The sequence below is a fragment of the Lagenorhynchus albirostris genome, chromosome 13 (genome assembly GCF_949774975.1).
Source record: "Lagenorhynchus albirostris chromosome 13, mLagAlb1.1, whole genome shotgun sequence".
NCBI lineage: Eukaryota > Metazoa > Chordata > Mammalia > Artiodactyla > Delphinidae > Lagenorhynchus > Lagenorhynchus albirostris.
In genome coordinates, this window is record NC_083107.1 from 25,889,078 (window position 1) to 26,022,457 (window position 133,380).

Sequence of the window (133,380 nt, forward strand, 5' to 3'; positions counted from 1 at the left end):
AGTGACCTAACGGGATACTGGCATCAACTGGAGAGAGTGCTGGACTGCGGGGTTGGTTGTCCTTCATAGATGCTGAATGCATTTTAGTCCGATGCTTCAAGCAGAAGGGATGGTTTCTCCTCCTCCCATTTGCCCTTCTGTCTTTTCCTTTCTTCAACTTATAGTTCCCTTTTCAGCCATCAACAGAATTGGCAATCTGAATGAAAAGAGGTAGCCCCAGGCATGGGACCTTATGGGAAAGCTCATCTCTCCAAAGATAGGCCCTTCCTAATGGATGTGCTGCTGAGGCCATCAGAATGGAGCAGGATGCAACAATCCTTAGCAAACAGTACATCAGAAGTGAACAATCTTAATGGGGGCGGGGGGTGGGAGTCTCCAAACTGAATGGAAAGATGGGACAAAAAGATCAAAGGGGAAAAACAAACAAAAGGAGAAACAGATGAGTAAAAGGCCACGTCTACTTTCCCCCGTTATAGCAGCTTTAACAGCTTCCAGTCTTTGAACATCACTTTATGCGGGAGGTGGAAGGGGAACAGGCTATTAGTCAGGGCTTCCTTTGTGTACCTACAACCTGCAGGGGGAGGGTGGGATTACAGGGAATCTTAAATACCACAATCTGGGCCCAATTCAAGGGGGTGCGTGGGGTGGGGGAAGAAGCCACACAGAATTTGAGTGCAAAAAATAAATATAAAATTTATTAAAACACCCACAATATTTTAAAGATACCAGGAGTAATACAGTTCACAAACCCAGTTGTTTGTGTAAATTATAATAAAATACAAATCAAAAAAGGATACATACTTGCAATTTCTAGGCACCCTAAATTAAATCTGCTGAAACACTGGGGGAGAAGGGAAGGCAAGGAGGGTAGCTCAGGAGGCAAACCAATAAAGTGGGAGGAAAAAATATTAACAAAAAAGTAAAAATTATACAAAATAAAATTATCAGCATAAATTTACTGTACTAAGAATATCTACAGTTTAATAATACACATCCTATTGCCTTGAGACATTGCAAAAATCTACCATTCATCCATCAACCCCAGATAAACTTCATTTCAAGTAGCCACAGTTACAAAGTCAAGACGGAATATTCAAGTATGGTTGTTAAGTTCACCTCCATTGGAAGCCAAGTAACCAAACAGGAATTCAAAGAGAGAAGAAATAAAACACACCAAAAAGCTACAGGGGTTCTAGATGAAGTCTAATGCATTAATATGCCACAATATGACCTGTCCTTGTTTCTTTTTTTTTTTTAAATTAGAATACGTGAAAAAGAAATTACATCGCTCCTGTTTTTCTCCTCCTTTTTCCCCTCAAAAGAAAAAAAAGTACTGGAACCAAGAAAATTTGGATGTTCAAATGAGCCAAATAGTATTTTTTAAATCCTCACGTGAATAATGATGAGTTATCCCTGAATGACAGGTAGTCAAAATGAGAAAAGAGCGCAAACAATACCACTACAAAAAGCATCCCTGATATCAGAATAGAAGCAAACAAGGAAGTAGGCCAATTCTCACTGATTCTTAGGCAAAAAGCAACTTTAGACTTTGCATTTCTGTGCTGCAGTCTCTGCTCAGGGAAGAAGCCTATTGCTTTGCTCTTGTCGGCAGCTCTGCAGAAGGAAGGGCTGGGAGTGCCAAGACAGGGGCCTCACACATGGAAAAACTCTTTGCACATGTGGGTGTGGGACTGTATAACCTATGTTGGGGGTATGCACCCCCAAAAATGTTCATTTTGGTCCAGGGTATGTTGAAGCTGGCCATGTACTACAGCAGATGCAACTGGCTAATAAAACTAGGTTTTGAGGGAGTCATTTCAAATGACAGCAACGATGACTGAAAAAGCTCAATGAGATGGGCATGGGAAATTCACATTTTATTCAAAAGCAAAAAAAGGAAATGAAATAAAGTCAACCACAGTCCTTCCTTTAGGCATTCTGCCATTTTAACTGAAGAATGAAACACAAAATGACCCCAGATTCTTCAAGGTCAGGTATGTCACCAAATGGACAACCTGTATGTATCAGACCCTCATGGAATCTACTTTACCAAAGTTGTCACGATGTCCCGTTTTTGAGGTATTTAAAAAAATTATTGTGACAGTGGATGACACAAAATGGAGCTTCCTGTTGAGTTTTTAAAATATCAACTTTTGTGGACCCAAGAAGAAATTTAGAATAGCACCAACTAAAAAGAGCCTCAGTGGCACTGAGTGAGCAAAGCTCCTTCCTTTAAGTTTGAACATGAGGGGTTCCCAATGAGAAGCAGAAGCATTGCTGGGGCAAAGGCTGTGGGGAGCAAAGGAATGAGACCCCCGCCCACCATGGTCCTGGCCAGTGCTAGGTGAGGAAGGAGGCCCATCTGGCCCACCTTGGTATGCAGAGCACCTTTGGAACCCTCAGAGACATCTACTTGGCACCCTGGACTGCAGGAGGAAAACATGTGTTGGCTATGAGAATGCCTGCCACGTTAGAAGAGGCAGGAGTACCCAACTCCCCTTCCTCCAAAAAAAAAAAAAGAAAAAAGAAAAAAGAAAAGCCCTTCACACCTCCTTTCTTATCAGGCCTAAGAGGACAGATGTGAAACGAGAGCGCCCCGCCACCTCCAAGCCAGGAAGGCCCATTCCCCTGTCACAGTAAGGGGGCTGGCTGCCTTCGAGACTTGCCTTTCTATTTGGCCAGCAAGGGAAGAATAAAACAAAACAGAAAAACTGCTCAGAGCAGGTTCTAGCACGTAAACAGAGGTCTAAGGAGACAGCACCAAAAGGGGGGAGGGGGGGAGAAGCCAAGAGAGACTGGAGCCCACCTTGTTTTTGGTTGGTTGTGGTTTCAGAACCTTGATAGCACCTCAGCAGGACAGGATCAGGGACAGTCACATTAAAACACCATAGCACCATTTTATTTATACTATTTCAATTCATAAAAATGCTTCCTAGTCCATAAAACACACTTCAGTAACAAAAGGAAAGAGAGATTGGTTGAGGCACGTCAGGGCTATCATTTTAATTTTCCACAGCACTGCCTTGGTGTGAGATCTGGCGGTGGTTAACTTCATGAAGCCTGGCCGGGTTCTCTCAGTGGAATCAGGTTACCATCTACTTACTCACTGTCACCCGTCCTCGCACACCCACTGCTGTCTGGTACAAAGCAATTAAGATCTGCTCTTTCTTTCCTTACTTTAGCACTTTAAAAGTCCCTTGTTCTGCAAACTACTGTTTCCAAAAGAGGCTGGTGAAAGGACCAAGAGGGGTGGGTATGATCTCTTTCCATGCATACCTGTCATCTCAGTGAGACAGCAAAGCAGTACCCACGAAGCCAGAGTGTGGGAAACCTAGGCCCTGCCAAAAAACACACCAAACAACAACAAAAACAAGAAACCTCAAAATCCATGAAACACCTTACTCAAGATTTCTGATGGTTAGATAACGGTTTCTTGAGCTAGCACCAGTTATTTTGCGAGAACCTGCCGCAAAGCGATTTTTATTTTAAAAACCTCTTAGCACAAAACTTTGCAAGTACTTTCCTTGCAAGCAAAAGGCAGGGAAAACAGAAGAAAAGAAGAACCAAATGTCTGCACTGCATGTCGATGGCGTCTGTGGACAGGGCACACTGGGGGATGACTCTTAAGACTCCATCATTTCCGCTGCTATACTATTATTAAAACTTGATCATGTTGTTAGGTTCTTTAGTTGCAATGGCTTTATTTTTCTTCTCATGATAAAAATGTCTGTTAATCATCTTTAGGACTTAAAAAATGATAGTGCCAGTAAAAAATAAAAATTTGATTTTTCTCTTTAAGAAACCTTCAGCAGCAAGGGGGGGGCGATAAAGAGCTGTGCATAGTTACTTTTTAAACATACGTCTAAAGCATGCTAATTTAATGACTGAGATTTGAGGTAGGTTATACATGTAGTGTGTAAAAATCAGCATGGGCTTGAGCATGGCAACAGCACCACCTAATTTCTGAAACACCGTTCTGAAGGGCATGGGGACGTCCAATGGAGACTGCCTCTTGACTCGCTTCTCAGCAGTCTATTTGCTGATCTAGAATTTATGAACCGAAGGCTGTTTGGGCTGGGGGGACAGACATCACATGCTTTTAGCTTGTATTGGTTTCTTCTTTCATCTAATGGCTTTGCTACCAAAGGGGGATGAGGGGAAGAGTCTATTTAACACACATCAAGGAGATTCATACATGCCAAGCATCAGAATCACCTGGGTTACACTCAGGACCTTCCAAACCAACAGCCAACCTGGGGCTTTCCCGGGTCACACAGACGGTCACATTCTCCAAATGTTTTGTAAAATATTGTATTTCTTGCTTAAGATAATTTAAAATGAAGTTTTCAAGGCACCCCCGCATCTACCTAAGCACGGAGTCAAATGAGACCTGCATAAAAGTACTGATGCGATAAGCAAAATAGCATTTAAAGGACCCAACTTTTCCTCAAAACTAGAAAATCAGCATGCTCATTAAAGACTCTGCTTCCTTTAGCTTGTCAAACTGAAGGTCAGAGGTTTTCCTATAAATCTGAGTTCTGAATAATTCGAAATCCTGATAAGCTCTTGGGTATTTATTTCAAAAGCAATAATATTTCATTTTTGTCCTGTAAAATAAATGCAACTTTACAGAATATGGTAAAAGTGAAGGATAGACAAAGCACGTTAAATATTCAGCTACTATTTACAATTTCTCCCACAATTACATGTTAAAACATACTTTTTTTCAAGTTGCTGTTTAAATCTAGGCAAAAGTGCTTAAAAAAATTTTTTTTTTCACTATTTACAGTTAAAACCAGACCACATAAATGCTCAGGACATCTCACAGCGACTCTCCGCCAGTGCTTCTGGAACAGTTACAGTAAACACCCAGCGGGTCAATTCTCAGCTCTTACACAAGGCACCTGGAAGCTCAGGAACTTGCCTTTAGCATCATCATCTGATTGTTAAACTCATTTTATGAAGACCCACATCTGAATAAAACTGCTCAATAAATATCTGATGTTTATCTCAGGGCTTGGCTGTCATTCACTGTGGGGCCACATTCCCCTCTGTGTCCTTACGAAGCCTCCCACTCACCACACACATCCACATGGGTAGCTGGATATAATTTCTGCTAATACCACAGGAAAAACAGACACTCCAAGAAGTCTGACTTGCTGTCAACGCATGTTGCTTCCACCGGTCAGGCCCAACCTCTCTCAACGATGTTGAAAAAATTAAGCACCACATTCTCATTTCAAAGAACTGAATGAATGCACCAGAATTTTAGAACGGGCATGTTCGAGTGGGTGGAGAGGGGAGGAAGGAAAGGAGAAAATGACCAAATAGAGAAATGGCACCAATTAGGGAGGACAATCATAGCGACCTGCTGAAAACGTTTGACTCTTGCATTTTAAAATCATTAAGTGTAGGCCCCACTCCCCAGATGATAGCATGGAGGGGGTGGGCTCAGGTATGAGGCATGCACCATTGTCCGATGTGAAATCCAGGGATAAGGAGATGCGTTACTGCTGTCACACTGCTGTGCGGAGCTCCTGCAGACACAGCCTGCCCGAGTCAAGGAAGTCCCAGCACAACACTACAGCACCGCTGGCTTTTCACAGCTTGGGTTCAACTTCCTGTTTTTAAAGATACAGTAGCCCTTTTCGGTATCAGCACAGACTTTGGGGCATTTTTTAAAACAAAAATCTGCCACTAAGACGAATTCCTTCGGCCAGTATTCGTTGGCTAGTCGGCTCGGCGGAAGAGGCTCCTGAGAGCCTCTGGATTCCAGCGCCATCCCGAGGTGCTGCCGAGGGGACCACGGTATCACGTGACTTGATAGCTAAGGGACAGAGAGGATTCAGTGTGGAGACTAGCAAGCTTGAAGCTGTCTACTTCCAACCTGGTTTCTGGGAAAATCTATGCCAGCATCTCAGGTGCCTGGCCTGGGGTGCACCTGCCCCCATCCCCGACTCCAAGCCGGGGACTGGAAAAGGGACCCCAGCTGTTTTCCTACAGATTCTCCCATCCTACCGGAGAGGACAGAAGCTGTCCTGAGGGCTCCCTCCCCTGAAGGGAAGGCATGTCTGTCAGGAGGGATGCAGTGGGTGGCTACAACCTGCACTTGGCTCATGAGGGGCCGATGGCTGAGAGAACCTTGTCAGCTCCCAAGAGGGCCAGGCTCACCAGGCCCAGCACAACTGGGCAGGAATGAGTGCTTCTGGCCTTTCCTGCCGATCCTTTACCATTACAATTGTCACTTTTAAAAAAATCCAATAAATACACATTTTAAATGGAATTTAAAACTACTCCTTTGTGAAAGGACACTATAAACTTTCTTTCCATTATTGTGATATACAAGGATAGAGTTTTAAAAACAAGAGAAAATAAAAGGTCCCCCCAAACAAGGGAGGAAAAAAACCAACGTGGAGATATAAATATTAAGATCACGAAAAAATCACCCGACAGCCGTAGTTTCTTCTTCAAAGTGCTGGGGAATTGGGGGGAAGGGAGGGGCGGGTCAGTTCTGAGGTTTGGACCATAAATACATATATATGCGTATCTATATATGTATATATAGATAAAAAGACTTCTGCACCCCCAACCCGCCCCCAGGTGTGAGGGCGAAAGCACCACAGAGGCAGCTCGGGCCTGGCCCGACGCTGAGGTACGCTGGCTCCCTGGCACCCTGGCGCCTAGATCCAGCGGCTGTAGGGGCCCGTGACCTTCGTGTAGGCGTACGAGGACACGGTGACTGCTGAGTCCGTGGGCACGGCCAGCGCCTGCCGGGTGGGGACAAGCCCCTTCTTTTCCTTATGTTGGGGCTCGGGGACCATGGCACCCCCCCACTTGCGCTTCTTCCCATACAGCTTGGCCTCCTGCTGGCCCAGGCCCAGCCGGGCGGCCTCCTCCTGTCTCGCCCGCGCCCTCTCGGCCAGCTGCTTCATCTTGGCCTCCCAGAGGGCCAGCCCGTGATTGGGCTGGTTGAGGTTCTTGTGCTGGTAGAAGACCAGCGAAATGCGGGTGGGGTGGCAGCGGTTGGGTTTCTTGAGGGGTGTGGTGGCGTGCAGCTCCCGCCGGGCACACTCGATGAGGATGGAGCCGTGAGCGGGGGCCACGGCCACGCCGCCGATATTCTCGTCCAGGAAGTTGTGTTCACTGTCGGACCACAGCTCCTCCTCTGCCTCCTCTGCCCCAGCAGCGCCGCCGCCTCCGCCGCCCTTCTCCTCCTTGACTGTGCCCTTGCTGGGGGGCTCCTCCGCCGTCCCCTCCTCCAGGCCGAAGGGATCCCACAGCTTCTCCTCGGTCTTCAGGGCCCCAAATAGCTTCTCAGTGGGGCCCAGGGGCATGCCAAAGGACTGCCAGGCTTTGTCCAGCTGGCTCACCCCCGGGGTTGGAATCCTTCCCTCCTCCCCTTTCAGGGGGCTCCACAGCTTGTCTTGGAATCTGGGACCACCTTTCAGGGCAGAGTTGAAATCCCCGGCTCCTACCGCCCATGGCTTCTCAGTTAGGCTGGGCCCAGCCAAGGCCGAGGCGCTGTTCGCAAACTTGCAGTGGCTCCACGGCTTGCCCCGCAGCCGTCCTCCGGGCTGCGGGGCTGGCTGCTGTCCCTCGCCAGGGAATAACCCCCACTGATGCTGTCCATCTGGGAAGTGGGAAGGGGCCAGGCAGCCAGCCCCCAAAGAACCAAGCTTATCGGGGACAACAGCAGGGCTCTCTGCAGGAGGGAACATACCCCAGCTGCCACCCACACTGTGAGTCCTCTTGGGGGACACGCTCGGGCCTCCTGAGTACTGTCCCCATAGGTGATTGGGTCCCCCATTCTGAGACGCCTCAGGCAAAGGCATTTTGCCCATCTTGCCGGGCTCTCTGGGTACAGATTCGGTGTGGACCAGTGGATCTACTGGCTCTTGCTTGATGGATCTGTTGTAGCAACTGGAGCTCTGTACAAAGGGAGAGGGGTCCCTGGACACTGGGTGGAGCTGGGGGGCCTTTGGAAGCAGGTACTCCTTGGGGCCTGGGTAAGCAGGCTGCTGGTGGTGTGGAGCAGGGTGGTGGGTGTCTGTGGGAACAGCCTGGCCAGGCAGCTCGGCAAACTCAGCACCACCGTAGGCTGGGCTCAGGCTGTTGTGCAGAGCGTGGAGGTCTGGCTTCTTCTCAAAACTGCTGTTGCTGCCACTGTGCCCCCAGGTGCTAGGACCCAGGAACTGAGAGGGGAAGACGGGGTTACTGGATGGAAAGCCATAGTAGCCAAATGATGGAAGTGCGTACTTGGAGTGGAAGCCGTTGACGGAGGCCAGGCCGGGCTGTGCATAGTAGGAGTGGTAGGAGTACACGCTGTTCACGCTGTACGGGTCGGAGGGCCGGCAACTACCCAGCACCGAGTAGCTCTCCACCACCGCGTTGCCGCTGTACTTGAAGGAGCTGAAGTGGTTCTGTGGCTCCACCTTGAGGGAGGGCTTCAGGCTTTGCCGGGACAATCCACCCTTCAGAGACAGGCCTGAGGAAGACAGGAGGCAAGACAGAGAAGAAGCACAGAGAAGCACAGAGACGGACGCTCCCTCTTGCCAAGGTTTCCTCTGCTGGGCGGGCGAGACGAGTGAGGCTGGACTTGCTCCCAGTGCAGCGCAGCGTGGCCCGGCCCCACGGAAGCCCCAGAAGAGCAGCCGGCAGCGCCCAGGGCTCCGGTGTTGTCATTCTTCCCGACTCTAGCGAACTCAACCCGGCCTCACTGAAGCCCCCTCGTGCCAGCCACTGCAGGGACGAGGGCCGCCCCACACCCGAAAACCCTGCTGCAGACCACACGCCTGCCGCCTCGGTACTTTCCGCAGCGAGGAGAGCCGGTGAGCTGGGGGGACGCCCAGCTGCCCTCTGGGAAGACAGGGAGACCGCCTTCATTTGGCTCCCAGGTGCCTCCCATCTGGCCTGGTTTCCCGGGGCTGCTGCAGCTATGGCGCTGACTGACAAAATTAAGACAATTGATGGTCCAGGTGGCTGAGAGACCCCAGTACTTTTCTGTATGGAATTCTACCTCAAGGCAGGAAGAGTGGTGGTAAGGGAGCCGTCCAGGGCCCCCCACCCAACAGTGCCCGTGCCACCCCCGCCGGGCACCCTCTCCCCACACACCTGGGTCAGTGGGGATGCCAGCCAGCTCCAGGGCCTCCTGCTTGATCTTCTCAGGAGTGCTCAGCTTCTCCTTCTGAACCTTCTTCTTCTCGGCTGCCGCCTTCCTGGCTTCCAGCTGCCGCTGGCGGCAGGACTTGGCGGGCTCCGGCAGGCGCCGGACCTCGCGGGGGAAGGCGGTGAGCACCTGGATGGCCCCGCTGCCCACCTTGGCGTTCTGGTTCTCCTCACTGCCAAACTCATCCGTGTTGGCCATCTTGTACAAGGGGAGTACGTGCAGCTGCTCATCCTCGGGAATCTTGCCCACGCAGCGATTGTCTTCCTTGGTCAGGGTGCAGACCTGCCCCAAACATAGAGACGGGGAGGGTGCTTGGGCTTGGGGTAGCCAGACACTGCGCGGGAGGGGCTGAGCGTCCCGCACACAAGGCCGCCCCTTCCCCACGCCGTCCCAGCCCCAGCTATCCACTATTACTTTCCGGAGCATCTAAAAAGCGCATTTGTCTAGCTTTACAGAGTAACGGTATCACCAGCGTTTAGAGTCTGCTCGACAGTTTTCAAAGCACATCCGTTCACTTTGTCTAACAAGGCTCTGGGGGGATAAGATGACCGGCTCAGGGTCACAAGGCCAGAAAGGGGCCAGGTCACGACTGGGAGATGTGCTCTGCCCTCCACTGCCATCATTGCCATTACATGTCAGCACACAGATCTCGGACCTTCCACCATTACCCTCCTTGCCTTCAACACTCAGTCTCCTTTTGCCCTTAAAATTGAAAATTATATATGCTGGTTGTAGAAAATTTAGGCCAGCACAAAGGACATAAAAATTATCTCCATAATCCCACCAACTAGAAATAACCCTTGCATATACTTGGTCATATACACACTCACTTTTTTTTTTTTAGACTTTAATGTTATTTATTTAATGTTATTAAGAACACACTCACTTTTTAATAATTAAATAGGATCATTTATATTATGCATACAGTTTTAGAATAACTTTTTTTTCTTAACACAGTATATTTTCTTACATGTTAAGTATGCTTCCCCAATATGATTTAAGAGCCACACAATATTATTCCACTGTATCAATGTGTTAATTTAACTAATCCCTCATGACCACTTAAACCTGTTTCCCTATCATAAATAATACTTTTATCCTTTTCACTGGATTTTCTAAGATACTTAATTCCTTAGAATAAAAGCCGTAAGGGAGAACTGCCACATATTGCCAAACTGTGCTCCAAAATGATGATCGTCAGTGTTTCACTTACCCTGGCAGAATGAGTTTCAATTTTCCTATACTTTTGCTGATACTTTTGCTATTAATTTCTTTAAAACTTTCGCCTGTTATCAAAATGTACCTCGTCGTTGGTATGTGTTTCTCTGATTATTAATAAGGTTTGATTGATTTTTTTTCTCATTTACGTTTTACTCTTATATTGACTATATTTTATTTTCTGTATTCCTGATGTTCTGGCATTTGGGGCCTTGATCCTGGAGGGACCGTCCCTCCCCTAAGACTAGCTAATTCCTATAGATAGCAAATGATCCCCTGCCAGTGCAACTCTGATACACAAACCAACCAACCCAGAGTTCCCACCCCCAACCATCTCCTTTATAAAACTCTCACACACCAGGCAAATATTCTCTCTGCCTTAAATCACCCCAGGGCTAGGTATTGACAACTAGGGACCACCTCTATAGCCCAGAGCCCGCAGAAATTATTCAAACTCTCCACCCTCAACTTATTCAGCTTACTTATCCTACCTTGCCCATTCCTTTCCACGAAATCCCCAGGAAAGCTCTGGGCTATTCTCTCCCCTCTCTGCCTCCTGACAAACCCTGCTGCTGCCCAGTGAGCTGCCAAATGAGGACTCCAGGGCTGTAAGTGTCCTCATCCTGGGGCCACTGCACAAAGCTGTGCTGAGGACGCCCTCCCTGTGGTCTCTAGAGGAGTCCAAAAGCACTGACTGCCATCCACAGGAGACTGGTCGATAAGTGGCGGCACAGCCACACACACAGCCTTAGAACGTGCTGCCTATATCCACTGACCAGCAAGCTGTCCACCACATATTCTTGGGTTCAGAAAAGCAAGATCATGGAACAGCACATACACATAGTGTGTAAGATGTATACAACTGTGCACACACACACATTCAGGTGTCTGAATGGACGGCCATCACGATGCTAACACAGGTTACCTATGAGATAACAGGCGTTTTTGCTTTATACTTGCTCGTAGTATTAAAATTATTTTTTACAATAAATAATTGTTTAATTAGAACAAAAAATATTATTCATTTTTGGAAAAAACTTATTTTTCACTCCAAACTCCGGAAGCTCTGGGATCCAAATAACCTCACTGTGCTCCTACCTCTTGGTGCCCCACCCTCCTTCCCTGCCCCCTCTCCTAATCCTGGAGGGCCCCTCCTCCTTTCTCTGTATTTTAGCTAGAAACCTTCACAATACAGTGTAGACAGTAGCCTGCCCCATCTTGCTTCTCAGTCTTGGACATGGAAAAGGAGGACAAGGTGGAGAAATGAAATCCTAGGGTTGGGCCATTCATCCCCTTGGGGACACAAGCTATACCGACTCTGGGAGCCCCCTTTCAGTTGAATATGCCCGTGCCCTTGCCTCTTCCAGAGCCCCCCTGGGAGCCCTGTCTCCTAGGACCTAGTTAAAAAGCAGAGAAGACAGCCACATTACCCCTTCCAGGGTGCCCCCACCCAAGCCCAAACCTCCTCTCTTTTCCATCTGCACTCACTCTTCTGGGGCCAGCATCCAGGCTCATGGCCCTAACTATAAACTCAGTGCTCTCCACTGGCTATGAACTCAGTGCTCTCCAGTCTCAAATTCATTTCTCCAGACCCTCCCTCTCCCCTGCCTACTCTACATCTCCACCTGGACATCCAGCAGGCATCTCAAAATAGAATTATTGTTTTTCACCCCAAAACTGGTCTCTCCTGGTATTCTACATCTCAGTAAACACCAACACTTGCCTAGTTGCTCAAGCAACTCACACATCCTAGGTCCACCCCAACAGCAATTACTCTCAGCTACGCCTTCAAAATCAACCCACAACCTGTCCAAGTACTCCCCACACCCCACCCTCACTCCTGCCCAAGCCCTGTCACCTCTGGCCTGGACAAGTGTCCCAGCCTCCTACCTGGCCTGCTTGCTCTGATTCTCCCCCACCCACCCCTACCCCAACATATTTTATTCTCCATCTGCAGGAGCAAGAGAGTGCTTCTGACTTTATAAATGAGATCTCAGGGCTTCCCATCACACTTAGAGCACAACCCACAGCCCTCCCAGCCTCCCATGCTCCCTGAGACCTCACCCCTGCCTGCCCCTCTAATCTCACTCCTCCGAGCCTTTGCCTGCGCTGGTCCTTCTGCCTGGAGCACCCCACCCTCACGCATTCAGTCCCTTACTTCCGCATCTCTGCTCAGGTGCCCCTCCTCATACAGGCCTCTCTCCATGTCATCTAAAATAGCATATGCTGTCATTTCATCCCTTACCCTACTTCATCTTCTCCTCACAGCCTTCCTTGCTACTGGACATTATATCACATTTTTAGGCAGCACTCTGTCCGGTTTATTCCCCGGCATCTAGAGCAGTACCTGAGGCACAATAAACATTTGCTCAATGCATGAATCAAAAGGTTGTTTGGACTTAAATCCTAGTGCTCAGAGAGACCTGGAGCACACTTTAGAGAACTGGGAGACACTGGGCGCCCAAGAGGCTGCATTCTGCAGCACCCAAGCCAGCCTTGCCCCTGCATTTCCCAGAGAAGTGGGCAGGAGCAGGTAGTCTGGCAGGGACCCTCCCTGCCTTGAGCCCACCTATCTGCAGAGAACAGGTGTGCGCCCTCCCAGGATCGTCTCTCAGGTGGGGCTGTGACAGGTCACAGGCTTCCTTACCACCGTGCACCCGTTGTAGAGGTTATGCTGGTCCTTGTGGGCGTGGGCACAGAAGTCCATGCAGGCCGTGACCCCTGAGAAGGGCCGCCCTTCCTTCAGCCCCAGGCGGCAGTCAATCGCTATTTCCTCATTGGTCACCTGTGTGGATGGCCAAGGACAGCTGCTCGAGTGACCTGAGGTGAGTGGCCCTGATTCGGCATGGGGGAGGCCAGGTCTTAGAGGGAAGGAGGGAGGAAGGAGGTTAAGGACCACAGCCATCTTGTACTTGGGCTGTAGGAGGGAGGTTTTCTGGCTGAAGTCCCTATAAGGGGTTACTTCCTTCTGGGTTATCTCAAGTCCCTCTCACCTCGTCTATGGGGTGCAGCAGTGACAGGTGAGAGAAACTCAAGCCTCCCCAGTAGAAACCAGAGCAGAGGAGGTGGAGTATTATTAAGGGGAGAGAGACAAAGACCAAGGATACAGGAGAGACAGCCTGGGATGTGGTCGGCTTGGTGTAAACAAGGGATCTTAACAAAGACCTTAACAAAGATCACTGCTCTAGCTCTGGCTGGGCTTTTCCCGTAAGGAACCCACTCCGCTGTTCCCTCACTTCAGGGAGCCTGGGCAGAGATGTGGGTGACATGTGGGCACAGAACAGCCCAAGACTCAGTACCTGGTTCTGATAGGCCTGGGGGGCCAGCCGCTTATACAGGGGAGCAACTTCGGTGGCCAGGTCCTGGAAACTCTTCCGGAGCACTTCTTCCTGTGGACAGAAGAACAGTCACACACCTCCAGGGCAGCCCTGCCTGGCAAACTCTGCACACGGGAAACTGACCTCCATTCTAGAACCACTGCCGGGGTGCCACTGGGAAGGCAGGAAGTAAGGTGCTATCAGGTATCTTTATGGTGTTCCCTCTGGGAGGGGTGCCAGGTCTGTTTTAATGCTGGAGACGCTGAAGCTCACCAGGAAAGACACTGCCTGAGGGTCTGGTCACCCTGACTACTAAGCACCTGTTCTGCCAGGCTCCAGCCCAGTGCTGCTCAGAACACCTAGAACAGGTTCCTGCTCTTGCTAAGCACTTGCTCAACACCCTAGGTCAGAGGTGCGGGATGGCAGGCATGTACAAGCACGAGCGGCAGGCGTGGGTCCTTCTTGCAGTGGTCCAGACAGGTAAATAAAGGCAGGGAGAGGTGGGTGAGGCCCGTGCTAGAAATCCCACAGCCAGCTAGGCCCAGCGCCCATCACCAGCCAGGTACACGGCCAGACCACAATGTTCTGTCCTTTAGACCCGCACCATCTCATGTGTTTAGCCACAAGCCATGTGTGGCTATTGAAATATAAATTCATTTTAATTAAAATTAAATAAATTTTTTTTTAAATTAAGAAGTTTCAATTAATTTTTTTAAATTTAAAAATTTAAAAAAATTCAGCCCCTCCACTGCACTGGCCACGTTTCAAATGCTCAGTGGCTACATGTGGCTCCCGTGGCTGTGTTTTCTACAGAGAACATTTCCATCAACACAGAACGTTCCACTGGATAGCGCTGCCCTCGACAGAGCAGCAGCCCTCAGACTGGCAGAGAGTTTAAGGTATCTGCAGCCTCTCTCTGGCTCTCTGAGGGTAACAAGTTGGGCTACGGGGGCTCCTAGCCAGCCTTGAGCACAGGCATGGAGAGTTTATGGAGAAGAAAGAAGAGGAAGAGGGAAGAAAAAAGGTACCAAACTCACAGAATTAGAAATGGAAGGGTGAGACCAATGGCTCAGCTGTCTGTCCAGCAGGGCGGCCAGAGTTGCCAGCCAGCCTCACTGCACCTCCCTGGCTGCCTTCCAGACGCTGCCACCAGCATAGTGGGCCGGAAGCCAGCACAACACGGGGGTGAGGCTTGTGAGCTCTGGGGAAACACAGGCCAGGGTTTAAATGCTGACTTCATCATCACTGTCACATGGCCCTGGGCAAACCATTTGCCTCACGTGTAAAGGGAGCAGTAACAGGGCCTAGATCCTCAGGCTGTCATGAGATTAACTGAGACACCTGTGAGGTGCTGGGCGGAGTACCCAGCACTTAGTGCACAGGAAATGGTAGCTGATGGAACAGGGAAAGTATTTGTGAGAAATTAAAGCCATTATTTTCATTCATGGTAATTCCTAGTTCCTGGTGGCACTGGGACTCCTCCATTCATTGAAGCAACTGCATTTGCTGCTTCTGGGGGAGGCCAGGCACTGCCATAAGTAAAAGTCTAGTGTCAAATCAGACTCTTAGACTAGGTCGTGTAATAGTCAGAAAGCTGGGCTTTGAGGGGAAAAAAGGGGTTCTAAATTTGGACGTGCTTCCTTTTATTTCTGAAAAGCAAAGCTTGGAAGTCTGAGCATAGAAATTTACATGTGGTGTAAAAAAAATGTGCCCCAGGAGAGTCCCTGTCTCCTGGAAAATGGGGAAGCCCTTCTGGTAAAAGGAGCTTGGAGAGGTTTGGAAGGTAGAGGCTGGGATCAAGGTATTGCCTGGATCCAGTACCCCTCTCACAGTAGCAGAGGCAGAAGGCAGGGAGGCTGGAGGAGACATGACAGAGAGACCACTCAGGCCTATGCCTGCTTTGCATCTGGACTCCAAGTGGAGACCCCCTTGGGATGGCCCTCATAACCAGGGCAACAGAGAAGTGGCAGAGTGGGAGGTGACCTGACCTGACGCTTCTGGTTCCCAGCCTAAGCTCGGCCTGCAGAGGAGACCCTGAGGCCCCTTGTGCTGCTGTCACTGGGTTGGGGAGGAGCTCTGGTGGGCGGGAGGAGGCCTCAGGCCTAGTGGCCATACCATGTGGATGCCAGACCAGTGCCCGAGGACCGTGCCAGGCCCCCAGCAAGGAGACACCAAGGACCTAGACAACTGGACAAGTGCACAGAGATGTGGGCCCAGCAGCCAGGCAGGATGAGGGACACCTCGGGACATCCAGCATCGGCCAGAAGGTGGCCTGAGGGCCAGTGGCCCCTCTTTGTGCCACACGTCACACCCAGAAAGATGTCTTGAGAAGAATGGAGGGGAGAAATAACCCTTTAAGCGGGTCAAGCTCTAATGAGGAATCTGAACATTTACCTTAAAGAGACTTTTCTAAACTGCAAGAGTCTGAGGTACCTGTAATTGGTAAGTCTAATTTTTCACTCATCGTATTCCTCCACACTACACCCCACATACCTTATTTCACTGCAAGATAAGGTCAGTTCAAAAAAAAGAAAGGAAGTTCCATTTTCTACACATCTGAGTCACAGTGTGCTAATCCTACATCCCACCGGGACTATTAAAGGCAGTAGGTGGAACAGGGTGAGTGGGAGGGTCTCATGCTCCCTGTGGGGCTGTGCTCACCTCTTTGGGGTTGTCCCCCGCGAGGCGGAACTTGCGAGGAGTCTTGCTCCGAGCATATTTGCAGCCATTGAAGTACATGCTCCAGGAACAACCGAAGGAGAATGAGGCACCACAGGTATTTGGGTCTTTGCCTTGGCAAGCGCAGGTACGGCTGCAACATATATCACATGTTAGGCATACGAGGCACATTTTTAGTTCTGGAATTTTCCCCCTTCCTCGGGGGGAGGCCCTGTTGAGGCCTGGCATCCACTGGCCTCCCAGTGACGGCCATGACATCCTTCCCTGACCTCAGCTCCTTTCCCAAATCTCTACCCTTGTGGGCAGGGAATCAGCTCCGAGCAGCCTGTTTGGCTCCCACCCGAGCCTGAAGTCTGAGAGTGTGCTGCGGGGAGAAGCACACGGGCTGTTTGAGATGGCTGGGGAGGATCTAATCAAAAACCCAATAACGTTTACACTTTGCCTTAACTTTAATATCCTGACCAGCTCCAACACAGACCACACAAACGGGAAGAATGTGAACCACAGAGTTTGAACATGCCTGCTTCTTGCAGGCCCAGGTGCTGACAGGCCTTTAAACCAATGAACACTGACTTTACCATCCAACACTTAATAAAATCCAGAAACAACCCAAATGCCCTCCAACTGGGGAATGAATAAACAAATCGTGACACACCCACACAGTGGAATACTGCTCAGTGGTGAAAAGGAACGAGCTACTGATACACACATCCATAGATGAAACTCAGAACACTGTGCTCAGGGCAAGAAGCAAGACTCAGGAGGCTACATGATGTATGGTTCCATTCATATGACATTCTCGTAAAGGCAACCCTACAGGGACAGGAAATAAGATTTTTTTTTTTTTCCCCTTCGGTACGCGGGCCTCTCACTGTTGTGGCCTCTCCCGTTGTGGAGCACAGGGTCCGGACGCACAGGCCCAGGGGTCATGGCTCATGGGCCCAGCCGCTCCGCGGCATGTGGGATCCTCCCGGACCGGGGCACGAACCCGTGTCCCCTGCATCGGCAGGCGGACTCCCAACCACTGCACCACCAGGGAAGCCCCAGGAAATAAGATTTGTGTTTGCCAGGGGTGGGGAGAAGCGCCTGGCTATAAAAGGGCACGGTGGAGTCTGGGGGGTGATGCAACTCTTCTATATCTTCATTGTGGCAGTGGCTACATGACCGTAAACATCTGTCAAATTCTTCAAACTGTACACCTCAAAGGATGAATTTTACTGTAAGTAAAAATATCTTAATTTAAAAGATGGGGAAGGGGACCCTATAAGGGTAGGTCTTGTGAGTACCACTGATGCCTTATATTAGCGGGGCACTCACACTTTTCCACACTTGTTACCACTATTAGAGCCTCAGAGTCAACCTGGGGCGGAAAGCAAAGCTAAGCTGAGTCAAGAGAGCCTCCCCAGCCAGGGCCAGACCCCAGGCCAGATCCGTAGGTAAGCATTCTTTCCACCACAGTCCTAACTTGGCAGGACACACAGGGCCCTGACCCCACTGCCCCACCCCTGCCCACTGGGACTGTCCACATACTCATCATTGAGGCCACATCTCCGGCTGGTGGGGTTCCCGTACTTCCGGAGGGTATCGGTGAGCTCCTGGTAGAGGGTGTCTCCGAGGCTTCGGGGGATGCCCTCCCAGGCCAGGATGAGGATGACGATCACGGCATTCTGGCAGTGGTGGCCTGCCCGGTGCCGCACCAGGCAGAGCAGCTTCTCTTCCAGCGTGTGCCTGCGGATCACCTGCAGGGAGGTGGGGCGGGGGTGCTGTGAATCACAGGAGCCGGGCACCCATGATCCTCTGCATGGATGCCACACCCCCTCACCTCTGCCCAACAGACCTGCGGGCGCAGATCTTTAGGGCAGTGTACCAGGGGCGTCACGCCTCGGCGACAGCAACCACACAGGCTAAAGGACCATTATAATTAGGGAAAGAAAAACATTAAATAGCAAAATAAAAAAACAATTACTACAAAACCTGAGTCATTGGTGATGTATATAGACTTAGGGATAAGAATATCGAGTTGGCCAAAAAGTTCCTTCAGGTTTTAAGTAAAAATAAAAGACATTTTTTATTTTCACCAAGAACTTTATTGAACCATATATTCACCCTTTTGTTCCACTACCTTCTGCCATTTTTCAGGCAACTTCATAATTCCATCTTCCTGAAACTTTTTCTTTTTGAGCAAAGAACTGTTCCAGGTGCCTTTTACAGTCTTCCAGGGAACTGAAATTGTTTCCATTAAGAGAATTTTGTAAAGACCTAAATAAATGGAAATCCGAAGGTGCCATGTCTGGTGAATATGGCAGATGAACCAGAACTTCACAGCCAATCTGTAACAGGTTTTGCCTGGTCATCAAAGAAACACGCGGTCTTTCATTACCCGGATGGAAGATTATGCGTTTTCTGTTAACTAATTCTGGTCGCTTTTCATCAAGCGCTGCTTTCAGTCGGTCTAATTGGGAGCAGTACTTGGAATTAATCGTTTGGTTTTCAAGAAGGAGCTCATAAGAGAGGACTCCCTTCCAATCCCACCACATACACAACATCACCTTCCTTGGATGAAGACTGGCCTTTGGTGTGGTTGGTGGTGATTCACTTCGCTTGCCCCACGATCTCTTCCATTCCACATTATTGTACAGTATCCACTTTTCATCGCCCGTCACAATTTGTTTTGAAAACAGAATGTTTTCATTAAGTTTGAGTAGAGAATCGCACGTGGAAATACGGTCAGGAAGGTTTTTTTCGCTTAACTTACGTGGGATCCAAACATCAAAGCGATTCACGTAACCAAGCTGGTGCAGATGATTTTCAGCGCTTGATTTGGACATTCTGAGTAAGTCGGCTCTCTCCCGCGTGGTATAACGTTGATTGTTCTCAATTAATATCTCGATTTGATTCGCTATCAACTTCCACAGGTCCACCCGACTGTGGAGCACTGTCTAGCAAGAAATCTGCACGGAACTTCACAAGCCACTTTTGACACATGTGATCAGTCACACCACCTTCTCCATACACCGCACAAATCATTTTTTGTGTTTTTACCTTTCTTGAAATAATAAATCATAATATGCCAAAAATGTTGTTTTTCCTTCCATCTTCAATATTAAAATGTCTACACAAAAATTCACCAATTTTGATGTTTTTTTTTTAATGCACTCTGATATGACAGCTGTCACAATCCAATCCAATTGTTTCGAATGAAGTTAAAGACAACTAAACGCTACTAGAGCCAACTGACGGAAAAAGCCGAACGAACCTTTTGGCCAACCCAAAACATAGATAAAATTATAAGCCAAAACATATTCAGAGATTTTTTATGTTGTCCTAAAACATCTGCAGAGAAAACGGTGCATATCTGTATGTTTTTAGTTAAAAAGCAAGGGTCTTGATGCTGTGGAAACCAGTTTTTGGTAGTTCCTCAAAAATTTAAACAAATATAACCAGGCACAACTAAGAATACACCCAAGGGAATTGAGAGTAGGGATTTGGACAGGTACTTGTACCCCCATGGCCAGAGCAGCATTACCTAGCAATAGCCAAAAGGCAGAAACAGCCCAAATGTCCGTCAACTGACAAATGGATGAACAAAATGTGGCACGTCCATTCAATGGAATATTACTCAACCTTAAACAGGAACGAAGGTCTGACTCATGCTACAACATGAGTGAACCCTGAGAACACTATGCTAAGTGAAGCAAGCCAGACACAAAAGGACAAATACTGTATGATTCCACTTACGTGAGGTACCTGTACGTGTTAAATTCATAGAGACAGAAAGTAGAATGGTGGTTACCAGGGGCTGGGATGGCGGAGAGAGAGGGTTTGGGGAGTTATTGTTTAATGGGTATAGAGTTTCAGTATGGGACGATGAAAAAGTTTTGGAAATAGACTGTGGTGATGGTTGCATAACAATGTGAATGTAATTGATGCCACTGAATTGTACACTTAAAAATGGTTAAAATGCCAAATTTTATGTTATGTATATTTTAACACAATTTAAAAAAATTAATAATACCAAAACCCATTGAACTATATACTTTAAATGAGTGAATTGTATGGTGTGTGAATTATATCTCAATAAGGCTGTTTAAAAACAAAAAAGCGGGCTTCCCTGGTGGCGCAGTGGTTGGGAGTCCGCCTGCCGATGCAGGGGACATGGGTTCATGCCCCGGTCTGGGAGGATCACACATGCTGCGGAGCGGCTGGGCCCGTGAGCCATGGCCACTAAGCCTGTGCGTCCGGAGCCTGTGCTCCGCAACGGGAGAGGCCACAACAGTGAGAGGCCCGCGTACCGCAAAAAAAAAATTAAAATAAAAACAAAACAAAACAAAAAAGCACAGGCCTTGGGCATTGCTCTCCTCTTCACTCATTCCCTAAACACCGTCCTGGCTCACACAAAGATGTGTCAAGGCAAAGGGTCCAGGAGTGGGGGATGAGGTGGCTGAATCTCCCCCCAAAATCCCAGGGAATTCTGTGACTCGATAAGATGTGGGGACCTGTGAAGAGGGGAGACTGGGAAGGGCTCTGAGTGGCAGGAGGAGGGACAAGGACTCGAGGCGGGGCTTCTACAAAGGACTATAAGCAGGGGGCTCACTTATATACATAACTACATGCTTTAGCAAGGGGCGCAGATAGTCGGGAGAGGGGTGAAATGGGGAGACCACTGACGTAACACAAGCAAAACAGATGAAGTCGGAACTAGAACAATGGGGGGAATGAAACAGGAAAAGGAATGGATTCTAGAGACCTTTAGAAGAAAGGGAACTTTGGGACCACCTGACTATAGGAGCTGAGGGACAGGGAAAAGTCTTAAATCACTTCCACGTTTCGTGGCGCAGAAAAGTGGGTGAGTGTGGGCCGTGTTTCCTGGCAGGTTAGCAGGGAGCATGCTGAGGCCAGAGGCACTCTGGAACACTGGAGTGGCTATTCTAAGCAGCCCCAACAGAATGGGTGTGGAGCTCAGGAGATGTCTGGGCTGGAGACAGACTTGGTCATGAGTACGTCAGTGCAGGGAGATGCTGAGAGAGCCACCGGGCAGGAAATACCAATAAGGAAAGCAGGCCAGATGTACAACTAAAGAGTTGGGGGTGGGGGTGGGGGTGGGAAGCCAGACCTCTCTCCAACAACCATTGCCTGGTGGGAACTCCAGCCGAGTGTACCTACCTCTTCCAGTTTTGCAAGAAGAAAACAGAAATCCAGATTTTCACATGAAATCTCTCCTTTTAAACACAGGAACACCAAATTCGATTTTTAAAATTGTAGTAAAATATATGTAACTTAGAATTTAGCATTTTAAGTGTACAGCTCAGTAGCATTAAGTATATTCACGCTGTTGTGCAAAGTATCACCAGAACTTTTTCCATCTCCAGAACTTTTTATTTTCCCAAACAGAAACTCTACACCCATTTAACCCTAACTCTCCATTCTCCCCTGCCCACAGCCCATGGTAACAACCATCCTGCTTTCTGACTCTATTAACCTGACTACTCTGGGTACCTCACAGAAGTGGAATCATACAGCATTTGTCCTTTAATAACTGGCTTTATTTCACTTAGCATAATGTCCTTAAGTTTCATCCATGATGCAGCACGTATCAGAATTTGCTTCAAAAATTTAAAGGACACCTTGTATGCTACACAAAACATATAACTGGGCCAAGAGTTCCTGTTTTGAGCCACAGCAATAATGGTGTCCCCCACCCTCACCCTTTGTGGAAGCATCGATTACATCATTATCTATAAAATTGTTTTTGTGGCTCAGTAAATATATGAACCTGCCATTAATCATATCCCTGTGTGACTGGCCTACTGCAGACTGAGCCGGGCATTTCATGGGCATCTGCACGCATCGTAGGTACTAGGGTTTCTGAGACACTACTGTCCACCTCTGCTCACTGCCTGGGCAGTGCATCGACTAATTGCACTCATGTGCAACACACGTTCAGAGCACACAGAGACACCCGACCTGTCAAAGTCGAGATTGAGGTCACGCCCTTTGGGTTTCCCAAGTGACAAACACATAAAGGTGCCTAGGCATGAGCAGACAGCCCTGTGGCACCCTCACAGGTCTCTGGGTACACTCAAAAAAGCTATAACAAAGCGGAGCTCCCTATCCACACTCTAGGAAGGAACACAGCAGGGTGAAATACACAAAGTGCGAAAGTCAAAGGCCAACGTAAGGTGTGAACAAACCAACACTCGAGCACGGCAACGCAGACTGTTCACACGCCATCACAGGACTGTAAACAGATCACCTAGACTCTGGGCAGGAATTCCCTGAGCGCTGAACCTAGAACAGCACCAGGCAGAAACTCAAGTCTATTCCCCCATAACTCTCACCCTCGGTACTTAGTTCCAACTACCGGGGTTCCCCAGCAAGTCTATTCTACCATGCCCCTGAAGGGTCTTCAAATATCCGCCTTCTGACCTGTTACCTTTACAGGCTGGCGAAGCAGTATGTCTACGATTCTTCTACCGAAAGCCCATTTTTCCCGTGTGCAGTGTTTGCTTCTGGCACGCCTCTGTTTATTCTGAGCCTTTGGAATGCTCCGTGGGTCACCCCCTTACTCCCATGCTTGGTGACTTCCATACTTTGTACAGGCCACCTTAAAATCAGAGACTACCAGCAGGCTCTCTGGGTAGTCCCCATTGCCTTCTTAGATCATTCTCTCAACACACATTTGCTGGACATCCATGAGGCACCTCAGCTTTGTCCCCCAAGATCCTAGCCGGTTAAGTCTAGAGCTTGTCGGGTACACTGCTTGTAATGAAGGTATTGGTTGGGGGTTCAGGCTGCAAACACAGACATGAACCCCAGTTGGAAAGAAGACCCAGGCTCTAGACATGGGACAGGGGAAGTGGGGAGAGCCACAGAAGGCACTGTCCACCACAGGCAGCTGGATGCTGCCAGTCCCCCGTGGCCAGGGACCACTTCCTGTGCTCTTGATGCCATGCCGCCACCAAGGATAATCTGTCCTTCTTAGCATTTGTGGGTCACTTCCCCAGGGGTGGGGGGCAGGGAAAGGGAACACCTGCCTCTCCTCTAACTTCCAAGGAGGTGGAACTCTAGATGAGCTCTACAACCAAAATACATAGGGAATTTGGTGGCTGTGTAGGCAAAAAATAAGAGAAGTCCACCACACTATGAGAGATGGTTATAAAAGAGGAAAAAAAAAACCCCACAACTCAGCACGGCCTTTTTCTTGCCACTGTAACAGTTCTATGATCTACCACTCTTCTCATAAAAAAATTTTCTTTCCTCTCTCCTTTTATCTTCACTCATCAGATACAGAATTTCCTCACCTCTCTGTCACTATGTATTCCCTTCTATCTAAGCTTTTCTTTCAAAGCTGGCATCCCCCACCAGACTTGGTGATACCCACAAGTTATTCCAACCTTTGGACAAAGCACTGTGCTACATGTGTCCCGCTCTGGGCATTTGTCCACAGACTCTGGAGGACCAAAGTTCTGAGGACCAAGTTCCTCCCCCATCATTCTGCTTTCCTCTCACAGCCCCAGAAACTGATCTCACGCTTTACCTGGGCAACTTCCTCCTCAGCCCTCAGCAGAGACATACAAGTGCTGGTCAAGAGCTAAAGCTTGACCATGGGTGTCCGGGGACTGGAAATGCATGTTCTCATCCTCAACACCATCCACATAGCCAGGTGTTTTCTTTCTTTAAGGTGCTGTTTCTGAAGCCGAGAAGTCCCTCTCTCTACCTGCGCCCCAAGGATCTTCAGTTTCTTGCCCAAGACTTCGGAATTCCTCAACAACTGCCTGAATTAGCAGGAGAGAGGGACAATGCCATTTCTCTGACAGGTTCTCTGGGGGGTAACACCCCACCCTGCTCAGCCGCAGACATAGTCAACCTCCCACTGTAATGACCGTCTTTCACAAGGGTGGGGACAACATGCTTCTACATACCTGTGAATACTCTTAAGTATTCCAAATTTTTCCAGATAATTCTTCACTGTCTGAAAACGGCTACAAACGGATATGTGGTAGTTCAGGTTCAGACACCTTTTATTTTCGTTAAACATAAAGGTGCAAAGGCATGTGGTACAGACCAGATAAAAACAGGCATGTGTGCAGACGGACAGAGGATGACAAAGGTCATCTTACCACCATCCCTCACCCAAAGTGAGCCGTGTGTATGTTCACCCAGCCTTTTTGCCTTTGTCAACATGATTCTCCTCACCAGGAATGCTGCTACCTTCTCCTGGCCCATTTAATATGGCCCCACGCATATCCACCTTCTCTGGGAAACTGCCTGAACACTCCTCCTGCCAGTCATGTCCCTTTTGCCCCTGAACTCTACAGCACCAAGTCTGCCTCTCAGTGTTAAAGCTCGATTATTCAAGTCTCCATGATCTTACTTCCTGTGTCTACATCATAAGCAGCTTGAACACAGGGATGGAGCCTTCTATGTTCCATGCGTATTCTCCCTACCAAGCACTGAGCAAACAGCTACCTGATAACCTTGCTGCTGCTCTGGGCACTGGTTCCACAGGGCTCTATGAGGACTGGAAGGGGAAGGTCAGAAAACTTTGGGTGAAACTGGGGTCTGAGTCATTGACGTCCCCTCTGCCAAGACACACAGGCTGCCTTATAGGAAACAGTGGCTCAGAAGTAAAACAGATGCAGTGCTGTCCCTGCCCCTGCCCAGAGGCTTAGTTCTTGTGGACAGGAGACAGGAACACCTGCAGCTCCAGGGCACACAAAGCGGGCAGAGGAGTCACAGGGACCATGGTGGGGCTCAGCCTTGAGCAAGATGACATCTCCAGCTTCCGCTTTTCCTCCCTCCCTCTGCAGCCCTGAACCACAGGGGCAGTACGAGCTGAGCGTAATGACCAGAGCAGTTCCAAGGCCAGCCTTGGACATCAGAGGCTGGCATTTAAACAAAGTGAGGACTAACAGCTGAGGCTGGGGGAAGATGACCCTAACCAGCACCAGATGCTGGCTCACAGCTCCCTGGACAGTGCACACGCCTGCCCTCCACTCCCCGGCCCAGCTTGGGCTGTGGAGCTTTGATACGTACCCACTTTGCGATGGGACAGCCACGTGAGCTCTTCCCTTCCTTCCCCGTGTAGATGACCTTCTCGATACGGATGGCTTTCCCCTTCTCTCCGTACCTGGAGAGGGAGACAGAAGGCACCATTAGCACAGCTGAAGCCCAAAGGAGAGCAAGTCTTGGTAAGAAGGCAAGCCTCAGTGTGTTTCAGCTAGGGTTTCTAGTTACTGTGGGGCAATAGAGAAGGAAGAGAAAGATTTAAATGTTTATTCCGTGTGAAAGCCTCTGCGGACACAGCTCCACTTACAGACTCCCAGGGCCTCTGGTCCACCCGGCTCCGCTCTGTCCCAGGGCAGAAGGTCTCTGATTATTACCTCTGAGCACTCAAACCCAAGGCTCAACACAGGCATTTGTATCCAGCCCTGTTAGCAGAGTTAGTTATTTATAAATTCAGTAAAATGCAACAGACAAAACAAATGGGGAAACCCTTATTATTCTCTTTCAACAATCCCCAACTGACATTTGAACAGATGAGGACAAGATAGCTGAGGCCAGGGCGAAGTGACCCTACCCAGTACAAACTGGCTCTGAGATTCCCTTGGACAGTAAACACGTCTGTTTCCTGCATACACCCCTGCCCTGGCCCATACATGTGTGCACACACTCAGGGATTCACCACATTCAGAGGTGATGAAACTGTGGCCCCCAGAGCTGAACTGACCTGCCCAAGACCACACAGCTACCTGGGGGCAGTGGTGGTTAAAGTGCAGCCTTGGAGGTCAGAGAGCTGGGGCTTGAGTGCCAGCGCAGCACTTCCTTGTTACAGGACCATGGCCAAATGACTGAACTTCTCTAAGCCTCAGTTTCCTCATCTGTAAAATGGATATAAAAATGGTTCCTGTCTCCTAGGCTTGGGAAAAGATCAAATGAGATAATCCACAGGGACTGCCTTAAAGTACTCTGAAGTTCCTGGCATGAGGGAAGAGCCCAGTAAATATTAATTATTCTTAATACTGTAAACATCCATCTTGCTGAATTGTCTTATTTTTAATAGCTTTTTAGTTTCAAGTACAATAATATAATCGTCTACAAGTACTGGTTATTTGCCACCTCCTCCTTTCCACTTTCCATGCCTCTATTTCCATCTCTTTTGTGTCTGTACTGGCCAGCCCCTTCCAAAGCACTAGCAGGCATCTTTGCTTATTTCTTGACTTTACTGGAAATGTTTCTAACTACTCATCCCTGGGCATGAAGCTCGCTGACTTTGGGACAGAGATAGAGACTCCCTTACTTTGAAGGGCTCTACTAAGGGTTTCCTGTTCTAAGGATTTTTTTCTTTTCTTTTCGTTTTTTTTGCTGCATTGGGTCTTCGTTGCTGCGCGCGGGCTTTGTCTAGTTGCGGTGAGCGGGGGCTACTCTTTGTTGCGGTGTGCCGGCTTCTCGTTGCGGTGGCTTCTCTTCTTGCAGAGCACGGGCTCTAGGCACGCGGGCTTCAGTAGTTGTGGCACGTGGCTCAGTAGTTGTGCACGGGCTTAGTTACTCCGCGGCATGTGGGATCTTCCCGGACCAGGGCTAGAACCCATGTCCCCTGCAATGGCAGGCGGATTCTTAACCACTGCACCACCAGGGAAGTCCTTGTTCTAAGGATTTTTAATCAAGAATCGATCAATTTTATCAAATACATTTTTAGCAACTAAGGACACAGATGATTGAATGGTTTTTCTCCTTTGGTCAATTAACAAGGTATGCTATTTTAACAGACTGTCTAAAGCAAACAATCCTTATATTTCTGTAATAAATCCAATTTGGTCACAGCATATTTTAATATACTATTTAATAGAGGATAATGTTATCATAGCTACTACATATTCTGTTTTACATATTCTTTATATAAATACATATATAGTTACACATAATTCTTTATCTCATCCACTCTACTTCTAGGAATCTCTACCTCAGACATAACTGTACAAATACACCAAGATTTAGGAACAAGATATTCATTGTTGCATCTACAAGAGAAAATTTAGAAAGAACTTAAATATCCAGTATAGGACTGGCTAAATAAAACATAATAAAACAAATGTCCATGCAATGGAAAACCATGTAGTTGTCAAAAAGGATTCTACAGAACTGTATGTACTGACACGAAAGAAATTAAGTGGGGTGGGGGGTAATAGCTACAAACATGGGGATAGTATGCTTGACCCCATTTTGTTCAAAATTTCTCTATATACATATGTGTCTCTTCACAAATGCTTAGAAAAAATAGTAACGTATGCGTCAAACTTTAAAAAAAATTTTTTCTTCTAAGAAGGATAATTATTAGAGAGCTTTATTCACTCTAGACTTTTAAAAAACAGACTTTTATAGACATGTTTTATTTTTGTAATTGGAAAAGAAAACAAATATTTAAAAAAATGCTTCTGGGCTTCCCTGGTGGCACAGTGGTTGAGAGTCCGCCTGCCGATGCAGGGGACACGGGTTCGTGCCCCGGTCCGGGAGGATCCCACATGCTGCGGAGTGGCTGGGCCCGTGAGCCATGGCCGCTGAGCCCGCGCGTCTGGAGCCTGTGCTCTGCAACGGGAGAGGCCACAACAGTGAGAGGCCCTTGTACCGCAAAAAAAAAAAAAAAAAGAAAAAAAAAAAAGTGCTGATCTAAGGTTTCTCTGAGTTCAATGTTCTCTATTTCACTCAAGACCTCAGGAATGAGGTGAAAAGCTGATAACTGCCACATTAAAATTCTAAGGCTACGTTAGTCCCTTATAGAATGTGTTTGGAGACAGGACTCTGGGGAGTTTATATAGCGTGGTCTGGCTCAAGAGGAAAAGACCAGATAGTGCTGCTTTTGTTTGGTTCCTGGAAAACTTTCAGCTCCACAAGCATCTATCAGGAGCGCAGAGCCTGGACACTCAGTGTGTCCTGGGGTCGCTGTGGGAAGAACAATCTGAGGTGACCATACTGTTCGCACTGGAACGGACAGGATATCGTGTTCCCCACAGGAGGGTGAGCTGAGGACACAGACCAGGGCTTTCTGACCAAGACCTTTCCCACCGTCTCATCCTTGTGAGAAATGCTTCCTGTAGTGAACTTCATATTTGAGAGCAAATAAAAGGGCCAAGCACTGTCTGATCAGTTAGAATTTTTTTTTTTTTTTTTTTTTTTAACCAGAACCATCTCTGTGTTTAAAGACAACCAACCAACTCTGGATTTAGTTCTTTTTTCTTAAATGTCTTACTTTCCGGCCTATCATTAAGAGGCTAGGATACAGGTGAACTCCTAGACCCTACACTAAGTCTGGAAGGGTAGGCTGAAACCTTATTCTAAAGGGTAACTTCATCGTCTTAGCCAGTGATTCTCAAAGGTGGTGCTGGGACCAGCATCCCCTGGGAACTTGGGAGGAATGCAGACTCTCGGGTCCCATCCCAGACCTGCTGGGTCAGAAGCCCTGGGGTGGGGCCCAGCGATCTGCGCTTTCACAAGTCCTCCAGAGACCTGAAGCATGCTCAAGCTTGATAACCGCTGATCTAAAGTTGTGATTCTTCAGGGTTACCTTTATCACACATTAATAAGACCAGTTCCCCCCACACTCAGAGGATTTGCTGGCACGGTGTTGGTGCTTTCATTCCTAGCATGAACATTTAATGAACTCCTAGGCTGCAGAGAATCCCCTTTCCAGTTAGAGGACACGTGGCCCTGTGCAGCAGGCCATTCTCAGATATGGGTTTGAACACCTGACTCCAATTATCTATGACAACAAGGACCTGGGTACCCAGGAGGTATGGAACCCATTAACAAATCTGATAATATTTTAGGACTTGCTTTCAACCTCCTTCTTTCACAGTCTTTCCCAGATAAACTAAAAGCACCAACATCCCCTAGATTTCAGTTTTCTTCCCTCTTTGCCTTGGCCAACTCCTGGCAGTGGAGTGGTCCTGCAGAGTAAGGGTTGGGCGGGAAGTCTAGAGAAAGAGACAGCCTGGATCATTCACAAACTAGACCCCCCTCCAGGTGATTTTCAGCAATCATTCATTCCCCTCCTGTTCCAGAAGGAGCTTAAAAAGATGTCTATGTGATAAAAATAACAGGTGATGAAATCAGAGTAAAGGGGGAAACAGATAGACATGATGTTGTTATGCAAAATGCAGATGGTGGGATCTTGTGCATATTTTTAAGAGATGAGCCTAGAACATTTCATCACATGAGAAATCAAGGAAGCTAATGAAGACTCCTTAGGGTCATGTCAAAAGGACTCAGGAGTGAACCTGAATAGGCTCCCACGGGCCAAAGATGAGAAATTACGTTCCTCCTAATGAGGATACACAAATCTGGCTCTAAGCTTACAAGCAGCCAACATAAAGATGGAAACACAATCTGTTCCATGATTTACAAGGCCCTTAAGATAAAAATAAACCAGTTGCTGAGGAAAAACACAAGTATTCCTGGTCTTGAGAGGAATTCCTCCCTTGGATCAGTTTCTGGAGAATCTACACTTGGCTGTTATTTTTAAAGCAATGACAAAAAAAAAAAAAGGACAAATCTCAACTTTATCATTATCTCTTAATCCTTATTTCAAAACATACTCTTCTATAACTAAAAGTTATTGAGAGAGCTGTCTAGAAATCTTGCAAAATTGCTACCAAAAAACAAACACACATAAAAACTATCCCAGATCAAACCTGTACATTTGACTCCCCTGCAGCCCTCAACCTGTAAACAATAGTGTCAAGATTCCTCACAAAAATCGCTGGCCAAAAAGAATGCTCAACATCATTAATCATTAGAGAAGTGCAAACCAAAACTACAATGAGGTATCATCTCACACTAGTCAGAATGGCCATCATCAAAAAACCTAGAAACAATAAATGCTGGAGAGGCTGTGGAGAAAAGGGAACCCTCTTGCACTGCTGGTGGGAACGTAAATTGATACAGCCACTATGGAGAACAGTACGGAGGTTCCTTAAAAAACTACAAATAGAATGACCATACGACCCAGCAATCCCACTACTGGGCATATACCCTGAGAAACCCATAATTCAAAGAGTCATGTACCACAATGTTCATTGCAGCTCTATTTACAATAGCCAGGACATGGAAGCAACCTAAGTGTCCATCCACAGATGAATGGATAGAGAAGATGTGGTACATATATACAATGGAATATTACTCAGCCATAAAAAGAAACAAAATTGAGTCACTTGTAGTGAGGTGGATGGACCTAGAGTCTGTCATACAGAGTGAAGTAAGTCAGAAAGAGAAAAACAAATACCGTATGCTAACACATATATGGAATCTAAAAAAAAAAAAAAAAAGGTAATGAAGAACCTAGGGGCAAGACGGGAATAAAGACACAGACCTACTAGAGAATGGACTTGAGGACACAGGGAGGGGGAAGGGTAAGCTGTGACAAAGTGAGAGAGTGGCATGGACATATATACACTACCAAACGTAAAATAGATAGCTAGTGGGAAGTAGCCGCATAGCACAGGGAGATCAGCTCGGTGCTTTGTGACCACCTAGAGGGGTGGGAGAGGGAGAGGGAGAGGGAGGGAGACGCAAGAGGGAAGAGACATGGGGATATATGTATATGTATAGCTGATTCACTTTGTTATAAAGCAGAAAGTAACACACCACTGTAAAGCAATTATACTCCAATAAAGATGTTAAAAAAAAAAAAAACTCGCTGGCCAAAATAATGCCCGCTCCAACCTCGAAGCTGTAACACATACACATGTGGGCACATGCAGGCGTGCGTGAATAACCCACACACTGTTGTAAATGTTTCATTCTCACCAACAATGTACTAGGGTTCCCTTTTCTCTACATCCTTGCCAACATTTGTTATTTGTAGACTTTTTGATGATTCTTATGGACTCAGAGGTGCTCTTTCAATCAGTCTTGAATTTACAGATTGGGTCCTGGATCAAATGCTTTTCTGATGGGCTTCTATGAACATAAATGTTTCCAGATAGTACACGATAAGTGTTTACAGCAGATCACTGTGCTCCATCCATCTTACCTTTTATTCATTCAGGGGTATCACTACATTTATTTAGTTCAAAATCATGTTCCCTGCTATATTAATGACAGTATTAGTTACCCTGGTCAGACAAAATCTGGTCCCCAAATTTGTAGAAATTCTAAGCTATAATTCTCAGCCCCCAGCCTTCCACACATCTGTATGTCTACGTATATGTATGAGCAAACATGTTTATGTCTTACATAATTTACGCCTTTGCTATTAAAATACTAATGTTTGTTATAAAAATGCAGTCAGTAAATGCAGATATGATGTAGACACCCTGTATGTAATATTTACTAGTAAGCACTATGTGCTTTCCAGACATCAATTCAGTTTATCCTCATAACTCTCCTCCAGTGTATGTACTTTTATTTTCTCCATTTTGCAGATAAGAAAACCGAGTCACAGAGAAGAAAAGCAACTTACCAAAGAACTCATCAGTAAGTGGAAGGGCCAGGACTGGACCTTAGTCTAGCTCCAGTGTCCATGTGCTCTCAATCACCAAGCTATTTTTACCTCTCTACACACTGGAACTCACAGTATTTAATAGCTACTGTGGACACGTACATAGATTTTAAAGTTTCTATCGGTACAAAGCTACTTAAAAAAGCAAAACAGAGCTGTCAAGTAAAAGCCCTATAGTCTTGAGTTCGAATTGGAAGTGTATATAAACTCAGTGTATGTATTTAATCACTAAACAGTAGCAAAACTAAAAAACCTACACATACCTCTTGGCTCTTTCTACTGAAATGGCCTAGAAAAATGAGCACCCCCAGCACCCAGAGTCTGTTTTCTAAATATTTCTTCCCCCAATAAAAATACGAGAAATCAAGAACTAGGATCATGTCAAAAGGACTCAGGAGACAATGTGAATAGGTGCCCACTGGCCAAAGACGAGGCATACATTTCTCCTCTTGGTGGTAGAAAACACCACCTAGGAAGTAATTTTGAAAGAAAGAAACAATCTGATTCTGATCAAGCCTTTAGATCTAACCAATTTACACGACACAGGGCAGAAGAACCTGTTAAACAATACCACAGGAAAGGTAGCAGCAAACTTCAGACCATGAGAAACTCTACAGGACATACAACCATTTAACCCCATTTCTTTAATAAAAACTGTTTCAAGAAAGAGTGAGATAAAAGGGGGTTATGGGGATCTGTAAAGGGCAGACCTATAGAAAAAAGAAACCCTGGGCCCTGGGGGTGAAAATCCCACATTCAACTTTTCAGTCTGTGTATCAGGGATTCCTTTCTGTAGGCTGTCTAGTATAAGGCAATGAAAACGAGAGGTGCTTAAAAGCCATATTCTGTTAACAACTTGCCCACTTCTCCTTGGACATCTGTGCATCACTCACCGCTCCTCCATGAGTTCCCGGATGGAGGCTACCGTGGGGCCAGATCCCAGATGAGTGTAATACGGACCTTCATCTTTCTCCACTATTTGTTCTGCAGAAATACAAAGTAAACATTATTTGGAGACATCAATTCATTAATATTAATTTAGGAAGGCAAACCATCAATAGGAAAATTAATGGCATAGTACAAAACAGGAAATTCAATGGCTTATACACATGTGGAAATATGTTCACCCCCATTAGAAATCAGGAAATACAAATTAAAATCACAATGAAACACCATTACACACAGACCAAATTGGCAAAAATTTAGAAATCTGATAAAACTATGCATTATCAAGACTGAGGCTTAACCACTCTGGAATTTAGTTTATCATTATACATAATCTAGACCAGAGGTCAGCAAACCACTCCACTCCTAGATACAGACCCAAACCAGCTGAAAACAAGGACTCAAACAACACCTGTATGCAGTGTTCATTGCAGCATTATTACAAGAGCCAAAAGGTGAAAACAACACAAGTGTCCATCAACAGATGAACAAAATGTGGTATATCCATACAGCAGAATATTATTCGACCATAAGAAGGATTTATTCTGATACGTGCTATAACACGGATGAACCTGGAAAATGTTAGGCTAAGTGAAATAAGCCAGACACAAGAGGACAAATATTGTATGATTCCACTTACAGGATATATCTAGAATAGGTAAATTCATAGAGGTAAAAATTAGATTAGAGGTTACCAACCGCTGGGAGGAGTGGGGAATGGGGACTTATTACTTAATAGGTAGAGTTTCTGTTTAGTGTTGAAACAGTTTTAGAAATAGTGGTGATGGTTGCACAATATTGTGAATGTAATTAATGCCACTAAACTATACACTAAATAATGGTTAAAATGGCAAATTTTATATTACGTATGTTTTACCACAATTCAAAAAAGAGAAAGGAATAAGTACTGATACATGCTACAATGTGGGCGAACCTTCAAAAACATTACAATAAGTGAAAAAGTCAGACACAAAATATCACATATATCGCGTGATTCCATTCATATGAAATAATCCAGGATAGGTAAAGCCATAGAAGCAGAAAGCAGAATGATGGTTGCCAGAGGCTGGGAGGAGGGAGGAATGGAGAGTTACTACTTAATGGGTATAGGATTTTATTTTAGAATGATGAAAGTGTTTTGGAACTAGATAGAGGTGATTATTTCACAATATTGTGAATGTACTAAATGTCAGTGAATTGTACACTTTAAAATGATTAATTTGGAGGGGGGGACCTTCAAGATGGCAGATGAGTAAGACATGGAGATCACTTTCCTCCCAACAAATACATCAGAAATACATCTACACGTGGAACAACTCCTACAGAACACCTACTGAACGCTGGCAGAAGACCTCAGACCCCCCAAAAGGCAGGAAACTCCCCACATACCTGGGTAGGGCAAAAGGAAAAAGAAAAAACGAAGACAAAAGAATAGGGACAAAAGAACGTGCACCTCTGGGAGGGAGCTGGGAAGGAGGAAAAGTTTCCACACACTAGGAAGCCCCTTCACTGGAGGAGACGGGGGTAGGCGGAGGGAAGCTTTGGAGCCACGGAGGAAAGCGCAGTCACCGGGGTGCGGAGGGCAAAGCGGAGAGATTCCCGCACAGAGGATCGGTGCCGACCAGCACTCACCAGTCTGAGAGGCTTGTCTGCTCACCCGCAGGGGCGGGCGGGGGCTGGGAGCTGAGGCTCGGGGCTTCGGAGGTCAGACCCCAGGGAGAGGACTTGGTTGGGTTGGCTGCGTGAACACAGCCTGAAGGGGGCTAGTGCGCCACAGCTAGCCGGGAGGGAGTTCGGGAAAAAGTCTGGACCTGCTGAAGAGGCAAGAGACCATCCTTTCAGCGTGCACGAGGAGAGAGCATTCCTCCCCAGTGTGCCCACAGAAAGGCAGAGCACCGCCTAAGCAAGCTCCAGAGACGGGCATGAGCCGCGGCTATCAGCTCAGACCCCACAGACAGGCATGAAACACTAAGGCTGCTGTTGCAGCCACCAAGAATCCCGTGTGCGAGCACAGGTCACTATCCACACACCTCCAGGAGCCTGTGCAGCCCGCCACTGCCAGGGTCCCGAGATACAGGGACAACTTCCCTGGGAGAACAGACGGCGCACCTCAGGCTGTTGCAATGTCACGCCGGTCTCTGCCGCTGGAGGCTCACCCTGCATTCCAGTTATGACTACTGTACCCCTCCCTCCCCCCGACCTGAGTGAACAAGAGTGCCCTAATCAGCTGCTACTTTAACCCCCTCCTGTCTGGCCGGGAACAGATGCCTGAGGGTGACCTACACAGAGAGGTGGGCCAAAACCAAAGCTGAACCCCAGCAGCTGTGTGAACAAAGAAGAGAAAGGGAAATCTCTCTATGCAGCCCAAGGAGCAGCATATTAAATCCCCACAATCAACTTGATGAACCATGCCTCTGTGGAATACCTGACTAGACAACGAATGTTCCCAAAATCGAGGGAGCGGACTTTGGGAGCAACAGTAGACTTGGGGATTGCTGTTTGCAACTGATTTGTTTCTGATTTTTTTTTTTTTTTTTTTGCGGTGCACGGGCCTCTCACTGTTGTGGCCTCTCCCGTTGCGGAGCACAGGCTCCGGATGCGCAGGCTCAGGGGCCATGGCTCACGGGCCCAGCCGCTCCACGGCATGTGGGATCTTCCCGGACCGGGGCACGAACCCGTGTCCCCTGCATCGGCGGGCGGACTCTTAACCACTGCGCCACCAGGGAAGCCCTGTTTCTGATTTTTATATTTATTTTAGTTTTTAGTGCTTGTTATCATTGGTGGATTTATTAGTTTGGTTGCTCTCTTCTTTTATTTTTATTAATTATTTTTTCATTTTATTATTGTATTAATTTATTTTTTTTTCTTCCTTTTTTCTTCTTCCTTTTCTTCTGAGCCGTGTGGCTGACAGGGTCTTGGTGCTCCAGCCGGGTGCCAAGCCTGAGCTACCGAGGTGGGAGAGCTAAGTCCAGGACATTGGACCACCAGAGACCTCCCGGCCCCATGTAATATCAATTGGTGAGAGCTCTCGCAGAGATCTCCAGCTCAACACTAAGACCCAGCTCCACCCAACGGCCAGCAAGCTCCAGTGCTGGACGCCCCATACCAAACAACTAGCAAGAGAGGAACACAACCCCACCCATTAGCAGAGAGGCTGCCTAAAATCATACTAGGGTCACAGACACCCCAAAACGCACCACCAGACACAGCCCTGCCCACCAGAAAGACAAGATCCAGCCCCACCCACCAGAACACAGGCACCAGTCCCCTTCACCAGGAAGCCTACCAGAACACAGGCACCAGTCCCCACTACCCACCAGAACACAGGCACCAGTCCCCACTACCAGGAAGTCTACACAAGCCACTGACCAAACCTCACTCACTGGGGGCAGACACCAAAAACAACGGGAACTACAAACTTGCAGCCTGCGAAAAGGAGACCCCAAACACAGTAAGTTTAAAAAAATGAGAAGACAGAGAAATATGCAGATCAAGGAGCAAGGTAAAAACCCACCAGACCAAACAAATGAAGAGGAAATAGGCAGTCTACCTGAAAAAGAATTCAGAGTAATGATAGTAAAGATGATCCAAAATCTTGGAAATAGAATGGAGGAAATACAAGAAACGTTTAACAAGGACCTAGGAGAACTAAAAAGCAAACAAACAATGATGACCAACACAATAAATGCAATTTAAAATTCTCCAGAAGGCATCAATAGCAGAATAACTGAGGCAGAAAAACAGGTAAGTGACCTGGAAGATAAAACAGTGGAAATAACTACCACAGAGCAGAATAAAGAAAAAAGAATTGAGGACTGTCTCTGAGACCTCTGGGACATTAAATGTACCAACATTTGAATTACAGGGGTCCCAGAAGAAGAAGAGAAAAAGAAAGGGACTGAGAAAATATTTGAAGAGATTATAGTTGAAAACTTCCCTAATAGGGGAAAGGAAATAGTCAATCAAGTCCAAGAAGCACAGAGAGTCCCATATGGGATAAATCCAAGGAGAAACATGCCAAGACACATATTAATCAAAAACTAAAAACAAAGTTATTTAATTTAACAAAAATTAAATACAAAGAAAAATATTAAAACCAGCAAAAATATTAAAAGCAACAAATAACATACAAAGGAATCCCCATAAGGTTAACAGCTGATCTTTCAGCAGAAACTCTGCAAGCCAGAAGGGAGTGGCAGGACATATTTAAAGTGATGAAAGGGAAAAACCTACAACCAAGATTACTCTAGCCAGTAAGGATCTCATTCAGATTTGACAGAGAAATTAAAACCCTTACAGACAAGCAAAAGTTAAGAGAATTCAGCACCACCAAACCAGCTTTACAACAAATGCTAAAGGAACTTCTCTAGGCAGGAAACACAAGAGAAGGAAAAGACCTACAAAAACAAACCAAACCAATTAAGATAATGGTAATAGGAACATATATATCAATAATTACCTTAAATGTAAATGGATTAAATGCTCCAATAAAAGACACAAACTGGCTGAATGGATACAAAAACAAGACCCATATATATGCTGTCTACAAGAAACCCACGTCAGACCTAGGGACACATACAGACTGAAAGTGAGGGGATGGAAAAAGATACTCCATGCAAATGAAAAACAAAAGAAAGTTGGAGCAGCAATTCTTATATCAGACAAAATAGACTTTAAAATAAAGATTATCACAAGAGACAAAGAAGGATACTACATAATGATCAAGGGACCAATCCAAGAAGAAGATATAACAATTTTAAGTATTTATGCACCCAGCATAGGAGCACCTCAATACATAAGGCAAATGCTAACAGACATAAAAGGGGAAATCGACAGTAACACAATAATAGTATGGGACTTTAACACCCCACTTTCACCAAAAGACAGATCATCCAAAATGAAAATGAATAAGGAAACACAAGCTTTAAATGACACATTAGACGAGATGGATTTATCTGATATTTATAGGACATTCCATCCAAAAACAACAGAATACACTTTCTTCTCAAGTGCTCATGGAACATTTGCCAGGATAGATCATATCTTGCATCACAATCAAGCCTCAGTAAATTTAAGAAAACTGAAATTGTATCAAGTATCTTTTCCGATCACAACACTATGACACTAGATATCAATTACAGGAAAAAACTGTAAAAAATAAAAACACATGGAGGCTAAACAATACATTACTAAATAACCAAGAGATCACTGAAGAAATCAAAGAGGAAATCAAAAAATACCTACAAAAAATGATAATAAAAACACGACGACTCAGAAAGAGAAAAACAAGTACCATATGCTAACACATATATATGGAATCTAAAAAAAAAAAAGGTTCTGAAGAACCGAGGGGCAGGACAGGAATAAAGATGCAGACCTACTAGAGAATGGACGTGAGGACACAGGGAGGGGGAAGGGTAAGCTGGGACGAAGTGAGAGAATGGCATGAACATATATACACTACCAAATGTAAAATAGCTAGCTAGTGGGAAGCAGCTGCATAGCACAGGGAGATCAGCTCGGTGCTTTGTGACCACCTAGAGGGGAGGGATAGGGAGGGTGGGAGGGAGACGTAGAGGGAGGAGATATGGGGATATATGTATATGTATAGTTGATTCACTTTGTTATAGGGCAGAAACTAACACACCACTGTAAAGCAATTATACTCCAATAAAGGTGTTAAAAAAAAAAGCACAAAACACGATGACCCAAAACGTATAGGATGCAGCAAAAGCAGTTCTAAGAGGAACTTTACAGCAATACAATCATATCTCAAGAAACAAGAAAAATCTCAAATAAACAACCTAACCTTACCCCTAAAGCAATCAGAGAAAGAAGAATAAAAATACCCCAAAGTTAGCAGAAGGAAAGAAATCATAAAGATCAGATCAAAAATAAATGAAAAAGAAATGAAGGAAACAATAGCAAAGATCAATAAAACTAAAAGCTGGTTCTTGGAGAAGATAAAATTGATAAACCATTAGCCAGACTCATCAAGAAAAAATGGGAGAAGACTCAAATCAATAGAATTAGAGGGGCTTCCGTGGTGGCACAGTGGTTGAGAGTCTGCCTGCCGATGCAGGGGACACAGGTTTGTGCCCCGGTCCAGGAAAATCCCACATGCCACGGAGCAGCTGGGCCCGTGAGCCATGGTCGCTGAGGCTGCGTGTCCGGAGCCTGTGCTCCGCAGCAGGAGAGGCCACAACAGTGAGAGGCCGGCGTACAGCAAAAAAAAAAAAAAAAAAAGAATTAGAAAGCAAAAAGGAGAAGTAACAACTAACACTGCAGAAATACAAAGGATCATGAGCGATTATTACAAGCAACTATATATGCCAATAAAATGGACAACCTGGATGAAATGCACAAATTCTTAGAAAAGAACAACCTTCCGAGACTGAACCAGGAAGAAATAGAAAATATAAACAGACCAATCACAAGCACTGAAATTGAGACTGTGATTAAAAATCTGCCAAAAAGCAAAAGCCCAGGACCAGATGGCTTCACAGGTGAATTCTATCAAACATTTAGAGAAGAGCTAACACCTATCTTTCTCAAACTCTTCCAAAACATAGCAGAGGAACACTCCCAAACTCATTCTATGAGGCCACCATCACCCTGATACCAAAACCAGACAAAGATGTCACAAAGAAAGAAAACTAGAGGCCAGTATCACTGATGAACGTAAGATGAAAAAATCCTCAACAGATTATAGCAAACAGAATCCAAGAGCACATTAAAAATATCATACACCATGATGAAGTGGAGTTTACCCCAGGAATGCAAGGATTCTTCAATATACACAAATGAATGTGATACACCATATTAACAAACTGAAGGATAAAAACCATATGATCATCTGAATAGATGCAGAGAAAGCTTTCGACAAAATTCAACACTGATTTATGATATAAACCCTGCAGAAAGTAGGCATGGAGGGAACTTACCTCAACATAATAAAGGCCATATATGACAAACCCACAGCCAACATCATTCTCAATAGTGAAAAACTGAAACCATTTCCTCTAAGATCAGGAACAAGACAAGGTTGTCCACTCTCACCACTATTATTCAACATAGTTTTGGAAGTTTTAGCCACAGCAATCAGAGAAGAAAAAGAAATAAAAGGAATCCAAATCGGAAAAGAAGTAAAGCTGTCACTGTTTGCAGATGACATGACACTGTACATAGAGAATCCTAAAGATGCTACCAGAAAACTACTAGAGCTAATCAATGAATTTGGTAAAGTAGCAGGATAGAAAATTAATGCACAGAAATCTCTGGCATTCCTATACACTAATGATGAAAAATCTGAAAGAGAAATTAAGAAAACATTCCCATTTACCACTGTAACAAAAAGAATAAAATACCTAGGAATAAACCTACCTAAGGAGACAAAAGACCTGTATACAGACAACTATAAGACACTGATGAAAGAAATTAAAGATGAAACAAACAGATGGAGAGATATACCATGTTCTTGGATTGGAAGAATCAACATTGTGAAAATGACTATACTACACAAAGCAATCTATAGGTTCAATGCAATCCCTACCAAACTACCAATGGCATTTTTCACAGAACGAGAAGAAAAAGTTTCACAATTTGTATGGAAACACAAAAGACCCTGAATAGCAAAGCAATCTTGAGAAAGAAAAACGGAGCTGGGGGAATCAGGCTCCCAGACTTCAGACTATACTACAAAGCTACAGTAATCAAGACAGTGTGGTACTGGCACAAAAACAGAAATATAGATCAAGGGAACAGGATAGAAAGCCCAGACATAAACCCACATACATATGGTCACCTTATCTTTGATAACGGAGGCAAGAATATACAATGGAGAAAAGACAGTGTCTTCAATAAGTGGTGCTGGGAAAACTGGACAGCTACATGTAAAAGAATGAAATTAGAACACTCCCTAACACCATACACAAAAATAAACTCAAAATGGATTAAAGACCTAAATATAAGGTCAGACACTATCAAACTCTTAGAGGAAAACATAGGCAGGACACTCCTTGACATAAATCATAGCTAGGTCCCTTTTGATCCACCTCCTAGAGAAATGGAAATAAAAACAAACAAATGGGACCTAATGAAACTTAAAAGCTTTTGCACAGCAAAGGAAACCATAAACAAGACAAAAAGACAACCCTCAGAATGGGAGAAAATATTTGCAAACGAAGTGACTGACAAAGGATTAATCTTCAAAATATACAAGCAGCTCATGCAGCTCAATATCGAAAAAACAAACAACTCAATCCAAAACTGGTCAGAAGACCTAAATAGACATTTCTCCAAAGAAGATATACAGATTGCCAACAAACACATGAAAGGATGCTCAAGATCACTAATCACTAGAGAAATGCAAATCAAAACCACAATGAGGGGCCTGACTTCACTGGTGGCACAGTGGTTAAGAATCCACCTGCCAGTGCAGGGGACATGGGTTCAAACCCTGGTCCGGGAAGATCTCCCATGTCGTGGAGAGGCTATGCCCATGTGCTGCAACTACTGAAGCCGTGTGCCCTAGAGCCCGCAAGCTACAACTACTGAGCCCATGCACCGCAACTACTGAAGCCCGCACAACTAGAGCCTGTGCTCCACAACAAGAGAAGCCACCGCAATGAGAAGCCTGTGCGCCGCAACGAGTAGCCCCCACTCAATGCAACTAGAGAAAGCCTGTACGCAGCAACGAAGACCCAATGCAGCCAAAAATAAATAAATACATTTATAAAAACAAACACACAAACCACCATGAGGTATCACCTCACACCAGTCAGAATGGCCATCATCAAAAAATCTACAAACAATAATTGCTGGAGAGGGTGTGGAGAAAAGGGAACCCTCTTGCACTGTTGGTGGGAATGTAAATTGATACAGCCACTATGGAGAACAGTATGGAGGTTCCTTAAAGAAACTACAAATAGAACTACCATATGACCCAGCAATCCCACTACTGGGAACATACCCTGAGAAAACCATAATTCAAAACGAGTCATGTAACACAATTTTGACTGCAGCACTATTTACAATAGCCAGGACATGGAAGCAACTTAAGTGTCCATCCACAGATGAATGGATAAAGAAGATGTGGCACATATATACAATGGAATATTACTCAGCCATAAAAAGAAACAAAATTGAGTTATTTGTAGTGAGGTAGATGGACCTAGAGTCTGTCATACAGAGTGAAGTAAGTCAGAATGAGAAAAACAAATACCGTATGCTAACACATATATATGGAATCTAAGAAAAAAATCGTTCTGATTAACCTAGGGGCAGGACAGGAATAAAGACGCAGACGTAGAGAATGGACTTGAGGACACGGGGAGGGGGAAGGGTAAGCTGGGACAAAGTGAGAGAGTGGCATGGACATATATACACTACCAAATGTAAAATAGATAGCTAGTGGGAAGCAGCCGCATAGCAGAGGGAGATCAGTTCGGTGCTTTGTGACCACCTAGAGGGGAGGAATAGGGAGGGTGGGAGGGAGACGCAAGAGGGAGGGGATATGGGGATATATGTATACATATAGCTGATCCACTTTGTTACAGAGCAGAAACTAAGACAACATTGTAAAGCAATTATACTCCAATAAAGATGTTAAAAATAAATAAATTTTATGTTATGTGAAGTTCTCCACAATTAAAAGAAACTATTGACTCACACAACAACATGGATGTTTTTTAAATGAGTTTTTCTAAGTGAAAGAAATGAGACTCAAAAGACGATGTAATAGTAACTCTGGAAAATACTACATTGACTGGATACTATAAGGCTACAAACAAAAAGAACTTTACACAAATACTGTACTACAGTGCGTAAATTTGTTTCATGTCTAGGGAGACATACAACTAAACGCGATGTGTTATCCTGCAATGGGTCCTATAACAGAAAAAGGACTTTAGTGGAAAAACTGACGAAATCCAAAGTCTATAGTTAATAGTATTGTGCCAACATTCACGTCTGTTTTAAATGCACCATAAATATGTAAGATGTTTATACTATGGGATGCTGGATAAAGGGCATACAGGGACTCTCTGTGCCAACTCTGCAAATCCTCTATAAATGTAAAATTATTTCATAGTAAAAAGTTAATAAAACGAACAAGCAAAAACAAGAAACTATGCAGGGGACCCTAATTTGCTGATCCTGTCCTAGAGGAAATCTTGGCCACATGCATCAAAAAATGTACAAGGATTTTCACAGCAACATATTTGCAGTAGTCAAAATGGGAAACAACCCATAATCCAGCAACAGTGGAATGGATAAATAAAACACAGTAGAATCATATAATGGCATATATCCAGCAATGAGAATTGACAAACTGCAACAAAATGGTTGAATACCATACCACCATAGTTAGTGAAAGAAGCACAGCACAGAATACAGTAAGATTATATCTAAATGATATTCAAAACCAGGTTCAACCAAACTATACTGTTTAGAGATCCATATATAGGTGGTAAAATTATTAAATTGAAATATAAAATATAAAAAAATGATTTTTTGCCTACAGAAATGGCAATTTCATACAGCTCAATCTTAAAGAAATACAAGGAAATCATTGTCACAAGTCAAGAGAGTGGTCGCCTCTGGGGGACAGGAGAGGAATGTGATTGGGAAAGGTATACAGGGGACTTCTGGGGAACTGGAAAGGGCCTACTTTTTGATTTAGGTGATGGTTACACAGGTGTTCATTTTATCAATTTTCATTAAACTGTACATGAATGCTTTGTGTACTTGCCTATATACGGAGTTCACAATTTTTAAAAGGTAAAAAATTAATGTCATACCTGTTCTATGCAGAACATCATGCTCAGTTTTATGGGGAAAGCGAGAAGGACAAAACTAATTGGGGCTTTAAAAAGTGTATGGTCTAGTTGGGTAGATAAGACCCATATATAAGAAGATACCTTATAGCATTTCCAGTCAATGGGGAAAGATTAATTTTTCAATGCATGGTGTTGGAACAACTGAGGAAAAAATTTTGCTCCACACTTAATAACTTACCCCAAAATACATTCCAAGTGGTTGAAAGATTTAAATACAAAAAATTAAACTATACAAGTTCTAGAAGAAAAACAATGGATGAGTTTTTAAAAATAATCATAGAAGTGGGAAGGTCTTCTCTAAGTATAACATGAAATTCTGAAGCCAACACACACACACCAAAAACTCTGATAAATATAACTAGAGAAAAATTTATAGTAATAACTACCAAAAGTCAAGCCAAAAGACAAATACTGGGGAGAAATATCTGGAACTCACACCAGACAAACACTGCTTTCTTTAACAGATCAAGAACTCCTACAGCTAAATAAGGTCAATAATACAAGAGATAAATGAAAAAAAGATAAAACTGGTTCTTTGAAAGGGAATGAAAATGGGTCAAACATATGTAAAGGTACAATAAAGTACCAGTTTTACCCTTCAGATGAGTCACCATCAAAGTCTGATAACTCCTCCTGTTGGTGAGGGTACAGGAAAACAGGCAGTATGGAAAGTAATTTAGCAATATACTAAAATTACAAATGCCCAATCTGTTTGACTCAGTAATTTCAAAGAATGTCAAATTCTTCTAAGAATTTATTTTTAGGAATTTGGATATACTTGCATATGTACAAAGTGATATTGTATATACAAGAATACTCACTGCATCTTTTTTAAAATAAATTTATTTATTTAGTTTTGGCTGTGTTGGGTCTTCATTGCAGTGCACGGGCTTTCTCTAGTTGCGTCGAGCGGGGGCTACTCTTTGTTACGGTGCGCAGGCTTCTCATTGCGGTGGCTTCTCTTTGTTGCGGAGCACGGGCACTAGGCGCGCGGGCTTCAGTAGTTGTGGCACGCGGGCTCAGTAGCTGTGGCTCGCGGGCTTAGTTGCTCCTCGGCACGTGGGATCTTCCTGGACCAGGGCTCAAACCCGTGTCCCCTGCATTGGCAGGCGGATTCTTAACCACTGCGCCACCAGGAAAGTCCCTCACTGCATCATTTTTAATGGCAAAATATCAGAAACTTAAATGTCCATAATACATTATGTATTATAAATACATTATAGCACAACCATATAATGGAATACTAAGCAGCTATCAAAAGGAGTTAGGCAGCTTCAGATATACTGACCAAAAAATAACCTCCGAGATATTTTAAGTGAGGAAACAAGCAAATTTCAGTATAGCATGTGTAATATGCTATAGTTAGTATACACACACAATCACATATACATTAGTATATACACACACATATGCAAGCCTAAAGGTGTATATGTCATTACCCACACTAAGAATAAGGGTAAGAGTAAGACTCATGTTGTGAAAATGAGTTCAGCTGTATTCCTAGTTTAAAACAAGCAAACAAAAGGTTGGCAATGGTATGTGCATCCCAGTAGATGAACTGATGCAAGTTGTCTATCACTTATGGTTTCTGCTCATGGAGACTCTTCATCCCCCCTTGTATTATTGTCATGGTCTCCTAACTGGTCTCAGCCCTCTGAGGTCATCCTACCTAATACCACCAGTTATACTTCCAAAACAGAAATCTGATCAGACCAGTTCCCACTGATGACTCCATGCTAGACAGAAGACAGAACCCAAATTCCAGAACACAGTCCACAAGGCCCCCGAGGAGCCATCTCTGCACACTGCCCAGCCTTGCATCCTGCGACAGCTACCACAGCTTCTTTTACACAGCCATGCAATACTCCTGTGTCTTGAAACACGTTTTCTCATTGACCACAGTGCTTTCATTTCTTTCCTTCTTTGGAAAAACTCATGTCATAAGGCCTAGTTTAAATGCCACCTTTTCTGTGAAACCCCACTGGACTTCTCCTTTTCCCTCTGGACTCCCAGAGCACCTTTCATACAACAAAAATATCACATTTTTATTGTTACCATGTATCACATTTTTATTGTTACCATGTCACAGCAGAATGAACACAGATTTTACAGAGACCTGGGCAACTGTGATGAGTTATCTTCCCAGCCTCTCTAATCCTCACACCTTCTTGTGTAAAATACATAAAGGGCCAAGTGCAGTATTTGGTGTATAATATGAACTCAGTATGTAGCTGCTGTCTAGGCTCTGCCAAACAAATTGTATGATTGTGACCAAGTTACACAGCCCTTATGAGCTTTAGAGCAGTGAAAGTAATGTTTCTATATTTTAGATTTGTTGAGGATTAGATGATATGTAAGGTACCTAGCACAGTCCTCAACCTATCCATGCTTAAATGTTTTCATCCTGTTCAACTAAATGATTAAAAATTACTTGCTCCCAATATGCACTGTTTTGAACCATAAGACAGAGAGGATTATAGAAGGATGTATGTGAAGTGGGGGAGGGAAAGAGACCAAGGTTTGGGTAGGGAGAGAGAACGTAAGAATATGGGTGTTGGAAGTAGTGGTCTGAAATCTCTTTACAGGTGCTAGAGTACTACAGCCTATATGGAAAATAGAACACAGGAATATGCCAGAGCTTCTGGGCTCTTTTCTAGTTTCTACTGTCTGGAGAAAAGTCAAAGTAATGGATTGACTGTAGGGTGTCACACTGGAACTAGAATATAATGTAGTTTTTGGTGATTACCTTCTGTCCCAAATCAGAAAAACTCAAAATTACAGTTAAAGGCAGAGAAAGGAGATTTTCAGAAGAAAATCTTGGCAACTCTATCCTAGCAGCTAGGGGAAAAGATATGAAGCTCCAAAACCAAGCTAACCTGAAAATTATAATAGATGGTCAAGCTCCTTTGGGAAGGCCACTAACACACAAAGGGCAGACACAGCTCCAAGTGTCAAGCAATACCATTCTCTCCCTTTTGCTGTTTACAAGGCATCCCAAGTAGTTGTTTAGAAGTCTTGTTTTTCTTAATTACATCCCTTTCCCTGATTATACATATATATATATATATATATATATATATATATATATATACACATATACACGCATTTCCCTTTCCTTGATTAGATGTCTGTACGGGGGAGAAGATATTCTATGGGAAGAAACTGGACTTACAGCCTAATATGCTTAGTTATAAAACTAGTAGACATTCCCAAATTTAATTCTCCTAATTTGTATATATATTTACATATATATGAGGATATATATCATTATATATATATCCTCATTTTATATATATATCTTTAGCGTGGCAATGGGCTTGTAGTTAGTTACAGTGCCAGACAGGTGACAATACTCTGCAAGGTTGGGGTAAGGTTCTATAGAATATAGTATATGCTCTGAATCAGTGACAAATATATGCTTCTGTTTTCCCATAGTAAAATGAGGTTTATTAACATTCTTAGTGCTGTCTAGTGCTATTAATCAAATCCAGTAGATGAGTTTACCCTATTTATACTTACTACTGTAACATGTACATGGTCTTCTGTCATTTTATATTTTCCATGTTTATGTTTCCTTGTTTTCTTTCCTTTTTTTTTTTTTTTTTTTGCAGTATGCGGGCCTCCCACTGTTGCGGCCTCTCCCGTTGCGGAGCACAGGCTCTGGATGCGCAGGCTCAGCGGCCATGGCTCACGGGCCCAGCCGCTCCGCGGCATGTGGGATCTTCCCAGACCGGGGCACGAACCCGTGTCCCCTGCATCGGCAGGCGGACTCTCAACCACTGCGCCACCAGGGAAAGCCCTCTTTCCTATCTTTTTAAATAGATTTTGTATTTTCTTTTACTTCCCCCTGCCCCACCAATCTATAGTATGCTTTTAGTAATGCTAATGGTACTGTGGGAAAGAAAGAAGTCAGCACCCTTATACAATTTCTCACACCTCTTCCCTCACTTTACCTCCTGCTTTTTGTTGGTATCCTTGTGAACATATTTCACCCCCCCATTATAAAAGAGATATTTAATATAAAACAAAGTTCTAGTATAAATAAATACATTACCTTTTGTTTCAGAAAAATAATACATTTAGCGTTCACTGCCAGCCCCTTCACAGTACAGCTTCCCCGATCTGTTACTTATTTGATTCACCTCCAGAAAATTTAAGTTCTAATATATTTGGAAATGTTTTTATGAGGTCTTTACACATGAATGGCAACTTTATTGGGCATAGAATTCTTAAGCCAAACATTTTATCTCAATATCCCGAGAACTGCAATTCATATATCCAACAAAGAACTCACATTACTGATCAATAAGAAAAAGACAGAAACACAACAGAGAAATGGGAAAATGGCTTGAACTCTACCAAAGAGGACATATATTAGTGATCAGGGAAAGGTAAATTAAAGCCACAATGAGGTGTGATGATATACCTACCACAGTGGCAGAAAGTCTTTTGATACCATTTGCTGGTTTAGATGTGGAGTACTGCTGGTGGGAGTTTAAACGGCTACAACCACTTTGGAAAACGGGCAGTACCTACTAAAAGCTGAACACATACAATTTCAGTCCTAGGTATACACCCAATAGAAGTATATAAGTGTGTACATACATGTACCAAGGGATGTATATAAGAACGTCTTATAGCAGCATGCTTCATAATAACCCCAAATTGGAAACGATCCAAAAGACCATCAACAATCTAATGGATAAATGGTGGTATATTCATATTATGAAATGGAATACTATATAGCAATGAGAATGCATGAACTACAAATATTGCTACACAACACAGATGAACCTCACAAATACAACACTGAACAAAAGAAGCCAGAATATAAAATACGTACATGTGAAGTTCAAGAACAGCCCAAACTGATCAACGTGGTTAGAAATTAGAATAGTACTTACCTTAGGACAGGAGTCAGTAGACTTTTTATGTTAAGGGCCAGATGACAAACGTTTAAGGCTTTGCAGGGAATGCAGTGTCTGTGGCAACTGTTCCTCTTTGCTAATGTAGAGCAAAAGCAGCCACAGACAGTACGTAAACAAATGAGGGTGATTGTGTTTCACTGAAACTTCGACATTGAAATCTGAACATCATATAATTTTCATGAGTCATGAAATACTATTCTTCTTTTGATTTTTAAAAACAATTTAAAAACCTAACAAACTTGTTTTTAGCTCACAGATGTTAACCAGACTTGGTCTGCAGGCCATACTTGGCTTTAGGGAGTCAGGTGTAAGTGACTGGGTGGGGGCATATGGAGGTTTCTGATGTGATGGTAAAGTTCTGTTTCTTGATCTAGATGTGGTTACACAAGTACATGCTTTTTGTAAAACTGTACAGGCATACGTCATTTTATTGTGTTTTGCAGATACTATGTTTTTTACAAACTGAAGGTTTCTGACAAACCTGCGATAAGCAAGTCTATCAGTGCAATTTTTCCAATAGCATTTGCTTCTCTTCGTGTCCCTGTGTCACGTTTTGTAATTCTCACAATATTTCAAACTTTTTCATTATTATTGTATTTGTTATGGTACTCTGCGATCTTTGATGTTACTATTGCAAAAAAAACTACAACTCGCTGAAGTCTCAGATGATAGCATTTTTTAGCAATAAAGTATTTAAATTAAGGTACTTTTTTATTTTTTTTAAGATATAGTGCTATTATACCCCTAACAGACTACATTATAGTGCAAACATAACTTTTACAAGCACTGGGAAACCAAAAATTCCATGGGACTCGCTTTAATGTGATATTCACTTTATTGCAGTGGTCTGGAACCAAACCCACAATATCTCCGAGGTATGCATACAATTTATATACCTTCCAATATGTGTTTCAATTAAGAGAATGCTTTTAAAAAATTAAACATTAAAAATGTTTTTTTTAATTTATTTATTTATTTAGGCTGCGCCAGGTCTTAGCTGCAGCAGCATGTGGGATCTTCGTTGCGGCATGCATGCGGGATCCAGCTTCCCAACCAGGGATTGAACCCAGGCCCCTGCAGTGGGAGCTCGGAGTCTTACCCACTGGACCATGAGGGAAGTCCCTAAGAGAATGTTTTTGAAAAGTATATCTTAAATGGTAAAAAAAAAAAAAAAAAAAATTTAAAAATCCAAGTATGTATGACCAACTTAATTTTTGGTTAATTTATTTGTAGGGAATTCTTCATCCTTGGAATTCATCTTGAAGTTCATCCAGATTATTTGTCAATTTTTACTCATTTTCTTTCATTTAAAAAACATTTTCTATTTTATCTTTGACTCTTGCCTGTGTTCAATTTGTTTCATGATCTTTGCTGGAAACACCAGCAAATGTTCCCAATATTCCCGACAGAATGAATCTGTGGAGGATCCCTCCTGCCTCTCTTCTGTATCCCTTATCTCCACTCTGATTATGTTCATTTCTATTTTCTTCTTCTACTTTGGAGCAGTCTTTCAAGGCTGTCCTTCTTCCTCACTGATTGGCTTTTTCTGTAACTCTGATTCTGCTTTTTGCAGCTTCTAGTGCACTGTAAGTGCTTTGTGAAGTGGCACATTTCTGCAGTTTAATCCATACCTCTTGCGACTTCTTTGTCACTTTAATCTAGGACCTCATCTTTCATTTCTGGTTTCACAATGAACATTTTAGTCAACTTTCTTGAAGGTATAAATTAGTTGTTCAAACTCTTCTTGTATTTCCTAATGTAAGTCTTCACTTGAATATCCTATTTAATCCCTCTACTTTTCCCCACAGAATCTGAATGGGTTGCACGTTGAATTTTTTGTTTGTTTGCTTGTTAATTGGTCTTTCAATGGAGTTTAGCTCCCGGCTTTCTCCCCCTTGGCACTATTGACACTTTGGACTAGATAATTCTTTATTGGGGTGGTGGGGGGGGGGCCCGGGGGGGGGCGTCCTGTGCATTGTAGAATGTTTAACAGCATCCCTGGCCTCTGTCCACTAGATGCCAGTAGAACCACACTGGTGTGATAACCAAAAATGTCCTCAGACATTGCCAAATGTCTCCTGGGGTGAAGAGGGGTAAAAGAGCACTCAGTTGAAAGCCACGGGTCTAGACTCATTTGCCCAAAAGCAGAATGCGTAGAATCTCCCTATTCTTCTGTATTTACCTGGATACTACTCAAATTCTTCCCTTAGAAATTAAGCTTAGAGAATTAGATGTTGTGGAGGTTTCAATTATTAGTTCAAAAGTTCAGTGGCCTATGAGGATCTGGGGCTGGCTGTGGACAGCTGCAGCTGGGAAATGTCATCTCTACATGCCCTCTGTTTCTTGGAGCCAATGCCTCTCAATGTGTATGTACGTTCGTGTGTGGAGGCTTGGGCTGTGCTCTGTCCCGATGCTAAGATTTTGGTTTATTTCCTCATATGGGAGTGGGCTGGTCACTCTGACAAGACATCAAGTTGAAATAAAGCCCCATGGTTTGCAGAATTTTTGTTTGGTGGTTCAGCAAATATTTTCCTCTACACAATGGCCTTTGTTTGGTGCTGTTGGCCCTTGGCTGCAAAGCTGGCTCCTAAGATGGCTTCTCATATTCTCCAGCCAACCATCCTCACCCCAGACCTTAACCCCATCAGAAATTGGAGAAGAGCAGGAAAAGGAGACTTTCCAAAGTGCATGCTTGCTAGATGTGTGGTCTCCAGCCCACCTCTCCAAGATGGGGAGTCCTTTTGAGCCTCCACTGTTGTTTTTCCTAACCCTGGGAGTTGTATATACCTCATGTCATCATTGTTTTCAATTCAAATTCATCTTTAGTTGGCAGACAGCACTTGGAATTCATAGTTTAAGATTGGGGCCATTTTCAAATTTCAGTTGATGAAATTTCCTCTTACATTTTTGTTTGTCTTGGTCCCTTTCACCAGGTTTCAGAAAAGGAGTATTTTGCTATCTTACTGTTAAGTCATCATTTTTCCTTTTAGTCCCCAGTGTACTATTTCTTCCTTTTCCATAGAGGTTAAGTGACAGGGCAAGGAAATGGCTTAACTCTTCCTAAAGTAAAATCTCTTTTACGTCTCTCTTTGAGCAGTGAGGGAAGTGACGTTTTTTTCCTAAAATACATAGTAGAAAGCTCTGGGGTAGAGCTCAGGAGAACAAGATCCAATTTTTGAGGAAATGCTGGTTATGTGGCTCTAGGTGCTTTTTTTTTCCCTGTGCACTTAATTTTATACTCAAAATAGAAAAATATGATCTGTTCCACTTTTGCACTAGGCTGGGGAGAGAATGAAATGTATCCTTTGTGCTATCAGCAAGAGATATTAAACACAAGAAACTACTCATTACTACCTAGCAGAAAGAGGGGTCCTTAATTTCTAAATGAACCTTCCACCTTCTCTACCACCTCTCTACACAGAGACTAGGGCACCCACACTTTCCCAGTGGGGAACCTCACAGCCAGGTATAGGTATAGGCTGAGGCATTTCTTTTCTTTATGACATTGATAAAAAGAGACGGTTGATAACTGGTGTACAGTTAATGCATAGGTGTCAAAATCACACAAAAGGTTTTACTGTACCCATCTTCTTTTTCCTATATAATGCTCCAGTTTCCTGATGTAATTTTAGTGGACGTAAAGCCAAACACCTTAAGTTTATATAACTAATTCCACTTGCATGAAAGTCAATAACTGACGGCTAGAACTTTGCCTCCTGGCAATCACAAATCCACACCGTGGGCAGGCAGATGGTTGGGCCCCACCCTGGATCAGGTGTGCCAGGTGAACTTTTTTAAAACTAAAATCTCAGGTCATCTGCCTGTGAGTTCATGGGCAGCATGCTGGGTCTGCTGGTAGCAGAAAGACTGTCATAACAATGGGCACACTCGGGCTTCCCTGGTGGCACAGTGGTGAAGAATCCGCCTGCCAATGCAGGGGACACAGGTTCGAGCCCTGGTCCAGGAAGATCCCACATGCCGCTGAGCACCTAAGCCCGTGCGCCACAACTACTGAGCCTGTGCTCTAGAGCCCGTGAGCCACAAGTACTGAGCCCGCGCACCACAACTACTGAGCCCACGCACAATTACTGAAGCCCGCATGCCTAGAGCCTGTGCTCTGCAACAAGAGAAACCACCACAATGAGAAGCCTGCCCACCGCAATGAAGAGTGGCCCCCACTCGCCGCAACTAGAGAAAGCCCGCAAGCAGCAACGAAGTCCCAACGCAGCCAAAAATAAATAAATAAATAAGTTAATTAAAATAATAAAAAAAAAACAATGGGCACACTCACTGATGACAAAGATTAAAGGTAAGGAGATCATGCCCAAACCTATCTGACGTCTTTGTAGAATTTAATATGGAGGTAGAATAAGGCTGACCAGTTGACCAAAAAATATGTAGAGCACCACCATATGATCGGCACCAGTTTAGATGTTTTAGAAATACAACACTGAGTCCCTGTTCTTAAGGAACCTGGGATTTAACTGAAAAGACTAGTATGCATATAATAACAAATCACATGAGACCTTAAATATTGACCCTTCTTCAGTAGTGATGTTGTTGGCTCTCCCAAACTATCTCTTTGTTCTAACCTATCCTCTCCTCAGTTTCTTCCCACATCTCTTCCATACTTCCCTCATGGCCTCCTGTTTGAGATTCTCTACCCTAAAAGACAGTATCCTCCATTCTGTTTTTTTTTTAATATTTATTTATTTGGTTGCACCGGGTCTTAGTTGCTGCAGGCAGGCTCCTTAGTTGCGGCATGCGAACTCCTAGTTGCAGCATGGGTGTGGGATCTAGTTCCCTGACCAGGGATCGAACCTGGGCCCCTTGCATTGGAGTACCATCCACTGCGCCACCAGGGAAGTCCCAGTATCCTCCATTCTTGATCTACATAGTCAGCCTGGTGAACTGTCTATAACTGAGACTTCAACTACCATCAGTTTGCTGAAGAACCTCCGATTCGCAGATCCAACTGGATGCACACCTGCTGGTCCCCCAGACACGTCAAAGTCATACACCCAAACCTGCTTCCCCGCCAGTATTTCAAATCTTGGTGAATGGCGCCACCATCTATCCAGTCATCCAACCTGGAACCTCAGGAGTCATCTGTGACTGCTTCTCCTTTACTCCTCCATTCAACAGGTCACTGAACCAGTTAGTTCTTTCTCTCATTCTTTCTTTTGTCCACTCCTCCTCTCCTTCCTCCTACTCAATGTCATTCTTACTTCAGGCACACATAATTTCTTGCCTGTGCTTGCAAACTCTCTGCCTTTGGTATCATCCTCTCATGCCCTGAAACTCTCCTCTCCAGCCACTCCCAATCTTTCATCTAACACACCAGTCATACCAGAACTACTTGTATTTCTCCATGTTTTCTCGCCTACACGTCTTCATGTGGTTTTTCGTGTATTTTTCATCTCTATAATCTTCATGTCCCTTTGCCTAGAACACTCTACTTTCTCCCTATTAATCTACTAAACTTCTGCTTATCCTTTAAAACTCACATAAGACATCGCTTCATCCAGGAAGTTCTTTCTGATACCCTCCTACCCAGAGTCTTATTCCCCACTTTATACTGGTATACAAATACTCTATTGCCAAAACAATATTTTAAAGACACGAAGTTCCTATTCATCTCAAACTGCATACAAAGGAGGAAAATACATTCTCATAAAAACTACAGGAAACATGGGCTTCCCTGGTGGCGCAGTGGTTGAGAGTCCGCCTGCCGATGCAGGGGACACGGGTTCGTGCCCCGGTCCGGGAAGATCCCACGTGCCGCGGAGCGGCTGGGCCCGTGAGCCATGGCCGCTGAGCCTGCACATCCGGAGCCTGTGCTCCGCAACGGGAGAGGCCACAACAGTGAGAGGCCCGCGTACAGTTAAAAAAAAAAAAAAAAAAAACTACAGGAAACAGACTTTACTGTAAACAGAGGTCAGTCCCTGTGTCCCCCTGTTCAGAACTGTGGCTCATACTGAAGTCACCCAGTGGGTGCTGCTATCAGCCACATCTGCTGGGCAACATCCCTCCCTCACCCAAACTTTTACCATGCTTCAGGCAGGCAAAGGAGATGTTTTTCTTGTATTCACCTTTGGCTACTTCTTTAGGGCAGGATGAGCAACTGGATAAAAATACAGCATTCCTATGAAAACAACCTCTAAGATCTATGTCTCAGTTTATTGCTTTTGCTCTGGTTAAATGTCTCCAGCTACCTGTGGACTGCTCCTCAGAGACATCAGGACAAGACTTGAAAGTTAACACAGACCTGTTTCCTTATCTATAAAATGATGAGCAGATGATCTCAAAGGATGCTCTTCCCACTAAAACATCATCTGGACTCATTCCCTGTCCTAAGCTGGCTCTCCCTGTGAATGTCCCCATTTCTGAGAATAGATAAAGTACATAAAGGGCGTAGCCAACAGGCATTGCAGTTCATCATCCTGCCTCTGACGGAAGTGTTACAGGAAGGCTAAGTGGTGGTTAGGGGAATCTCCAATGTGTGCCCCTACATATTAGGAATGCGCCAATACTCTCTTCTCCCAATAATTCAATGCAGAACTTCAACTTGTGCTGTTTTCTCAAGCCTGTACCTATCATACTACCTTTTGGAGTACAGCATTTCCTTTCATGTCTTTTAAATTTATTTCTTTGAAGCCTCAAGGGGTACCTTTAATTCTAGTATTTCAAGATTCAGAGAACAAGTAGATATGGATCCCATCCATACCTTCAGAACACCTGTAATCTTCATACAAGTGTAAGACAATGCTCTTGGTGTTTGGCAGTTTTTGGTTACCTGGTGATGCCCACATTGGCCAAAATTGCTTATTTGCCAAAACTCACCATGGAGCTTGAATATTAGGTTTCTTTTGCTATAAGACCTTTCCATGTTTTTATAAAGTTGTTTCCATACTTAAATTGCCTGTTATGAGCGCTTAATGGCATCTCCAAATTTCACTGTCACTTCTACGGAAAATTCTTCATTATAGTGACCTACAATCTGCACCTTTCTATCTACCACTGTTGAGGGGCTGAGTTTCTGGAATATGAGATGGTTCCTAGCTAACATTAATCCCAGAGTGAACAAGCTTCGTTCCTAACCCTTGTCCCGCCTGAGCCTGAGTTCGCAAAGACAAGTTCATCAAACCAGTTGATGAAAGCACCTGTCCAGACGTGGAGGCTTTCCCTAACACAACCTCAACACCTCCAGAAACTGTTTCCAAGTGAATGCTTTCTTCTTTGGCCCTCTTCATGCCTAATACCACTGTTTTAGAAGGACTCATTTCTCAGCTAAACAACTTTAATCACAGTATGACATGGTGGTCCAGCTGCCTAGGTTCAAATCTCACTTTTACCATCCGCTAGCTCTATGACTTGGGTAAATCACTGAATCTAATTTTGCTTTCTTCATCACTCAAATGGAACTACTGACAGTACCCGCCTCATATAGATGTTATAGAGGATTAAATGAGGTAGTGACTACAAAGCACTTGGTACAGTGCCTGGAATAGGGCAAGTGTTTCATATTCTATTACTATTGTTGTGGTGGTTATTGCTATTCTCAGTAGCTTCCTAAGTGGTCTGCCACAAGATTATCACTCTTCACTCTTCTGTGCTACTTCTAGGAGGAGGTACTTTCAAAAATATTTCTTGATTATAAAATACATATGTCATTAGAGAAAATTCAGAAAACGTAATGAGGGAAAAGTCACCCACAGTCTGAACAGTGATACAACCACTGGTGGTATATTTCCTTCTAGTCTTTTCTCTATTTTTTTTAAACCTAGGTGAGCTGATCATTTAACTACTCTTTGTGTCTGCTGTTTTCACTTCAGTGTTTTCCCATAATTTAACATTTAACAACACAAGGGGGGTTTGCTTCTAATTCTTTGTTTACATTAGATAGCATACAAATATTTTATCTGTATTACATATAAATAAAATACAAATGGGAGCAACAGATGATTGGTGGTGGTGGCTCACCTTACCTCTTGCCCACTGTTCCCGCCATCCACCTGCCTGCCAAGGCAACAGGTTGCCAGCATGGCCACACTGGGTTTCTCTGATGCTGACAGTCTACTGCCTGTGCTTTTTGCTCACTAGCTGAGACTTGTCCCCTCTGCTAGGGGGCTCCTCTGGCCTAAGGAATTCAGGAGAACACTGAGGGTTTGGGTCCACTGTGTGCTAGTGGCCTTACCTCATGCGAGCTTGCTCATGTCTGCTCCTAGACGGTGCTCATAAATTCCTCAGTCTGGAGTGGCTACCTACTCACCTCTCCCCATCTGTGTTCATTACAGTTTTCAAAACCCAGCTCTGAATAGTTTCCTAAGTAAAGCATTACCCTCCATGATGACAGCCAAGCCTGGTATTTCAGAGCACTCTGACAGTTCAACCACTTCCGTATGACAGCACAGACACCTGGCAGATACCCGCTGATTGGGCGACTGGATATTTCATTGTTTGTGTTGTCTCTTCAAGCAAACCACAAAGTCCTTCAAAGATGAACCGTTTCTCTTAATTTTTATCTTATTGGTCACTAGGACTGGGCTAGGTAAACAATAAATGACTGATGAATAAAGTAACAGCCAACACTTTTCTCCCTTCATAATACATATGTTTTTACACCTTTCTCTTGCTTTTTTGCACTTGATAGGCTTGGTAACAGCTAAGCACACTTACAGTTCTTCCTACATGCCAGTCACAGTCCTAAGGGCTTTATACATATTAACTAATTTAATCCTCAGATGAACCCTGGTGAAAGGGTACTATTAGCACTTTCATTTTAGGCATGAGGAAGTGATGGGATTAAAATTCAAATTAAATAAAAAAACTAGCTTGACCAAACATAATATCTATATAATTGAATTCCACAATTAAAATATTTATTATGCATCAACTATGTCCTCAGCCCTATAAAAGAATATTTCCTACCCCGGAGGGGGAGAAAGAGCAAATGAGGCCCTAAACACAGGAAGATAGGCCAGACACATAAAAACACAAAGAGAGAAAGTGGGGCCCCAATTCCTATGATCAGAACAAGTCTCTCCCAAATGGTGGGAAATTAGGGGCATTCAAAGTCACATCATTATTAAACCCGGTAACGAAGAGGGTCAGCCCTCGGTGGAAACCACAATCTCAGAGCACGTCTGTGAGCCTTTGGCAGGATGCTGCACATCTGTTCCCCCCAGAGAGAAGCACTGGGGCCAACTTTTCCTTGTTCCCCAAGTGATTCTTTGTCACTGGCCCCACTGTCTTGTACCCCAGGATTCTGGGGTAGCTGGAACGGACAGGACAGCCCAGCTTCTCCTTACTTACTGGGGTACAACATCCCAACAAATCACACAATTGACCGGATATTAGTGTATTTAAACAAGCAGAGAAGACAGGCTTTTCATAAGACCTATTTGTGTGTCATAAAATCACAAGAATTCAACATGCTCAGCATCAGCATCGTGTGTTTTGCCAACATCTGCAACACACACATCTTTTATGGAATGCTTGGTAAGTAGCAGAGGACCACAGCTTAGAGTGGACCTGGAGTTTCCTGAGGCATCCACAACCTCCCTGGAGAGAGCTGACATCCCCAGGAACAGTCCTCAGAGGCCCGGGGCCCTACTTCTATTCCAGAAGACAAGGCTCAGAAACAGACCCAATTCCTCAGTGCTCTTACCCACACCATGGCTTCAACCATCACCTGAATGCTAACTACATCCAAACCCGTTAACTCAGAGCCCGACCTCCAATCTCTCAGCCCCTTCAAACTCAGTCGGTCCGAACAGAACTCGCCACTTCTCCACACGCGTGTTCTCAGTGCCCCCCACCACCAAGGCGGAGACCTGAGCGGTCTGCATCCCCACAGCCCCCCTCCTCAGAGGCCACTCACTCTGCAGCCTCTGCCCACCTACTCTTTCAGTACAGGCCCTTGTTATTTCTTGCCTGGCTCACAACCATACCTTTCTTACAGGCTCCCCCGCCAACCTTTCCTCCCCACCACAAGCCGGAATAGTCTTTCAGAAGCACAAGGTGATGACTGGTCATCACTTGCTTTAAAACCCTCAGGAGCTCACGATGTATTACCAGAGATCAAGTCAAACTCCCGACTGTGGCTCGCTGGGCCCCGCAAGATCTGGCCCCTGCCTGCCGCTCTAGCCACCTTTTGCTCATCTCCACACAGACTCCTCCCCTTTCGCTCCCCCAGAGCATAAGCCCTCTAAATTAGCACGACCCTGTCACAGCCACCGAGCCGTTGCCCAAGCTATTCCCTCTTCTCAGTATGTCTTCTTTCTACCCGACAGCCCCACCGGCCTCAGCACAAGCACCACCTCCCACGGGAAGGCTTCCACGATGCCTTCACCTCAATCTGTACGACAAAGCACCTCCACCGACACAAAATACACCACACGGCATCACCATCAGTTTCCTTCAATGTCTTCTCCACTAGCCTGGAGCTCAATTCTGTGCCCATAGGCCCCGGTGCGGTGTCTGGCCCACAGTGAATGTTTTCCAGATAAAAAACAGTGCCTAGAAATCCAAGCCTGCCAGGTCACATCCCCTTGCCCTTCCCTGACACCCAGGAGGACTTACCTACGCAATCACAGGTGGGGAACTCGGCCTGGGCTCTCTTGGCAGGTGTGTCCAGCAGACTCTTGGTGGGTGTGTCCAGGTACTTAAGAGGTGACTCCAGGAAGCCACTGAGGGTGGGTGTGAGTGGGTTCTCGGCCTTGGTGGGTGTGGCCTCCTGGCCTCCCTCCTCTGAATGGAAGCAGGTGGTTGAGAGCACAGTCACAGCCCCTGAAGATTCGATCTTGATTTGCTTGGGAGAGCGGGTAGCAAAAGGGCTCTCGGGGGCTGGGAGACAGGTTGGCTGGTTCTCGGGGTCCTGAATGGGCACAGACTGGGGGCCAGGAAGCCCAAAGTTATCCCCAAATTCAGCCTCAAACTGCCGGATGAGCTCTTCCAGCTTGTCATCGGCAGGGGGAAGAGGGCCAGCGGAGCCTGGCTGCAGGGTTGCCATGGGGCTGGGAGACCTCATTTCCTGAGTAGGGGCCAGCAGGCTGTCCCCGGAGGGACTAGGTGCAAATAGCGCAAGAGAAGGTTCTGGGGGCAGGGGGACAGCAGAGCCCTGTGAGGCAGGAACGGGGCCAGGTGGATGTGCCTGCACGTCCTCAGAGGCTGGGGACCTCAGCCCTTCCAGGATGATTTGCCGCAGAGGTGGGAAGAGGGGCTGTGCTTCCCGTGGCCTGGACTTCTTGATGTGAATGGACTTCCGGACACTGGGCTTGACCCCAGGGCCAGCTTTGTCTGTTCCCACGAGACCTCCAGCTGGTGCCAGGGGCTTCCTTTTCTTCTCCTTGGGTGGTCTGTCGGATGGCTGTGAGGCAGGTGAGCTGGGTGGTGCCCACCAGCCGGGAGGAGGCTCTGAGGGAGGGGGGAGGGAGGCATCGTGGGCCTGTTCCAGGAAGAGACTGCGCTTATGGTGGAGGTGCTGCTGCAGGGCCGTCTGGGCCTTCTGGTGGGAATCGGGCTCTGAGGACGGTGTGGGGGCCTCCCTTTGGAGAATGGGGGATGGGGAGGAAGAGGGGACCTCGACCTTGACCTTGGGCTTGCTGGGCAGGGCCTCGGGCCGCTTGAATACTGACTGGATGTAATCACTGGCGCTGCCCAACAACTGCTCCAGTTCAGCCATGGGATCAGGGCTTGGGCGGGGCATGGGCCAAGAGCTCCGGGGAGTTGCTGGTGGGGTGTCAGTGCCCCAGGCTTCAGGAAACTCTGTTCTAGGAGTTGCTGTAGGGAAGGCAGGGCTATCAGGAGCAAAGGATGGGTGCTCTTCAGGAGGGACCACAGGCCATGACGGAGCCCGGAGGTAGGACTGGGGAGATCTGAAAGGGGCAGGAGGGGACAAGGCCTCAGGAAGGGGGCAAGAAGCCTGGGAGGTGGCATGAGAAGGTTGGGGGAGGGCAGAGGAGAGTTGTGTGAGGGCCTCAATGGCAATGGCGGTCTGCAGGCTGATGTTTTTTTCCTTGGCGATACTCAGGGCACTCTGGGACAGGGGCAGGCCCTCCGGAGGAGGAGGTATATGAGGGACCTCAGAGCTGAGGAGTGGCCTGGTGATTGGCACCAGAAGACCAGCCTCACCAGAAGGCAGAGTCCCTGGGAGCCTGGGCCGTTCCTCCCCTCCCTCCACAACCACAGACTTGATCTTCCCCTCCAGCCACTCGAGGTAGTCAGGGCATTCTGGGCCATCGCAGTTGCAGTTGGGTGGTTTCATGCCATGCCGAGCGAGGGCCAGGGCCGTCTGCAGCGTGTCAAGGTCTTCGCTGCCAGCAGAGCAGCTCTCGGGCCCTGACCGGGGTCCCCTGCTGTTGTTCCCAGCTTCGCGACTCATCTCACGGTTGAAGGTTTCATAGAGCCGGGTGCTAAGGGCTCCATAAGAGGACACAGCTTCGGCCACAGCCGAAAAGGCCACCAGATCGTGGGCATCTTCCAGGCGAGCAGTATGAGCTGGTCCTGGGGTCACGTCCCAGTCGGGCTTCTGCTCTGCTCGCCAAGGACCCCCAGTGCCCAGCAAACTGGGTCCAGCAGGTTCTCTAGCACCATTGACTGGCGCCCCTGAGGCGCTTAGCTGCCGTGAGTCCCCATCGTACACTGGCCCTGAGTCCATCTGACCTGGAACAGGTCCATCAACTGGGCTGAGCTCTGAGCCTGTCTGAAGAGAGAGAGAGGAGGAGGAACAAAAGGGGAAAAGATGAGCCACAGTATTTGAAAAGCACTGTCCTGCACCACACTACTCAGAGGCACAACTAACCCTGCTTTCCTTGCAAACCCTCCCTGTCTCTGATAGAGCTTGAACCTCAGCTCATCTTCTCGCACCTCATGGCTCAGCTGGCTGCACTGCAGAAACAGAGAGCAGGTCTTTAAGAGCTCCTAACGCAGAATTCTGAATGTTGCTCAGACCCTTTTTGAGCCACACCGATGAAACTCCCCTGAAACCAGGCATTTGTTGAGGACACACAAAGAGGGCTTTAACTCACAATGACCAAAGTGACACCAGAACCTTTGTTTTTTGTCAGGAGGAAAAGAAAGCTAACTAAGCATCCATGTAACAATGCACCAGAAGTGCGAAGGCTGTGTGTGAACGGGCAGGGAAGGAGCAGCTTGGACTAACGAATTCAGCCTGGACAAGGAATCAGTCATGGCTTCTCAGGGGAAGGAACCCACAGTTCTTTTCTCTGCCCATTACTGTCCTCGCTTAAGCTCAGAGAGCTGACAAGACAACATTCCCACCCAGCCCTAGGCCTGAGGAAACTCTGATCATCCAATACAGTGTGTGTTTAGCCCCACGCCAAGCCAGTCACGCCAATGACAAGTGAGGTGCTGCTTGGAAGAAGAGCCAAGCTTCCCAGGAACCACCATTATTCATCTAATGTCCACCCAAAGCACACTGAAGGGGGAGAGCACAAGAGGAAGTGGGCCCAGAGTCCAGTCCAGCAAGTTAAAAGGTAATACGAGGCAGATCTGAGTTTGCAAGAATTCATCCCACCGGAAAGGAAAGACCTTCCTTACAGTAGAATGCCAATGAAAAATACAGAAGGACATAGAAGGATTTAGAAACTCATCATGGATGCTACAAATAGCAGGTGAAAGCTTGATGAAGCACAGGATATATACATGGCCTCAAAACATCTCTTCAGGGCTTCCCTGGTGGCGCAGTGGTTGAGAGTCCGCCTGCTGATGCAGGGGACACGGGTTCGTGCCCTGGTCCGGGAAGATCCCACATGCCGCGGAGCGGCTGGGCCCGTGAGCCATGGCCGCTGGGCCTGCGCATCTGGAGCCTGTGCTTCGCAACGGGAGAGGCCACAACAGTGAGAGGCCCGCGTACCGCAAAAAAAAACCCAAAAAAACAACACGAAAGACATCTCTTCAAAAATAACTTAAATACAACAGCAACTTTATAGTGGAGAAATAAATCTGGCTGACACCACCTTTACCAAATGATCAAAGTTATCATCATCACCAATATTGGGAAAAAACCAACATCATGTGTCTCTTGATATGATAACATTGAGAAGGAGAATATAACATCACTCACACAGACGTGCAGCCAGAACATATAACCTTAAATCTAATCATAGGAAACGTCAGATAAACTGAAACTAAAGGGTATGCTAGAAAACACCTGGATTGTTCTCTCCAAAAATTTCAAAGACAAGAAAAACAAACATCTCTCCCAGCTGACACGAGACTAAAGAGACAGCAAAATGCATGCTCATGGGTTAGATCTTGGAGTGGGGGGAAATAGCTATAAAGTACATCATTGGGACAACTGATGAAATTTGAATATGGATGTGGATAAGATCATATCACATCAATCTCTGTGTTCTGGACATGGATGACTATACTATGGTTATGTAAAAGAATGTCCTTGTCCTTAGAACACATACACTGAAGCATTTAAGGATAAAGGGTATCTCCAACTTAATCTCAAATGGTTCAGGAAAAAAGTATATGCATATATAAAAATATATTCACATAGAGAAAATGATAAAGCAAATACGGCAAAATGTAAACAATTTTGGGTATACAGGAGTCCCAGGTACTCTTCTTTAACCTTTTCTATAAGTTTTTAAATTCTATCAAAATAAAAAGTTAAAAGAGAAATTAGGGGACTTCCCTGGTGGCGCAGTGGTTAAGAATACGCCTGCCAATGCAGCAGACGTGGGTTCGATCCCTGGTCCGGAAAGATCTCACATGCAGCGGAGCAACTAAGCCCATGCGCCACAACTACTGAGCCTGCGCTCTAGAGCCTGCGAGCCACAACTACTGAAGCCCGCGCACCTAGAGCCCATGCTCCGCAACAAGAGAAGCCACTGCGATGAGAAGCCCATGCACCGCAACTAAGAGTAGCCCCCGCTGGCCACAACTAGAGAAAGCCCGCGTGCAGCAACAAAGACCCAATGCAGCCAAAAATAAATAAACAAAACAAATAAATTTTTTAAAAAGACCTGTAAAAAAGAAATTAGTCCCTCAGGTAGAACATACAGTATATTAAACAGATGGTTAAATGATACTAGTCCCCAGATTGTCAAACGTGGCCATCATGGGCTCCAAAGCGGTAGCGGGGAGCTGGGATTTGGGACAGGCCTCTGGGAGATGAGCAGAGGCCCCAGCCTGTGGTTCCCATCTCATTCTCATCACTGCAATTCTGGCCACTAAGGACCCTCATGCTTTTCCAACATGCTTTTCTGAGCTTTGCACACGCAGTTCTCATTGCCTGGAATGCCCTTCCCAGCTTCTGTGAGGTCTCTTTGGCTTATCCCCTCAAGCATCAGCTCAATGTCACCTCCTCTCTGACCTGGTTCGCAGATTGACCGATGCTCCTTCCCCTAGGCTCCCACAGCACCTTAAACGTGCCTCTATTAGCACTTATCACCTGCCAAGCAGCTGCCTCCCCCCACCAGATGGTAGTTCCTTCAGCACAAGAGCCCAATCGTAATGACTTCTGTGCCTCCCGCCCAGTCCACCGTCCGTCTGCCCCACAGGCCATGGAATACGCCAGCCTCTCCCTGACGCTGGTGGAAGACTACTATCTTTCAGAACTAGAAACTAGGAACAAATACCTTTCCTCCAGGAATGTGGCTGATCACCCAGTTCTCCCTTCCTTCCTTCTTCGAAACCTAAACTAACGTGGCTGCAAAGGCTACAAAATCTGAAGTGATCAAATTTTACATGTTTACATGTTTATGTATAAAAGACAAAAGAAGCAGGCATAAACAAGAAGAAACATGAGAGAGTAGCATGGATTTACAAAAACAGTGTCAGGAAGACTAATGCTGCATGAGCTGAGGCTTCCCCAAATGGTCAAGACAACTAAAAGGATTTTTTTTTTTCCTGCGGTACGCGGGCCTCTCACTGTTGCGGCCTCTCCCGTTACGGAGCACAGGCTCTGGACGCGCAGGCTCAGCGGCCATGGCTCACGGGCCCAGCCGCTCCGCGGCACGTGGGATCTTCCCGGACCGGGGCACGAACCCGTGTCCCCTGCATCGGCAGGCGGACTCTCAACCACTGCACCACCAGGGAAGCCCTAAAAGGATTTTTAAAAGTTATTTTTGGTGTGTGAGTAAGAAGAACAAGGAAGGGCTAGGCCCGCTCTTGTGCCTGTGAATCCCCTGGGAAGGAAAATGCTCTTCAGACCAAAGAGAAAAGAAGAGGAAGAGTAGATACAGATAAGAGGAAAGTGAAACCAAGCTGGGTGGGAGACTTTAAGAAACTCTAAATTCCAGTTTTCCCAGCCAAGGGATCCCACTGACACATTCCTCACACCTGCCAGTGATCCTGGAAGAAACTTGCCGTCAGGAGAAGGTGCCAACAACAGGTGAGAAAAGAGCAAGTATCACCCCCAACTTTCGGAACACTGGGTGAGTTCAGTCCGTGTGAGAGCCCTGAGTGGGTAACCAAAGGGACCTCAAGGAGTCAGGTTCAATGAAGGCCATCAACCCATCAACACGCAACTAATCTTAGTGCTTTGTGTTGTGTGGTCACAGGACCAGGAGGTAAGGATGTCACAAACTCAAGGGCTGCAGGTCAAATCTGCCACAAAACAAATCTGTTTTGTTTGGCTTTTATGTTCGTTTTGCCAATGTTAAAAAAAAAAATCGAATTTCACATAAAACCCAGATTTTCTTGAAGGTCCACACTCCTGCCCGGCAACCTCGTCTACAACTGAGCACTGACTACTGCTCCAGCTCACCCCCCGCCACATCATTTGTACTGCCTTCTTGAAACCCAGGCCAGGAGTCAGGGATTATTTATTAATTGCCTGAATTAATTATCACTTCATTCATTTGTATTCCTTGCCAAGGCCCTGGGTTTGCGAATCAGGTTGCAGACACTGAAGTTCCACAAGGCTGGCTGTGACCCCTTTGAGGGACAGCTATGGAAAATGACAGGCTTAATGGGCTGGCTCACCAATGGCTGAATGGCCATGCCCCGCTCAGAGTAAGAGTGGTGTATCGACTGCGGGGCGGGGGGGGGGGGGTCTGTAGTGGCCTGCCACAGGGCTCTGTCCTCGGAACTGTCCTGTTCAACAGATTTATTAATAATGATAGTGAAGGCACACTTATTATATAGAGAGATGTTGAAAACAGGAGGGATAAAACTACGTTAAGTGAAAGGACCAGGTGCCAAAAGGTCAAGAGGCAGGAGAGAAAAAGATCTAACAGGGTAAATAGGGTCCTAAGCCACATCTGTGCAAATTAAAGATGGAAGAAGCACATAACAATGGCAGCAGTGCACATGAAAATGTCTTAGAAATCAGGAGGGATAAAAGACTTACTGATGGGGGACTTCCCTGGTGGCACGGTGGTTAAGAATCTGCCTGCCAAGGCAGGGGACACGGGTTCGAGCCCTGGTCCGGGAAGATCCCACATGCCGCAGAGCAACGAAGCCCCGTGCACCACAACTGCTGAGCCTGTGCTCTGGAGTCCGCGTGCCACAGCTACTGAAGCCTGCGTGCCTAGAGCCCGTGCTCCGCAACGAGAAGCCACCACAATGAGAAGTCTGCGCGCAGCAACGAAGAGTAGCCCCTGCTCACCGCAACTAGAAAAAGCCCACGTGTAGCAACAAAGACCCAACACAGCCAGAAATTAAAAAAAAAACAAACGACTTATTGATGGTATACGCAATATGATGTGATCTGACAGCTTCAAAAGGTCTTATTACTCAAGGTTTCTTCAAACTTTTTTTACTACAAACCACAGTAAGAAATACATTTTACACTGTGATCCATTATATCCTTATATATATGACAAGTTTGTAAAATAGTATTTCCCCTTACTAGATACACAAACCCCTCCCTCCCTCTTTCTTGCAGGTTGCAACAATTTAAGTTGATTTCACAGTCTACTAACAGGTCCCAACCCATTTGCAGTTGGACACACACAGATAGGAACTGACCGGAACAGGACAGGCAGCACAGGCAGCAACAGCCCTGCTCTGCCTGGCCAGTCCCTACCTGAACTTCCCTCTGGCGAAAAACTTCCCAGGCTTCCCTCTGGCGAAAAAGGAAGCAGGACAGTTCAAAACCATAAGAGGAACAGGTCCCTTTTGGTTCTGAAGAAGACAAAACTCAAGAAGACCTTTAAACATCTGAGGGCCTATCATTTGGGGAAAAAATTAAACTTGTTTCAGGTGGCCCCAAGAAGTGGAAGAAGAGAAGACTTAGGCTCAATTTAGGAAAAGTTTTAATACTGAGAGATACTAAAAAATACACTGAAATCCTGTCCCCCTACCAAGCAGGGGGTATTGAAAAGGAAACCGAGCAGTTATTTGATGATTACTGGCAAGGCGCAGGACGATGCTGGCGGAGGATGGAGGCTAGTCTAGGTGCTTGCAAAGTCCCAGCTAGACATGCCCCAACCCTAAAGCCCTCCACACTTTATATCCCTTACTTCTCACTCCCCTCTGGGCTGCAGCAAGCACCGCTCTGAGGGTGCTCCTTGAAGTTTGGTCTCCAGCTGCCTCTAGCCCCTGGAACACGCTACAGGCCCACTGAGAGCAGCCTGGATAAAACAGACCAAACTCCCCATCCCACCTCCAACAGCTCCGTCCCCGACTCCTATTCCCACGAGTGTCCCCAACCCCGACATCCTCCACGTCCTTCTAATGTGACCAGTCACCAGGTCCAAACAATTCTAAACGTGAGTGCCTCTCTGTTCTATCTCCTCCCTTTCCCTTCCTGCCCTCCTAATTGGGACCTTGGTGTGCGTACACACTTTTTAATTGTCCAACTTGACAGGAGCTCCCCAGCCCCCCACAGTCTTTTCTCCACCCTACGATCTGCCTGTGGATCACATCCCTCCCTCGAGACTCCCAGCGCCAACTTCACAACACTTCCTCATACGCCACCCTTGCTCAGCCTTCAGAATTTAATACGAGTGCCCTCTGCACGCCCCCACTACTTGGCAGGTGTGGCAGAGTTTACTTTCCAAAGATGGACACCACAACCCCTCCACCCACATGCACTTCTCCCATGGAGAGGTGGGGTCTACGTTCCCTCCCTTTAAATCAGGGTGAGCTCGTCACAACGGTCAAAGTGCCATTGTCATGATTTTCAAAGCTAGATCATAAAAGATAATACAGCTTCTGCCTGATTCTTGGGGACACCCACTCTTGGTGCCCAGCTACCACACTGTGAGGAAACACAGGCCATGTGGAAAGGCCACGTGAAGGTGTCCGTGGACCTTTTCAGCTGAGGTGCCAGGCAACAGTGGGCATCAACCTGCCACACGAGTGAAGGAGCTCTGCAAGGATTCCAGCCCAGCTGTCCAGTTACCTCTAGCTTTTGAGACTTCCCAGCTGAGGCCCTACACATCAAGGAGCTGACACCAGCTACCCACACTATTTCCTTCCTGACTTCCAGGGCCAAAGACTCAATGAACATAATAAAATGATAGCTGTTTCATGCCACTAAATTTTGTGGCGGTTTCTTACCCTACAACAGACCAGACTGTATATTTCAGGAGCATCAAGAAGTTTATAAAGCAAAAGGCAAGAGACAGACCCATAAACAAACAAATGCCCTGGAGCATACTGGCACCATGAGAGCAGTCTACCCAGGGCCTGGGGCACAGCGGCCGCTTCTCTCTGGGAAGGTGGACGTGTCTGTCAAGAAAGGTTTCACCTTGAAGAAACCTTCAGGACGAGCCTTGGAAGATGGGTAGGTATTTTGGAGGAGGGGAAGGAGGAGGAATTCTAGATGGCGGGACTCACATAGGCAAAGGCACAGAATCATGAGAAGGCCCGGTAGGCCGGGGGAAGGGTGAGCTGCTGGGCACATCCTGAGCGTGAAGCGTGGGGTGGGCAGATGTGTGGCTCAGAGCATGAACACACAGGAGCAAATTTACGTTTCAGGAGGGGCGCTCAAATGACTTCACAGAGCACTGACTGCAGACTTCAAGGCTGGTGGCGTGAAGACCAGTTAGGAGACTAATGCCACTGTCCAGATCAGTGATAATAAGGGCCTGAACTAAAACAACATCAGAGAGATGGGAATGAAGTGTGATTATGGAAGCAAATGATTAGATGTAGGGGGTGAGACAAGGAACAAAATAACCGCCTCCTGATAAAGTCCTCCTGGACCAGTCCTGCTCACCACAGGTCTGAACCAGATCCTACACGGTCACCACATACAGCCACCTTCTGCTGGGGAAACTTTTCTAAGAGAGGATGACCAGTTACACTATAAAAACTCCTAAGGGACAAGGCTTCCATCACATCTTCAGAATCTGACAGAGTGCTCAGTATGTGCTCAAAATGGTCTGCTGCTTCTTCCTCTGGGGACCTACTGGTACAAGCCTCTTCACCCCTGGACTGTGAGAGGCTGCCAGCTGAAGCTCTGGGCAGAGTTTGCAGTCCTCCTCTCTAAGGCGCCTGTCACGGTGCACACACGTAGAGGTCTGCAAAGCTGCCAATGCCATCAGCAACTGATCTTGAACGACCTGCACCCCCATCTGCCTCCACAGAGAGGCCCACCAAAGGTGTCGGTGCCGCCCCTTCTCAGAGCCCCCTTCCAGGCACAGAACCCCACCCTGCCCTCACTGGGACCTGCACACTCAGTCTTACCAGGTCTCTTCTCCGCTTTCACTAGGAAAGCTCCAGCCCATCCCAGGCTTGGTGTGGACAGGTTGGGGGTATGCTCCCCTCACCAAGCGGTGGGCAGCAGGGGTTTGTCACTGGAAGACAGGCAGAGTAGATGCCCTTCTACAGCCAAGAGACCTAACCCCTCACCTACTTCATGAAGGGTTGGCATGTATGTACAGCATCGCCACCTGCAGAAGACTCCAGGTCTTCCTCCAGGGGCCCAGGAACCCTTCTGGAATTCGTCCCTGTACCCTGCTTGGTCAGGACTCCCAAGGTCCCACATCCCTCCTCCTCTACAGGCTGCTCCTTTCTAAGCTCCCCATCCCCACAGCTGGTCCCTCAGACAATCTGCAGGTACCCAACAACAGCAACAGCCTGCCTCCCCACCCCAGGGGCTCCAGAGCCCCCTGGATGTCAGGCAAGGCTGAAGAAGTGTGGAACTCCACCCCCAAACACCTCATTTTATCCACAACACAATGAGAGGCGTGGAACTAACACCAGGTTTTCCGAGTCTTTCCTGACTCTCAGAATGCCAACACATGAAACCAGATCAGCAATCCTCTATGAAAGGGAAATGGAAGGAAGGCCGGAAGATAAAGGCTACTACTGTGAGAGATCAAAGTCCTCATTCACCATCCTTCTTAGGGCCTCTGGGAAAGGGGATATTAGAAGAGGCAGAGTCCCAGGGTCTGTCCTGCTGTTCAGCAGTTATACACCGTGTTGGAAGAAACATGTCCAAGAAGGTGTTTTTAGCCAGGATGAATAAGCCTGCAGGCAGGCTCCACAAAGGCCAGTGGCCAGGAGGCAGGGCCAATCTGCGGCACATCCTCTACAGAGGCATCTCCAAGAATGAATTCTCATGGGACTCCAGGATAAGAGTGGCTGCTCCCCAGCCGGCTGGCCAGCAAATCCCAACCCCGCACTTTCCCAGCTGCCCGCACCACCACCTCAGCTCCTCTGCTCCTCCAGCAGCTGTTCAACGGCTGCTTTCCAGCTCCATCCTTTTCCCCAGCCCTAGAGTTCAGCAGCCACCTCCACATAAAACCAATTCCTTCCTTCCCCCCCCGAAATGGATGGCCCCACTCCGCCCCCCAGTAGCACAGGGATTGTATTTATGGCATTTTCTGTCTAGAGTTGATCAATTATTCATCTCTTCAGAGAATTCTCCCCTCCTGGGATTTATTGATGATACAAATCTATTAAGTAGGGAAAGAGACCTTTTTAGGGGAACCCTTTCAGAGGATGCACACATCTGCTTGTTTTTGCAGGAGTGAATGTGAGAGAGTGTGTGTGAGTGTGAGTGTGTATGTGTGTGTGTGTGAGTACACACGTTGGCTAACCCAGTCCCTTGTCTACACTCTCCACATCTGAGCTCTCTCTGTAGACGGCAAATCTCAGAAAGTTATACCTAACTTCTAGAGACTGTCATGTGTAGCAGTGGGTGTCCTTGTGTGAGTGGCAGGAGGTAATGTTTCATGTGGTTACTACGTACATACCAATAACATATTTTAAAATCTAACTTTTTTCCTACTACAGAATGAACAGATACAGCAAAGCTCAATGGTTGGGGTGATGCTCAGGAAGAAGCTGAAGCAAGGCCTAATTCCCTGAGGTCATCGTATCTGGCGGAAGCACAGGACTGTGACTGTTCATGCCCCCGATCTAAGAGTAATTAATGTGGTTTCGGGGAAGAAAGGAAAAGAAGAGAAGCGACTCGGAAAAGTCTCTACGTAACTATGATGCAGTATTCTTATGATAGGCCGAGTATCATGCTAATCACGGTACACTCATTAACCTTCTCCGGTCTCATAAACTCCCAGAAGGCAGAGGCTCACCTCCACAGATGAGGACACAGTATCAGATAGCAATCCAAAAGAGCAGACATTTTTAACCGCTCTCAATCTCACTTACGGAAACGCAAACAAAATAAATAAGACAACAGAAGAAATATTAAAATTATATGTGCCAAGGATTCTCCCCGAAGCATTCATGGTAAAGAATTACAAATAACCTAAGTGCCCCAACAATAGGTGAATGGTTTTAAAATGTTTCTTTTCATGAAAAGAGAATGCGGAATAAACGTAAGTAAAAAAATACTCAACTTCATTAGTAAACAGAAATATAAAATAAGACAGCTGTGAGAGTCCATTTTATATCCATTACAGAGAATTTAAGAGCAAGTATGTTTAGTGGAAATCTTGCCGCCACCACTTACTAGCTGTGTGACCTTGAACAAGTTAATTAACCTCTCTGTTCTTCATTTTTTAATCTGTATATCTGGGGTTAAAAGTTGACCTCTCTATGCCTCTGTTTCCTCATCTGTAAATCGAGGATTAATAACAGTACCTAACTTCACAGATGGTCATGAGGATTAAACAAATTAACATATGAAGAACACTTACAGGTACAAGCACCAAGAAAGGGTATTTTAGTTTGATACCAAGTGCTAGTGGGATTTAGCAGGAACTTTTTCTTATGAACCACTGGCAGAGGGCAAAACAACCATTTTGGAAAGGTCTGTGGTGCTATCTTTTAATGGTAAACATGCACATATCCTATGATTCTAGTCCTAGAGACACGCTGCATATGTGCATCAGGAAATGTGTACACAAATGTTCATAGCAGCATTACTCATAAAAACCAAATTGTGGAAATATTCTAAGTGCTTACCAACCACAGAATGGACAATGGAATATTATACAGCAGTGCAAATGAATGAACCATAGGAACATGAATGAATCTCAGAAACTACACTGAGTAAAAAAAAAAAGCAAGCCTCAAAAGACTGTATATAGTTGACCAATTCTAAAAAGCTCAAAAAAAAAGCATATATAAAAGTATTGTGTAAGAATACAAACACATGTAATTAAAACTTTTTTAAAAAGGAAGGGAATGATAAACACAAAAGTCAAGGTAGTGGTTGCCTCTGGAGGTGAAGAAGGGGGACAGGGTTGGGGAAACATCCAGGGAGTTTCAGTGATGTTAGCAACATCCTAGCTGTTAATGCAGGTAGGGAGTTTACATGTGTTTATTATTATGTGTTATTACGTTTAACATATATGAAACACTACGTCAAGTATATGTTTCAAATAATACATAAGAAAAATTATAATATTCCATCAGTAGATATATGACTACTTAAAATGATAAAGAATGAAAACACAGGGAAATGTCTTCAATAAAAAAAGAAACTCAAGAATCTACTTACACTCATAAATAGATGCTTTCTGAGGGTTTTTATGACAGGGGAAGTGTTTACACTACTTGAAGTGGAAAAAAACAGGATTTGAATTATTGCCCAATTTAAGAATCCAATTCTGTTAACAATGCATGTCTGTGCACACAAACAAAACAACAGGAGGAATTATGCAGAAATGTTAACAGTGCTCATCTCTGGGTAGCAGAGAATGGGTATATTCTCGTGTTCACAGTCTCCAGAATTTATTGTAGGTATTACATTTTTATTTAGGGGGGAAAGCTTAAGAATAGAGTACCTACAACACACCTGAAAACCCTGCACAAACTATACGGGCCTCTGAAGAAAAACTGGAGCCTCACGGAGAGGAATTCGTGGGTGCATTTTCTTCTTGCTATTTCTGTTTGCGAGAGAGAGAGAGAGAGAGAGAGAGAGAGAGAGAGAGAGAGAGAGAGAGAGAGAGAGAGAGAGAGAGAGAGAGAGAGAGGGGGAGAGAGAGAGAGAGAGAGAGAGAGAGAGAGAGAGAGAGAGGGGGGGGGGGGGGGGAGAGAGCGCCCGCGCTGAGCAGCCCTCTGGGAGGGAGACTGGGTCTGGCTGAGGCGGGGTGCCAAGCCTGAGATTCCCCACCCATGAGAAGTCCTCTGTAAGTCACTGTGCCCAGCACAGCCCTACCAGGCCGACCCCTGCAGCAACCCCTCGCCCCCCAAGCAGCTTGCTCCTCCCCACAGCGACCCCGGCGGGGGCGGGGTGAAGCCGAGCCCAGCCGGCTCTCCAGACGGAAGCCCCTGCCTCAAGCAGCAGCCCAGCACGAGGCCAGCGGGAGGAAATGGAGCCGACCACATCTGAGGCCTGGCGAAAGGAGCGGCAGCTGCCTCGGAGGCCGCCAGCGCACGAGAACCAGAGAACCAGAGAACCAGGTCAGGATGCAGAGGCGGCCCTTCAGCCAGACAGCGAGACAGCCCGTCTTCCCCAGCGGGCGCGCGCACACACACACACACACACACCCTGCACACACCCCACACACACAGCGCCACAGCCACCGAGACCATCGCCCAAGCCACGCAGCGCGTGTCCCACAGCCAGAAAAGCCCCCATCAGTCCCCACCCCGGCCGCGCAAGCCCCCGGCTCCACCCACCCAGCTGCTCGTACTCAGTTCTTACCACCCACCTCCTACCCCCAAAGTCTGAAAAGCTAAGGAAGTGAGAAACTTTGCCAACATCACAGTCCACTGACAGAGAGCCAATCCTTGACTAATAGCTCCATGCACTCTCCCTAAAGGTGCCCCAAACCATAAAACCTACGGGCAGTTCCGGTGTGTCAAAAGGACCAGCGCTAGAGGACGATGATGAGAGCACAGCTAACAGTTCTGAGTGCTGGGTACTGTCCTCTGCATTAAGAAAGCACTTTCATGTTTAAACAGAACCTTTTCAAGTCTTCCAACAACCCAACCCCCATTTTAGTGGATGAGCAACTGAGGCATGGAGAGGTTAACTAACTTACTCCAAAGGCTGGAAATGGGTGAGTGGCAAAGGCTAAATCTAACATGGGGCCGACAGTGGATGCCCATGGCCTCCTAGCTACCAGGGTTCTAGTCTTTCAGAGAATGAGTTCCCACATTTGCAGGAGAGTCTCAATAACTATGGATTTCAGCCTCCTACTTGAACCCCTGTTGAGTGAGTTTGCCCTCATCCATTCCTTTCTCAAAGACTCGAGAGACTTAAGTTTTTCTCATTCAAAGAAATGAATCTTTAAGCCAACACCCAAAAATCTGTAGAAAAAGTAACTTTTGACAGAGGAGGCTGGTGGAGGCCAGTCGTAAGACAGTCTTCACATAGTGGGCTAGGAAATGGAAAAAGGGGGAAGCTGACATTTAGGGAAGCCAGAAGGCAGGAAATTGGGGAGTGCAAACAAGTTCTATTTATCCTAAACCCCTGGAAAAAAATCACACAATACATCTCAGTGTAAAGTCTTGTTATCTGCAGTCACTGCAGGTCTGTTAGCCCAGATAACTGAAAGATGCCAGTAACCTGGGTTCTTGTACATGTTCATCTGAAAGTCCTGTCTTCAATGTTGGGAAAAAAGGGAAACAGGAACCTCAGCCTTTCCTCGTCCATTTTCTCCTTCCTGAGGTCAGGGGTGATGAGGAAGTCGGTAGGAATCCCCCTCCCTCTCTGTGGCAGACCCCCATTCTCCCACCCACCCCCACACCTCCTTCCCTAGGTTTTTGTGACGCTGCTGGATCCTGGTCCTCCTTTGTCCCCTCCACAGAGCTGCTCTCCACCCTTCCGCACTCACCCTCTCAGCCCTCCTGGAAACCTCACCTACACCCAAGGTTCCACTGCTCAGCCTGCACCAATAACCCAAAAGCTTCCTTTCTCCTGGACTGTTCCGCAAGCTCCTGCCCTGCTCTCCAAGCAGCACATGTTTCCACTTGGGTGCAACTTAAGCCCAACACACTTAAAACCTAATCCAGCACCTGCCCCCCTTTTCCAGCAACTCTTCCTCTGGACTTTCCTTTCTTAAAACTCATGTAAAGAGTCATTCTCTTGAGTATCCTGGCTCAAACCTTCGGTCACCTTTGAAGTCCTCCTCTTTGTTTCCCTATGCAAGCAGACCCTAGTCCTGTCAACTGCTCCTCTGGACAGTACTGCAGATCTGCCTTCTTTCAGTTCTCTCCTTACTTATCTCTCACAGGGACAATCAATCGTAGGAGGCTCCTTGACTGGCCAACCCACCTCTGCTTTTGCCCCAGCACATCACCCTCAGAATCAGATTCAATCCACTAAACCTTGAGCCCACATCCCCCAACTCCCAGGCCAGGGTGCCCACTAATTCACTACTTCAATCTTCTCTTTTGATACGACAGAAATAAACGAGTACATAAGCAAATAAATAGACAGATAAATGTATCAAGGGCAATAAAGACCTTTGCATCTCATAGTGCTGCTCCTGGGAACTTAAGTTTATAAATTTGCACTTCAAAAAATATTTTCTACACTTTAGTGAAAACTGAAAACTCAGGATGAGGGGAACAGTTTAGTAAATTATGATACAACTCAGTGGAATATCATACACCCATGAAAACCCAAAAATTATGAACACCAGGGAAAATATTGGGTGAAGTGGCAAGTAAACACCATACTGTATGGACTATGTAAAACCATGCATGCAAATGATAAAAGAGGGAAAGCAGGGTTTTTAAAGTGAAAATAGCTATAGTAGCCCCGAAGAATTATGAAATTTCACCTGCAGATGCTATCAGCACATTTTAACAGTCATACATTTCGTATATGAATATATAAAATTATGCATTCATTTATTTATCCCTCCAACAAATATGTACTGAGCACTTACTATCTGAGTGTCAGTTTTAGGCACTGCGGATACAGCAGTGACCGAGCAGTCCCTGCCTCATGGACAGACTTTTTAGATGTTTGGATTTGTCTTGGGTTCCATTCAAAGGTAAGTTCCTTCAGGGCAGAACACGTACCACTATCTCTAAAATGTGTGTAGCAGTATAAATCTGTCACGTACTCTGTGACTTTGAGTATGTGATGAAAGCAATGAAAACTGATATTAACTGTAAGTTTATCTCTAAGTGAAGCTGCCCTTGGTGTAATTACTGATAGAATATCAAAGGCATACTAAAACTCATTATAGAGCCAGGGAAAACCCTGGTAGATGACCCAAGAGAACACAGAAAGATCATAATAGAACGACAAGGACAGTAAAGAACAGTTGTAGAAGATACTGAGAGAGATGGAAGAAAAGAAACTTCTGTCATTGCAAAGTGAAAAATGAAGAGGTAGGGACCTCCAGGGTGGCGCAGTGGTTAAGAATCCGCCTGCCAATGCAGGGGACACGGGTTCGATCCCTGGTCCGGGAATATCCCACATGCTGTGGAGCAACTAAGCCCATGCACCACAACTATTGAGCCTGTGCTCTAGAGCCCGTGAGCCACAACTACTGAGCCCGCAAGCCACAACTACGGGGCCCGTGTGCCACAACTGCTGAAGCCCGCACGCCTAGAGCCCATGCTCCGCAACGAGAAGCCACCACAATGAGAAGCCTGCACAGCACAATGAAGAGTAGCCCCCACTCACCACAACTAGAGAAAGCCCGCGCACAGCAACGAAGACCCAACGCAGCCAAAAATAAATAAGTAAATTAATTTTTTTTTAAAAATGAAGAGGTAAAAACAAGAAATTCAAAACAAAACAAGAAACTCCCACTTCCCAGAGATGACCATAGTTTACATCTGGCACCTTTTTTCTCCTATGCAATGTACACAAAGTTGGGGTCACTGAGTATATCTGGGTTTTTTAAAATGATAACTTCTTCCCTACTGTATCATAAGTATTTTCCCATAGCGTTAACTCTTCTTCAAGAATTTCATTTCTAATAATCTTACTGCTTTCCCTGGTACATATATAGCACATGTACAGCCCCTGATGTTGAATATCTAGTTCTCTCACATGTTGCTACATTCCCATGACACATACTAACTGTCAGAGTAGTTTCTTTCCTCCTTCTCCCACCTCTATTTGGGCCTGTGATTCCCCTGAGGACAGGGATGGAATACTGGGCACTAAGTCAGGGCTCTGGTCCACTAAATGGATGGATTCTAACAGCCCCAGAGGCTGTTAGTATATGTAACAACCTTGATAAGAACGGTAGGATTTCACTCACATTAGCACAAGGGTTTCATCTCATTTGGGTGACAACTTAGAAGGTATCTCTAGTCTGCCTTTGGGGAGGAATATTATGCAGCGATGAAATGGAATGAAGTACTGATACATGCTACAACATGGATGAACCCTGAAAACATTATGTTAAAGGAAAGAAGCCAGACACAAAAGGCCACATGTTATATGATTCCACTTACATGAAATGTCTAGGGACTTCCCTGGTGGTCCAGTGGTTAATAATCCGCCTTCCAATGCAGGGGACACAGGTTCAATCCCTGGTCGGGGAACTAAGATCGCACATGCCACGGGGCAACTAAACCCGTGTGCCACAACTAGAAAGAAGCCCGCACACCACAACTGCTGAGCCCACGTGCTCTAGAGCCTGTGCGCCACAACTGGAGAAGCCTGCATGCCACAACTAGAGAGTAGCCCTCAATGAAGAGCCTGCACACTGCAACGAAGACCCAGCATAGCCAAAATTTAAAAAAAACAACAACAATGTCCAAATTAGTCAAATTCAGAGACAAAAACATTAGTGGTCGCCTAAGACTGAGGGGATTGGGGGAAACAAAAAGGGCGTGAATGCTAGTGGGTAAAGTTTCTTTTGGGGATGACAGAAATGTTCTTAAATAGGTAGTGCTGACAGTTGACCAACTCTGTGAATATACTAAAACCACTGAATTGTACACTTTAAATGGAGAAATTGTATGTTATGTGAATTAAATCTCAATAAAACTGAAATTTAAAAAAAAATCTTTAGAGAAAACCTTCATTTCTATCTCTGTAAGAAGCTTCAAGACAAAAGCAGAAAATGAATACTTGCTCCAGGAGGGGAGAGCTGAGCTGGTGAGCCCACCCCAAAGGTGGAGGGAAAAGGATGGAGGAATGACAGGAATATCGTAAAAAAACTCTTCTTAGTAACTCCCTCACATAAGTGTTTATCACTCCTCTTATTTCCTCATTGGGTTACAAATGAAAGTGAAAACAAGAGGCCTTATCTCAGGGAAAATAGTGGTAGTCAAGATGGGGAGACCACCTCCCACTCACTGCCAAGTTTTGAAGGGAAAGACCCCTTAGGACAGCAGGGTTATAACTTCTGAGAGGAATGGCAATCAAGCTGGTGTGGCCATGAGCTCTGGGTTGAGGAAGAAAGAGAGGAGCTCTGAAAATGCATATGCCAAGGTCCCCCAAACCACGAACCAATGACATAAAACCTGCTGAGCAGCTGAACAGAGTCACAGATGAGTCAGACAAGAAATGTAGGATGGTTCAAAAGGTCCTTATTATTCTAAAAAAGGGCGGGGGAGAAGTTTGCAAGAGATTCAGTAAAATAACAAATAAGATAGAGAATATGTATTAAGCAATTAGTATGCCCTTAAAAAGCTAAGTTTTTTAGTTGTTTTTGTTTGTTTGTTTTTGCAGTATGCGGGCCTCTCACTGTTGTGGAGCACAGGCTCCGGACGCGCAGGCTCAGCGGCCATGGCTCACGGGCCCAGCCGCTCCGCGGCATGTGGGATCTTCCCGGACTGGGGCACGAACCCATGTCCCCTGCATTGGCAGGCGGACTCTCAACCACTGCGCCACCAGGAAGCCCAAAAGCTAAGTTTTGTTGAAAAAAATGAATCATGTTTTTAATACCCACAATACAAGAGGGTGCTGCCACGGCAAGATAACTATCTGTTCCATGTCCCCCTTGTGATGCAAATGACCACTCCAGAACCTCCACAGAAGGACCTGGGGCCTGGTGACCTGCTAGCTCTGGCCAAGCCGTGGGACATATCCAAGGCTCCCACTTTTGGCTGTCTGGCCACTAACCCAAAAATTGCCAAAGGGGTTAATCCCACACCTCCAGCCCAGGTGTCACTCCTCAGAAAGCAGCCATGCCCCACCCAAGGCAGGGAGATCCTTGCTCTTCAGCCCTTTTCGCAAAAGGGAGTGGCAGTGGCAGTGGCTGCACCAGTTTTTCTGTTTGTAGAAAATGAGAAGCATATTTTTATTTGGCTTCAGTTATCAGAGCATTTTAGTGTGAATTATTTAGATATTTGGGGATTTTTTTCTACTTGACTCAGAGGCTGGACAAATGCTAACGTATATATAACACTTTCTATTTTCCAAGCATGTTCTAAGAGCTTTACATTTTTCATCCTCATAACCCCTTATTTTACACAAGAGAAAACTGACGCATAGGAGGTGAAGCAACTTGTCCTGAGGTAATGCTGGCTGGACCAGTTTTAAAGTCCCTCTCTCTCACCACCTCTGGCCATGATCCCTGGCCAACACCAAACCAGCTGGGGAAGGGGTGGAGAGGGGCGCTGTGGTCTGGCATTGCAGATAGAGGGGCAAAGGGAAGTGCAGAAGGCAGTTCCCTGGAGAACTGGGCCCCGTGCCACCTCTCTGCCTGGGGAGCTGGCAAATGAGAAAGTCCTAGGAGTTAAGTGATCACCTGAGCTGGAGGGGCATGTGACCAGGAGCACTTAAGCAGAGAGACCAGATTCCTAGCCCCAGCTCTTCTAAGACTGCCTGACAGTGAGTCCTGGACAAGTTATTTTATCTATCTGGGCCACTTGCTTTTAAAAAAAAAAAAAAAAAAAGTCAGGGAAAACTGAGATTCTGCTACAGACAAAAGGAGACTAAAAAAACCTGACCAATGAATATGTGTGATCTGGGGTGTTTCCCCCTACAAAAGAGGTAGTGACAACTGGCAAAATTTGAATAAGGTCTGCAGATTAGTGTTATTAGTGTTCACAAGATTAAGTCTACATTGGTGTTGCATCTATGTTAATTTCCTGATTTTGATCATTGCACTTTGGTTATTTATGTGATTTTAGAAATTCCACACTCAGGTATTTAGAAGTAAAGCGTGTCGCATTTGCTACTTACTTTCAAATGGTTCAAATAAAAATTATAGAGAAAGAGATAGAAAAGAATACAGCAAATGTAGCAAAATGTTAACATTTGGGAATCTGAGTGAAGAGTATTCTTTGTACTATTCTTGCAACTTTTCTAAAACTCTGAAATTGTGCCAAAATCGAATTTTTTTTTTAAACTTATTTTTGGCTGCATTGGGTCTTCACTGCTGAGTGCGGGCTTTCTCTAGTTGCGGTGAGAGAGGGTTACTCTTTGTTGCGGTGCGCGGGTTTCTCATTGTGGCGGCTTCTCTTGTTGTGGAGCACAGGCTCTAGGTGCACGGGCTTCATCAGTTGTGGCACGTGGGCTCAGTAGTTGTGGCACACAGGCTTAGTTGCTCCGGGGCATGTGGGATCTTCCTGGACCAGGGCTCAAACCCATGTCCCTTGCATTGGCAGGCGGATTCTTAACCACTGCGCCACCAGGGAAGCCCCAAAATATTTTTTAGAAGAGTTATGTTACTAGATGATCTCTAAGACTCTTCCAGTTTCTGTGAAAAGGTAACATTATCCGCATTTTACAGACGAGGAAGAGGAAACAGGGTGAGCACAGCTCCTCGGCAGCAGGAGGAAGGCTCTAGAACTCAGGTCTCTGATCAAGTCCTGCCCCGCCACCAGACCCCAAGTTCTCCCCACCGCTGAAGGACAGTGAGCCCCACACGCTACCCCAGGCACTGGATGAGAACTGCAGAGCAGAAGGCAAGTAAGAAATAGGACACCTGGGCAGTGTCAGGCTGGCTGTCGGGAGAATTGGAGAGCCTCAGGATGTGGGCTATTCCACTCCCCACCTAGACCCCTTCCCCCTACATGTACAGAGCACACCCCAGAGGGCTAACCTGAAGCTTTAGCAACACACACAAGCTCCAACAGAACACACAGGCTCATGTGGAGCACAGAATCACAGCCTGAGCTGACAAGCAGTACAGCCCTGGGAGGGCGGCCTTTGGCCCTCTCTGACCAAAAAGAACACAGCATCTGGAAATCTTAAGTCTCCTAAATAACTCTAGGGTCAAGAGGAAAAAAAAAATCAAAATCACAGTTACATTTATTTCCAATCTGTTTATGCTAGTTGTACTTGTTATGGTAAGTATGTACTTTAAACATCATTAATATATAATCTGATATGAATATAAAAATAGAGTTGTTTCTGTGGGAAAAAGGTCACAATTACAGATTTGAAGATTAATTAATACCAATGAAAACATCAGTTATTAACAGAGAAAAATTCATGCTTCTATAATACTTTTGTTAAGTAAGAAGGTAAACAGAGGTTTCAATCCAAGAAGCTAGAAAATAAGAACTAAATAAAAGGCAGGAAAGAGAAATCAGTAAAGACAGAAACAGCTGATTAGAAAACAAAATGTAGTGGTATTTATAAATGACTCTAATAGATGGTTCACCAAAAGGCCAATAAAATAAGCAAACTTCTGTTGATGATTCTTAAAAGAAAACATAATAATTTACATTAGAAATGTAAAAAGAATATAACCATCATCAGTGATTAAGACATGAAGTACTTTACTAAAAAGTTTGAAAACATGGATGAAAGAATGATTTTCTAGGAAAGAGGTGGGAATATTAAAAATATTAATCAGGAAACAAGTAGAAATCTGTCAGAGAGCTACCCTCGAAAAAAGGCACCAGGTCCGGTACTTGTTTATTACATTATTTTTCTAGCTCATAAAAAATGCTGATCTTTCTTATTCTTTTTTCTTTTTTTAACATCTTTATTGGAGTATAATTGCTTTACAATGGTGTGTTAGTTTCTGCTTTATAACAAAGTGAATCAGCTATACATATACATATACCCCATATCTCCTCCTTCTTTGATCTTTCTTATTCTTTAATTATCCCACATCCCTGTGAGGTAAGCGCTATCTCTCTGTTTTATAGACAAGAACTCCAAGGGCTCAGAAGGGTCAAGGCACTGTCTCTCAATCACCCAGCCAGATGCGGCCACAGCCTGACATCTCCAGGAGAAGGCCCAGAAAACTCAGTGTTTTAAAATGCTCCTTAAGAACCTCTGTGATCAGCCAGGTTTGGAAACTTCTGGCCCTTACTACTTAAAGTGTGGTCCAGGGAATTCCCTGGCGGTCCAGTGGTTAGGACTCTGCGCTTTCACTGCCGAGGCCTGGGTTCAGTCCCTGGTCGGGGAACTAAGATCCTGCAAACTTCGCAGCAGGGCCAAATAAATAAATAATAAAGTGTGGTTCAATGAACATCAGCAGTAACATCACTAGAGAGCTTGTTAGAAATGCAGAATCTCAGGCCCCACTCCAGACCTGCTGAATTAGAAAATGTATTGTACAGAAATTTCCAGGTGATTTGGATGAACATTAAAATGTGAGACGCATAGGTCAGGCCTATATCTGTCTGACCTTGTCCAATTCCTTTTAAAATATGCAAAAGCAGTGATTGTTCTTCTTGGAAAAACCAAAAACCAAAAAAACTGATAAACTACTAGAACTAGATTTAATCATACAAACATGTAAAAAAAAAAAGTTTGGCAAAGTAAAACAAAAACATTAAAAAAGTAACACACACACACACAAAAAAAGTAACAGACATTTGTAATATTTGCTAAGGTACAACAAAGCATTAATACCACTAACACAAATATAAAGCTCTCTTATGAATTCATAAGAAAAATCACACAAAAGAAAAACAGGCAAAGCAAAACAATATATTCACAAAGAAGTGCAGATCACAACTAAATATAGCAATAAAAATTTTGCAAATCAAAACATTTTACACCAATTTTTATACCAATTAAAAATAGCTTAGGGCTTCCCTGGTGGTGCAGTGGTTAAGAATCTGCCTGCCAAGGCAGGGGACCCGAGTTTGACCTCTGGTCCAGGAAGATACCGCATGCCGAGGAGCAACTAAGCCCGTGCGCCACAACTACTGAGCCTGCACTCTATAGCCCATGAGCCACAACTACTGAGCCCACATGCCACAACTACTGAAGCCTGCGCGCCTAGAGCCCCTGCTCCGCAACAAGAGAAGCCACCGCAATGAGAAGCCCACGCACTGCAACGAAGAGTAGCCCCCGCTCGACGCAACTAGAGAAAGCCCGTGCGCAGCAACAAAGACCCAACGCAGCCAAAAATAAATAAATTTATTTTAAAAAATAGCTTATAATAAACATGCATTATTTTTATAATCGGGGGTAAAAATCAATAAAGACTTTTAAATTTTAAAAAATATGACTGCTATAAAAAGATTATAAAATTTTAAAAGCTATAAAAATATTAACAGGAGTTCTGAGTGGTAAAATCACAGATGTTTTATTTTCTCTATTTGCATACCTGAACTTCCTGATTTTTCTACAATGAACTTGCATTCTTCGTAATAAACAACAAAAAAGTTAACAATTTCCTAGAGTTTGATATTATCTGAAATTTAATAGCTTTTACACTTAGTCTCTCTTGGTTTTTCACAAGTGTTTGCATAATGCCTTTCCACAAATCATCAGAGCACTTAAAGGCATGTCTTTTCTGTCCTCATCAAGCACTGGGAGCCCCAAATAAACAGAGCCCCTTTTACATTACTCCATAGACTGGCAGGTTTTCAAACTCCTGTGGACAGAGGAATTACCTGTAGGAAGCTGGCCGCAGATGCAGATTCCCAGGTCCCACCCCCAGATAGCAACCCTGTGTGTCTATGGAGGGGATTCAGACACAGTGGTCCTCAAACTACCCTTTGAGAATCCCCCTCCAATAACCCTAGGGGAGTGAGGGTGAGTGCAGAAAAGCAGGAAGTCCCAGCTAGTTCAGAAACTGGGTGAACTGAGTGTCTTCCTGGTTGGCAGGGAACATCAGTCTCTTTCCACCCACCATGTGCACACGCAGGCTCCACCTGTCAGGGGTCAGTGCCCCTACTCCTGGAAGAGGGCGACAAGCAGGTATGGGTCGGGCCTAGGAAAAGGCTTTCTCCAACAGGTGAGCCAAAGCCCTGAGCAGCCCCACGTTGCAGCGTAACTGCCAGAATGCACTCTGCTCTGGGAGAAGCACTTGGACCAACTCCATGGGTTCACGGAGGCCCATCTGTCAAGAGTTTCTGCTCAGCACCCTGAGAAGGCAGCTCCTCCAGAGCTGGCAGAGATGCAGCTGGGGCTGCCACAAGGAGCTGGAGGACTCGTCATGGCCCCAGCAGGGCCCATGGCGACCTCCTCCACCCCAGCTGGGCACTGGAAGAAGGAGTAAGACTCGGATGGGGCAGGGGCCCAGAGCAGTGCTCCCGCCTCCTCCTTGGCCTCATGGGGGTACCCTGGGTTCCACCATTTCCAGGGGTTTAAATGAACTAGCAGAAGAGCCAGAGAAAGAATTTCTATCTCTCCTCTGCCGCCCTGAGCATTGAAGGAGAGGGCGAGCACAGACCACAGGCTAAATGAGAACCATTCACTGCTGCAGTAAAACGCAACGCGGTGACACACTGAACCAGATGCACAAGGGTTGGGAAGTGGCTCACAGCCCACCTGTAATTGCTATTTCTTTCACATGCACGAGCCAAGCTGGTTCCCTCCCCCACACCTTTTTTTTTTTTTTTTTTTTTTTTTTGCTGGCTGCTTGGAGTTTATTTTCTACTTGGTGCAAGGCACAGGTTAGAGGGTGGTGCCGGGAAGGCTCTCCTGTGGCTTGGCCCCACCTTCTTTTTACACAGGCCAAGAGGCAGAAATCCCAACCTCTGCTTAACGGCAGCGGGGATTCTCGTGTCTCCAGGTCTGTAGACCCCATGCCCCAGGGATGAGGAGTCCCTCATTCATGGGTCCTGGTGGGTCCAGCCTTCCTAGGCAGCAGCAATCAGGGACCTGTGGTTATGGTAAGACCGGCAGGGCAGCAAGGCAGAGTGGCTTGCACTGGACAGTTCCACCAAGAAAATGTGCCTTCCATTCCCCAGTTACAAGTAAAAACTTAAAATGAAAACACAATGAGAAGGATTAGCACATTGACAGGAATAAACTTCACCTAGAAATCCTGGCCGGGGGCTGGGGGGGCGGCGGGGGGCGGTCACAGACTCTGGAAGAGAACAGTAGAGAGAAGACACTACATTTGAGAAAGGAGACCAGCCACACAGACGCGGAGCCAATTTCACCAGTGGTCTTACAAGCTCTGCTTCCAGCCTTGATGAATCCTCATCCCCAAAGAGCAGTTGCAGATAAGTTTGTTTTATGCCGTCCTCAGGTATCTGGAAACCACGAGGGCAGCTCTCCCTATTACTTAGTGCTAATGAGGGTTAATGACCAGTGGGCATCAGCCCCAGGGTAATTATGAGGTATGGGTTCAGAGGGCTCCTCCCTGATATCGGCCTGTGGGAAAATGGCCCAGGACCTTCTTTTTACTGTGGGGACAGGGCAGGTGCCCCGTCTCTGTTACCCGCCTCACAGCTCCCAGGCTTGGCTGCCAGGGCTGCTTTAGATTCTGCTCCTCACGTTGGCCTAGGTTGTCACACTTTGAGGAGGTGAAGCTCATTGTCTCTGTCATCAATTTGATTCCACAGCATTTATTAAAAGGATTTACTGCATGCCAGGCTTTGTGCCAGGTACTAGGGAACGAAATTGAGCAAGATGAGCGCCTCACCACGAGGAATTCATACCAGGCACTAAAGTATCACTGCATTGGTACAGACAGTGCATACAGGGAGTGAGGGAACAAGGGGCTGCTTGGCCATCACAGAGGAGCTGACAAAAACCAGAGCATTTCTAATATACCTGCAATAGCCGGCTAGAAAGTATAAAGGCAAAAACAACAACAGAATCTACAGTATCCAAGGAATAAGCTTAATGAGAAATGTATAAGACCATATGAAGAAAACTTTAAAAAACTTTGATGCACACAAAAAGACTAGAATAAACAGATACACTTCCTATTCCCTGGATAGGAAGACTCATTATAAAGCTGTCCATTCTCCCCCAAGTAATCTATAAATTCCATGTAATCCCAATTGAAAAATCCCAACATTTTTCACAGAACTTGACAAATTGTTTGTAAGCATATTTGGAAAAGGAAATCATTTGGCAAAAGAAAAGCCAAAGAAATGTTGTGGAAAAAAATGAGTTTGTTTTTGTTTAAACCAAATTGTTACATAAAAATTGCAGTAATTAAAACAATGAAATACTGACATAGAATCAGACAAATAATTCAATGGAACTGAAGAGAGGCCCTAAAACATTTGCTCATGAATATATGGGTATTTATAAAATGCTTAAGGTAGAATTATAAACCATTTGGGAAACTATAAATATTTAATAAACAGACTGGAGATAACAGTCTTTCTATTTGGGAAAAATCAATCCTTATCTTATTCCATATACAAAAATAAATCTCAGCTTAAAGAGATCTAAATATGTAAAATAAGACTATACTATAAAGTAAAAACTTGGGACTTCCCTGGTGGCGCAGTGGTTAAGAATCCACCTGCCAATGCAGGGACACGGGTTCCATCCCTGGTCCAGGAAGATCCCACATGCCTCGGAGGAACTAAGCCTGTGCACCACAGCTACTGAGCCTGCGCTCTAGAGCCCGTGCGCCACAACTGCTGAGCCCATGCACCACAACTACTTAAGCCCGCTCGCCTAAAGCCCGTGCTCCACAACAAGAGAAGCCACCGCAATGAGAAGCCCGCACACCGCAACGAAGAGTAGCCCCCGCTCGCCAGCAACTAGAAAAAGCCCACGGACAGCAATGAAGACCCACCGCAGACAAAAATTAATTAATTAACTTAAAAAACAAAGAGTTGCATGGTTCTCTTCTAAAAAAAAGTAAAAACTTGGATGTCAAAATACTGATGAATTCCAATTGTACAAAAATCAAATTCCATTTGACAGACACAGTGCAAGACAAATGAGAAGCCAAATTTTTTTTCAAAATATAATAGAGGTTAATGCTGATAATATATTGAGAACTTTAATGGATCAATAAAAAGACAATCTAATTTAAAGTAGGTAATGGACATAACAGGTAATACACAGAAGAAGTGCAAAATGGTTAACATTTAAAACACTCTCAGGAATTCCCTGGTGGTCCAGTGGTTAAGACTCAGCACTTTCACTGTGGTGGCCTGGGTTCAATCCCTGGTCAGGGAGCTAAGATCCCGCAAGCCGCACAGTGCAGCCAAAATAAATAAATACATAAAACATTCTCAAGTTCACTAATTAAATACACTAATATGATATATCTTTTTTCACCTACCAAATTGGCAAAAATTAAAAACTGGTAATTCCTCATTCAGTGTTAGTAGGAGAGCAAATTTGATAGATATTATCAAATTACCTTTTGGAGGGTAATTTGGTGGTGTCAATTAAAACTCCATTCATATGATTTTGCCCTATACAAACACCTGAACAAAGAACCCCCAAATATATGTACAAATATGTAAACTACTGCATCATTTATAATTGCAAGAAATTGTAACTATAAGTGTCCATCAATAAGGAAACAATTACAATTAACCCATAAAATGAAAGACTCCACAGCCATTTAGAAGGCTAAGATAAGTGTACCAACACTGAAAGATAGCCTCAACATATTATGAGCAAATAAAAGATTGCCCGATATGTATATGTATAACTGATTCACTTTGCTGTACAGCAGAAACTAACATTTTAAATCAACTATCCTCCAATAAACATTTTAAAAACAAATAAAACATACTGTATTTAAAAAAAAAAAAAAGATTACCCCAAAAAAGGTATGGTATGAACACATTACTGCAGGAAAGGCATTACGTTCATGTGCTCATTTTGGGGTCATGTACTCATTTTGGATTGTTAATAGAGATTATACTGGGATGGAGAAGATAAACGGATTTTCAGTTTTCAGTTTACATACTTTGATATTACTTTATTTCTTTAAATGGGCTTGTACTACTTTTATTTAAAGTCCCAAAATTTCTTTTCCACTTTGGAGAAAAATAGAAAACGAAAGAATAAAAATAATTTTGTCATCGGTCTCTAGGTTGAACTCGAAGTTCATCCCTTCTCTGTCCCCTGCCCATACCCTCCCCCTGGCCTTTAGTGTCCTCTAGGGAGTCAAGATAAAGGGTGAGAAACTCTACCCAGCAAGGTGCTGCACTGTCTTCCCTTAGTGTGACCCCTGGGCCAAGTCCTTCTCTGCTGGCTTGAACAAGTTCAGGCTGGCTACAGAGGCCTCCCCACACCACACCAGGCCCTGCTGCACCCAGAGAGGGGAGACTCTGCCTTCCTAATTGGAACCATTGTTGCCAGCACTCCGAGTTCTAGGAGGGAACACAGAAACGGATTTTCAGCGGAGCACAGGAGGAGATCGATGCCCACCCTGTTTCTTCTAGCACTATGGATCCCTCACTTGTCTTCTACTGTCCTCTCCATCTTAGGACATTATTCACAGCCTCAAGGACACCAACTGGGCCATAGCTTCTAGAGGTGCATGAAAGAACAGGGAGCAAGACTTGAACCTGCAGCCTAGGCCAGCTCAGCTGGGCCATGAGCTCTAGGTCAAATGTTTCTTTCTCTCTATCCTTAGCTTCTAGCTTCATTTTCTCCGGTGCTAATGTGTGAGGCTTTTCTAAATACTACTAAAACTTCAATTTGGGCTTAGGATATGCTCTGGTCCTAGTAATTCAAATTGATTTTGCTTGTTGGGTTTAAAAAAAAAGTTTTCCACAGGTCCCGTCTGCTAAGCTGGTAAGCTATTACTAGGTCCCTTCCTAGGGGTTTGGAGACAAAGCCCCCAAAAGTAAGCAGGCACTGCATTGCCTGGCCTTGACATTTTTCCACATACAGGGATTCTCTACTAGGCCTGTGTTAGGAGGAAGGGAGTCAGGCTACATCAGGACGTGGTATTTTCAGGTTGGGTAAGCCATCGGCATCTCCCCAAGAACTCCAACAGACATAAAATATCAAAACCTGGAGAAGGAGGCCACAGTATAACTTAGAGAAAAAGTCATATTTTTAAATGTGTTTGTGATCAAAGAAGAAAAAAGCAGACAAAGATAGAAAAAATAGAGTGTCCTGAGGATCCAACTGAGAATCTAGAAAAAGCACATACTGGGGACTTCCCTGGTGGCACAGTGGATAAGACTCTCTGCTCCCAATTTAGGGGGCCTGGGTTTGATCCCTTGTCGGGGAACTAGATACCGCATGCATGCTGAAACTAAGAGTTAGCATGCCACAACTAAGGAGCCCAAATGCCGCAACTAAGGAGCTGGTGAGCCGCAACTAAGACCCAGTGCAACCAAATAAATAAATAAATATTTTAAAGAAAGAAAAAGTACGCACCAAATAAACCTAAGAAAAAGACAATTAATAAAGATGAAAGCAGAAATTCATGCTTTAGAAAACAGAAAGCACAACTGACAAATCTGCTTTTATATCACATAAAACTGGCAAAGCTAAGGAAGGAAAAGAGACAAAATTAATATACAACATTAGAAATTAAGAAAGTGAAAAAATCAGATACTGAGGAAACTGAAAACCAATAACCATATATGCATTATGCTATCAATAATAAATCTGAAAACAGATCTCATGGAAAAGGCAAAGTAAGTGTTTTGTACCAACAGCCACAGGGGGAAAAACATCTGAAAGCTGCAAAGACCCATCCATCAAAAAAGGTACCAGGCTCAGACAGTTTCACCAGCAGATTTTTTTTTCCCCAAATCCTTAAGGAATAAAATGACTATTTAAACTGTTCCAGAGCATAAAGAAAGAATAAAAGTTTCACAACGCATTATATGGAATTACCATTACTCTAATACCAACATCTGACAATAAAAACACAAAATGAAAATTATAGATCTCACTCACAAATATAGATGCTAAACTCCCACATTAATAAATCAAATCAAAACAGCATGTTTAAAAAAATTCCCCATTACCGGGCTTCCCTGGTGGCACAGTGGTTGGGAGTCCGCCTGCCGATGCAGGGGACACGGGTTCGTGCCCCGGTCCGGGAAGATCCCACATGCCGCGGAGCAGCTGGGCCCGTGAGCCATGGCCACTGAGCCTGCGCGTCCGGAGCCTGTGCTCCGCAACGGGAGAGGCCACAACAGTGAAAGGCCCTTGTACCGCAAAAAAAAAAAAAAAAAAATTCCCCATTACCAACCATGGTATATTCCAGGAATGCAAAGATAGTTCAGTATTAAGAGTTGTATTAACACAGTTCACCTTATCAGTAGGTGAAGGAGAAATATCTTTTATCTTCAAACCATGTTAAAAAGACATCCCTGGCCTCGATTCCAGCTCCACCCCCTTATGAAACATGGGCCCTTGGTCATACTACTGTCCTGAATCTCAGTTTTCTTATCTGAAAGGTGGGGCTACCACCATCTGACTTGGAGCTGTCATGAGAACTATGAGAGAGAGAACTATGAAAACTTTGCCCCATGAGACACACACATGGTAAGTGCTCAACAGATAGCACTGCAGTGAGTTATTATGTAGGGAAAAGTGGGCTATAATGCAGCATGACTCCAATTTTATAAAGAACACGGAACAAGCATCCAGTGTGCATAGAATCGAGTGCAGAGGGATATTCCAGTTAAAAATGGTTAAACAGGTTGTGAGTTATGGACAAATTTCTTCCCTTCTATTTATTTCTATTTTCTAATTTTTCCAAGGAACATGTAGTATCTATACAATCAAAAAAAGAGATTAAAAAGCCAAAAGATGTTACAGACTTTTGGATTTAGCCAAGATTGAGGACTGGCAAGCCTAAAGGCCAAGGTGGAAAAGGAAGTAAAGGGTAGACAGAATAGAGGGTAACACCAGGGAGGGGCTTGCAGGACTCCTCTGCCTTGCGCCCTATCACCTCGAAATCCACTCAGTTTCAGGAACACCCACACAGGCATGTAAAGGTGTTCCTGAGAGAGGACCAGCTGAAGTCCTCCAGGCCCAAAGCAAGCAAACACTGCTATACTAAGCATAGCTTCACCTACTTTGCCCAAATGCCTCAGAAATTCTGAACAATGGCAATGGGGTGAGGGTACTCATTTCTTGATCCAGGTGCTGGTTACACAGGTGTACTTACTTTGTGAAAACTCATCAAGCTGTACGCAGTATGTGCTTTTATGGTGTGGATGCTATCCTTCAATAAAAGTTTTTTAAAATTAAAAGCTGAGAGGAGAACACTGAGTTTCTGTCATCAGCTACAGAATTTCCCTCTTAGATTCTGGTTTTAATATGAACTTATGGATCAGAACACTCAATCCAGTATTTTGCCTGACATGTCTCATTGTCTTAATAAATACAGCATCTGGAAAGATTTTCACTGTAATTATCAATAGACGAGAAAAAAAATTCCAGGGCAAGCCAGGGATATAGGAGACACAGGGAAAGCCAAAATGAATGAGGGCAGTGGTTCTCAACCCTGAGTGCACATTTAAGTCACCTAGGGAGCTGTGAAAAATGCTGGGGCCTGGGCTCCACCCCAGACCAGTTACATCAGATTCTCTGGGTCTGAGGCCTAGACATTGATATTTTCTTTTTCAAAAGCTCCACAGACGATTCTAATATGCACTAAACTAGTTGAACCAGAGGGCCCGGCCGCTGGCAACTCTGGAGGCAAGCTGAAGCGTGGCCCCTGTGCATCCTGGTGGAGGCTGTGGAGGGGAGCAAGTATTTAGGGCTGAAGCGCCCTGCCACCCGCCCAGGTCTCCCTCCACATGCCGCTTCCCCAGACCTCAGCAGAGACCCCCACATGGAGGAGGCAGCCTCTGGAAAGTAAGGGGGAGGGGCTTCCCAGGGGCTGGACACCGAACCCTGGGCTCTGGCTCCCAGCTGGGTGTTCAGACTGCTCCAGATCACTTGTCAATACAGCCCCAAGGCATATACCACTCCAACCACACAACCCCAGAACTAAGCCCTAACTACTACCCAGGGTCCAAATGACACCACTGGGAACCCACAGCTGGAAAACAGGAACCAAGGAGAAGTAACAGTGGAAGAAAGGGCCACAGGGCCGAGGTCAGTGTATAGCTCAATCATCAGGTAGGACCTGACTCAGGGACAAGCGGTAGGGGCAGTGAAAAGGGGATGCCACGCAACCCACCTGCTGAGAGGTTCCAACACTCACCTCTGGGGCTCCCACACCCAGTCATCCTGCATCCATTCTACCTAGTTATGTGACTGGAACCCACAGGAGTGACCCCAACAGATGGCTCTCTCGGCCTGGCAGCCCTGCAGCGTTTTTACAAGCTCCTAGATAACTCTGACACAAGGAGTCCTTTGCCCATGCCCTGCAAAGCAGTGCTCTTGGAGGCCCTCTCTCTGCTCAGTCTACTTAGGGCTGAGCTCAAAGCACGAGGGGTGAGAATGGGGATGGGCTGAGGCTGTGAGAAGAGCATGTTAGGATGGAGAGCACAGGTGGAGAAGAGAAAGGAATCTGCAGTGCCAGGGAAAACAGGGTAGGCATCTCTTGAGCACAGCCTCCAGCACTCCACTGGAAATCCATTTCTGTATTCCCCCACTAGAGTTCTGGTACAGGGCAACAATGATCCCAACTGGGAAGGCACGGTCTCCTGGCTCTGGCTCCAGCACAGCCTGGTACAGTCAGGCAGCACCCTCTTCACACAGCCTGAACTTGTTCAAGCCACCAAATGGAGAAAGCTCAGAAGTCAAGGTACCCTGCCCAAGGCAATGGAACTTTAGTGTCTGGCAGGGCCCAAGTTCACTCTGGCAACTACAGGGGCCTGGCCCCTGCCTTAACTGTTCTCTTCCTCTAAGTCATGCAGCACACAAACACATACACATACACACACACACACACACACACACACACACACACACACACACAGTCCTGCCCCACAGGTTCTGACGATCCACCATGAGAACCTGAGACTTGCAGATATAAAAGGACAGACAGGAGGCATCCTTATCTACAGAGGCCGAGATGCAAGTAAAATCTTTTGAGGTATTCCAAGAGAATTCGGGGGCAGCAAGATCTCTACTCTTCCAAGTGGTGGCTCTGTCCCCAAGATTGAGACTACGGAAGACAGGGGTCAAAACAGAGACACTCTGCTCTCCCAGAAGCAAAGTTCTAAAGTAATGCTGTTCAGGGAATGGCCCATAAACTGTTTATCACCAGTTCACCACAACATAAACACAGGAACCAAGAATAAGCCTTTAGAAACCAGCACTGCAAGTTGAACCTGCTGCTCCGTCCAAGTATACATTCGCTGGACCATCTCATCCAATGGCTAACAGATTGGTCTAGATGGTGCTGAACTCCTGAGGGGAGCCACACGTGGCTAGAGCTGCCAACTAGTTGTACAAAGTAGGACCTGTTTTGGTCTGCAATATTTTGGGAATTAGGAAAAAGGTCCTTCCCCCCTTTTAGTTTGAGAAAAACTAACTCTGGAGGCAACCCCTTCATTTTACAGAGGAGACTAAAGTCCAGGGACTGCCACATGGCTAATGAAAGAACCCAAGAGTAGGAGAGTTGGGATTAGACAGGAAAAGAAACTGGACAACTGCACTTCTCATCCTCCTCTTCCCAGCCAGTGGCCTCATGGGCGCTCCTTAAAGCAGTAAGGGCTCCAGGACCCACACACTTCAAATGAGTAGAAGACAATTTCAGGTTCAAGGTAAACTGCCCAGGTACAGTATTTTCTTCCAGCTTTTCCTGAATCTCAAACCCAACACATCTAAAGCCAACACCTTCCTTTCAAAATTAAGCTATCAGGACTTCCCTGGTGGCGCAGTGGTTAAGAATCCGCCTGCCAATGCAGGGGACACGGGTTCGATCCCTGGTCCTGGAGGATCCCACATGCCGCGGAGCAACTAAGCCCGTGCGCCACAACCACTGAGCCTGCGCTCTGGAGCCCACGAGCCACAACTACTGAAGCCCGCGCGCCTAGAGCCTGTGCTCCGCAACAAAGAGAAGCCCCCACAATGAGAAGCCCACGCACCGCGACCAAGAGTAGCCCCCGCTCGCCTCAACTAGAGAAAGCCCGCGCGGAGCCACGAAGATCCAGTGCAGCCAAAAAAATTAAAATAAAATTTAAAAATTAAAACAAAACAAAGTTAAGCTATCGTCTCAGCAGGTCCATTTCTGACCCCCACTACGCTAATCTGTACTCGCCAGATCCTGGAAACACTAACTTATTGAACATACGGTTGGCATGTTGATGCTTCCTTCAAAGTCCTAGGAGGTCCACTAAGTCGACGATGAAAGCAGATGTAAAGAGCAGGGCTGGCTGGGGGTGAGAGGCTTGGTCTTCCCCGTGCCAGTTCACAACCACAGCACAAAGATCAAAAGCATTTACTGTATTTAAAAACAACAACGACAACACCTGCCAGTGATGGTTTTCGCGCTCAGTGTTACAGTTTTAGGCAACTTGGTCGATGTCTCTTACTTCTAGTGATATTGTGAACATCAAATCATAATTTCTCTTATTTTTCAGGACCTAGTACTATACCTGGAACGTGGTAAACACTCAGTAAATGCAGAAAGACAAAGGGAGGAAGAAAGGGAGATAAAGTGAATGGGAAGAGGATCACAGTTCTGGATAGCGTGATAATCTGTGGATTTTAACTGTCTCAGCCACCCCATCTCTATTTGCCCAAAGGCTTCCTAAACTAATCCATAAGGAAGCTATCTCCTCCTCAGAAGCTCCAGATAGGCTGGTAATGAGGGGGAGTCCTCAGCTGACTGCCAGATGCCAGAGTAGGAGAGAAAATGAGGCCAAAAGCCCAGGAGGTCAGGGTGGGAAAGACAAGATACCCAAAAGCTGAGCCAAACCAAGGCCTCCCAATACTCCCTGCCCCCATCCCCAGCCAGCCAAACTATCTGCTACAGCCTCGGGGGCATGGGAGGGGACTTGGCAAGACCACAATGATGGTTTCTAGCAGAAATGTCCATCTACAGCTGGAGGGAGCCCAGCACCTAGGTCCCTCCTCAGCCAGCCCAGCAAGGGGGCTAAGGAGCCATCACAGTGACCCCTGCAGGTAGCTCCAGGGCCTGCACCGTGGTGGGCAGGAAGGCTCTCCCTTCGGCTCACTCACCTACCTGTACTACAAAGTCTTCCCGCTCTCCCACAACATTAAAAAATGGCTGGGGTCACCAAGGAGGTGGAGCTGAGCTCTGGGACTCTAACTCTACCACTTATTGTGCATGGTGAAGCCCTCTCTTTCCATTCTCAAACTCAACTCTGAAATCCTCTTGGTTGGTTCCTTTCCTACCATCGTCTGATATGCTCACCTGCTTCCATATCTCCCCAAGTTCACTACTGCTTGTAAACATACCTCAGAGAGAAAAGACTTCCTGCTGGACCCACACAGAGGGCTGGAGAGTGGGAAGAGCAGGCGAGAAAGAACTAGTAGGAGTGACCCACGGTGTGTGGCAAGTTGAGGATCACAGATCCTTGACAAAAGGAGCAGTGGCCCAAAGGAGAGACAGAAGGCAGAGATCCCGGGCACAGTTCCAAAACAGTTTCCACACATCCTCAGCCAGTGGAGGGTTCCCATGGGGCAGAGTATGGGAGCAGTGTGGGAGCCCGAGAGCAGGGCAGCCTGGTGCTCTCGGCACTGGGCACTCACTCCTGTCCAGGCTGCGAAGAGGGAGGCAGTGGCAACAGCGTATGCTATGGCATGTTCCTCGGGGTATCGTGAGTAGACATGTAACACGCTAGACAGTAAATGACCACGTGTGTTCATCAAGCTCAACTCTATGCCTGTGACAGGCATGACGCACACCCTACATCATGAATATTCTTGAAACCCTGGCAGGACTCAGCACACAGTAGATGAGCACATTCCCGTTGGTTGCTGGATACCCTTCACCCAGGGGGCTTACCCATCCTGTGCCCATCCTGTGGGAACACAGACTGGGAGACCCCTTTGTCCTGTGTCCCAGAGTCTTTGCCTGATCTGAATGAGCTCACACGCCACACACATCTTCCTACACCACCACCTCCTGACGGAAGAGGATCTAGCAAAACTGCTCCACCAGAGTATGTGGGACACCACACTCAACTGGCCACCTAAGAAAACTATCTGGGGGGAAGGTGGCGCCAGGAACAGGGGCTCAGATCCAAGTGCTTGCTGGCAGTGGCAACCTGGACCAAGAGGAGGCTAGGCTTTTCCAACAGACAACGATGAAAACGAGCACAAACACCTCAGAGCTTTAAAAACGCTGCCCGGGACTTCCCTGGTGGTCCAGTGGTTAGCAATCCACCTTCCAATGCAGGGGACGCAGGAACTGTGATCCCACATGCTGCGGGGCAACTAAGCCCGCGCTCTAGGGCCCGTGAGCTCTAGGGCCTACGCGTCACAACTAGAGAGCCCGCGCACTGCAACGAAAGATCCCACGTGCCACAATGAAGATCCCGCGTGCCACAACTAAGACCTGACGCAGCCAAAATAAATACATTTTATAAAATAAATAAATAATAAAAACGCCACCAGCTCAGGCCCCACTCTGAGAAGGGGGAAGGAGGAAGACATGTTTGAAGGGCGTCCTCTGTTTTTCCAGGCAGCCCTGCTCCATGCCCACAACACTAAGGGTGGTGGTATTAAGCTGGGAGCTTCCATCAGGACGGCAGGGACAGCAGAATGCAGGCAGGGAGGAAAGGAGAACACACTTGGAAAGACCTGAAGAGAAGCCATCATTAGGCAGGAGGGGGTGCTTTCCGGAGTAAACAAACCTGCCAGCAGTCCTTCCTCCCAGCAGAGAGAGAAGCTCTGGCTGACAAGGCCAAAGACACAGAGGAGGGAGGGAGCTGCCCCTTCCCTGAGCCTACCTGTCCTCATCCCCTTGTCCTGCTTTCCCCAGGGTGGGGGGCAGAACAGGTGTACTCCATGATCTCCGTGTCCACAGCCCTCAACAGCACACAGGTGATTACAGCAGTGGGCGGCCAGAGGCGGAAGTGGAGGTGACACCTGGGGGTTTCACCGGAGAAGGGGTGTGGAGTGAGCTCACAGCTCTCTCCTCCCCACGCACAGCATCGCCAGTATCAACCACCTCTGCTTGCCTCAGGGGCCTACCACGGTCTTGTCCCAGGTGGTCACCCACTACTAGCGTCCTCATCAAGGCTTGCCCAGCTCCCCAGGAGAGCCAATGCCACCTGGCCCTTCTCCTTCTCCCAGAAGCAAATTTCTTGCCCTCCCCCAAGTACTTCCTTGATGTAAGTTCCTTTGGGAGGAAGCCAGGGAACCACCCCAGCTCCTGATCCACCCCGCAGCCTCACCCAGTAGCCCCCATCCCCTCTGGGAAGGCAGAGCCCCTCCCTGACAGCGTCCCCACCCAGGCAGTGAGGGTGGTACTTCCAGCGCCTCCAGGGAGCTTCCCGCAGTTTTCCCAGGAAGCCAGAGGAGGATTTCCAGGGAGAAAAATCTCAGAGCATCTGGGGACATGAGCAGCTCACCCACCCGCTACCCAAGCAACCAGATTCCCCCAGCTCCTCACAGGCTCCAGGGGCTGAAGGAGAAGACAGAGCTGAGGCAGGGGCAGGAATGGGCTCCCTCCTCCTAGAAGTCCCATCCAGTCCTGCCTTGCCTACCTGTCCCTACACTCCTTCCCCAGCCTCTCTTCTCTTGACTTGAGAGGCAGCCACACTGAGCTGCCTCTTGCTCTGTTTTCTCCACCCTGGGCCAGCAGAGGATACTGCTGAGTAATCCCAAACTCACGACGGATCCCCAGCCCTGAAAACAGGGCAAAGCCCAAGGAAACCTACTGATCCTGGTCCTTGCCAACCAGGGAGGAACATCTGTGTTTCCTCGTAATGGCTTATATTCCACAGACGCTGCCCTGCCCCAAATACCCCAGCCCTGGCCCCGAGACAACCACACGGAGAAGCTCAGTGCCCCCTTCTCCACTTCCCACGCACCTGGTAACATTCCCTTCCAGTCCCCCAGACACCAAGCTGCACAGAGTAACAGCAGTCGACCGCCTGCAGGATTCCCAGTCATGATGTTGCATCAGCCCCCACCCTACCCAAAATATCCTCACCCCCACCACCTCCTCTCCTCCAGCCATCTCCATGGTGACAGCAGCATGACTAATGACACCCTATCAGCTTCAGACTCAGGAGCACAATTCCCCCTCCCCCTTAACCTCTCCCCCCCCCCCCCCCCCCGCCCCGGGATTTCTGCAGATTGGATGCAAACCAACAGTGGCAGGGGCATTCTCGAGAGATTTCCAGAGGCAAGGATGGGAGTGGGTTGCATGTCTTAAAAAAAAAAAAAAAACCAGTTCAACAAACCCAATCCCAACTGCACCCAAACCATCCAGCTGAGAAAGCAAAAAGAATCCAAACAAAACCCACACAGGCCTGAGAATTCATTGGCCGCCCACACCCCCGCCGCCCCTCCCCCTCAGCTGCTGCTACACACACAGTGGGAGATTAAGGGATCACCAGAGGAGACCCTTTATTTTTATCCAATCCCATCAAACACTTCACCTCTACCACACACACACACACACACACACACACACACACACACAGACACACACACACACACACACACAAGGTACCTTGACAGCAGCCCCTTGCCCCCACGGCCCGGCTCCTTCACCAGCCTTTATTTCCACCTGCAAAAGAAGCCGGAGAGACTGATGAGCCAGGCTGACACCAGGAAAGCAGCAAAGTCCTTCTGCTGCACCCCCAGCACCGCTGCAGGGAAAGGGGGAGAAGGGGAGGCACGGGGCCTCGGAAAGAAAGGATAGCAGGGACCATCTTCCTGCCTCCAGCTGCCACCCAGACGCGCGGTGGAAGGGCTCATTCGCCTTCCAGAGTGTTTTTGTTTTCATTTCTCCTTTTTCCACCCTCCCAAGATCCAGGAGGGCTCTGCCCCTCCTCCTGCGTCCGGTCTAGCCTCGTCCCTCCCCGCCCTGCCCGCTCTACCTCGGCCGGCCTCCTCTGGTGCATCGGCCGGCGGGCCTCCCATTATCCCCGCCGGAGCGCACGGAGGGAGGCACTGCAGAGGCGGCGGCGGCCAGCTGCCGGCTTGGCTCCCCTCCCCGCCGCCGGCGAGGCTGGTGTGGAGGGGGCGGCGCGCTCGCCAGCCAATCCCCGCCGCCGGCCGAGCGGGGGCAGGGCCGCCGGGGGTTGGACCTGCCCAGCCGGGAGGCGGGGGCACAGCCAAGGGTGCCGGAGCCTAGCTGGCTGTGGCCCAGGCCCGCCGCCGCTCCCCGATAGGCGGGGAATCCCGGGACACCCTCAACAACTCCCGAGTCGGGGACCAGAAGGTAATACCCAGAGGCATCCTCTGCATCTACAGGGTCAAAGGCAGACTGCGTCGGGGTCGAGCAGATGCTGGCAGGCTTCCCCCTCAGGCCACTCTCTAGCCCTAGGACACCAGCAAACTGCCTCATCCTAGCAGCAGCTAGGACAGTGCTAGGCGCTATAAAAGCAATAGCCCCTGCAATCTTAGAAGAAAAAAATAAAGCCTTGGCAGTATGAACCTTTACCCCATTTTGCAGATGAGGAAACAAGGCAAGACAAGTGAAGTAACTTACCCAAGGTGACACAGCTAGAAAACGGCAGCACTGGGACTCCAAGGCAGGTCTATCCGGCTCTACAGACCAGACTCTGAACCATTATGCAGTCCTACTCCTCCCTCCCTCCAGCAGATTTCTTCTTGAAGCCAACATTGCCTGTGGCTCAAAGCCTCACCAAGTCAGACTTGCCCTCCCTTGCACACGAACACCACTTCACCCTAGGAATACTCATCCCTAGTGCCTGAACATAGGCCACCCCCTCCAGACAGCCTCACCACCACCACCACCCTCAATGTTTCCTCCTCTTTTAGAAAGGCCACAGGAGGAGGCGCCTCCAGACTTCAGGGCTTCCCATCCCCTGGAAAGGCTGAGGAGGGGAGGCAGCCCAGACTCTGAGCCTCTGAAGGCTGCAGCACCCAGGAGACGACTGAAGGAGAAAGAACAGAATGGGGAGAGGAAAGCCCTGCAGTCCCTAGGCAACCCAGGAGACATCCTGCTTCACCCCATCCCCTCCCTGTAGCTGAACACCCCAGAGCTTCTGTCTTCTAGGAGGGGGACCCTTATATGGTCTCTGGTACTCATGTATCTGGTTCAGTTTCCTGGCTCCACTATCTAGCTGCAGGACCTTGGTGGTGGTACCTTACCTCCCTTAGCCTACTTTGCAGTTCTATTTTACAGAAGCAGCTACCTCATACAAAGGTGTGAGGATTCTGTGAAAAAATGCAACACAGTGCCTGCCACACTGCAGGTGCTGCTAGCTACCACTCAATTTCTGAGAGAGTTCATTGTGTGCTACTTTTCAACTCACAGATGTGACTTGTAGGACTAGTTAGGATGTGAGAGAGCTCATTTCAGTGATGTGCTCTGCTACCAACTCCACCACACCTGCCCAATTACTGCCCCCTCCCTGAAGCTCCAAGGGGGTACTCAGAATGGGACGAGCTGCCTCATGAGAGACAGCAAAGCTGGGCTCTGGTGAGGAGACTCCAGAAGGCACCAGGACCCACACCTGCCTCACCTCTGGGGGCAAAGAGCAGCCCTACTGGGCTCCTCCCCAGGGCAGGGAGGAAGGCAGGTGACAAGGCAGGGCAAGGAGCACTGTCCTGAGCCATGGGCTTCTGCACCCCTTGGCTCTTACCTCGGCCAGGCCAAGTGAAGTCCCTCCTTTATCCTAGTCCCCAAAACCCCTGCCCCACCCACCCTCATACAGTCTGCTGCTGGATAAGAGCAACTAACACTGCTTGGACAGTAACAATCAATACCGTTGCTGCTGTGGCTGCCACAGTTTATCAAGCCCCTGCTAGGTACCAGGCCCTGTGCCAACCATGCTGTGGGAGCATCTCATTTGACTTGTCCACACACAACCTTATGGGAAAATGGGCTGAGAGATGATGTTACTTGCCCATCAACACACAGCTGGTGAGTGGTGAGCTAGAATTCCAACCCAGGTGTTTCTCATTCCAGTTCTTTAAGCCCTCTCTCCCAGCCAACCTCAGGGAAACTTAAAGAGGGATAGGGTCTCTTGAACCAGACCACTTCCCTTTAAGCTATGGGTCTAAGAACAGTAATATTTTCATGCCTCAGAGACTTGGCGATGCTGCTCCTTGCCTAGGTTCCCTTCCCTCTCCCCCACCTGGCAAGCTAATATGGTACAAGGCTTAATCCAAATGTCACCTGCCACTGCTACCTTCCCAGCTCATCTAGCCCCCAGGAGCTTCACCCACTCCTCCTGGGGCCTCCTCTAGAGCCGTCACTACCAAGTGCAGTTATTTATTTACACGGCCGTCTTCCCCACGTGGGCAGGGGCCCCGTCCTTCCCTACTCACTAGGCTCTGCACAGAGCTGGAATGTGCTGAGCTGAGTTTCTACACAAGGAGGGTGGAGAGGCAGGGGGTTGGGCACTGAGACGTAGAGGACACTCTCCTGGTCGACCTGTTCTCTGAGGTCCCCAGGGATCAGAGGAATACTTGCTCTCCTGGGAGGGCACGACCTGCCATCTGAACTATAGCCGAGGCCAAGCCTTGTTCAGCCAGCACACGTCTTCCTCACAAGGCTGCAAGAGCCACCCTGACTCTCTGCTTGAACCACAGGTCCCACCTCACCCCCCGCAGACTGCAGACACCCTAGCAGAGCCCGTGGTCCCCAAGGCAGGGCACCTGCAACCATCTCTATCCCACCCTGGCCTCCTGCCCTTTTCTGAAGCACCTGGAACGCTACAGCTCCAAGGAGACACAGAGGCGCATGCTGGGGCCACTCTGCCTCCAGCGGGGACATTCTCCACACCTCACACCTGACCCCCTCCCCTATCTGCCCCTTTTTCTACACTTGGGGCTTCACAGTGACCAACCCAGAGGTGCCTGGGACCCCTCTGCATAGGAGCTGGAGGTCCCTCCCCACCTTCCATCATGACCCCTAGACACCACTGCACTCCCAGCAGGAGGAATGGGGCCACAGCCCTCCCCACTAGGGAGAGGTGAATGGATTAACTCACTCTCAGAACCCACAAAATACCCCAACACAGAGAACCTCAGAAACACAGTTACCTACAGGCCAGAACCTACACAGATATATAAAGACTAGGAAATGGGGATGCATCCAGAGACAGATTTGGGGGGGTTTATAGGAGGATCAACCAAGCAGCAACGCCACGCCAAGCCCCATAACTGGACCATGATGTACTGTATCTTATTTAACCCTCAAAACAAACCAATGAGACAGGAATTATTAATGCCCATTCTACAGATTGAAAAATTGGGAGACTGAGCAGGGCTCTCGCCTCCCCCCCCCGCCACTCGTAGCAATACAGCTGGTGCTGCTCTGTGTAGCTCTATGATTTTCTTATCAACCTACCTTTTTTAGAGTTGGCAGGGGGTAGATGACAACTTCTCCTCTCTTGCCATGCCTGTGTCCTAAAGGAGGTCACTCCCCACAGGGCTTTACTTCAAAGCTCAGTTCAAGCCCCACTTCCTCCAGGAAGCCTTCTCAGGTTACCCTAGACCTCTGCCAGCTGACAGCACTTCCAATGTTTCTCATTTGACACTTGGTACTGCTATCTGTCTCTGTGTGTCCTGCCTCTCCAACCAGAATGGCTTAGAGTCGTGCCTCTTCAAAGCCCCGGGGGTTTTTTTGTTTTGTTTTGTTTTGTTTTCCCAGCATTCCACACACTGAAGGCACTTGGAATCGACTGTGGGGGAAATCTGTGACCTTCCCTTCCCTCTCCATCACACAAAGGATCTGCCAAAGAAACCCAACATCCTCTCCACCTTCAGAACCTATGTTTGAAGTCACCGGTGTCCACACATCAATTTCCACCCAAGTAATTGCAGCCCATCACACACACATCATCCCCTATATTTCAAACTCTTTGCAGTTGTCATGGGAACTGCCTTTGCCTTCATTCACAGATCAGGCCTCACAATTAGCTTTGGCAGCGGAAGTCTGTATCAACGGCAATCTCGGGGAGGAGAAAGACAAGGAGGTGAAAGAACAGCAGCAAAGGAAGAAAAGGTGCTCCTCCTTCGAGATGCAATAGAACCAGACTGAACTCAGGCACCCAGTGATGTCAGAGGGAAAGCAGAGCCAGCCAGCAACTCCACCTGCATATTTCCATACCAACAAACAGAATGCACCCAGACCCCCCCAGGCTGACAAGCAGCAGCTGTGGCTCTGCCCACACCCCACAAGCCATCCTAAATGCTTGTAAGAAGGTCTTATATTCTATGAACCTCATCACGGTCTCCCCACCCCAAATTCAATAGCCTTGGACCACCAAATGTTCCAGGATCCAAGCAAATAACACAGAACCTTCATTGAGAAGCTGAGACAGGAATACTGAGTGGTTTAGAAACCTGGGGGCAGCCCCAGGGGAAGACTACCAAGAATAATTAACACAAAGCATCTTACCTTCCACCTTGAGGACCCATGAACACCCTCAGCTGGTGCCCTGTGGTCTGTCCGCGTCCTTCCACACCACTGCCACCAGCCGTGAGCATTCGAGTAGCATCTCTGCACAGCTCAGTTTCAGGGGAGATGCCTCCCTCCTCCTAGAAGTACCCCCCCTCATCTTTCACATATCCCTACGCTGAAACTCTCAAAACAGGTCCCTTCCCTTCCACGATGGTCTCTCTTCACCTAACAGTGACTAAGGCTGGTCTCTGCCCTCAAGGCATCCCTCCCTTGTAGCCCTACCAGACTAATAGTTTGTTGCCACGCTTGCCTCCCTCCCCAGACTGTGAGCTCATTAAGAACAGAGTAAATGCTGCTTCCCCTTTACCGATGGCTCAGGCTCAGCGCAGCGCCTCGCACACAGCCAGTCCCAGGTGAGATGTGCTGAAGGAGGCTGGGAAGGCAACTTGCAGGTTTACCAGTCAAAGCAGATGACGTCCTGTCTCTGGAAACTTAAGCGACGCCAGAGAGAGAAGCTGCCCTCCCCCGGCACAGGGGACACTGGAGGTCCTGGGACTGAGGAAGCATTCCAGGAAGGTGCCTCTCCTCCGTATCCTCCTAGCACCGGCTCTTCTCCTCTCACTGGCTCCCAACACCCCCACCGCATCCTGCAGCGTCAACCATCCAGACAGGACCCAGGCTCATGGTGAGAGGATGCCATTCCCTCTCTCTTCTGGGGCTCCAGGATCATTCCCAGCATCAACCAGGGAACTGGGGTACCCAGAGCTTACTCTTAAAGGGCAGAGAAATCAAGAAAAAGACAGAACAAAATGAGACCAGAGAGAGCCACCCAGTGTCCTTCCCACAAGAAAGGCTCAGAAGGGAACAGCCTCTATGGTCCGGTACCTTGCTACTTGTTTTTGACCCAGCATCTCCACACCCCTTCCTGAGGCTTCCTCTGGCAGTAATTAAATGGGGTGGGGGACTATGGGACACGTGCATTCTGGCAAACGCTCCCAAATGACTCTACCTAATGCAACTCCCTTTCCATTTGGAGCATCTAGAGTTGCTGCTCTACTAGTAGTGGGAGGTGCATTATTCTGTCCACGAATTCCCTGGCTGTGGGGAGACAGGGCACAAGGGAGTTAGAACATGTACAGGTCAGAGCCAGCAGCGCAGGAACAGAGCTTGTGCGACCTGAAGCAAGCAAGCAACCCCCCGTGGTCACCGGAAGGCTGGCCAGTTACCCCACACTGGGGCGCCGGCTTTTTTTTTTCCCTCCCTCAGTGACTAATAAAAACTTAGGTTATCAGATTTCTTAAGCAAATGACAGGAGACAAGGCCACAGAGGGGTGTGTCCACTCCAGGTGTGCCAGCAGCCTGGGCCCTGCACAGACACACTCAGGCAGAGGCCCAAAGCAACCCTTAAGGACTCTCCCAGCCAAAGTGCAGCAGGGCTCAAGGTAGATAAAGGGGTCGAATTCCTCTCCAACACCTTCTCTCTTCCTGAGCATCCTGCCCTCAGTCCACAAGGGAACGATAAAGAAGTGATGGGAAGGGGAGGAGGAATCAGTGACAACTCCCGAGACCCCTGATGTGGTCTTTCAACTCACCCAGCCACCACACTCCCTTCTCCAGGATGAGAGGCCCAAGGCAGAGAGGTGACTGCTGACTTGGGGTGGGGCATGTGCCCGAGTAAGAGCCCTCAGGCAAGGTTCACCGGGGCTGCTGGGTACGAGTGAGGGTGGGAGAAGCCACTTTCCCCCAGGCAGCTTCAGAGAGCACCTTCAGATGGGGAGCCACACCGCATTCCTATTGTTTTTCCCCACAGCAGATAATTAAAACATGGCCCATGCCTTCAAGGGAAGCAATAAATAAAGAGAGCATGCTCAGTTAAAAAAAAAAAAAATGCAATAAGCTTTGCCGTGGGTTGTTTAGAACCCAGGAAAGCATTGCCCCCTCCATACCCCTCACCACTTACCTTGGGGTGGGAACAGGAACCCTATCCCAGAATATCCTTCCAGGAATAACCAACTGGGACAGCTATGTCCCCAACCCAGAAACAGTCTTCAGTGAGGGTTCAGAGACCCCGCAGGGAAACTCCATGTCCAGTAGAACTACTCATATTGATAAAAAATCGAACACACAAACCACTTGAAAGGCAGCTAGTGTGCCTGAGTTTCTGAATTTAATTTTCATTAATTTTAATTTTTGTAGCCACACATGGCTAATGGCTATCATATTGGACAGCTCAGGTAGAGCATGCTTCTTAAATTTGGGAGGTCATGAATACTCTTGAGAATTTGCTGAAAACCACAGCCCCTCTCCCCTGAGAAAATATACCCCTGCACATTCACACACTTGGCTGAAATTTTCAGAGAGTTTACAGACCATATTCCAACCCAGGTCTGAGATCAATCAGGTCTAGAAATTGACCAAAAACGTTATGGCCTAAGAGCGATGTTTCTTCTGCAATGTAGTTGTCTAAGGAATATGTTATACTTTACACAGTTTGAGCAAGAGACCACCACGTGTGGAAGACCCCGCCTGACAGAGGACGTCCTTGTAACATCCCAGCCAGAACATCCAGCCTCTACGCAGACCCACGCAGGCACAGGGCTGGTTCTTCAGTCTTGGAACAGCTATAAATGTTAGAAAATTCTTGTTTTCAAACATGGATTCAGGGAGATCAGCTCAGTGCTTTCTGATGACCTAGAGGGATGGGATAGGGAGGGTGGAAGGGAGATGCAAGAGGGAGGGGATATGGGGATATATGTATACATATAGCTGATTCACTTTGTTGTACAGCAGAAGCTAACACACCATTGTAAAGCAATTATACTCCAATAAAGATGTTAAACAAACAAACAAACATGGATTCAGTCTACCTGCTAACTTCTACCCTCGAATAAAAGTTCCACACATTCCCCTACACAAAGGAACTGACTCCCTCTTCCACACAGGACTCGTCTTAGCCTGCGTTCCTCCACTCATGTCCAAGCTGAACAACTCATCTTCTTCAGTTGTCCTGCATGTGACTACTCTGACAGAGCTCCTAGAGACAGGCTGTCAACACACCTTTCAGAGTTTCAGCTATTCCTACCTGCTATTTCTTTCTTTGTTTAAAAACAAGTGCAGAGCTTTGGATTTACCCTCATTAAATTCCATTGAGTTTGGCTGAAGCCCATTGTTCCAGACTGCCCCCAATCTTCTTAACCCCTTGTTCTATCATTCAACTTAAATATCTGCATCACCACTACTACCGCTGCCACCACCCACCTACCCACTGATCACACCTGCTCCTACCTACATCTTAGGAAGAGGAGGCACACATCCCTTCAGCTCCTAAGCCTCCAGACCCTTCCATGAGACCCCGGGTTCTATGGGTGTGCTCCTCCTGTTCACAACTACCACCAGCTAATACTCTCTCGTGGGGCTCCCATGTTCCAAGTCAGACTGCTGAGCAGCAGACGTCTTCTGAGAACCCTTTCCCAACTGTTCTCAGAACACACACACAAGTTCTTAAAGGGCTTATTTTATTGATAACTCACTAGACTAGAAAGAAATGGACTCCAGAAAAACAAGAATAAACATGAAGTAAATCTCAAGATGTTCTTGTCTCCCTGGCATACAGGGTAAATGGGTTGGATCACCCTCCTTACCCTTGTTGACAACTGGAGTTCTTTTTTTTTAAGTGTAATATATCAAATTTTTATTCCCATTACGTCTTTTTTCTTTAAAGATTTTTTTGATATGGACCATTTTTAAAGTCTTTATTGAATTTGTTACAATATTGCTTCTGTTTTATGTTTTGATTTTTTGGTCACGAGGCATGTGGGATCTTAGCTCCCCGACCAGGGATCGAACCCACACCCCCTGCACCGGAAGGCTAAGTCTTAACCACTGGACCACCAGGGAAGTCCCTGCAATTGGAGTTCTTTACCTCTGTTCATCAAGACTTACTTCTGTCCCCTTCTCCACTCACAGAAATGCCATAGACCAGCTCCGCAAACTCTCATGGACATACAAATCACCTGGGAATGTGGTTAAAGTGCAGATTCTCATTCAGTCATTCTGATGTAAAGCCTGAGATTCTGCATTTCTAACAACCTCCCAGATGATGCAATGCTGCTGGGCCACTGATTAGCAAGGAGGAAGTATGGCTGTAAACCATTCGGGTGCCCTAAGACTCAGGTGAGCAATTTGCAGTAAAGAGTCCAGGTGGGTGCCCATCATTCAGCTCTCACCTGTGTCAGAGGAGTTCCACTGTAACTACACATTAGATACACCTGGGGAGCCCCAGCCCAGTAGAGATCCACCCAAGACCAATCAAACTAGAATCCCTGGGGGTGGGATCCAGGCGATCCCAACATGGAATCCCTGATCCACACTGGTTGATTAAAAGTTTGAACAAGGCAGTTATACCTGTGCCCTCTTCAGGATGACTTTAAATAAAAACTGGTCCTCTGATCTGTCCACGAAGCTGGCAGGAAATAACATTTATCTGCAGAAATCCAGGCCCATTGGTTTGACTGAGTTTCTTTGTAAAGAACCACAGGGACCCTCAAAGCTCACCACTGTCTTTCTAAATCTCACGAACCACCTTTTAAAAAATCTGCTCTAGAACTGTCAAAAACTGACATTGGTTTACAATTTCCAAAATCTCTTTGAAAAATGGAACTTTCTGCCTGTCTCTGGTCTTTTGGCCCTCTTCCAACCATCAGAATTCCATAACGATATCATTCCATGAGTATATCTGAAGGTGTGCAGTAGGGAGTGAATGACTCAGATTCAGGTAGGGTAGCTGGCTCTCCTTTCCTAACCACACATGCTGTGGTCTCTCCCCAGTTTATACTCCCTGGCATGACAGGGATCTAGTGGCTTCTCTCTCTCTGTCACTGGTTCTGCTCCAAAGCTGTAAGACTGTCTCTTCCTTCTATGCTCTTGCTGGGAATATATAAAAGCCTTTTATTTTATTGTCTTGAGCATTTTCCACCACCTCAGCACATTCTGGCCACTGGACTCTCTTATATCCCTCTTAAAGCGTCAGACTACACTTGAAGCGCACCCCTTTCCATGTAAAAAGCACGGTCTTTTACTATCTGCACTCATAGACAGCAGCCCAAGCAGCCACATGGACGGTTCAGATCTTCCCCAGTCCCACCACCTTCCTCCTTAGGGCACCATTTAGGACAGTTAAGTCAGCATTTCCTTTTTCAAAAGCAATCTTACCCCTCCAGCTAACTTCCCTTTTAGAGTCTGTAGCCATGGGGTTAAAACTGTTTACAACCGAAAAACAATTTTCTAAAGTCTATGGTAAACACCTCTCCTTGCCCAAGCTTCTCACTGGATTCAGAAATGCTGAGATGGGGTCCCTTTCTCTAAAGAGTCTCATCACTTCTACTTTACCAATCAATTCTTCCTTTGCTGGTGGGAACTGGTGCCGCCTGACAGCATCCCTCCTCATAGCCTCCATCTTCAGGAAGCCAGAGCTACTAGCAGGTGAGGCAAGAAGTGGTCAGGTTCTGATATTGTTGAGAGATCCCCGATTCCAAGGTATCCTGTCTCAAAACTGGCATAGAGCTTTGTTTCAGCCACTAAATTCAACTGGCTGAGGGCTAGACACACCATATATATTTCTATTTCCCTTCATTTCTCACCCATTCTCGGTCATGCTTCCAGCCTTATGTATACATACTTCTAGGGAAGTTTTTCTCACAAAGGGGTTTTCTCCTACCCTTTTTATCAGACATTTACGTCCCTCACCATGAGCAACTTTTCAGTCAGGCCCTGGGCCACAGCGGCTCCTTGCTCCTGGGTGTCCAGCCTCCTCCCCCAGCAAAGAGGCCGGCAAATGTCTCCCTCCCTTTGCCTGGCCCCACAGTTCTATGAGCAAGCAGGGATGTCTTGAAACAAACATTTAATAAACAATTAAAGCTCAGAGACTAACAGACACAATTTTTATGCATAAAGATTAATTCTTTTCTAGATGTTCTAGGAATGTGTTGTCACCGTGCACTGATTACCTACCATGTGCTAGACGTTCTGCATATTTTATCTCAATTAATCCTCACAAAGAAGGGTTATCCCATCTGACATATGAAAAAACCAATGCTCAAGAGAGTCAGCGGCACAGCCCTTACTTTGGGTTCTGTATCTTCACACTCACCAAATCCTACTTTTCTAATCAGCCGTCTTCACTGTGCTACAAGCCACCACTCAGGTAAAAAGAATGTGGAAGTCAAATAGCCTCCGACATCAGCCTAGGATCTCAATCCTCCCTGGAACTAGGAAGGAAGACCTCAGTTACAGGAATGAACACCTTCAGGTGTGTTACCTCTCTTTAGGGCCCAGAGAAGTAAGTAGTCACCTACATCTGTGGTGGACAGGACCAGCCCTGGGAGCTGCCTCTACTACTAAAATGCTGAACTTTTCTGAGTAGATGGGCTCTGCTGCACCACCTACCCACACTGGGTAAAAAATTGAGGAGCAGGGAAGGAAGACAAGATAGTCAAGGTAATGTTCCCCCCTCACAGGATGACACAAAGCAGCTGTCAGCAGATAGCTCAGAAGAAGCCCCAAAGGAAGCTGGAGGACGTAGAGACAGGATGGAAGTAAAGAAAGGTGCCCAGAAGAGGAGACGCTGAGAAGCACAGGTGCAAAGAGAGGGTCTGATTCCCAAGAGGCTCCTGGGATGCTGTGTCTTGTCCCACCTGAAGAGCAGGGGCCAAGTTCTAAAGTTCTATGGGTCTCACAGATGTAGAGAACAAACGTACGGACACATGGACACCAAGGAGGGAAAGTGGCTGGGACGGGGGTGGGTGGTGGTGGGGGGATGAATTGGGAGATTGGGATTGACATGTATACACTAACATGTATAAAATGGATAACTAATAAGAACCTGCTGTATAAAAAAATAAATAAAATTTAAAAAAGTAAAATAATAAACAGCATGTACAGCTTGAAAAACAATAAAGTTCTACGGGTCTCCTCCTTTGCTGACCTCCCAAATCCTGGGACAGGTCCCCTCTGCTACATGGCTGCTCAGACCTAGTGAAGGTCTCAGCAGTCCCCTGGGGGCTGTAAACGCTGGGCTGGTTCCCTGGGCTCCCTCACTCAGGCACAGCCTCTCAGGCCTGTCAACTCTGCCAGAGATACATTCGTCAAATGCAGTGTAGCCTGGACAGTGGTTCCCACAGTTTCAGCCTTCAAGGACCAATTTAAAAAAAATTGTGGAGACAGACACTAGTTACCATTTTGTATTTTGCCAAGTAAAGACTTTAAAAAAAATAGATCTAATTTTTATCAACACCTCCATTTCATTAAAAAAAAGCACACTTTTAAACATCAAGAAATAGAAAGTATCTATCCTTAAAACAAAGTACTGCTCTTTAAGTCAAAGAAAGTTAACTTTAAGACAAAGCTCACTCCATTGTCCCCTTTCTATTGTTTCTCCAGAAACTGGGAGAACTCTGTCATGGGACAGCACAGGTGCACAGATCAGCACATGGACCCTCTGTCCAGGGGGGATCACAGGACACCAGCCACATCTTCCTGACCCTGGGGGCCTAGAGGGGCAGCCGGCCACGGCAAGGTCCACAGGGATGCAGACATCTCTCCGCCGGGTTGTCTCTAAGCCTGAGCCAAGCCAGATCCCCGGTCTCTTAACCACGACCACCGGAAGCCCAGGCCAGCAGCTTACACGCAAGGATGACAGGCCCCTGGCTTCACTCCCAGCCCCTTTCACTCAGGTATGCCTCATTTTTGCCGAAAGAAGAGCTTAAACACAGTTCACAAGAGCCACGTGTTCCAGCCCAGAAAGCTGAGCCCGCTTCATCCCCCAGGGTTTGAGAGGAACGGAGTGAGAGAAAGGTGGAAGAGAAGGAGGTAAACCCTACCAGGAAGCAAGCAAAGGAATCAAGCTTCACAAGGTAGCCGAGGCAGGTCCTACTTATACCAAAACACAAGATCTCATGCCCAGGAGTGAAGCCTACCCCTGATCCCACCTCCCTTTCAGAAATGACTCACAGAGCACTGGGCCAGCAGGATGCCAACTCCCCCAAACACCAGCAACATAAAGGAGCTGGACACGGTCTCCCAGGCTGGGCTGGGGAGCTGCAGATGTGATCCAGATGTCTGCTTTAACCTGAGACCGGGGAAATACAGCATCAGTCCGCCGTCCCTGGACCGTGATATGCAGCTTCCACAGGGAGTGGGCGAGACAAGGTGAGAAGGGGCAGAAACATCCCAGCAACACCCACTTTCCTGACCAAAACACTTGGATCTTTCTTCCCAGCCACGGGACCACAGCCCCACCAAGCTGGCGGCACAGCTCTGAACTCAGCAGTCAGGGAAATCCCGAGTGCAAGCCGCCAGCCCATGGAAGCCACAGGTACCCCGGCTCTCAGAAGTACAGCGGTTTCCAGCCCAGCTAGAGAGGGCTTCAAAGGCCATCAAGCACAACCCCTGCATCTCCCCAGGCAGAAGACAGACCCAGAGAGGGGACCTGAGTTGTCCGAGCCCTCGGACAAATCAGTGGCAGAGCGGGGGAGTCCCACAGACTGTGCAGGCCTCCGTCTCTGTCCAGCGCCAGTTCCGCTGCCTGGAGCAACCTCGGCCGCTACACTGCTCCTCCCAAGCTGCTCAACTTCACTCGTCCCTACCTCTGCCAACTCTCCGCTGTTACAGCTGCTACCACCCTCATGCTGGCAGCCCACCACCAGAATGGAAAGGAAAGATGGCCAGTGCAGGGTCACTGCCTCTCCACTTCCTCCTCTGCTCTCATTCCAACTCCTTCCCTCTCTCTGCCTCCCTGCTCATAATTAAGGAAGTACTCCTTCCTGGGGTTGACAGTGTCTCAAAAACAATCATTCATTCATTCAATTAGTATCTGAGTGCTTACTACACACCAAGGAACTGAGCCAGGCCCTGAGAACACAGAGATAAATGGTCCTTGACCTCAAGAAGTACTGTTTAGTAGGGGAACCCAAATCATGGGTTTCTCATTAAGTTCCCAAACACTTTTAGGTATCATCCCAAAAATGATGGTACCCAAAAAGATTTAGGGAAAGAAACATCCCACTCCATCAGGGAAGCATAAAAAACACCGTGTCACTCCAAATTTTCATTTCCAAACCCATCAGCCTCCAACCCTTACCTGACACCATCACTCCCCACATCACCCAAGCATTGGTGTGACCTTGAAACACACCTGAGGCTTCAAGCAGGACAAGAAACTTCTAGAGATAAAGCTGGATATCATTGTCCTGCATCAAATGCAAACATCAGAGATGAGACTGCTAGCTCAGAGCCCTCTACAACCCGGTTCCTCTCCCATCAACTGTCGGCCCGGCAAAGGAGCCTAAAGCAGCTTCCAAAGACAGCAACACTCCTATTTATGGCCCCACTCAAAGCTGGACCAGGAGGATCAAAGCGGGAGAACGGGCTTAACTGGCTTTAGCAAGACCCCTGTGAACACAGCACCCTCAAGGAAGGGTCAGGGCAGCCACGCAAGATCCATCTTACCTCCTTGAGAAGCCCCACTTTTTTCTTCAGCACCTCACACTTGCGCAGTTTGCAGATCTGATGTGTGCGGCGGTTGGTACAGCTGGTGCAAGCCCCACAGTTTTCTAGCCGCCGGCAGGGCTCGCAAGTACCACACCGTTTCCTTTTCTTCCGCCCATCTCCACTCCCTCGGAGTTGCGGTTCACTCCCAGCCATTGGGAGCCCAGGCCCCTGGAAGCCCCCTATCATCACCTGGCCCTGAGGGAAGTCATAAAGGCCTGGCAGGTCTGGCTGGACTGCCAGGGGCACCTGAAACTGACTCATGACGCTGCCAGAGGTGGGGGCATAGGTGCTGGGACAGAGCCACAGTCCAGCTTCCTGCCTCCAAAGGCCACCAACAGGTCCTTCTCTCCTAAAGCAGTCAAAATCTACAGGGTGAAGGCAAGTAGCTCCAGGCTCCGGGATGGGTGCCTCTTCTCAACCCCTCTTCACCTCCTCTGCAGCAGTCTGATAGGACTCAGTTGGGGGCCACTCTCCCACCTGATGGGGCCCGGGATCTGGGGGAGGACACCAGCGGCAGTCCCCAGAGACGGGATCATCTTGGATGGGTGGGTTCTTCACCCTCACCCACTCTGGACCCAGGCATGAGGTGTGCCAGTAGGTGTGTGATGGGGGCAGGGCAGGGTGAGGAGTTTCTCCTCCTGTATTTCTTCTCCCGGGTCAGGATGATGGAGAAGGCAGCGCTGCCTGCAAAAGAGACAGAAAGGGGAAGCGCATCACTCGGGGCTCGGGGACAACTTTCACATGTTACCTCTTCCTGCTTCTGGGAAAAGGGAAGATGGGGGAAGAGAATGGGCTTGCTCTCATGAAGTTCTGCCCAGAACCTCTGGCAGGGCACACTAGCACCCCGCTCCCTGCGGGAGAAGGCCTAGGGCCTGACGAGGTGGTAAGGAAACCTGGACGGCGAATTTAATGGGGTGGTCAAGGTGAGATTTCTAAGAAAGTTGTCCTCCGCCCCACCCCCATGGGCTTGGGAGAGTTTTGCCAAAATTCCCACACACCCCTCACTGGAGGTCGCTAGGCCCTCCCCAAGGGAGCACAGCTTTCAAAATAAAGTTTGCAGAGAGCTTCACTCGGCGGGGCTGCCCGGGCGCCCCCTGCACGGAAGCGGCCTGGAGAGGGGCGCGCCCGGGGTAGCCCGCGCCGGCCGCCCAGCCGCGCTCCCCGCCCGACGGCCGGACCCGTGAGGGCGGCCCGCTCCGACGAGGGGGCGCTAGGAGGGGGGCGCGCTCCGGCTCAGGCCCGGCGCGCGCGCGCAGCCTCTCGGGCTCCTTTGTTCTGGGGCCTCGGCCGCTCGGCTCCGGCGGCTCCGCAGCCCCCGCCCCGCCCCGCCGCCCCCGCCCGGCTCCGCTACACTGTGATCCACAGCACCCCCGCCTAGTCTCCCGCAACAAAGTAGCGGCCCCCCGGCCGGCCCCCGGGCCGTCCCCTCCCCCGCGGGCCGGGCCCCCCCCCACGCCTCCCCTCCCCCACCCCGGAGCCGGAAAGGCACCGACTGCACCGACCTGCCCGCCGCCTCCGGGGCGGAGCGCACAAAGGGGCAAAGTTTCCCGGCCCGCGCCGCCGCCACCACCGTCGCGGCCGCCGCCGCCGCCTGGGGCGCCCGCCTCCTGGAGCGCCTGGCCCGGCCGAGCTCGGCGCACGGAGCCCCCCGCCCGGGCCGAGGAGGGGACGGCGCAGGAGGAAGGAAGAGGCAGCGGCGGCCGCGGCGGCAGCAGCAGCAGCAGCAATGAAGGCGTCCGCGGGACTCCCCGCCCCCCGCGCGCCGCGGCACGTGCTCGCCCGGGGACTCCCCCGCCCGGGAGGGCGCGCACGTGCGGCCCCGCCGAGCCCCGCCGAGCCCCGCCGGCCCCGCCGCCGCCCTCTCCGCCGGGCTCGGGGCTACGCGAGGGGGGAGTTCCGCGGAGGGGGAGGGGACGGCGCGGGCAGTCCTCGAGCGGGTGGGGGCAGGGCCCGGCCCGGACGCCGCGCCTTTGCACCTGCAGTACTTCCCCTCCCCAGCGGTCGGTCCTCCCGGGACCCGGCCGCCCTCCTCCGGTTGGCCGCCACCGCCCTCCGGCGCTTCTGCAGCCCGGGCGGGCGCGGCGGGCGGCGCGGGGTGGGGCACGCGGACCTCCCAGTCTAGGCCCTCGGCGGAGCTGGCCTCGGTGTCCCCACTTCCTGCCACTCCCTGCGGGCCGAGCGGCCTGGGACGGCCCCGGCGCCCCCGGGAGTCCTGAGCTCCGGGCCCGACTGACCCCCCTCTCCTGGCAGCCGCTCGCTCGCTCATTCCGAGGCAGGACAATGGGGTACATCGCGCGTTTGCGTACCGAGTCAGCCTGGCCGGCTAGGAGGGGATACCCGCGAGAAGAGGCCGAGGGCCAGGCGGGAGGCACCCTCGCGGGGGTGACGACCGAGCGCCCTACCCAGGCGGACCCCGGGCCCCTACCATCGCGAGCCTCCCCCGCGCCGCTCTCGGCTCTTTCGCTTCGAAAACAAAGACTAATCCGATACCCCCGCCCTGCCTCCCAGAGGAGGGGAAACGGGCGCGTCGCGGAGGGTAACCGAGGAGGACAGCGTTCAGGAGGGGCTCGGACAGCCACCGAGGGGGCCGTGGCGCAACCGAGCCCTATAACCCAGCGCAGACACTTTGAAAAGTCACCCCGGGCTATTTTCCAGCCAAGGGGCAAGGCGTAAGAATATTTTCCAGTTGCCAAACTGCCGGTTCTCTCTGCTGCTTTTTTTCCCCTCACCTGTTGTTCAGGCCAAGTTGAAATTCCAGGTTAGATTAATTCAGCTCCACCCATCGGGCCTGACTGCCAGGCTGGTCCCCGAAGCTTCCTTCCACCTACCTGGGTTGCTGGGGAGAAGGGTGGGTCTCTAACACACACACACACACACACACACACACACACACCCCACACACACCCCACACACACCCAAACACGGGCAAGTCCTGGCAGAAACAACCACGGGCGGACTGGCCTGACCAGTTTGGGCGGTGTTCAAGGAACCAGGTATCTGGCAGGCGTCGCCACCGGGATGAAGCTAACAACTCAGCCAAAACTGGAAAAAGAGCATTCGGCCGGTTATTTAAAAGAAGAAGAAAAAAAAGTAATTGATCTCAAGTAGCGCTGTCCAGAAAGCCCTAGGCAGTAGGAGAAGCCCGGGTTCCGTCTGGAACTTCCCTCCCCACAGGCCTGATTTTGACAGCCTGCTCCAGTGGCCAGGTTGTCAGCTGTGGGAGGGCGGTGAACATGGCTGCAATACCTACTTCCTACTCTGGCCTTTGAGAGTAGGAAAGAATTTCTGTTCAGGGAAGTAAGACTAGAACTGAGAAGAGATACCAATAGAGTGCAATTTTCAGTCAAACATGAGAACAGTTTGTGGACTTTGTTTTTTATGTAATGAATGTTTAACGTTTTAAGTATTTTATTTTTAGCAAAAATTATGTATATTAAAGAAAACAGGCAATAGAAAATTAGAAGACAAAAATAACCCCAATACAACATTTAACCTTTTGCTATATTTCCTTCTAGCCTTTTCTATTGTAGATTATTTCCTTTTTTAAAATAATAACATGGCTGTACTCACACTGGTTATGCAGCTTGCTGTCCACTTTTTACTTAACATTATATTGCAAGTATTTCCCTATTTGATAGACAATCTCCAGATAGTGTGACAATGAAGAGGGTGGCTTAGGAGTCAGGGAACTGTGGGTTCCAGGCCTGGCTCTGCCACTTGGTAGCAGAGTGACCTTGGACAAGGTACTCATCATCTCCGAAGGAATCCAAGTAAAGTACTTAACATAGTGCTTAGTAAGTAACAATTATTGTTTAATCCACATAAAAACCCTGTGAGGTACATACTATCTTTAAACCCACTTTACAGATAAGGAAATAGATTAAGTAATTTGCCCAAGGTTACTCAGCTAGTGACCTGTAGACTCAGAATTTGAGCCCGGCGTCTCTCCTCCTGTTTTCTGTCTTGGTGAATGGCACCAGCAATTCGCTGTGCCAATTTACTCTTCACCAGCTATCTGTGAAAGGGTCATTTTACTAAATCCTCTGGCTTAAGTAACAAGATGGATGCTGGTGCCATTCACCAAGGCAGAGTACAGGAGGAAAGATGCCTGGGGACATCTGCGTGGAGCTGAGTGTGGAGCTGAGGAGGTGAGGCTGGGGCTGTGGGCCCCAACAGGGAGCAGCTCGTGAGGCCTCAGGTGTGGAGGACCTCACTAGGAGTGGACATGGAGAGTGAGAAGAAAAGGCAGCCAGGCCAGAGCCCTGGCGAACACCAGCTCATGAGGAACAGCAGCTGACAAGGGGCCAGCAAAGGAGACAGAAGGAGCGGCCAGAGAGGTAGGAGGGAAAACCAGTCCCAGATCTGAGATGTGCTGTCAGTCTCTCTCTGGAGCCTTGTATTTCAGCAGTCTTGTCATTCATTCCTTCTACCCAAGGAAACCCCTTCCCACTTCAACCCCTTCCCAGTTACTCCTTCTACCCGCCAAGTTCCCATTCATCCTGCAGGTCTCCGCTTAAATGCCATGAAACCTCTTCCAGCTCTTCAGACAGATTCCAGAGTCCCACACACTCTCCCTCCCCAGAAGTTTGACGCTGCCTCCCTAGGAAAATCTTATCAGTATCGTAATCATTTGCACATTTCCCTCCCAGTTACTATGAGCCCTTGGAGGGCTGGGACCCTGTCTTTTCACCTTTGTAACTCTAAAGCTAAGCACCCAATCAATACGTGTTCAATGCAGACACGAGGTCAGTAGAGCCTGATAAATGAAATATCCCAGTAACGCCAAGCACCCACAGGCTTCCAAGGTTTATTCCTGCTTGCTTTCCTACCTGCACGAACCCTTCAGGGGCCCTCAAAATGCACTCCAAACTCCTCAGGCCCTGCCTTCCTAGGTCTGCAGCCTCCTGTGCCGCCGGGTTATCCCTACTGGAGGAGCGCTCAGGGCAGGAGAACAGCTGGGACCGGCGTGGAGGTGGCGAGCGAGCCTCTCTATCTGAAAGCAGCCTGAAACCAGAGGCAGTGAGTGGTTCATTAAGTGTGGTCCCAGGTCCGCAGCGTCACCAACACCTGGGGAACTTGTTAGAAATGCAAGCTCTCGGACCCCACCCTAAACCTACTCAATCAGAAACTCTGGGGGTGGGGCCCAGCGTTCTGTTTTAACAAGCCCTTCAGGCGTTGCACCCTCAAGTTTGAGAAGCGGGCGAGAAGCAAGTTCAGCACCTAGGCGCCGGCCAAGATCACGCCGGAGGCGCTTAGAGGAGGCAGACCCCGGGAGGCTCCTTTTATAAATCGGCTTGGCGGGCCCCACCCCCAGTGGCCGAGGGCAGAGCCTTTTAGGCAATTGCTCCGGTGAGGTTAGGACCTGGCTGCGCTGCTGCCTCAGGGACTAGAAAGGGAAATCCCGTCTCGAGAAGGAAGAGCCCGAGGGACTGCAGGCGCTACAGAATTGGCAGGGGGCGTTTCGCTGGATGGGGACGGAGGTGGGGCTGGGGAATAAGTAGGGCTTCCATTGATGAACTGAAGTTAATTCCGCACTGGGCAAAGGACACAAGAAGTGTAATTGGATGTGCGCGCGTGTGGTTCTTCAGGAAGCCACTGCGTGGAGCCGCCACTGCTGGGTGTTTGCCCAACCTGCAAATGATTGAACGTGACTGACCTCCTCTGAGGCACTTGGCTTCACTCCTTCCCTTTAGCTAATAAGCAATTTGTCCTATTTGAAGAATGAGCTTTGTATTACGGGACCTTTTGCAGAAACGTAAATATACTCCAATGTCCACACTTGAGCTTCGTGTTAAAGACTGAAGGCATTGGGACGTTCATTTGATTTTTGTTGTGTTCTTCTTTGGTCATGTGTTGGTTAAAAATATTATCACCTTACATCTGCATAGAGCTTTCCCTTTGCAAAGCACTTCCACACCCTTTCCAGTTCTGTCTGCAGAGTGGCTGGTACACCAAATGTGCAAATGTTACTTTCCTTTTCTTTCTATGACATAATTATTATTGTTATTATAACCGTTTTACAGATAGGGGAACTGGGACTCAGAGGGGTAATTTTTCCAAGGTCATTCACTACTAAGTGTCAGAATCAGGCCTTCAATCCAGGACCTCTGAAATTAGCCTACCAGTGCCAGGGCTGTTCTGGGGGAAGAAACTGGCATTTTGCTTTTGGTGAAAGGGAGATTCGTTAGTGCATTGCTTTTGGACATGCCCTGGTTAGTGCGACACATGTAGGGTATCTAGATTATGCTTTTGGATAACTCAGCAAATGCTTTCATGTCTTATAGCTATTTCTGTGACTTCAGTTTGAATTTAGGTTCAATAAAATAGGTACATAACTTACAAGGAGCATGCAAGTGTCCCCTTCATAATGGGAAAGAGATTGAATAACCTGGAAATCTTCCAGCCTAAGGGGGCCGGGCAGGAGGATGGGAGCTTCAATTGACTCGGAGACTCAAGATGCTGAATACCCAACAGGAATAAAGGCCTTGGTGCCCCCCAAACCTTGATTTGACTGGGTGTATCAGTCAGGATCAGTTAAGTTGTGCTAGAGTAAGAAGCAATCCCCAGGTCTCAGTGGTTTGACAAAACTTTATTTCTCCATCATGAAATATGTCTACTGGGGACCAACAGGAGCTCTGTTTTCCATAGCCACTTAAGGACTCAGGCTGCTGCAACTAGCATGTTGCCTCCTCAACCCTGAAGGCAGGAAATGAGGGTGGGGCCAATAGAGCACTAACTCTTAAAGCATTTACCTGGAAGTAACACACATCACTTTTTATTCTGACTTCATTGGCCAAAGCAAGTCATAAGGGAGCAGGGGAATGCCATAGGTGCAATGCTCCCATGTGCCTGGAAGGAGAAGCAAAAATATTTGGTTAACAGCACTAATAATTAATACACAGGGAATAGTATGTGTGCATATGTGTGCGGTGGATGTGTGTGTGTGTGTGTATTTGAGGCATGTGTTAATGCAATCAATTCTGCCCATTTCAAGAGCATTTCTCCCTCCTGGGGACATATATTTGAGATTTCCACTCTAATGGGTGTCATTCCTCCCACTATGCATGTTCAGAGATTTAGATTAGTAGAAAGAAACCTGAGTTGAGGGAAGCATGGTGGGAGAGGAGAGTGACAGTGGAGCAAACTCAGTAGAAATTAATGTGTAAACTAAAAAAGAATCCAGAAAAGGAAGGGACTCGGTATATATGTCACTAGGGGCCTGCCTAGTAAAGAAACTACTAAAACAGCATAGCTGTGGCAGAAGCATTTCCTGCCTTCTTGCCATTCACTCCCACTCATCCTTCCTGGCTAAACCCAGGTGACACCCTGGGAAGCCTTTGATGATCTCTCGAGACTGGGCCCACCAATCATATCATAAGAATGAGTCAGTCTGTCCCATCCACTGTGTAGTGGATGGGGACCATATCTTGTCCAGTGCCAGCTTCAGTCTGGGGTCTTGGAACAGAGGCAGAGAAACCAGTTGGAAGGCTGTTGCAGGAACCCAGGTGGGAAAAAAATGATGGCCTCCTTTAGGGCAGTGGTGGTGGGGATAAAGAAAAGTACGTATTGGAGAGATTTAGGGAATCAAATAACAGGAAGGGGCTGACTGGATGAGGGGTGGGGAGGAGATTTCTGGAAGAGCAGCAGGGCGGATGGTAGCACCAAGGGGCCTAGAGGAGGAGCAGTTTGCTAAACGAGGTCAGCAAGGACATGTTCCATTTGAGGCGCCTGTGGGACCGGCCCACAGAGAGACCCAGGAAGCAGCGCATAGAAGGGCCTGGGGTTCAGGAGGGGAAAGTGGCTGCACTCAGATCCTAGATCTACCTCTTGGTTAAATTTCAACATCAAATCCTCAAACGAGGTCATCATTTTTAAAAGGAACTTTAAAAAAAAAAAAAGAAAAGAAAAAAAGTGGGGAGTTAGGGGGAGGAAGCCACAGAAAATACGTGAAAATAAAAATTGTGAAATTCCTGAACTACAAATCCTGAGAATCCAGCTAGAGGAGTGCAAAGGCTTCATGGAAAGAGCTGAGCCTCCCTAAAAGATTGGTTCAACTTCAACCAGTTTGTCTCAATAACCTATTTCCGTTTGTTGTTTCCATCCCATCTCCTGCTGAGCAGGGGCCTACTTGTCCCACCTGAGACCTGAACTTGATATCAACCCCTATCATCCTTGAGGCTCCCCTTCCCCATACCCTTTTATGGGTGAGGGTCAAGTCCCATTTGCAGGAACAGTGCAGTGCAGGGGGACAAATCTTCAGAACCCCTACCAGAGACCCCTTTCTTCCCACTCAGCCATTGTGATACATAGGTGCCCTAAAGATTGAGAAGCTCTGCTTTAGGAGTCTACAGGGGCTAGGGATAAGAAGGCTAGAGATAAAAAGGACACCGGTGCCCCCCATGGACCTGGGAGAGAGGTTCTTGGAAATACCTGCACTAATGGATCCAGTCATTCAAGGTCGCTCTAGCCTCGTTCCTGGAGAGGTATTCTGTGTTCCCAACATTGTACTATTTATCTGCTAAACCAGGGAGGGGATTATCAGGTTATGTCTCAGTCTACTCGCCAATTTCTAGGATGGTCCTAATGGTGGCATGACTAGGCCATTACCCACATCCACCTGATATTCAGCCATCTCAAACCACAGTAAAACTTGAATTTGAACATTGAGCCTTTGGGAAACAATCTAATTATTTATAGTGAATCAAAAGCCTGTAAGACAGAAAATGGGTGTTCAGGCAGAAAGAGGCCACAGTGAACAAAAAGATTGGCCGTTCAAACAGGGATATAGGGATTTCCCTGGTGGCACAGTGGTTAAGAATCCGCCTGCCAATGCAGGGGACACAGGTTCAAGCCCTGGTCCAGGAAGATCCCACATGCCGCGGAGCAACTAATCCTGTGTGCCACAACTACTGAGCCTGCGCTCTAGGGCCTGTGAACCACAGCTACTGAAGCCCACACACCTAGAGCCCATGCTCTGCAACAAAAGAAGCCACTGCAATGAGAAACCCACGCACCGCAATGAAGAGTAACCCCCGCTCGCCGCAACTAGAGAAAGCCTGCGCACAGCAACGAAGACCCAACGCAGCCAAAAATAAATAAATAAATTTATAAAAAAACAAAACAAAACAAAAAACAGGGATGTGTGTGGGCTAAGGGCACCTGAGTGAAGCAGTGGTGAGCACTCGACAGGGCCTGCCCAGGTCCACAGGCTCAAGAGGAGCCTCACAGCTGCTGGAAAAAGAAGGAAGAAGAACAATGAAGTACAGGAAGTCTAGAAGCACCCCACACACACACGCTGAGAGACCTGGAGAAGAGCTCAGGTTTACAAGCACATGCTGATCTCTGTAGAAAAGTCAGTGAGTAGGGTTTTTTTGAAAATATCTCTGGGGCCTCTTGGCTGCGAGAGCCCTCTTTGGAGGAAGGCAGGTAAATTCCTTCATGTGGTATGCCAGAGGTGCCAGGTCTATCTACTGTTGTCTGTGGGCACTCCTGGGATGTGGCCTCCAACATCAACACTGAAAGAAAACCTCAGGATTAAGGTTGCCAGCTTTAGCAAATAAAAATACAGAGCATCCAGTTAAATTCAAAAGTCAGAGAAACAACAAATAATATTTTAGTGTCCATATGTCCCATATATTACATGCCAGAGCAACCCTACTCAGGATTAGAGTTTGTACCCAAGGCATGGGGCCAGGGCGGTGGGCGGAGGGGGTGCAGGGGTTGACCTGAGAGGAAGTTTCTACCTGAGGCCCAGTAGTACCATCCTAAGACCCACCCTGTTTTTGAATACAGAGTGGAAATGTGCTTTTGTTAGTTTGAGGGTGGGCAGTCTTTTGTGAGAGACTATGTCATCTAGTTTGCTTTTTAAACGTTTTTCCCTACAAAGGTGGGAACTACCAACATGTTTTTTTACATGTATCGAGTGGGGTAGTTCAAGGAACGTATACAATAAAAGTATCGTCGTTTTGATAATTCCAAGTCTGGTTCCTATAGGAGATGGACTGTTTCTTAGTTCAGACCATTAAAATCCTGCTTAACCAGAAAAAGTTTTCTTACTTAAGCAGGCATTTATTCATTGAGACCTGTAGAAGAAAAATGGTAACTATTTACCTAATCAAGCAATCGAAAAGTATTTCTAAGCATAAAATCACTAAATCCTTCTGCATGTCAACAACCCAACTTAAATCATAAATTCAGGGGAAATATTTACAAAACAAATGAAAAGGAAAAGTGTTATGTAAGAAAAAAGTCACCCACAAGGGGACAAAAAGGCAAAGAATGTGAACACTCACAAATACAAATGACCAAAAAAGATATAAAAAGTCCAACCTCATTCATAATCATAGCAAGCTGACAGATCACAAAATGAAAATACAGTTGACTCTTGAATAATACAGGTCTGAACTGCGTGGGTCCACTGAACCTGGATTTTTTTCAATAGTAAATACTACAGTATTACACCACCTGCAGTTGGTCGAATCTGAGGATGCAGAACTAGGGATACAGAGCAACCAAGGCTACAAAGGGCTGACTACATTATACCGGGATTTTGGACTTCCCAGAGTGTCAGTGCCCTAACCCCCGTGTTGTTCAAAGATCAAATGTACTCAGTTTTGCAAATACTATTAACGGTTTTCTTTGCCAAGATATGCCGCTGATGAGACCATAAACTCACATACCCTTTTGGCAAGCAATTTCACATGCTTGTCAATACCTTCAAAATGTTTATACCCTCTCAATAATCTCACTGCTAGGAGAGCGGTGCACAAAAATCAAGGTACAAGGGTCTTCATGGAAGGCTTATTTATAACAACAAAATTAGAAACAACCTAAATGTCCAACATTAAAGAATGATTAATTCATAAGATGTAAGCACAGCAGAACATGATGCAGCCATTATAATAATTTCATTAATTTAAAAAGTAAACAAACACAAGTTAATTATAAAAAAATGAGTACACAAATGAGCAAAAAGAAAAATCTGAAAAGAATCTGCAGTCCAGTGTTAATCACTATTAATGTTGTGGACCATATCTTTAAAAATCTTTTATGTCTTAATATTAAAATAGTGCTTTTGAGGGCTTCCCTGGTGGCGCAGTGGTTGGGAGTCCGCCTGCCGATGCAGGGGACATGGGTTCATGCCCTGGTCTGGGAAGATCCCGCATGCCACGGAGCGGCTGGGCCCGTGAGCCATGGCTGCTGAGCCTGCGTGTCCGGAGCCTGTGCTCTGCAACGGGAGAGGCCGCAACAGTGAGAGGCCCGCGTACCGCAAAAAAAAAAAAATGTTTCTGTTCTTAAAATAGTGCTTTTGAAAAATATTTGGTAATATTGGAAAATATCTACCATATGAATTCAAAAGAAAATAATCAGTATATATTGTATTATCAAGAATTTGTAAGTCAATATGCACAAAGATTGGAAGGGAATACATAAAAATACTAATAATGGGTCTGTGGATGATTTTTGTTCTTTATACCTTTCTTCTAAAATTTCTACAATAAATGGATATAATTCTTATAATTGAGAAATAGAAACTTATTTTTGAAAACAGGCAAGTGGAACATTTATGCCTTAAAGCAGGTCCTCAAGAGAGCAGGAACCAAGTAATAATGATTAACAGAATGGTTTTGACTTTGCACACTGTAGCCACCCTAAAGGACTTAAAGAAGCCATTGCCTGGGCCCTACCCTTGGAGATTCGTGCTGAGCAGGGGCCAGGGCATTATGCCCTTGGCAATATCTAGGCACTCTTGGGTGGGGGTATAATGTGCAGCTAGGCTGGGATGTGTCTGCACGAGCCATCACACGTTTCCCCAGGAGTCTAGGCCATTGTGGCCTGGCAGAGGAGGAACTGCAGGACCTGATTTCAAGCCCCAAGGGGCCTCTCTAGCTGTGTGCTTCAGGTGAGTCATTTAACTGCACGTCAGTCTATCTGTAAAATGGTAATATGTAATGCAAGATTTGGGGTGTGGCTTCAAGGAGAGGATGAATGAGAAAGCGCTGTGTGAAATAGAAAGCATACAGAATGCGCTGCGGTTTTTTGCGGTACACGGGCCTCTCACTGTTGTGGCCTCTCCGGTTGTGGAGCACAGGCTCCAGACGCACAGGCTCAGCGGCCATGGCTCACGGGCCCAGCCGCTCCGCGGCAGGTGGGATCTTCCCGGACCGGGGCACGAAGCCGTGTCCCCTGCATCAGCAGGCGGACTCTCAACCACTGCGCCACCAGGGAAGCCTTGAATGTGCTGTTTTTGAGAACCTGGAAACTTAGATGATAGCAACTGTCTTTGATCAATGAAATATCCTTGGCAACTTGGGAAGCCATGCAAATAAACAGGTTTGTTTCTAAGCTGTGTCAGTCTTGTAATTTGATTTGATTCGGAGATACTGTAGGCAGGTGCTGTCAAATGTAGATGCCTGGGGCAGTCCTAGCCTGAGGGCTCATGGGCAGTGGACAGCAGCCGATAGATCTGAGTTGGTTCAGACCACTCGGTCATCCTGCTTTGAAAGGTGTCTGGCCTCTGGAAGCCAAAACTTTGTTCTCATGAAAATGTGACTTTGCATGCTACACAAACACCCCAGAATGTCTACTTCTTCTTTTTTTAAAAAAAACAAAAACAACAACAAAAATATTTATTTATTTGGCTGCGCTGGGTATTAGTTGTGGCACGCGGGATCTAGTTCCCTGACCAGGGATCGAACTCAGGCCCCCTGCATTGAGAGTGTGGAGTCTTAACCACTGGACCACCAGGGAAGTCCCCAGAGTGTCTACTTCTAAATAAATGTTCTTATGTAAATCATCTCCTTGGGAGATTATGTGGCCATTGCTTAAAATGTCTTAGTAATTGTTCTTTTGAGATTGCCTTTGTCTAAGCTACATTATTTTCTGAGTATTTTCGATCGGTGAATTCATTCTCCATCCTTTGAAGAGAAGCTTAATTTTAGAAAGCAGCCAGAAATATCTTTCAGAAACAAACCTGACAAGTTAGATGGTATTCAAGCCTAGGTTAGACGTTTTATTTTGTAAGCGAAGAGGTCCTTTGTAAGGTACACATGTGTGTCTGTCTTGCTACCCAGTGTATTCCCAGCACCCTGCACAGCACCTGGGGCCTTGAGTGGTGAACAGAACCTGGTTCTCTACTGGGACCCAGATACTGGCTCAAAAGGTAAGTGTGGAAGAGTCTTTGAACAAAGCAGCCTGTTTGGGAGTAATAATTTCTAGCTTGTATGTTGACCAGAAATCTGTCTCTTTCTTTTGATAAGTATGCTGTGGGTACACCTTGTGCATTTGACTACGGAGAAAATGATGCAGTTCCTTCCCCTTATTGGGGCTAATACTGGATTTAGTCTCCTAAGACAACACTAATCAGCAACACTGGACAAATCCAGGCATTTCTGGAATTATTTTTCATGCCAACCCAATCCACAAAACATGCAAACATGGTATTGTCAACAAGGACAATACCCAAAACATAATTCACCTTTTCACACAAGAATTTCAAGACACTGACATTAATCCAAGTTAAGACTTGCAAATGAGCCAAGGTCCACAGCTCTGGGCACTGATGAATTTGAGGGTACACAGTTAAGCAGGTCCTAGCCAGGACTGAGAGCATCGACATGCGAGTCAGACTCCTGGGTTGATTCTGCTCAGCTGTTAACTAGCTGTGTGTCTGAGGCGCCGGGGCCGGGGGGGGGGGGGGTGGGGGTGGGGGTGGGGGGGGGTGGGGTGGGGTGGGGGGTGGGGGGGGTGGGGGCGGGATTTCACACCTCTCCCCTTGTTCTTTATCCATACAGTGATCTCACACTCTTAAAGCCATCAGTCTTAAGAACAATGAAGGTGGACAGGAAGCAAGGAGAGCAGGTTGTTAACAGAAGGCATCCCGCTGGCGACCGTGGAGGGAAAGCAAGGTGCTGCTGAAGGAGCGGAGACTCGGGGGGCAGCAGGAACCAGTCTCAGCTGAGACGAGATCCCTGCTCTGAAGGAAAAAGAAAGCCAAAGACAGAGCTCAACTGCTCCTGGCAATGGAACCGTTTCCAAGAAGGGAACACAGAGGTCATCTGAGGTCAAGTTCAGGGCACGCAGCCAGCAGCCAGGCGGGAAGGAAGTTGCAGCGAATGCCCGCCTGCTCTCCCAGCCCTTCGCCTTCTGAGCACAAGTCCCGCGCCAGCCCCTTTGCCAGGGCGCCCCGGGGAATTCTGAGGCTCCTTCCAGACCCCGGCCTTCTGGCTCTGGCCTCGCGGACGCAACCCGCGTGGAGGCGCCGCGGAGAAGCAGGTAGAGTCAGCGAGTCGTTGTGAGCGCTGGGTCGGCGCCGGCCCGGCGTGTCTCGGCCGCTCCGAGCGCTCAACTGCAAACCTTCGAGCCTTCTTCGTCCACTGCCGCCCTCCTCGAACGTCACGGCCTCCCCTGCCTTAGGCACACAGGACTTTTTCTTAGCTCCCTGCCTTTGCTCTTGGTGTTTACCCCAAAGCTCTGGAAATCCTGCTATCATTTAATGCCCAGCTCGAATGCCATGTGACCCATGAAGCTCCCGTAGGCGGAAGTAGCACCTGTTACCATGTGTCCTGCGTCACACTTAGGGTCATTTTGTCTCTCTCCATTTGGGACCACATTGTATCCATTCGTAACCATCGCATCATGTCTCTTCCTTCCTTGGCCCGTGCTGCCCAACTGCCTGCGCGTCCTTGCCGTTCTGCCGCCATCACACCCCTCACCTCGTCCTTCAAGGCTCAGCTCAGAGACAGACTGTGAAGGACTTTCCCACTCTTACCACCGCTCCACCCACACAGACATGCTGGCTCCAGTTTCTGATCAGCTACTTCTGTGCCCAGAAGTTTCTCTCCAGTATTTCTAATCCTTGGAACACCCTTGCAAAGTAGGTGCAGAGTTTATTTCACTTTCAGAGGTAAGAGTAGAAGCTCAGAGAGGTTAAGACTGCCCGGGTTGCACCGCTGGCTAGTGTGGCGCAGCCAGGATTGGAACCTAGGCTTGTCTTACACCAAACCCAAGCCTCCCATCCCTTCCATGTGACTCCTTCATTCATAGGGCAAATATTTTGAACATAAGACTGTAAGGACCTTGAAGATTATCTTTGTTGTCAATGCAAGAAACCGAAGGTATCAAGACTTGCCCAAGGTGACACAGTTTCTCCCTACATGCTTTTATCATTCCTCATCTGTCAACTTCAGGTGGTCCCTAGTACCAGGTAACATTCCCTGGGGTCCCCATTTGCAAGCCATCTGACACAACTGCCCTGTAGCAGGGCCCCAAACTGGCAAGAGAGAATGTTGCAATACCCTCAGAGCCACAGCTGTACGTAATGATAAAATCCCCAACGACAGTCACTTTGAGTTTCTTTCTTGTGTAAGAGAAGTCTGAGGAGGGCAATCCACAGCTGCTAATGCAGTTTTACCAAGTCAAGCCCCGGGCTGCTGCTTTCTTCTGCAATTCCCTCCTCAAGGGGCACTCATGGTCCCCAGTGGCTCCAGGTTCACCCGGGGCAGGGGCGCTGCCAGCAGAATCCAAGGGCTCACTGCCCATCTTCTATTTCTGCCATTTACTCTACGGGTCACACAATCACATAATCTAGTCCAGAGGTAGATAAGCTGCTCAGAGCCTAGCTGGGAGCTGGCCTGGGACTTGGCAAGTACGTAGCATGTAGCTGCGAGCATAAGGGGTAAGGGTGTAGGGGACGTTTCATTGCTTAGTCCAAGGGGCCCTTCTTTTTCTTTTTTAAAAAAGTTTATTTATTTATATTTATTTTTGGCTGCGTTGGGTCTTCGTTTCTGTATGAGGGCTTTCTCTAGTTGTGGCAAGCAGGGGCCACTCTTCATCGTGGTGCGTGGGCCTCTCACTATCGTGGCCTCTCTTGTTGCAGAGCACAGGCTCCAGATGCGCAGGCTCAGTAGTTGTGGCTCACAGGCCTAGTTGTTCCGCGGCATGTGGGATCTTCCCAGACCAGGGCTTGAACGCCTGTCCTCTGCATTGGCAGGCAGATTCTCAACCACTGCGCCACCAGGGAAGCCCCAAGGGGCCCTTTTTAAGCTCAGCCTACTTCTTTCCATTTGTTTAGTATTTATCGAGCTCCTCACTCGTATGTGCCAGACACTGGAGAGACAAAGAGGAATAAGACTCATTCTGAGTCTAATAAAGAGACAAAGAAATAGATCGTTTTCATGCTGTGTGGCAAGTGCAACAATAAGATATATGCCAAAGGCACTCAACAGGAACACAATGACGGGCACCTGACCCAGCTGTGGGGGCGAGGCAGTCAGCAAAGGCTTCTTGAATAGGGTGCTTGCTGATGAAACAGATATGAGACATATTAGGAGGGCTGTTACTAGCCTCAGATGATTGCCTGGATATTGGGGATGAGTGAGAGGAGGAATCAGACGCTCCCGGTGGCTGCAGGAATGATAGGAGAACATTGAACGCTGGATCTTCTCGCAGATGCCCAGTGCTTTCTTGCCTCAGAGTAGGTGGTCGCTTCCCCAGTGTTGCCTTTTCCATCGCTGCTCACAAAGATGTGAATTTGGGCCCTTCTCACTTTCAGGGTTTTAACCCAGGTACTCTCAGGAGGTGAAGTCCCCCTGACTCTGACCTAGTGAATCAAATACAGGAGCACGGTCTGCACCATGCAACCTCCAGGCCAGACCCAGCTGGAGTTTCCCAAGTGTCACCTGAGCCCGATGGTGACTCATGGAAACTTTGGCTCTAGAAAATCCATCTGTAGTGAACATCTCCCACTGTGTGAAGGACCACTGTGTTGGCAGTAGAGCCCACCTCCCGCAGTGAAGATGAACTCAGATACTGTTTTTCCCAGACTCCCTTGCAGCTACTTGGCATGTCAAGGGCACATGGCCTAGATTCTAGGAGTCAGCTATCCCTACCAGAGTCAGGTCCCTGAGAACTTTCTGTGACAGCAACAGTTGCAGGGGGGTCACATTCTCACCACAACTGTGGTGGACCCTTTGGGGCCTTGCAGATGACGGGCCCTGGGGCTTCATCACGTTCACAGGAACTTGCTTCTCACTGCAGTTTCGGACCATGATGGAGTCTTTGGCTGTCATCAGTCCAGCAGGGGGTGAGGCTAGGGTAAATGTGGGGACCAGGAGAGCACTGCTTGGTTCAGAAGACAGCGAGTTCAGAGGACCGTTGAGCTGGAACAGAGGGTTCTTTCACAGGGGCAGGGGAAGATGAGGCTGGAGGACCCCAAAAGCCCAGTTAAGGAACCTAGTCATCATCTTGCAAGAGGCACTGACATTTTTGAAAAATGAACTTTTATTTGGGAATAATTTTGGATTTACAGAAAAGTTTCAAAAATGGCACAGAGAGTTTCCATATATCCCTCACCCAGTTTTCCCTAGTGCTAACATCTTAACATTATATGGTACATTTGTTAAAACTAAGAAGCTGACATTGGTACATTACTGTTACCCAAACTCGAGACTTGAGTTGGATTTCACTAGTTTTTCCACTAATATCTTTTTTCTATTCCAGGATCCAATCCAGGACACCACTCTGCATGTAGACAGCAACCTTTTTAAAGGAGAATATTAACATTATTAAAGGTGTTTTAGGAGAACCACCTGATCCCAATGGACAGGTTGGTCCAGGAACTGGGATAGGAAGGCACTTGTAAAGGCATTCCAGAACCTTCGAACTTCCAAATACACCCCACTGCCCAGCATCTGAACGGGCTCACCACCTTGAAGATGCAGGGCCTGCTCAGGGCCCCAGGGGGCCAAAGGTATATTTAGGATACACCTGGGAGCCAAAAAAAGAAAAACTCCTTCCTCTGGAATTCTCTGGGGGTCCAGTGGTTAGGACTCTGCACTTTCACTGCCAAGGGCCCAGTTTCAATCCCTGGTTGGGGAACTAAGATCCTGCAAGCTGCGTGGTGTGGCAAAAAAAAAAAAAAAAAGATACACCTGAGAGCCTCCACCCAGCAGTGCTGGTAAGCTAGAAGGTCTTCCTACCCAGGCAACAAAAGCAGGCTGGTAAACCCAGACAGGCAGCCAAAGAAGTACGTGCTTGCCCTCTTTTCTGAAAGTCTAGACTCGTCTCCCTTACAAGTCAGTTTGATGTGGAAAGAGAACAGGCTCTACAGGGGGTCAGGATGGACCAGGGTTTAAGTCCTGGCTCCATCGCTTACTGATAGACCATGTGTGAGTTACTGAACTTCTCTGAGCTGCAGTTTCCTCACTGATAAAAACTGGAATATTACACTTCCTTCATAAGATTATTGAGAGGATTGATTAACATTTACACAGTGTTCGGGAGGGGCTGGCACACACACAGTAGACAGTCAATAATCGGCTCCCTTTGATGACACGCGGAGGGGGGGGTCTGGGCCTATAATTTTCTTGCATATCCTCAAAGTGCTTAACATTTGGAAAGTAATTCATACATTGATGATTGTGATATGGAGCTCTCACACCCAGTGACCTGAGAAAGGGCAGATCATGACTCCGGTGACAACATTCATTTATTTAGCAAGTCTCTGTTAGTCACTCACTAAATATCAATAAATAGATACATGTCAGGCACTGTGCTAAGTGACTAAGATGGTCTGCGTTGAGGATGGCAAAGCCCAGGAGGGAGAGGTACCTCCAGACAACTTTATTCAGGTCTGATGCATAGTTTAATAAGCAGAGGGTCCAAGGCACAAAGCCTGGATGCTTGTGTGAGGGGAGAGGGAAGAGCCTCACACAGAGAGGAGGAGCACGCTTGGGACTGGCAGAATAAGTAGGTCTTCCAGTTAAAAGAGAGTGGGGAAAAGGTAAGAGGGAGGGAGAGAAAAGCATCGCATTATGCGGGAAACACAGGTTGTATTCTGGAACCTAGGTTAGTCTTGTGGGTTTATGGAATGAGTGGTGGGAGGTGAGGTTATAAAAACATGGCAGCTGGGATACTTCCACACGGGAAGGGCTGAGGGGCAGCTATCTGGTGGCAGGGGTGGGTCTTGAGACCCGACCTGAAGCTGTTCTTTTGCAAAGCAACCACAGGTCTTTAATTCATGGTTTATTTGAGGCATCTCAGGAAAGAGACGATTAGTGGTAATAGTGATGGGCGGGCTTTGGCCGGGGCTTTGGCCGGGGCTTGGCCGGTGAGTGGGCGTTCCAGCCACTCCTGGCTTTGGCCGCCCATACTGGGAAGGGAGCCCTGTGAGCGCCCTGACACAGCAGGTAGAGTGAATGAATGCTGGCGAGTCAACCACAATATCCACTACACCTGCAACTAGAGAAACAAAGTGAGGTGCAGAGAAGATTTGAGAGATTTCAGAGATGAAAAGGTAGACTTTGGTGAAAAAGGAGGGGACAATGAGAGCTGGAGGGGCAAAGATGACTCCAAAGCTTCTAGTGAGTCAACTGGGTAAATGGAGAAGCAGGAGAAACGGATTTTGCTGGCTGAGGTGGGGGTGGGGTTAAGAACTCTGTCTTGTACACACTGAGCATAAGGGATGCCCAGGTAATGACATCCAGAGGTCAATATAGCTGTAGCTTTAAAAGTCATCTTCCTGTCTGTGATTTGCTTCAAAATCATCTGAGAATGGTGGGTAGGCTATAGATGAAACAAAATTGGCTATGAGTAGATAACTGAAGTGGGTGAAAAAGTAAAAATTAGCTCATGTTCAGGGGAAGAAAAAGCTGCCCTGCCATTCGTCAGGCTGGGAGGACAGACATAGGTTAGGCTAGCTACAAAGTTACTATGAGACAATATTCCTCCTAAGGGCACACTGCAGCTAAAGTATCATAACCACCCCCTTTTTTGTGTGACTACTGCTTTCCGACTCACTGGGAGACCTTGTTCTCTAAAATCATAGACCATCAGAAACTTTGCTGTTTGAAATTTTATCAGTAAAAATGAATCACCCTTCTGTTGCCAGGAGGATCTAAGTCACCTTGACACAGGGAAGCAGTCGTTTTTTTTTTTTTTTTCTTTTCTTTTTTGGCCTTACCACATGGCTTGCGGGATTTTAGTTCCCCAACCAGGAATCGTACCCATGCCCCCAGCAGTGAAAGCGCGGAGTCCTAACCACTGGACTGCCAGGGAATTCCCAGGGAAGCAGTCTTGATTTGCAAACCAGGTTCAGAGCTTCAGATAAGGGGCTTCTGAGCACAACATTCCATGTTTATCTTAACTTTGCACTTCCTAAGGAAATGAACCTTTCCTTAGTGCAGTTCAGACCAGATGTTGACTCCTGCTTTGCGTTGAGCCTATCAAAACATTGCTTCATTTAAATTTTACCAAAATTCTATCCTTACCCTAAGTCCTATAACTCTCTCTTTGCCTGTTTGGTGAGACACCCATAGCTTCTCTGGTATGTGGTCTCCTTCATTTCAATGAGTTAATAAATCTGATTTTTGTCAAAATACAGGTCTGTTCCCAGTGATCTTAGGCTGATTGATTATGACATGAGCAATAGGGATATGGGAGTTCTCTGTACTATTCTCTACGCTATTGCAAATGATCCACATTTTCCATAACATTTCCAG

The 133,380-nt window shown here is 47.1% G+C and overlaps 1 protein-coding gene across 4 annotated transcripts; it reads right to left on the reverse strand.

Moving 5' to 3' along the window:
* Positions 1–709: 709 nt before the first annotated feature.
* TET3 (tet methylcytosine dioxygenase 3) lies at positions 710–115,706 on the reverse strand. Of its 4 annotated transcripts, none has more exons than XM_060169553.1 (12): positions 115,612–115,706; positions 112,841–113,566; positions 98,465–98,521; positions 59,172–61,293; positions 32,770–32,860; positions 25,417–25,510; positions 17,911–18,119; positions 16,363–16,513; positions 13,684–13,773; positions 13,032–13,169; positions 9,112–9,448; positions 710–8,485 (listed from the first exon to the last, which is right to left on the reverse strand). In XM_060169553.1, exons 2-12 carry the CDS (start codon positions 113,141–113,143, stop codon positions 6,681–6,683), a joined length of 5,397 nt encoding a protein of 1,798 aa, XP_060025536.1. In that variant the 5' UTR covers positions 113,144–113,566; positions 115,612–115,706; the 3' UTR covers positions 710–6,680. The 4 variants fall into 4 exon arrangements, with proteins under 4 accessions (XP_060025536.1, XP_060025535.1, XP_060025537.1 ...); XM_060169552.1 differs by lacking the exon at positions 115,612–115,706 and adding an exon at positions 114,385–114,620; XM_060169554.1 differs by lacking the exons at positions 98,465–98,521; positions 115,612–115,706 and adding an exon at positions 114,385–114,620.
* Positions 115,707–133,380: the final 17,674 nt, after the last annotated feature.

What these genes read in the sequence shown, in the direction of transcription:
- TET3 (XM_060169553.1), bottom strand. Translation starts at nt 113,143, where the DNA reads ATGAGTCAGTTTCAGGTGCCCCTGGCAGTCCAGCCAGACCTGCCAGGC. An exon ending in CGGGAACTCATGGAGGAGCG is followed by an intron (nt 25,511 to 32,769) that starts GTGAGTGATGCA and finishes CTCCCTCTCCAG; the next exon opens with GTACGGAGAGAAGGGGAAAG. An exon ending in CCCAGGCCTATCAGAACCAG is followed by an intron (nt 13,170 to 13,683) that starts GTACTGAGTCTT and finishes CCATCCACACAG; the next exon opens with GTGACCAATGAGGAAATAGC.